This window comes from Aquarana catesbeiana, linkage group LG03 (genome assembly GCF_042186555.1).
Source record: "Aquarana catesbeiana isolate 2022-GZ linkage group LG03, ASM4218655v1, whole genome shotgun sequence".
Lineage (NCBI taxonomy): Eukaryota > Metazoa > Chordata > Amphibia > Anura > Ranidae > Aquarana > Aquarana catesbeiana.
The window spans coordinates 120,810,586-120,954,764 of NC_133326.1; the positions used below are offsets into that span (position 1 = coordinate 120,810,586).

Consider the following 144,179-nt stretch of genomic DNA (forward strand, 5'->3'; position numbering starts at 1 on the left):
GGAATTTTTTGTTTGTTGACGCTGTGCCCTTCTGAATGTGAGCAATACTCTATATGTTGTGGTCTTCTGTATGCACAGACATTTAAAAATCCAAGTATAACAGTTTGTCAATGTGAATGGCACTTGGTGATCTTGTATTGTGCACAGTGATTTCATGGACTTATTATCCACTAAAAAGCTAAGCTGTGTTCACTCTACAAGATCTCAGGAATAAACAGCACAACCAGAACCAGCAATCATCAAGAAAGAATAAATATTTTTTTCTGTTTGTACTTAAACATGATGCAAACACCGTGCGTCCCACCTCCTCCCTGCTCATGCAGATGCACTATTTACAGGTTTGAAAAATACTGCTGTCTTCTGTTCAGTTTAATCTTGTTTTGTTTTTAAAAGTCATGTACAAAGCTATTTTTTATTTTTCTTCAATTTTTTTCAAATTTCCAAAGCTGTTCAGTTCCAACCCAGGGTAAGAAAAGGTGCCAGGGATAATCTGAAGACATTAGGTAAAGAGAAGGATGGCTAAACAGTGGCAAGACAAAAGACTTGTATAACGCAGGACAGAAGACATAGGTTGAAAGGACAACTGGGAAGGGTATGGAAGGGAGGTCTGCCTTTCTGTAGAAAGCAGTGAAAGGGAAATCGGCTTGATTATGGCAAGCCAGTTAGGAAAAAGCATAGCAAATAGCTGAGGGGGCTGTACACATTTTAACACCTTAGCAACAAAAGGGACCAGCATTATTTTTGTCAGATATTTTGCCAAGAAAAATCAAGGCTTTGCCAGTCGCCATGTGCCAAAGGGTTAAACATGCCTACAATACTGTCAAACCAACGCCTCTGCTAGTTGCTTTCCTTTTATCACAATATAATTTACTTAAACTTTCAAAAAAAAAAAAAAAAAAAAAAAAAGGAAACCCCAAAAAAATGAATAAAAATAAACCAAAGTCTGGCAGGAGCGCAAGAAATGAGAGCAAGGGAGGGAAAGGGGAGACAGCAAAATGTGCAGGGTCGGCCTCAGGGCGCATATTTGCATTTTAATGGGCATTGAAATCTAGTGTCAGGTGGCAACAGAGGTTGGTCTGTGTAAAGGGCTCAGTCCTCAATATATTCCCACAAGTCCTTTTCATAACCTTCGTGCACATGAAGCAGCAGAACCCGCCTCCTACTCTCACAGTATCTGAAAAAAGCAAGAACAACAAAGTGGTTAATACGGAATCAAGGTTTTAAAAAAAGTCACAAAAGTAGCATGAAGGCTTTGATTGCCGACCTTGTTCTGAAAGTGCTAGTTGTCCGTTTCCATTATGTTGTTATAAAACATCATAAAATGTCAAGACAGTATAAAACACCTCCACAAAATGGCCCCGTTTTGTAGACACCATCGAAAACATCTTATTATCACCAAAATGTTTTGGAAATAAAAGTAAATGCTGGTATTGAAGTGGTTAAAACCTGAAGCTTGGTAATAGGACACTAGATACAAGGCATTAATAAAATGTACAAATCATACCGTGTTTCCCCGAAAGGAAGACCTACCCTGAAAATAAGACCTAGTGCAATATTCGAGGAGGGCTGCAATATAAGCCCTCCCCCCAAAATAAGTCCCAATTTAAAATGGTTGTAAACTGCTAGAATCCTCTCTATTACAGTAGTATACAGTGGGGACGGAAAGTATTCAGACCCCCTTAAATTTTTCACTCTTGTTATATTGCAGCCATTTGCTAAAATAATTTAAGTTTATTTTTTTTTCCCTCATTAATGTACACACAGCACCCCATATTGACAGAAAAACACAAAATTGACGACATTTTTGCAGATTTATTAAAAAGAAAAACTGAAATATCACATGGTCCTAAGTGTTCAGACCCTTTGCTGTGACACTCATATTTAACTCAGGTGCTGTCCATTTCTTCTGATCATCCTTGAGATGGTTCTACACCTTCATTTGAGTCCAGCTGTGTTTGATTATACTTATTGGACTTGATTAGGAAAGCCACACACCTGTCTATATAAGACCTTACAGCTCACAGTGCATGTCAGAGCAAATGAGAATCATGAGGTCAAAGGAACTGCCTGAAGAGCTCAGAGACAGAATTGTGGCAAGGCACAGATCTGGCCAAGGTTACAAAAAAAAAAAATTCTGCTGCACTTAAGGTTCCTAAGAGCACAGTGGCCTCCATAATCCTTAAATGGAAGACGTTTTGGACGACCAGAACCCTTCCTAGAGCTGGCCGTCTGGCCAAACTGAGCTATAGGGGGAGAAGAGCCTTGGTGAGAGGTAAAGAAGTACCCAAAGATTACTGTGGCTGAGCTCCAGAGATGCAGTCGGGAGATGGGAGAAAGTTGTAGAAAGTCAACCATCGCTGCAGCCCGCCACCAGTCGGGGCTTTATGGCAGAGTGACCCAACGGAAACCTCTCCTCAGTGCAAGACACATGAAAGCCTGCATGGAGTTTGCTAAAAAAATACTTGAATGACTCCAAGATGGTGAGAAATAAGATTCCCTGGTCTGATGAGACCAAGATAGAACTTTTTGGCCTTAATTCTAAGCGGTATGTGTGGAGAAAACCAGGCACTGCTCATCACCATTCCAATACAGTCCCAACAGTGAAGCATGGTGGTGGCAGCATCATGCTGTGGGGGTGTTTTTCAGCTGCAGGGACAGGACGACTGGTTGCAATCGAGGGAAAGATGAATGCGGCCAAGTACAGGGATATCCTGGACAAAAACCTTCTCCAGAGTGCTCAGGACCTCAGACTGGGCCGAAGGTTTACCTTCCAACAAGACAATGACCCTAAGCACACAGCTAAAATAACAAAGGAGTGGCTTCACAACAACTCCGTGACTGTTCTTGAATGGCCCAGCCAGAGCCCTGACTTAAACCCAATTGAGCATCTCTGGAGAGACCTAAAAATGGCTGTCCACCAACGTGAGTAGAATTATAAGGGTCTATGAATGTTGAGTTATATATATGTATGTATATAGAGACTGTCGTTTTAAGAATTGCAATACACTTTCTTGCTTCTTCTTAGACAGAGTTTTTAGTCTATGATGACCTTCACCACCAGATAAAAAGCAACACTTTACTCCCAAAAATGGACAGTCTTATCTAGCTGGTCTGAACCAGTACCAAGATGGCGGAATCCCACGTTTCCTTTTGCTATCAGTTGCATGATGTAACCACCCATTTAACTGTTCCCTTGCTACTAAGAAGATATGAATGCTGATTGGACTAAGCTATACGATCACACCTATAACACGCCTAGTACTTATGCATATTCATAAAGTATAAATTGTACAACCCGTAGATGTAAGCTCAGAGACACTTCCTGCTTCGTTCAGCCTGGTAGAGATGGAAGTCTGTCTGTTTTGTGTCTCTCCACTGCAGTGTTTGTATACAATAAAGCACCTAATAATCTTAAGATCTGGGACTCACTATCTCATCATCTGTCTTGTTTTTGAGACCCCTAAATCGGATTTAACAAATGGTGCCTTTCGACGCGGATACAGTCCAGTGGGCTCCCAGCCAGAGAGACAAGAAACTCACACTGGGCAGACAAGTGGCCACGGTAAGAAACTGTTATTCTTACTTATTCTGCTCTCCGTGGCGAGTAATTAGTTGGTGTCTGGGATCCATTGGCTGAAGGAGTCTTATACTATTGATGAGATGGTGTGATTAAGGTAAAAAAAAAAAATTTGAGTGCAAACCAGAGTAATATTGATGTTACACAGTTTGACCCAAATCACTCCTTTACTTTACCTGTTGCAGAAATAATAGAGCCGATAATAATTATCAATGTTGATGTTTTGTTTCTATACTTGTGGTGTCAATAGATTTATGAGACTTGTGAGAAGGTCTGACCAGAGGACTGTAGTAGTGAGCCTGTGTGGTGAGTAATGCCTATAGTGTACAGGCCTGTGTGGCCAAGTGTAATAAAGTGCCATTTGACGGCTACTGTGTGTAGCTCAGGAGAAATTTTGGGTGACGACCCACAAATTTTGTAAGTAGAGACTCGAGAGTAAGAACTCTAGAATGGGAGTACGGCGCTCCCATTGGCCTTTTAAACCTGGGAAAGGTAGATGTGGCACAAGTAAGTCCTTTGACTGACATGACAGACACAAAGATATGGACAGTGGTTAAGAAATGACACCAAGACTAGAGCTGATCTAGTACCAGGAGTTATGATCAACTTGGGTTTCTGTGTATGTTAATTTTTATGACAGAGTTGAATAAGGTGATTAAATGTGTAAAATGGATTTTTGAAAGTATGCAATTGTTATCTAAATGTTTAAGAAATGTTAAAAAAGCAGAAAAATAATGCTGAGTATCGCTGAGTTGAAAAATAAGCATGAGAAATCATTTTTGGGATGAGAGAAGCCTGTTCACAGATTCCTCACCTCCCACCTTTTTGCTCTGAGTAAGGAGTGAGGTTCTCCCCTTCACATTCCTGTTTAAAAATTGTGTACAGTAAAACCTTGGTTTGAGAGCGTTTTGCAAGACAAGCAAAATGTTTTAATAAATTTTGCCTTAATATACAAGCAATGTCTTGATATAAGAGTAGCGTCATGTCAGAACTGAGTATAAAAAAAAAAAAAAAAAAAAGAGAGAGGAGCCTCTAAGTGTAGCAATATGGTTACATTTAATGAAGGTACAACATTTAGCAACTTATTGCTACACTTAGAGGTGCCTGTCTTCTCTTTTATACCCTGTAAAAAAAATGCTTTGATATACAAGTGCTTTGGATTACAAGCATGTTTCTGGAACAAATTATGCTCGCAAACCAAGGTTTTACTGTATTTGTAGAAAAGAGACAGGTGGTTTGCAGATATTTTCTTAAAAAGATTGTGCCCGTCTGAAGCCAGAGATTTTTGTTTTTTAAATCTAAGTACAGTACAAAATTGTAGACGAGGGGATTGAACAGTGCAGAGGAGAGGTGTCAGAAGGTTGTGGATGATTTAGAGAAGTAGATAGTGGACATGGAGGTGGAGAAAGAACTGAGATTTCAGGATAGACAGTAGGAATGCTGATGTGATGAGACTTGGGGAATCAACAGGGAAATGGTTAATGGCAACAAGACTGGGGAAATGGTTTGAAGGATTTGGGGGCGAATTGCACTGTGGAGAAGTGGACAGAATGTTGTGGAATTATTGTCAAGTGGCTTGATGGATGTGAGAAAAAAAGAATGCAGCAGACTGAATGCTTTTATAGCCCACAATGATGGGCAATGAGCTGTTTCTCAGAAACCAGGGAATGCAGATTGCCTGACAGATGTAAGCAGAAGAAAGAGGGATGATGATAAATATGGTGTCTAAAGCAGTGTGAACTTTTTGAACACAAAGAAGTTAATTTGTGCATCTCTGAGACGGATGGTAAATACACTTTTGTAACATTATGCTTTCCACAACTAACAGATCAGGAAATTTCATGCTTAGTGGATTTTGGCTTTGCCAGGACTATAATTCAAAAGTCCGCCTACCAAAAAACATCCCCCTAACATCTGGGCCACTAGAAGTTGGAGTGGGAGGGAAATCTACCTCTCTCAAGGAAACGCCCCAATACAAATTGGAATTATAAGCCACAATATGTTTTATAAGCTGCTTGTCTCTGACACTGTACCATGCAACCTATTAGGAAGAGACCTACTGGAGTTACTTACAAGCCTGTGTACAGTGTACACCCAACGGAATAGAAGTACATGTTGGAGAATTAGTATTAGTATCTACTGTCACCAGATCAACTCGCTGGTGTTCGAGTACAAATAAAAGAATTACTTGAAGCAGGTGTAATAAAACAAAGTAGAGCACAGACGCCATTGTTTCCTACAAAGAAAAAGGTCAAAGAAAAAAAAGGAGAAAAGCCAGTATATCGAAAGGTACATGATTCAAGGGCCATCAATCACATCGAGGAAGGCACTCCTGTTGTCCAAATCTCAGTACTTTGTTCAATGAGATACCTACAGGAACACGGGTGTACACCGTAATATAACTGGCAAATGCTTTCTTCAGTGTCGCCTTGGATGAAGAGAACCAAGAACTCTTTGCTTTCCAATTTGAAGGAGAAAATGTTTATGCTCATCTGATGCTAGAGACCAGCAACATGAAGAAAAAGATGGTGACAAAGGCAAGGATGGGACTGGTGCCAGTACTTTAGCATTAAGATCAACTGAGGGGTGTCCAATTTGTCTGAACAGTCTTTCTCTGGAGGCTGGCTCCAGAAGTATGTTGTCACGTTTGCTTTATATCCTGTCCTGTTGACCGCAAACCCTTTCAAACCGTGTATGAAATAGATCCGGTTGGTGGATGCCATGTTGTGGCAAGAACACAAAAAGAAAACTGCAGCTGCAACCTGCGCCAGTGGTGCTGTACAAGATGGAAGATATGCTTTAGAACGGATGTTATGAAGAAATTTGCAAACTAAATCTTGAAAAGAGCAAGGACAAAACATTTGTTATCAGCAAGGCTGAGCGAGTATGAAGCAATCCTGCTTGAATTTGGAAAAATAGAAGTGAAAAGATGTACTACAATCAGTCATGCCAGATTTTTTTCCTAGAGAGAGAAGAAGACCTCAAAGAGGAGGGTGACCACATCTGCTTAAGATTTATGGAAGAAGAAATGCAGCAAATCTCCCCAGTAAAGGACACTCCTCTTGAAAGTTCTGATCTGATCATGTTTGCAGAGGGTTCACGTCTGTACAAAGATGGAGTACCCAAGCATGGCATATGCGGTGACAACATTGGAGGAAGTGATTAAGACCCAACTACTCCCTTCATAACTTTCAGCGCAGGTTGCCAAAGTGTTAGTACTTACCAGAGTCTGTGAGGCCACAAAGGATCAAACAGTCAACATCTACACTGATAGCGAGTATGCTCTCGAAGTAGTCCATGATTATGGACCCATAAGGAAGAACAGAAGATTCACAACTGCTGCAAGACAACCAATTCAAAACTGGAAATATGTTCAAGAACTTTTTGAAGCAGTCACCCTCCCAAAGGAAGTAGCCATCCTGAAGGTCAAGGCATATACTGCCAGGAAGACTGCTGAAACACTGGAAGCAATCATGACCCTAATCACTGATTTTGCAAAGGAATAAGAAGCCCGTAACAGATTGAAGAAAAAGAAGAGAATATTCAAAGTAAAAGAACGGATTAAGAAATTGCAAGAATCTGAACCTGATGCTTGGAATGAAATCATGAAAAGGGACAGAGCAAAGAAGAACCAAGAAGGACTTTTGTGCAAGGAAAATGGAATATGTGTCCCACCTCAAACAGAGAAGATTATCCTGCAACTAGCCCAAGGCCCGAGTCATGTAGGCCCTAAGACAATGGAGAGAAACATAAGCAAGACTGGATAGTTTATTCGATACTCCAGAAATTCATGTCAAGACTTTGTTGAGGGATGCATAATCTGTGCTAAAAATAACCCAGGAAAACAGACCAGTAGTGACACAAAGACATTTGGCCAAGCCACTTTTCCTTTTCCAAAGACTTCAGATTGATTACATCTATTTGCCCATATCATGCCAATATCAATGTTTGTTATGTTTGTTGTGTGGAGACATGTTTTCAAGCCGAATAGAAGCCTGCCTGGTGGTTGAAGCAGATGCCAAGACAACAGCAAAGAAGCCTTTTTCCGAAGTAATATGCTGCTTTGGAGTCCCTGAAACTATAGAGAGTGACAGAGGAACACATTTCACTGGACAGATCATGCAAATTATATACAAGGATTTGGCAATTGAGCAGGCCTTCCATGCCCCTATCATCCTCAGAGTTCAGGGAAGATAGAAAAATTATAGTGGAATCATTAAGGAAGGGCTAGCTAAATGAATGCAGGAATGGGAGGAAGGGTCAGTAAAGAAACAGTGGCCAGGACTGTTGCCTCTGGTTCTTTACAACATCAGGAATACCCCTACTTATAGGTTAGAGAACTCGAGCCCTTATGAGATTTTGTTTTGGGGCCCACCTAAGACAGGGTTGTATTTTCCACATCAGACTGCTGTAATGTATAATGATTATGTTTTGTAATTGTCCAATACAAGCAACTAACTGCAATGCACAAATTTGTTTTTGATTCAATTCCAGATCAACTAACTGGAACACACGAATTATAGCCAGGTGATTGGGTCCTAGTAAAAGAACATGTGAAAGTATCTTTGGGACCAAAGTTAGAAGGACCCTACGAAGTGTTCCTGACAACTGCTACAGCTGTAAACTGACATGGATATATGCCAGCCATTGCAAGAAAATACAGCTAATTTGAAAAGATGAGTGAACTACTGTTATGTCTTTGCTTGATCTTAGCAGTCAAAGCTAGAGATGAAAACTGCCTGTACAAATTACACATGCTAACAGGCATAAGGAGTAATTTGAGTAATTGCTAGATATGTTCACATAGGCCAGACAGTTCAAAAAAAGGCACACACCTGGTACCCATTTACTTTCATTTTGAAATTAAGCCATACAAAGCTGCCAAAAATACTAGTATGTCTAGAAATACCACAAATGTTCTATTATTATGAAAATTAATTTTATGCTAAATGTAACTTAAGGCCTTTGGGAATATCCCCTTGTTTAGTAAGAGAAAGAGGCATACAATGTGACAATATGATAGGAAATATGACAAACCCAGATTACACTGTTTAGAAATGGTAAATTTTCATGGATTCAACAGACATTTTTTTTGTTCTCATAGGAATCATCGTTATAGGCTTGCTTGTTTTTTTCAGGTGTGCTAAATGTGAAATACAAGGATTACTACAATGGCAGTTAGAACTGAGGAAGATGACCCCAAGGAAGAGATAGAGTGTTATCAGATAGTCAGATTAACAGATTCGTATGATGCCAAGATGGGTGATACGAATGAGTAAAAGACATGTTATCCACATACACCCTAAGAAGAACTTTGCTCCACTTAGATGTGAAGTAGTACTGTGGAACCTCTGGTATCATACTAGGTAGGGAAGATATGGTAGTGACCCCTCCATAGGGGTCAAGAGGAGGGAAATGAGAATTATAGAGGTCTGATAATGTTGAGTTTTATATATATATATATATATATATATATATATATATATATATATATATATATATATATATATAGAGAGACTGTTGCTTTAAGAATTGTAATACACTTTCTTGCTTCTACGTCTATGATGACCTTCACCGCCAGGTAAAAAGCAACCATTTACTCCCTCTTTGCTCTGAGAAATGGACAGTCTTATCCAGCTGGTCTGAACCAGTACCAAGATGGCGGAGCCCATGTTTCCTTTCGCTTTCTATCAGTCACATGATGTAACCACCCATTTAACTGTTCCCTTGCTACTAAGATATGAATGCTGATTAGACTAAACTATACAATCACACCTATAACACACCTAGTACTTATGCATATTCATAAAGTATAAATTGCATAACCCGTAGATGTAAGCTCAGAGACACTTCCTGCTTTGTTCCGCCTGGTAGAGATGGAAGTCGGTCTGTGTTGTGTCTCTCCACTGCAGTGTTTGTATACAATAAAGCACCTAATAATCTTAAGATCTGGACTTACTATCTCATCATCTGTCTTGTTTTTGAGACCCCTAAATGGGATTTAACAAACGTTTACCATCCAACCTGAGAGAACTGGAGAGGATCTGCAAGGAGGAATGGCAGAGGATCCCCAAATCCAGGTGTGAAAAACTTGTTGCATCTTTCCCAAAAAGACTCATGGCTGTATTAGATCAAAAGTGTGCTTCTACTAAATACTGAGCAAAGGGTCTGAATACTTAGGACCATGTGATATTTCACTTTTTCTTTTTTAATAAATCTGCAAAAATGTCAACAATTCTGTGTTTTTCTGTCAATATAGGGTGCTGTGCGTACATTAATGAGGAAAAAAATGAACTTAAAATTATTTTAGCAAATGGCTGCAATATAACAAAGAGTGAAAAATGTAAGGGGGTCTGAATACTTTCCGTCCTCACTGTATAATGTAAAAGATGTGTCTCTCTGTAATCTAATTGATTCAAGTACCTTCGGTACAGAGCCGCTCAGCTGGTCTCTAGCTGCTCTCCTCCGAGCTGTCAGCGGGGGGATCTCGGGCACCCCTATGCAGTGCTCAGAGCGGGGAAGAGAGCTCTGGCGGGTCATGAAAGTGCCAAGCAGCGCTCATCTGATCTCCAGCTGCTCTCTTCTCCCAGCGGGGGGATCTCAGGCCCCCCTCCCTCTGCAGTGCTCCGAGCAGGGAAAACAGCTCCAGTGGGTCACGAAAGCGCCAAGTGGCGCTACAAGAAGGTATTTGACAATCAGATTACAGGAAAACACACCTTTTCCATTATATACTACTGTAATAAAGAGGATTCTAGCATTTCACAACCACTTTTACTATGTTCACACTGGGGATTCCTGACATCAGGGAGGGAGGGGGGAAGAGAGGATATCACATTAAATGGCAAGCCCTACCCTATTAAATGGCAAGCCCTACCCCAAAAAATAAGCCCTACTGTGTTTTTGGTTGCCAAAATTAATATAAGACCCGGGCTTTATTTTTGAAGAAACACGGTACACAAAGGGAGGAGGTGGTGAAGGGGTTAAGGTGCAGGATAAAGGAAAGGAGTGTTTACATCTGTGATCACTTTATTTGGTCATTACCATTGATCATAGACTCATATCAATTGGCTCTGTACAAGAGGTCCACGCTGCTCGCAGGTGAGCCGACTCCAACAGTATGACCTCCTCACCGCAGGGTGCTCGCCCAGTCGTAGCTGAAGCAATAATGAAAGGAAATTCCGGATGGCTGCACACCAATCTGAGATCCAAATGCCTTTATTCACATAAAACCATAAAGAACATGGGGAGTACTTTCATAAAGCACAATTTGTGTGTGAAACATGTAAGCCGTGCCTCCCTTGCTAGTACATGTAATGCTCTTCATGTTCTTTGTGGTTTTATGTGAATAAAGGCATTTGGATCTCAGTTTGGTGTGCAGCCATCCAAGCTTTCTTTTCATTATGGCTCTGTACATTGTGCTGTGATCTGTGCAGTCTAACAATGCCTCAGATCACATCCATATTGGCGCACTGCCTGCCTGTGTGTTTTCTGAAGTGCTGTTTATAAACAGCACTCCAGAAATACGCGTCCATCACTCAAAATTGCAGCTAAATAGTAAAGTGGTATTCTATTTTAAACCATCAAAAGTGGAAGTTCTGCCCTGCAGAGGTTCCTGCGATTACATTAATTAGTGAGAAGACTTCTGTCACACTTCTTGGATTTAGTTTCAGTGTGGTCCTGGGCTTTTACTGGTTTCAGTGTTAAAGCTTAATTGAACACTCCGTTTATATCAAATATGGGCACAAAACAAAACAGTGTTAAAATTACCTTACATCTTAAAGTGGAACTACACTGCATCTGAGCATCACAAACCAAAAACGCAGTAATTTTGAATACTCAACAAACTCGCCCATCAATTTCTCCATGCTTTATTCTGCTGAGTAATCACTTTGAAAACACCCCCCCTAGCATTATTGCCCATAACCATCTTGAGTAAGGGCAGATGACTCATGTAGCATTTACTTCCTGTAACTCATCTGCCCTTAGCTCAGGCATGCAGGAGAGTGTGCTTAGCTGAGCCTCTCCTCCCCTCCTGGGATGTATGGCCTCATTTGCCTAGGCTTCGAAACCAGGCAGAAACTGAAGAAATATAAAAGAAAAAAAACAAAAGCACAAATAAAACAAGTAAACATGTTATACTTTATCCATTTACTAAGGCTAGCAGCATAAGAATTAAAAATAGTCAATGTTGATTGAAATAGTGAAGTTCCGCTTTAGGTTTCTTTCTAAAGCGGCTACAGTCCAGGCAGAAAGGCCTGTCCCCTGCCAACAGCTGCATGGTTACCCATGCTCACTATTGGGATGATCTCTCTACATAGGTCTGACACATCCCCTTACCGAGACAGACCTATAGCTCTGCAATCAAAAAAGCCTATTCTCTCTCTGTGGATTTGAAAGCTCTAGCTGTGATGCACAGTGGGAGTATCAGAATTCTGCAGAGAGATTACCACTTTTCCAGAGAGAGCAAGGGCCCCACTATGCAGGAAATGGCAGGTGATAGGCCTTTTCGGCTTAGACTATAGCTGCTTTGGAAAGAAAATTAACTTAAAGGCCTGGTTTACATGCGACTTCAGATGCGACTTGAATCGCACAATTGAAATCACAGTTTTCAAGGGTGCCCGTTCACATCAATGCAACTCAGCATGGCACGATTGTGGAAAAAGGTTCCTTTACTACTATGGTGCGATTCCAGGGGGACTTTAGTTCCAAATCATATGCAAACCTTATCAAAGTTGCTGCTGCAGCTATACAATGAGGGTAGTCCTGATGACTGTTAAACAGAAGGTAATTCTGAGGCTGCTTTATATGATGAGGAAACATCTGGGGCACAGAGGCATGTACAATGGGCTACTTTCAATTGTGGCAGATGTAAATTAGTTTTATGGAGATTTTACTGCATGTGAGAGACATAGCCCATTTTTACAATCCACAAGTCTATTACTGAAACATGTGTACTGCTGCACTTGCCGCCACTATACCGAGATGCAATTCTGCACTCGCCACCACTGCACTGGCGCACAATTCAGCATTCGTCGACACTGCACCAAAATACACTTTTTCACATGCAGTCATGCACTTTTGCACTCACTGACACTTCACCAATGTGCACGTAAACATTTGCTACCAGTGCAAAAATGTGCACTTATTAATTTGCTACCACCTAATTCCACTTAACAGGCACTCTTTGGCTTATAAGCATGTACAAAAATATAGGATTCCTATTGGTTTGTGTATTCACCCCATACAGTTATCAGAATTCAAATATTTTTTTTGCGATAGTGTGATCCTTAATTAGGCGTGAATACGAATCTCAAAATTTGTCTTCCAAGATTTTTCCCAATTCGACATTTGTTGATGAACACCAGTATACCTATGGGGAAAGTATACTCAGCGTTTGCTTAGCAAAACCCTTTCTCAGAAGTACAGTCAGCCTGAAGATGGCTACCTCATACTGACAGTACAAAGAATTACAGAACAAAAAATACAGTTGTCATAACAAATCAAAACAATTTGTTATATACGGTGTGTTGGTCTGCTTTAATGTGTCCTTTCACATACAACTATAGAACAGAAATTGCAGATTGCATCAAAGAGAGAATACCTGTACTTGTCTTGTACTTTCTGCTTTATGTCTTGAAGAGAATCCTGGGAAATATCCCTTTCTAAATATCCAGACAGAACTTCTGTCGCATTCTCTAAGTCAGCTTGATTATTCTACACAGGATAAAAGAAAAAAACACACAAAGATTAATAAAGTAAACAAATTATCAAACCTTTTACTATTTTGAAATATAGGCCACTGCACATAAGGATGAACATACAATACAAAAATAACGTGTTCATAACGCGTTGACATGTTAAAGCCCAAGTCCAGGATTGCCCGAAATTCACTCTTGCAGTAGGCTTCCCATCTGCAGTGCATTAGGCCCAGGGGGTAAATTCCAGGCTCTATCACATACCTGTCTACCCACTTTAGTGCTCTCCTCCTCTGCACCAAGCTCAAGGCTTTGAGCAGAGTCTTGACAAAATTACCCATTAAAAGTATGTTGAGGAGGCTGGAGTGTGACCATGGCCGGCCCCACAGCTTACAGAGGCAGGGCACAGTACTGGCAAGACCATGATGAAGTAAGGAATAGGGTTTTTCTCCTTATTCCTGTATCGCTAGGCATGAAAAACCTTGGCAGTGCCAGGGGACCCAATGCAAGAATACATTTTTGATAATCTTGGTGTTGGATTTTAAGCAATAAAAGGTGCCCCTAACACAGACAGGTAGGTATGTGGTATATTTCTGTTCCTGCACTGACTTCTGTATGTCTGCAGAAATGTGCATGCTGAATTTATTAGTCTTTTAAATGTAATTATGAAAGTTAAAGTGATTGTAAAGTCTAATTTTTTTCCTATAAAAATAACATGTTATACTTACCTTGTCTGTTGCAGTGAATTTGCACAGAGCAGCCCAGATCCTCCTCTTCTCGGGTCCCTCTTCCCTGCTCCCTCCCTCCTGTTGAGTGACCGCACAGCAAGCTATGGGGCACCCGAGCCCAGTCACAGCTCCGTGTCCATTCAGACACAGAGCCCTGACCCGGCCTCACCCCCTCTCTCCCCTGACTGACTATCTCACTTTGACAGCAGCGGGAGCTGATGGGCGCCGCTGCTGTGTCTCAGCCAATCAGGAGGGAGAATCTCAGGCAGCTGAGATGCTCATGGATATCACTAGACAGAGAGGGACCTCAAGTGTTAGGAGGGCTGCTGCACACAGCAGGCTTTTTATCTTAAAGCATAGAATGCATTAAGACAAAACACCTTCTGACTTTACAACCCCTTTAAATAAATATGAAAGCAAAGAGGGGTCCAATATAAAATAATTAAAGAGTTTTTAAACAGTGTTCCGGATTCTTTTTTGGGGAGGAAGAAATTCATTTTACCTGAGAAATTCCAGTAGACCAGAGTTAAAGCGGAGCTCCGGGAGGAGTTTTTTTTCTTCTTTATTTCATGTGTGTACACAAAAGTTCTCTCCTGAGGCGTATTTCATTACCAGACGACTGCTGTGGTGCTTCGATCTTCACATTTGAACAGGATTTCCACAGTCCAAGGCCACTGCTCCACCCACCACCTAGACGCCCCATTGTGAAATCACCAGTACATTTTTGTCAGGTTCCAACGCCATCGATTTACTACTTCGTGTCCTTAAAAAAAAAACTGCTTTTGTCTATGCTGGATACTACTACTTTTGCAGTAGTTCAGGTTCCTCGCTGACATAAGACATGAGTGACAGAATATAGGGCATTCTGTGAACCGAAGGGAAGGAGGGACATATAAGTGACACTAGTGTAAGTCGTTCTCATGGAGGCAACAGGCCCGAACTAGTACAGGAGTAAACAAAAGCAGTTATTTTTAATCACTTCAATGCTGGGCACTTTCACCCCCTTCCTTCCTAGACCAATTTTCAACTTTCCGTGCCCTCACTTTGAATGGCAATTGCGTAATTGTGCTACACTGTACCCAAATTAAATTTTTATCATTTTGTTCACACAATTAGAGCTTTCTTGGTGGTATTTATTCACCACTTGTTTTTTTTTTTGTTTTGTGATACAAGCGAAAAAATCCCGAAAATTTTGAAAAAAAAAAATTTCTATAACATTGCTTTGTTTTAAAAGAAATCCAATAAAATCTAATTTCATCATAAATTAAGGCCAAAATGTATTCTGCTACGTGTCTTTGGTTTAAAAAAAAAAAAAAAAAAATACTGATAAGTGTACAATTGATTTGGATGATCCCTGGGGCAGATGTGCGCCGATGATCCCTGGGGCAGATGTGCGCCGATGATCCCTGGGACAGATGATTTTACTGGGACATATGTGGGACAGGTGTTTTTATTGTGCCGGGAACAGGGTTTTGGAGACACTAGCCTAGTGATCAGTATGTAAAAAACAGCTCATACACACTGATCACCAGCCGGCTGCAGAGACTCGCTCTCCTACTCCAAACTGACAAGCTCCGAGGAGGAGAGCCGATCGCCTAGCAACCAGTTCCCTATTAAAATCACATGATGGCTGTGATTGGACATAACCATCATGGATCAGGAGGGCCAATCACAGAGCCCTCCTGCCGATCCGAGATGTGCCGTGTTCAGGTGACACGAGCGCACCGGGATCACGCGGCCGCGCGATCCTGCTTCTTCTGAGGGACGTTCAGGAACGTCCACTCAGAATGAGATAGCGCCCATCCAGCCGTTTATGTGCAGTGGCCGGGTGGGCAGTAGTTAAAGACACAACAATCTGACAATGGGAAACTCCCTCACGGAGAGTTAAGCTTTGTATACACACCTGAAATAAAAAAAATAAAATTAAAAAAAAACGGTGCCTGGAATTCCACTTTAACACAGTAGATTTAAACTGAGTATATGGTGTAAATTGCATAAAGAAAAGATGGCTCCAATTTTTCTTTAAATGCTGAGTTTTGCCCCACAAAGAAGGATGCCCTGTGTTACATCGTCTTGTTTGAATGTGCCTGCCTAAGGTATCAAAAAAGGTGCACATGCTACTTTTTATAATGTGGTGCACTACAACTCACTGTAGTGCGTTATCATGCACTGTGGTGCGCTGCAAAACACGTCCCTTGGCAAGGTGTACCAGCTTGTTTTTCAGAATGAATGGCAATGAGTTGCCCGTTACTGCAAAGCGATCGTGTGAATGCCCATTAGAGTTCTGGGGTGGCATATTTAACGGCATTCAGTGTAGGTTAAAGTCACAACATGCATGTTCGCTCATATGCACTGGCCATGTGGACTGTGAAACGTTTTTTGCATGCAGTCTGTTGCTTGCAAGCTTTGTGGTGGGTTTTATTTTTCTCTCTTTCACTGAGGCACACCGGTATGTGGTGCAATGTGCCAGTGTGATAACATGCCACCTGCCTTGTTTCTTTAGTGCACACACCAACACAGCGCATTAGTGTGAATGGTAACAATACAAAAACACAGCTTTTGGATTTGTCCATGCATTAGGACTGTATTTACTAATGCCAAATACATGTGGTGTGAACAAGCACTTCGATTATCACAAACCTTTGTGCTGTAGGTCTGTAGGCTGGCATCATGCAAAGGAGTAAGCCTGTGGGCAGTACCAGCAAAGGGAAAGCCAGCCGATGAAAGATGACACTGGCTTCAGAGGAGAAGTACAGTGTATAAAAAATTTGTGCTGCCGGATGGCTCTCAGAGTAAAAAAAAAAAAAAAAAAAAAAAAACTTAGTGTATATGTAGGGGCAGTTTTTAAATTGTTCTTTTATGCTACACTTATACGTCAAGCTAACCTCTGCTTATGCACAATTATGGCTCTATTCGAATTCACCATATTTTTATAGATTTTAAATAAGTATCAAATTGGAAAAAGGGGAAGGGAAGCTGTTTAATTTATAATTCCACATATTAAAAACAATACACAGGAGAAGATTGGTGTAACAAAGATGTGTTGAGAAGTGAAAAATTAATTTCACCTGTAAATGTAGGTCATGTGAATCATGCAGAACTAACATTGCACAAAATCATAGATGCCAGAATCTAAGTAACAAAGCAAAAGTCTAGTCACAATTTAAGAATATCTATTTCTGCAAGTGACCTGCATAAGAAAATAAGAGCAAACTACTTAATATTTCTCACAACTGGTCTGTTAAATGGGACTACTTCTTACCTCAAAGATAATTGACTGGTTGTTCTTCTTGAGGTAGAATGCAAAGACATAAGTATACATGAGTGTGGAGCGGCACTGGCACAACACATCCACTGCCTTTTTAAGAAACTGCACTTCAATCCATGACATGTTGTGCTGCTGCATCTCTTCCATTTTCTGTTTGACTTGGGCATACAGCTTGTGCTCAAATCGCAGGCTCTGCATGTGGTTCATGTAACGATTGCAGTAGAATAAGTATCTTTGTAACGCTGCTCTGGATCGCTGCACAGGGGAGAAAAAGGAAACAAGTAATCACCTCAGAAGAAATGTATGCAAAAATTGGTCCAGAGTCTGATCTGTAAATTGTATTCTTACAAAGTGTACCAACTTATACAACCTTTTTGCCAGAAGTCTTACAAATACAGAACAAGACAATGAGTAGAAGGTGACTGCGGTGCAAAAGCATTTCCACTGCCAAAAGAGCTCCTGCACTAAAGCCCTGATTACTAAAATGTCAAGTGACAATTGCGTGTCCAAGTTCAATAATGTGCAACATTAGGTCTATTGCTTTTCTAAAATTTCCAATAACCTGATTGAATATTTATGTTCACTTATAGTGGTTGTAAAGCCACTTGTTAAAGTCTCTACAATCTACTCGGTTAGATAATAACATGTACCCCACTGTATGTCCTTTATTTAAAAAAAAAAAAAAAATTATATCAGAGCATCTCCCAGCACTCACGTGACTTCTAGGCTCTCTCCTCTCCTTGTCTGACAGATACAGCGGGAGGGCCCGAGAACCCCCGCTGATGTCAGCCGGAGAGGAGAAAGCCGAGGAGTCACGTGGGCGCCGGAAGATGCTCTGATACAAGATACAAATTGGCTTTTTTTGAAAAAAAAAATAGGACATACAGTGGGGCATGTTATTAACAGGGTGGATTGTAGAGACACAACGCTATTTTACCAGCAGGAGGGGAGGATCTTCGAGTGGACTGAGCTGATGATAGGCGCGGGGGGGGGGGGGGGGGGTTTAGCACGACAGGAGAGCATGGATGCATGTAATGATGATGGAGGCATGTAAACTGGCCATGGTGTTAGGGCTCAGCACCCATGATTCACTGTGGTGACTTTACAGGTAAAGTAAAACAAAAAAACAACAATTTATTCAATGGGTTATGGCTCTATTTGGCATAATTTTTTTCATCCAAGGCAAGAATATGAAGTGTCAATAAACAACGCATCCAGCACTTTGTATATATTCACCTCTTGTGCATCTCGAGCAGCCTTTGCATCATCCTCATTGTAGCGATTACAGTTGTACCTGTAAATGAAAGAAGTACATGTGCTGTATTGAATATATTTGTTAAAGTGTCAGTAAACTCTAAAAACAAAACAAAAAAAAAAAACTTTGCTTACTTATCACCTCCCTTTTGGTCTGCTAATTATAATCGTTAAAATGTTTTGTTACATATGTTAGTTACATGCAAAAAAAAAAATATCTGTTAGCTCTGCCAGAAATCTTAACGTCTTGTGCACAAGGAGGTGTTCTAGAGATGGGAAGGAGGGGTGGGGGGAATAAAGAGGGTTGTGTCTTTTGTATTCTTATTAGACATCACGTAGGCAAGGCTGACATCACATGCAAAGGATTTTACAGCTCAAAAGACACGCTCTCGTCAGTTCAAACAGTAAGGTAGAAACAACATATTTTGGCATATCAATCAACTGTTCCCTTTTCTGTAATTGTAGTAAATTCCCCAAATGTTCCGACAGCAGAGACCTTAAAAAATAAAATGGTGGTGGTAGTTTTATCAAATGTTGGTTTTAGTGCACACCAGCACATTATCCAATGTTTTAGCAAAATATAGCAAAGGAGTTTACATTGAGAAAATAAACATGTCAAACATGAAGGCTGCCTGTGCCCATTAAAGGACAACAAACATTGGAACCCAAAGTCCACAGGCAACACTTTAAGACCCCTTTCACACTGGGGTGGTTTTCAGGTGCTTTAGCACTGGAAATGGCCTCTGCCAAGCACCTGAAAACCGTCTCCCATTCAAGTGTGACTTTTCACACTCGGGCGGTGCGCTTGCTGGATGTTCCGAAAAGTTTTGCAAGCAGCATCTTTGGGGCGGGTTGGGAGCGCTGTATGTAGCACTCCCAAAACGCCCCGCCCATTGGAATGAATGGACAGCACTTTGGAAACGCTGCAACATGGGAGTTTTTAACCCCTTCTTTGGAGTTAAAAGTGCCCCACTACCGGCCAAAAAGCGCTGCTTAAACAGTGGCAAAGCGCCGCTAAAATGAGCGGCGCTTTACCGCGAACACGGCCCCAGGGTGAAAGGGGTCTAAGAGTTTAGAGGTAAAAGTGAATAAGGATGTTAAACCAATTGTTTTCACTTTGACATGTGTTGTTAATGCAACATGGGTAGGGCAACTGTCGATTTTGTACACAGGCTCTCCCGACGCATGCATTTACATTTGTAAGTGCATGTACATGGAGGCTCAACTTTTTTCTTTTTCAACTGAACTTTGTGCCCTGTGTGATAGCATATTTACAGGGACAGGTTTTCTTTAATAAGACCTCATTAAAGCTAAATCAAGCATGCTCCATAAGCCTCTCCGCCAGCCACAGTGGCCAGGGAAAGTGACATAATACACATCACTTTCAGGTCCTTACTAGCTATAGGAGATCAGCAAAGACCCTCGGCACACTAAAATTGAAGCCCTTGCCCTTTAATGATGCAATACCTCCCACCTTCTCAGTTGTAGCAAACAGGCCAAAGAGGAAGGGTAATGAGGCAAATGAGCAGTGTCCCTCAAACTCTAAGAAACCTAGGGGGATCCAAAAGCAGCTCAAACTGAGGAGCAAGCACCACAAACGGGAACACTTAAGCGAACCAGCCCAACAAGAAAAAAAAAAACAAAATGGGGGGGGGGGGGGGGAGTATTAAACAGCCACTTGTACAACCAGTCTAATCCATTTAGAAATCGTGAACCTAGAAGCTCTTTTAGAACCTTCTGGATTAAGACGGAATGTGTCTGCCTAGAAGAAGCAGTGCTTGAGAGGTAAACCTTGATGGTCCTCAACACATTCACACACATTCACATTCAACACATTCAGACAATGTCCAATCAGCACGCGCCCCCAGTGTCTATTGCACAAAATGACGTACAGGTATGTCATTTTGTGCAATAGAGCCGACCTGACGCAGCAGTAGGCTGTCGGCAAGTGGTTAAACTGATTACAGAGAGCACTAGATTCTTTTTTATTTTAATTACATATTGTGGGGAAATCTTTTTCCATTGACCGCAAAGTGTTGATCTCCGGGGTCACTGATTGGCCGCTGGACTACTATATTTTTCCATACGGGGAAGCGTCTGTAGACCTGTGGGTCAGAGATATGAGGTGAGCGGCTGTGGATGTCTTTGGTGGATGGGCTGGACTCACGCTGACACTTGCATGCTTAAAGTTTGGATGCACATCCTCATCACAGTGGCGCATTTTATGTTCATCGGATTTATAGACTTTTAAGGAGGACATTTTTATATTGATTGGTCATTTTGCGCTGCACTGTCTTGAGTTATATAATATATATTTTGAAGGTGTTGTATGTTAACCTTTAGTGCCCAGCTTGCAAATCTTTTAGGAACATTCAGGTGTGTTCTTGCACTGAATGGTTTTTTCTTTTACGGAGCGAGTTTATTACTGGATTTCTAAACAGTATATACACGTATTATAATGTTTTACATAGCGATAAGCAAAAGGGGCCAGCCTGGACTTAATTTTCTGACTAAAGTTCCACTTTAAATAGTTAATGAAAATGCAGCGTTTCTCTCCATTGGAACCCTCTTAGCACCAGTACACACTTTCCCCACAGCGCATGTACAGTACGTATCAGGACACTCCAAAAGGACTCAATCAATGCTACAAGAGGTTTCTTTGCCAGATTAGGAAATAACCAATGTAAAGGAAAAACAAAAACTCTGTAGTGGAGCTTAGCAGTGACTTCATCATGCCTGGTCTGCTGAGTAAAGACAAGTACACACTGTCTTAAATTCTTAGATTGTGAGTACCCTGATACTAGTAAGGGTAAGCAGTGAAAGGGTGTACTGGTGGTGGCAACACTGAAGGGATAACACTAGAGTGAGACAAAAGTTTTCATTAACTATAGAACATTTTTTGTCCCTTTTGGTTGTGTTTAACACTAACTGGTTTTTATATTCTATCACTCTGTTTATCACTTATTTTTACTTTTACTTTTTACCTTTACTAGTTTTTGATAACGTAAAGAAATTGCTGATGACCTTGAAATGTGTAAACACGGATCTTCTATGTCAATGGATACCTACAAGTCCTTAGATGAGGTAAGGCAATAAGCAAATATATTCAAACTTTTGAGGACATACATACAGCATTGAGTGCCTTCAAATCCAAGTGGGGGTATAGTCCTCCTATGGGCTTTAGTACTGTAATTCGGTTTGAATAAAAACCACAATGGTAGATGGGACTTTTAGTTTATTTATTCACAGATTCAGTGACTGAATGACACACCTGGGTGCCAGTTTTCACAGAGGGGGACTCCAGGTCAGGGGCCCTGCTGCATAGTAAAATGTCACACACTAAATACAGGTGTAACATGTTACTGAAGGTGAACCTATCCTTTAAAGCCTAAAAGGGGCAGTTTCTATGTCTCAAGTGATTTCTTTTGCAAGGGGAGGAATAACCATAGGCTGCTAATTACCATAAAGCAGTGTACCTCAGACAATAGAAAAATTGATATAATTTTTTTTTTTTATTTGACATGGTTTAACTATACTTTTTTTGACACGAAGCCCAATGAACATCTATTAATTTAGGCATTGTATTGTAAAAAGTCCTGGGCAAATCCATTGCATCCTTACCAAGCGGATCCATGGGGCTCCCAAGGACCCAGGCACACCCAGCAAAATTCTGCCTTGCAGTTTTGGTTCCGGCATACCATGTGATTGCAGCCTCCATCTTTCTCTATGGTCACATGACATTTGGGACATTCCTGGGAGAATGCAAGTTTTATAAACAGTATAATAAAACATAACCAACTTTCTTCATATACAGACGTGGACAAATTTGTTGCCACACATAGAAACGATAATTGTTTTCTCCTGAAAAGTGATTTAAATAAAAGCAATCATCTTATGTACACCTGCATCCCTCACTTTTTGAGCAATACAGGATTCAAAGGAAGACAACCCGTTAAGACTTCACAGTTCAAAACAAACACGTCAGACTGGAATTTTCTAGCATGTATATTGACAAGCCACAATACTTCTGGGAGTATGGCCTTTGGAAATAGAGCTTTTTGGCAAGTCAACTTAGCACTATATCAACAGATGGAAAAGGAGGAGGAGGTTTTCAAAGAAAACACTAACATGGAGGAAGCTCAGTTATGCTTTGGGGCCGCTGTGCTTCGTCTGTTATAGGGTACAACAAAATCTCAAAACCATCATCAAGAAATTCTACAGTAAAATGTACTGCCCATTTTCACAAAGCTTTTTCTCTGTCATGGGACCCAAAACACAAAGCAGCCAAACCATGGCTAAAAACAAAACACTGGACTATTCTGAATTGCTTAATTCACTCAGTGCAGAAAGAAAAAAATCCAGGTCGTTCAGCATGAGTGCCTTGGATTTTCTGTTTCTGGACTGAGTGAATCAAGCTCTTTGCTAGAACAACCAAGAACCACTGCTGTGGTTCCACAGAGGAAAATGGACTGGGCTCTCTAAGGTCAATCTCTCTTATATCCACAGGCCTGCATTCCATCCAGAGACAATGATGGTGAGAGCCATGACTTTTTGAGTTTAGCTATTCTGAAGTGGCCTTCTGTAAGCACTGATCTGAATCCTATTGAATATCTATGAAAAAAGTTAACATGCTGTCTGGAGAAGGCACTTTTTAAACCTAAGACAGCTAGAGCAGTTTGTTCAAAAGTGAGCAAAATTATGTGTGCGCGCCAGGTGATTATATATCTTATTGAAAGCTACAGAAAACTGTTTGCCGTGATTGCTAACAGAGGTTGTGCAAATAAACCATTAGGTTAAGGGTCCTATCATTTTTATAGAGTCTACTTTCACTTGTTTATGTAATTCTATTGAAACAAAAATTAAAAGCAAAGTCTGATTTGTACTAAGCACAGAATAAACCCCAATAGACGCCAATTACTTTGTTCAGGTTGAAGTAGTTTCAGAAAATTATTGTGGGTTCATTTTTCATCGAAAGGTACCAAAAACATCAGCCCACGTTTGGATAAACTTTATGTAACCCATAATGTAAAAATGAATAGGCAGGAAGAAAATGTGAGGGTCATACCTTTGTATTAGCCGCAATCCAGTTTGATGTCTCACTGTCATCATCACACTTTTTGATCCATTTTTTAAGCCACTGTCAAGAAAAAGAAAAAGAAAAAGAAAAAAAAAAAAAAACACACACTTTTTAGTCACTTATTTTCATTTAACAGTAGCTACTGGATGAATTATCACCCACTTTTATGGTATAGCTATCAATACAATTTACTCAATCAGTAGCCCTTCCTGTGTAAGGGCTGGCTCACACCAGAATAGTTGCCCTGCATTTATTTGTCTGGGCTGCAAATCACACCTGAAAGCACAAAAATGCGCTGCACCAAAATAGGATTGTACAGCACTACCATGTGATCTGGTGCCCACAAATGCACTGTGTTTGCAATATGTGTTTGGGGTGCCGTCAACAGTGTATTGGAACCTGCAGCAGATTGCAAAGGCAGTGAGTCTTGAACACTGTAGGAAAAGTGCACAGAAAGCGCCCTTCCCACACCGCGTTCTGGTGTGGACCGGCCCTTATGGTTCTGTCATAGCATGTCATAGAATCATAGCATGTCATAGCATCTGTGACATTAAAGTGGAACTATACTCACCTCGACTCCAGTGAAGCGGCGTCCTGGCTGCTGATATCTTCTAGCGGCTGACTACTGGGTATTGAGTGCGAGACACTTTCAGGCTCATCTAACCTCACTCCTGTGCATGCACGTGGAGCTTCCTGTACAGGGATGGATGTGTCATTTTAATGCAGGAGAAACAAAGCACGTCTCTTCTGCATTAAAAATCCTGCCTGTTTGCCCATTTTTGTTTTGTACATAAAGTTTCGCTTTAAGGAAATGAAGAGCCAGGGAAATATAAAAGTTTGCACAGATGACTCAAATTTCAGTTGATTCCTACTTAACTGGCCAAAATTTAAGCCGTGGGTGGCCTTCAAGCACCACCTGGTTTGATATACTGCAAGTCCATAATCGACTGAACCAGGTGGAAAATTAGATGCAATCACTGTTCCGGTATTTAAGCAGCCATGAATGTTGTGGCTGTCTGAATACAAAACCCAACATTGGAGATAGGATTCCTCCCTTCACACTGTTAAAGCGGAGTTTCACCCAAAAGTGGAACTTCCGCTCATCTGTCTCCTCTCCCCCTCCTGTGCCACAATTGGGCACCATTTTGGGGGGGGGGGGGGGGGGGGGGGGGTGGACAGGTATCCTGTTCCCACTTCTGGGGTTCCTCGCCACAGCCCATGATGTCACCGTGGGGCTCCCTCCTCCTCTCCCTGTCGCCGGCCCAGTAGGAAAGAGGAGCAGGGCCTCGCGCATGCACCGTAGGGTTCCCGGCGTGAAGCTGTAAAGGCTACACTGCCGGTTTCCCTTACCCGCAATGGCAGTATGTGTAGCTGCTGGCTTTTAATTTTTTTTTTTTTTTGGACGGACCTCTGCTTTAAGCCTGACACACAATGAGAATATCAGACGAATGATCCATTTTTCTTTGTATGCTAGTCTATCGAAAACGAATAGGTTACTAGAGTTACAAAAATTCTGGTAAGACAGAAAATAACTTCCCGCAACTATGTAATGTACTCTATTCTTTCTTTTCCAAGCATGTGCGGTTTTGGTCACTCGATTTTTTCCAGATGAATACTGTACTGATTAAACAAAAATTGTTCATTATATTATCTTATGAGAAAACATTTTGTGCTTGTCCCTTCGCATGAACTGTCATGATTGGCTCTCGAAGACTGTGCACTAATGATCAGATTATCAGACGATCGCTCCAAAACCCATCCACTTTCATTGTGTCGACTAGGCTTTAGTGGGATGAGTGAAAGATCAGGCAGAGTGTAGTGGTTTTAAGTATTCCAGTGGGTTTATGTGTCAGACACGCTAGATGTTAGTGTGTCAAATAGACTAAGATTTTAGAGTGCCCTTCAGTTCCACTATTTTCCTGATATGGATGTGCCAGCAGATGAAGCTCTGGCCTCCTTTTCACAAATACACCTTTCTTTGGATTTATGTAAGAAAACATTTCATGAACCTTACACAAACCTACCTTACATTTAACTGGGTCGTGCCAATTCTCTCCACAATTAAAGCTGTAACAATACAAAAATACAGATTTTTCAAAGAAAAAAAAACACCAGTCAAGTGACAGACACCAGTTATAACCATTCATAAATAGCGTCCCATTTCTAATTTTACTTTTTTTTTTTTCTTCTTTTAAATATAGTCCCGCGATGCATTTGTTTAGTCACAGTTACAATATCAATTATTTTAAAATTATTTGTGGTTACAAAATAAAAAAATGAATAATAGCTGCAATGACCAAACCCGAAAGTCCACAGTACTGGACTGTAGAGTCTCACAGCTACCAGGAAACCACGATTGTAATTAAGAAAAGGGGACATGCCCCTTAAATATCAAGCCCGGTTCCTGCAGGTCACTGCATATGACCCAAAAGTCTGCTCTACTTGACTGCAATTGCTGCATAGACTGCTGAACATTGTTCCATTTTAATTATGAGGGCGTGTCATGGATTTATTTAGTAAACCTAACCTTTACTGCACCCATCTGTGAGCTTTTTGATTGCGTGTGCAAAACTTTGCACTACATCTCTTTACCTCTTTAACGAGAACTACTACTGTTACTAATAATTATAGTGTGAATGCTGGAAATGGCTGAACGCATACTTGAAACACATATATTCAAGACATTTTACATTCCAAAGGTTATTTCCAGCCAGACTTTATAAACGATTTATATATAGAGAAACTGACAAAAGAAGCAGAATAACTTACAAAAAAAAAAAAAAGAGCGGTAGAGTTATCTTACCAACTAGATAAGCTTTTCACAAGAATAGCTGGCCATTTTAACCATTCTACATATTCCTGGATAATAACAATTTAAAAGAAAAACCAATATCATTCTGTGGTTATTAAAAAGGCTTGTTCCCACTAGTGCGACTTTGGACAAAGTCGAATGACAAGTCTCAGTCCATTGATTTCTATGGCATCTGTTTAAATCGGTGCAACTTCAAGTCGCAGCCACTTTGAAAGGGTGCCTGCCCTACTTTGATGTGACTTGATGCAACTTTGATCCAGAGAGTGTAAAGTTGGATTAAAGTCAGTCTAAATCGTACAACTTGGAAGTTGCACTAGTGGGAACATAGCACGATTCTAAACTCAGTTGTCTACTTCAAGTTAGAACAGTCTTTGTAGGATGAATACCTAAGCTTTTGGTTATGTGAGCAGAGGTGAAAGAAACCTGGAGCAGCATTTTCTTCAGGAAAAGCAAAACTTGCTGTTACTCCTTTCTAACACTACTCTTTCAGTATTCAACATTTTATGTTTATGTTTAACGTCATAAGAAATGTTTTACAACGTTAAATACAGTAAAACTTTGGTTTAAAAGCGTTTTGCAAGACAAGCATCATTTCTAAATAAATTTTGGCTTGATATACAAGCAGCGTCATGTCACAACTTAGTATAAAAGAGAAGAGAGGCGCCTTAAAGTGTAGCAATATGGTTACATTTAATGGAAGTACAACTTTTAGCAACTCACATGGTTGATGACTAAAACAGGCACATCTAAGTATGCAGGCATCTGGGGTAAAGCTGTCCACATAGACCATCCTCCACACCACCATCGATGTCCCTTCCACAAGTGGTTCAAGCCTCGCTTTCAGATCGCTCTACCGCAGGGTAGTTTTCCCGGTCACGATTGCAGACTGACAGCGGTGAGAGCCGGCGGTGCGGGGGATGGTCTATGTGGACAGCTTTACCCAGGATGCCTGTGTCATGTGCCTATTTTATTAATCAACTATGTTAGTTGCTGAATGTTACACCTTCATTAAATGTAACCATATTGCTACACTTTAATGCACCTCTCTTCTCTTTTATACTCTGTAGCTCCAGCTGGATTTTGCTCCTAATCCCCTTGTGGAGGCTTTCATAAGTGGCAGACATTTTATGTTTATGCAACCTGGCCACATTGCTATAATCTTTTATATGGACTATAAACTTAAGGACTTATAAATAATTGGTTGTGGAAAAAATCGTTTGAGTTCCCATTATTTCCTATGGGGAAATTCACTTTGATATACAAGTGCTTTGGATTACAAGCATGTTTCTGGAACGAATTATGCTCGCAATCCAAGGTTTTACTGTATTAAGGTCTGAAAATGGGCCAAATTTATTATAAATCAATAGCCAGTGTTCTAAAACAGCCTAGTAACTAATGAATTATACAAAACATGCAACAAACCTCATATTCGATCTGTCCTACTGTTGGTAACAAACTTATGTGACTTACTGTATATCATCTGTCACTCATTTATATGTAAACACTAAGGCTGCCTTAACACCTAAACGATGTAGGACGCGATTCTCACGCTTTTTCTTTGCTCGTTTGTGACCCAACACGTAGGGGCAGCCAATTTGTTTGCCCTGCCCTACCCTCCAAGAAAAGCACCAAAATAGCTCTTGTACCATTCTTTGGAGCCAACTTTAGAATTGTGTTTTTTGCAAAATTTTTGGGCATTTTGAAACGCGACAAAACTCCTGTTTTTTTACCATGTTTTGGATGCCATTAACCACGACTGGCACGCAAAGGCACATTGTGGTGCATTTTTAGCATGTTCTGGAAACAGACAGAATCGTACGATTCCAATACGCTTTGATGTGAATGGGGTTTTAAAATTAGCTTTTTTTTTCCCACTCATTTGAGCAATGGTATGTACTATACAGTGTATACCAATGAAAGCAATTTGTTCTGCTTATTAAGTGAAAAAAAAAAAAAAAACTGTTTAATCTCATCAGAAATTCAGAGCATTCTACGTTTTCTGCACACTTACCGTTTTATTTTAAAGATGTTATTTAGCCCTTCCAATTCTGATCATGGACTACAGAATTGGCCTTTGAGTGGGAATGGTTGAATTGTTTTAGCAAAAGACAAGACAATGGCAGGGGCTGACAACACTCAGTCCACAAAAAAAGTTGTGTGTTGGCAGCCCACAACAGTCTTAATGAGTGCATTTCTGGAAGATTAACAGGTATTTTTCTATACTTGCATGTTGTTTTACTCCTTTGCTCTTGCAGCCATAAGGATTAGGGCGGCTGCAAAGCCATTTGAGCACTTCTACACGCTTCAGAAGTGGCCAATTCTCCCCCAATCCATGTGTCCTGGGATCACCTACTCCTCCTGGGTGTCTGGAACTACCCATGGAGAGAGTCAGGGTGGAGCAAGGCAAGAGATGAGCAAACACCCGCTGCTGCCTGCGACCGGGATCCCCGGTGTTTCATGCCACAATCTGTGTACAGTCTATTTGCAGGAAACTTGCTGTAGGATTCCACATGAGGGATCTTTTAACCAGTGTGAATAAGGCCTTATAGAGAATCTGTCACCAGGGTTAAAGGGACAGACATTGTGAAATATTGCAAAGGTGTACGCAATAATTTTGTTTAATTTTGTCTTCTTTAACCTTCTTTGCAAACTAACATTCCTTGTAGCACAATAATTTCCTTTTTTTAACTTATTTTTGTTTTCACACTACAAATACATTAGGCATACCTATGCATTCACCACAAGTCTCAGCTCTTGCACAGGTAACTCACCAGAACTGACGGCCACATTTGCAACGTACGGGTTTGGCGTCAGGATATTGAACTTTAACAACGTGATGGCAGTCTGGAGCAGGACACCACTTCAAAAGTCTATTACACTGCAAGGTACAAAGACAGATAAAAGAGTTAAAAAAAAAAAAAAAAAAAAAAAGGGGAGATGTTCAATATATCACAACAAAAAAACAAACACTCACAAGGTGACATTAGGCCATTATGTTAATACAAATGTAGCTGCGATCTGAAATATAACCTGCTTATATTTTGCCTTTCCTGGTTCCTCCTTTTCCTCCTTAACATGCTGTTTAGATATATTTAAATAAAATCTGTCCTTTGTCATGGCATACCTTATTTTAGAACAAGTGACATCACTGGGTCTATGTATTTCTCTATGCAATGCAGACACAGCATAGCTGGGGTGACGAGTTGAAAGTCCTCTGTACATAGCTTCCTGAAAACATCAAATCAACTTGCCCCAGTATTTGTTTCTTGAATAGACGTCAACCACTATCGTCAGATCACCACCTTTGACATTAGGAAGCAAATCACTGCCTCTGCCAAGATAGCCAGCTCTACACAGATACAAGTTGGTAATAGCTAAAAGATCAACTGCATCAAGACTACATGCTATATAAAATGGTCTCTAGCCCTTTTCCCTCCGATAACCATTTTGTGAACAGCTTTCACTGTTCAAGTTCTCATTAAAAGTATTTTTTGTATTTGTTTTTAAAGATATTTAAGACCAATACATTTGAAAAGTGGCTTACGGAAAAAGCAATGAATTATATAATATACAAGTAAAAGTTTCTTCAGAAAGTTTTAGCAGAAATGTAAAGTTAATCTGACCCGGCCTAACATTCCTAAGGTAGTAGTGCTGAAGTACAGGCACCATTTGGACACTGCAAGAACCTGAAAGTCTTTGAAGATGAACTCCAGGGAAAGATTAAGGCCTCGTGCACATCATATGTGCAGAAAAACTGATAGAAAACACATGCAGATTTAATTTGCAGAGACACACGTTTACATCAGTTTTCATTCGCGTTTCAGTGAGTTAAACATGTTGCAGATTCTGGCGCAAAAAGAATCAGCACGTGACACCAGTGTTGTAGTGTGAACAGGGCACATAGAGAACAATTGTTTTCTTTGTGTTCTTGGAGAACACGTGCAGAAAAGCTCAGGTTTTTGCACATGGTGTAAACAAGGCCTAAAACTACCTTGCTTTTGGGCTCCTCCCACTCTGCAAGCGTTAAATGCTTGTTTTACACTAGGTTCACACTAATGCGGTGTGGGAAACGCCACGATCCGTGCACATTTCCAGCACTGCTTTCAATCTCACTGCCTTTGTGATCCGTAGTAGGTGTCTGCAATCTTAAGGACTCCTTAAACACAGATGCATTCGCCAGCACTGTATCACATGGTACAAAACAATGCGATCTGGTTGCAGTGCGGTTCCAAAATTGCTGCATACACGTCTGTAGTGCGATTTGAGCCAATTCAAAATGAATGGGCGCAAATCCTACCGCACTGAATCACATTGAAATGCGACAAGAATGCGGTGCGGTTCCTGTGTTTCATAGTGTGCACCGAGCCTAACTCTAGGGTACCATTAAAAAGGAATATTGATTTACCTGTAAATTCGATATATTTTAAAGTACATGACACAGGCAATCTATTCATACACCATGGATTATACACCCGCACCTTCAGGTGATTGGACATTGAAAAGCTTTTAAAGGACACAACTCCCCTATAACCCTACTCTACTCCGTAAGTCCTCCGTTTTGTAGCAAGCAATGCAGAGTTACAAAAGGGTGGGCCCTGTGCTGTATTCCAAGATATCGAATTAACAGGCAAGTCCAAATTCTTTTCAACTTAACCATGCAGTACAAGACACAGGCAATTTATTCATGCACTATTGCATGTCCCCAAGAATACAAAGTGTGGGGCACAATTATGCAAACTGAACGGTGTCAACAGGCTCAAAAAACAGGCGCCAAGGACCCAAGTTCAGAGGGCTGCTGCAAGAACCTTGGAGCTCAAAGCTGCATCTGCCAAAGATTGGACATCCACCTTCTAAAACTTTGAGAACGTAGAGACCTTACACAGATGGGCAACAGAGGCTTTGGGCCTAAAGGCTCAGGATACTCCTACAGTTCTGGTGGAGTGGGTGTGCAACAGCACAGGTGGTGTTTTTTTTTTTTAAGAGCATAGGCTCTTGCAATAGAGTTCCTTAAGGCCAATACCTGCCTTAAGAGTGCCAAGTGCTAGATTCTGGTCAAGGCCTCTTTGTAGGAATCCCAAAATGTGAGGCAGAGTAATCTCTGGACTAAATTGTCTGCGCTTGCACCAGGCAAAGTACGATATCCAGAATAAGTGTGATACTAGATCTTCCTGGAAGTGGCCTTTCTTGCCTTCAGTAAATAATCACATATGTAGAAATCCCTCTATCCTTTAAGACCTGGCTTTCAACAGCCATGCTGCTAAAGCTAGGTACTGTGAAGCAGGGTTAGAATAGAGGGCCTTGTGATAGCTGATCTGGCCTATTGTGAGGCCAGGTATCATCTGCTAGATGTCAGAGTAAGTCTTTTTCAGCATCTTCTGGGCCAGTTCAAAGCGGGCTCAAAGAGGATCCTGCATTCTGTCAACAAATAGAGGTAGCTTGTTGTATTTGGAGCCAGGAGGCAAGGTTGTCAAAATCTGCAGTCCATCTTTGGCATATCAGATTGAACTCATCTGGATGGAGACCATTTCCCTTGGTCCAAGTGGTGGCGCATGACAATCCGCCCGCTAGTTGACCACTCCTGGGATGTGGAATTGAGAAATTGCTGGATAGTGAGTTTCTGTCCATTAGAGAATCTGGTTTGTTTCCTTAAAGGCAGCCAGGCTCCTTGTGCCCACTTGATGGTTGATATATGCCACTGTGGTGGCATTGTCCCACTGCATCCAAATTGGGTGTCCCCTTAGAAGGGGGGAGCACAGTACTGAAGGGACAACCTGACTGCTGAGCTCAAGATGTTGATTGGGAGTTTGTTTTCCTCTCTTGATCATGTTCCCTGAACTTTCAAGGACTGGGAGACTATCACAGCCTCAGAGACTTGCACCTGTTTCAAGTACTGTATCAGCTATAAAGAAGGAAACATTTTTCCACTGTTATAGCTGATGTGGTGATCCACCAGGACAAGGAAATTCTTGTTTTGCTGGATAGGAATTTTAGAGATCTCAAACCAGTATAGTATTTTATGCTTGTGCTGTACTGTAGAGAAGGACTTACCTCCACAAAGCTATTAGTTATTAAATGTTGATACTTTAATTTCACTTTTGAATCTGTGATCAGACGCCTGTTAATGAAAAAAAAAAAAAAATCAGACAAAATTAGTACCAAACACACGGTGCAGGATATGTTTCACACTCATTGCAGCTCCTGCAAAAACAATGTGTCAATGCCAATCATATCCTAGTGAAAACATACATGTACCATCCAAGATGATCACCAAGGTTGAAGCACAAAGCAGTGGACAGTAGGGAAAGTAAGTAAAGGTGAAATAGGGTACCCTTTAAAAAGGTGAGAGGTGTAGCTTGAGGGTATTCAATACTGGATTTGGGGCAGGGGAGGGGAGTGGCACACAAGGCAGTTTACAGGGCAGTAAGTACTGGTAAGCATCTTGGGTTCCCTTAAGTCTGGTACACATTATTTGTTTTTTGCTGGGTTGAACGGGAAAAAAAAAAAAAAAAAAAAAAGTGTCAGCTGCTGGGTTATTGTGTTCTGACAGGGAGACCCCCTGGCCAGAACACTCTGATTAGCGCTCTCTGCCATTTGCTGAGAGCACTGATCGGGAGTCGTTTGGCTGTTGGTTTTCCAGCATGAACGTCTAACAGAAGAGAGGCTGGCTTCTGTCCGACCAATATACACATGGGCCAAATGTCGGCCGTTTCTTCTTTTTTTTTGAACCAGCAAATGTCTCGACATTCAGCCCGTGTGTACCTGGCTTTAGAGTCATCACAGCTATAAAAGTCTCAAATCTAGTGTAGATATGACTGAAGAGTAGCTTGGCGTGTTAATTAGCGTCTCAAACTTTGGTTCACCCGATGATGTGCACAAGCATACAAATGAAAAAACAAAAATGCCGACTGCCGCATGTACATATACGTCGGCAGAATGGCACAGACAGGCAAATAAATTTGCCGCCGTGTGGTCGCATGCTCCGTGAGTGTGATCGCGGGTCCCACGTACTCGATAGAGAGGAAGAACAGGGAAATGCTGATGTAAACAAGCATTTTACATTTCCCCGTTCTGCCTAGTGACACTGATCACAGCTCCCTGTAATCGGGAGCAGTGATCAGTGTCGTGTCACACGTAGCCTCCCACAGTTAGAACACATCCCTAGGACACACTTAAAGTGGAGTTCCACCCACTTTTACAACTCTTCTGCATCTCTCACTAAACTGTGCACTGCAAACGAATTATATATTTTTATATTTTTTTTCTCAGCACCTACTGTATATCCGCTTTTCATTTTTCACTTCCTCCTCCCTAGCCGTGGCTCATCGCATCATTTCCTGTTTGCAATGCCTTCTGGGAAGGGGTGGCAACTTCCTCTGACACTGCCATTGCTATGGAAACCTGACCTGAAACCTATTACACTGCTTGTGCTGCACTGAGCATGTGCGAGATCTGTAAGGATGAGATCCAGGAAGAAATACAGTCTGGCTTCAGATGCCCACACTTAAGATGGCCACGGCCTGCTGTAAGTTTATAAAATAACAAACCACTGCTATAAACGAACAAAACAGACCAGTTTACATACTAACTTTACTAGAATACATTAAGCTTGTGTATTATTTGGGTATTTTTATTTAAAAAGTATAATTTTGGCCGAAATAACCCCTGCAGCGCCCCCTCCTGGTTAACCCCTTCACTGCCAGTCACATTTACACAGTAATATATGCATTTTTAATCGCACTGATCGCTGTATAAATGTGAGTGGTTCTAAAATAGTGCTAAAAGTGTCCGATCTGTGAGCCAAAATGTCGCAGTCACGATAAAAATCGTATTTTGTAGACACTATAACTTTTGCGCAAACCAAACCTTATTGTGATTTTTTTTACCAAAAATATGTAGAAGAATATATATCGGCCTAAACTGAAGGAAAAACATTTTTTTTGTTTATAGCACAAAAAATAAAAACCGCAGAGGTGATCAAATACCACCAAAAGAAAGCTCTATTTGTGGGGAAAAAAGGACGTCAATTTTGTTTGAGAGCCATGTCGCATGACCGCGCAATTGTCAGTTAAAGCAACGCAGTGCCGAATCGCAAAAAGTGGTCTTTGGCCAGCCAAATGGTCCGGGGCTTAAGTGGTTAACCACTTGCCACCCAGTTCAATTCTGACACTTCTCTCCTACATGTAAAATTCATCATTTTTTTTTATAGAAAATTATTCAGAACTCCCAAACATATGTTTTTTAGCAGAGACCCTAGGGAATAAAATGGTGGTCATTACAACTTTTTATGACGCACAGTATTTTTCAAATGCTTTTTTTTGGGGGGGGGGAAAATGGTTTCATGAATAAAAAAAAACTAAACTAAAGTTAGCCTGATTTTTTTGGCATATTCTGAAAGATGTAAATAGATACCCAACATGTCATGCTTTAAAACTGCGCATACTTGAGGAATGTCGCCAAAACTTCGGTACTTAAATCTCCATTGGTGACACTTTCATTTTTTTTTTTTATACAGGTTTCCTGTTTAGAGTTAGAGGAGGTCTTGGGCTAGAGTTATTGCTCTCGCTCTAACATTCGCGGCGATACTCCATGTGTGGTTTGGACGCCGTTTACATATGCGGGCAAGACCAAGACGTACGAGGCGCTTCTGTGTGCGAGGACGGGGGGGCGCTTTACTTTTTTTTATTATTATTGTTTATTTTTATATTTGACATTTTCCCTTTACATTTTTTTTTTTTTATATATAATAATAAAAATAGGGCATGACAGGTCCTCTTTACAAAGAGATCTGGGCTTCCCTCCCGCCGCCTGTAAAAACAATACAGTCGCTATGATTTTTTTTGTGGTACAGGGAATCGCCGGCAGAAAAAGATATCTGAATGATGTCTGGTTTAAGCAGGCAAAAAGTTCCTGCTTGTGACATCACAGAAAATCTGTTTACAGCATTAGAATTGCATTACATATATAATTGTGTTTACAGCACTTACATTACTGTATTGTCATCAACTAATATGTCACAGCCATGAGCAGGGCAAGAAATGGTCTGAAATTAAAGAAAAACAAATTAAAATATTTCCATATATTAAAACATTACTGACTGGAAAACAGACAAATGGGCCTTTTTATAAAGAGATAGCCACCATCTACCGACCCCAAAGTATTGACTCCACACTGCACCTCTTTTTTATGCTTCATTCATATAATGCAAGCTGTGGTGTGAATTCTACTGTGTCCACAGGGTATTCTTTACACAGTACACCAAGAATACTGATATAAAGGAGAGGAGATCCCGGTCGCATGACACTCCCCACAAAGCAAGCACATTTGTGAAGGACAACGTTGTACCTTTTTTTAAAATTTTAAAACAGTAGTATGGCAACAGTAAGACCATACCATGGCTTTATAAAAGTGCCCGAACTAAAGAGAACAGAAAGTAAAAAAAAAAACCAGCAGAAACAGAATGAACACTGGTCTCAATATACAAACTATATTACCTGACCCATTCCTTCCTCAATGATTTTGGTGGTTAGGTATTCACTCCAGCACTGCATGCAGAACTTGTGACCGCATTCAAGGCCTGTGAAATACTGCAGAAAAAAAATTGAAAAATGGATACATAAGGTATGTTACATGTAATTAGATATACCTAAACCAATAAAAAAAATAAGGCACACAGTTTCAAAGTGTATGTGTCTACATAATAGTTTGAAATGTTTCACAGATGTCCCATGAGGAATGACACATGCTATATTACATAGCTTTCAAGCCCAGAACAATGGTACAATGAAGCTAGGTTTTAGTACTACAAGTATTCAATGCCAAAAGGTTAAATCAAGGCCCCCTGCACACCCTTGATCCTCTTCAGCATTTTAGTGCATAGGGGAGGGTCAGGTGCAGCTCTCAACCCCCCTTGAATGCGAGTACTGCGCAAAACAGCGTTCAGCCCCATCAAACATTGGCAGGGTGCAGGTAGCAGGGCTGGATGCTGCACCTGTTCCTTTCCAGACACACTAACATGCTGGTAGGAATGTACAACAGTTAGATGGCCCGTGTACAAGGGGCCTAATCCTTATCAATGGTATTTGACATTAACCATCAGTGAGGCAGGCATGGGAGTCAAAAGGGGCTCACAAAGTTAACTGAAAGTTAACAGAACACGCGTGGAAGAAACCTCTAGGTGCTAGCTATTCAGACTTCATTAAAGTGAACGGCACACAGGTTTGCTTTACATTCATAATGTGCCTTTGAATTAAATGTGTGTGCACCTTTTTACAGGCTAATAAGGTGTCAGCACTCTATTGTGGTATGCACGGGGAACACTGAGCCAGAGAATGATTACAAGTTTTTTTTTAACTAAATATTACACCTATAGTTCACCAACATTTGGGTTCCATTCACACGTGATTTGGAATCGCTGGCAGGATCTCCATGATTCTGCCCGTGATTCCAAATCACATATAAGTCACTGCAAAACACACGTTTGGACGCCATTATCCCTTAATGGCACACCAAATGTGCTGCAATTCTGCTGCCATGGTCGCGTGGCAAACCGCATCTTTAAAAAAAAAAAAAAAAAAAAAAAAAAAAAAAAAAAACACACAAAGCTTGTCGCTTAAAGAGGAGCAGGAGCTTCTTTTCAGACAACAAACGCGCATAGACTATTCAACTGAAGGGGCCGGCCTATGCGACAGGCAGAATTAAAAAATGGCATAGCAGTAACAGACTACGCAAAATGTGAACCGGGCCTTAAAACCAGGTATATCAAAGACACTTGTGTCCCAGAACATTAAAGGACTCCTTAAAAACGGTTTGCCTTCAGATTCTCAAGGCAGGGGGCCAACACATTTAGAGGTAGGCAAGTAAGTGTGCACATGCATAAATTTCAGTTTGACCTACTGAGCGCTATAAACAAAAGGCAGTTTTAGCAAACCAAATTAATATAAACATGTGCAAAAAAGCAAACCCTTTCATCTGCTGGCTGGAATGCAGATATGAAATGTTAATAGGCAAAATTGTATACTCACCTAATATTTAAATATTGAACATAGAAAGTATACATACACACTACACATTGTGTGGCATCATTATCACTTTGCTGTTAAAGGATAAGTTCACCTTTAAAGAAAATAAATAAATGCGGGAAAGACACTTATTTTTCACTTGTATTGCGCCTGTGATCTGCAGATTGTGGGTGCAATGCAGGACTCCTGCAGACTTTTCAGTGCATCTGTCTGCTCGTACCACGTACGGGCAGACAAATGCACACTGACAAGAATAGACATTTAACTACCAGAGCACTCAAAAGCACCATGGTAGCTCATTGAAACTACAAACCAAGAGCTGCCAAGACTTATAGTTTCCCATTCACAGAGGACTGGGAATGAATGACATGGCCGGACGAGTGGAGCCCCACACTGCTACGTTATTTTCAAACAGTGACAGCTGATGCCCAGAGAAGATGATGTCCACCCGCTGACACTGGGGAGGGGGTGGGGTAGAGAACTGCTGGAACATGTTACATATTCTACCCTAAATAATGGTGGAACATGTACCAAAGTTCCAAAAGGTGAACTTCTCCTTTAAGATCAGCCCTGGAGAATAAAATGGTGGTCGTAGAATTTTTTTTTTTGTCACAAGATATTTGCACAGCTGTTTATCAAATGCATATTTTACAGACAAAATACTTGAAAATTAATTTTCATGTACACACATTGTAACCATTTTTTTGTAAAATTCAAAACAGGCGGTTGCATCAAGTAAATAGATATCAAACATGTCAAGGCTCAAAACTTATTTTGCCTGTGAAACTGGGAAAAACTACGGTACTTAAAATTTTGTATGGGTGATGCTTTAAAAGCCTTTACAGGTTATCCATTTAGAGTCAAGAATGATTAAGCCCTAGAATTTTCGGCCTCACGCCAACGATTGTGGAGATAACTCACCTGTGTGGCACACATGCTGTTTAAATACACATGTGGAACTGTGGGATGATTTTACTTTTTTTTTCTCCCCAGGCACTCTTTATAGAAACATCAGGGAAGAGCCCAATGTCTCCCCTGCAGCCAATCAAGAACAGATCACGCTTGATTAGTAGCATCCTTGGCCAACATAGCCCGGGAATGACAGCTCGAAAACATAAGTGAAAAATCCTAGTTTTTTCCAGGTTCAATAGCCAAAAGAAGTGATTGGGGAATGGAAGTTAGCACTTCTACCAGCTAGAGCTGCACGATTAATCGCTAAGAATTATCATCGCAATTTTTCTCCCTTGTGATCTTGACAAAGTATTTTCCGATTCTTTCTATGCAGAGAATTCTCTCTGCTTTGCTGAAACCGACAGCTGTCAAAAGAAAGGGAAAAAAAAAAAAAAAACACGGGCAGTCTGCCAAGAATTACAACATTCTTTAGCAGTGGAACTTAAGTATAAACATTGTAACGATTTGTCCTTTAGATGAAAGGAATACACTTTGGTGTGAAAATGAGGGAAGTTTAACGACTAAACCTTTTTCAGACATTTGTTGGTTTCAAGTTAAAATCATTTTTTTTTGCTAGAAAATTACTTAGAACCCCCCAAACATATATATCATTTTTGTAGAGACCCTAGAGAATAAAATGGTGGTTTTTATAATATTTTATGTCACACTATTTGTGCAGCAGTTGTTCAATTGCATTTTTTAGGGAAAAAATTACTTTAACAAAAAAAACAAAAAAAAACAACTAACCAGTAAAGTTAGCCCAATTTTTTTTTGTATAATGTGAAAGATTTTACGCCACGAGAATCTAAGCAAAAGAATTGTGATTTTCATTTTGGCCAGAATCGTGCAGCTCTACTACCAGCTGATCGCTGTCAGAAAAAAAAAGTCACTAAGCTCAAGGCTGCATCTGCAGACAAAGAAGCTTGTTTTAACCACTATGCAGACCGTTTAAAACAGCCTAAGACATTATGTGGTTAAATGGTGCAACATGTTTTGACAATTTCACCAAGGAATGTCATTTGTGTCTACTTTCTAGGCTAAATTCAAAAAGTTAATTGCAGAAAAAATGATGCTCTTGTCAAATGTAGACAAGTCCTTTATTTCATAGGTTGCTATAAAGTACCATAACTACTTTGTGATCTAATATTACAAAGCCAAGCACAGAAGGAATACGGTACCCATTCGTGGCACCAAAGACCCAGCATTCCAAAGCCCTACAAGACCTAAAATTGCTGCTTACCTTTTTAAAATGCTGTATCTGATAACTTAAGCACCGAAACAATCGATCTAGTTTTCTATATTTATGAAGGGGATGGGGAACTGCCATAATTAGCCCTGTGTTAATGCAGGAATCCGTTCCACTGCACTATTGTATTCTGACAGCGGGAGGTTTCCTCATCAGAACACAATGCTATAGCCAGCAGCAGTGATCACATGAAAAAAATAAATAAAACGACAACGACTAGTTGTACTGTTTATGTTACTATATAATGCTTTCACATCTAGGCTAGCAAATAGTATATCTGGCGTGATAGTAAGGTCAGCCATTTTCTTTACCAAGTATACTCTATATATGAGGATAGTGAATAAACATGTGGACGGACTATCCTGTCAACATATTTACTCTTACAGTTAAATTAGGATTTCCTTATAAAACAGGGCAGCCTGGTGGATCTTGTTGATTTTTATGTACCTTTGGTAAGGCATAAAATATTGCAATTGCTGAGATTAGATTGAGATTAAGAATCAAATTCTATTAATATTTTGAGATTGGTTGCATTATCAAGTATTTGTTTTAATTTATGCGAGTATTCTTTGGTTGGATCTGCAGCCAGTTTCGACTTCCGTACAACCAGCCTCCTTAGAAAAATCCAAAGGGTAAGAAGTATTTTTTTGTGAATAGGAACACAAACATATTGGAACTGTAAAAGTGGAAGTAGATTTTAAATAAATGAGACAAGTCTCAAAAGGAGAAAGGAGTTCATTCAGAACCTAAAAACAACCAATGAGGGGCACTAAAACTGTTCATGCTGTTATTTTTATTCACATTCCTCTATCCAAACAAATAAGGCGGATGGAGGTGAGAGTCACTGTTTTTAGAATACACTTAGCAGGTGCAGCCACTAGACAGCAAATGTTGACAGGCATGTCCCTTCAACAAAGTCACCCAAACGAAAGTCACCCAAACGAAAGATTTCTAATACACTTAATACACTAAGACACTAATTGAAATCTGGTCAGTCCTTGCTGAACATGTTGAACTTTGATCTGTTTATCACCAGCTTACATCAACAGGGCTACAAGCAACAAAAAAATGTGGACTAAAAAGCATCACCTCTTCTATGCTGCTCTAACGAGGTTGGGTCTTGCTTTCTTTCAGAGCTTTTCTTGGCGATTTCTTATGTACAGAAGTGGGTAATGCAGGAAGCGTGGGCATTTTAGCTTTTCTACACACAGATCAGCTCACCTCAATATGCCCACTCTGCATTGCCTCTTAGTGCACAATACATGCAGTCCTGCAGCTAATATAACTGAACAAGATGATCAGCACATCACTATTAGGCTCGATTCACACCTATGCATGTTGCTTTTGAGCGTTTTTGGAGGTTTTTTTTTCATGCTTGCCACGTTTTTGAGCCGCGTTTTTGCGGCGTTTTTGCGGCGTTTTTGCCGCGATTTGCGTTTTGCGTTTTTTTTTTTTTTTTTCATTTTTTTTTACAGTCTTAAAAAAAAATTACAAAAAAAAGAAAATAAAAAAAAAAAAAAAAACGCCAAAAACGCTGCAAAAACGCTGCAAAAACGCTGCAAAAACGCTGCACTTGCGTTTTTGATGCTTGTCCATTGAAAACCATTACATGCAAAACGCTGCTTTTTGCATGAAAAAAAGTCCCCGACCCTTTCCAAAAACGTAGAGATACAAAAAAGCATTGATGTGAACATGTTCCATAGGAACCCATGTTAAAAAATTCCCGTGCATTTCTGCAAAATGCAAAATGCATCAAAAAACGCGCTAGTGTGAATGGGGCCTAACAGTGGATTAAAAAAAAAAAAAATCACTTAGTACTAGGTCGCCATTTGGGAACGCACATGATTTACTTTCTGCCACGTTGTGGAAACATTTCAGTTTTATCTGAACTGGGGATAAACCAATATTCTTGCTGCTTCAATTTATCTGTGGAAGCATCTGTTGACGGAACTGTTGAACAGCACTAATAATGAGGGTGCTTGTTTTGGGGAACTAATGTGGGCCAAGCACAGTGTAAATTTCTTTCCTGCAACCATCAGCCGCCCCCGCTGGGAGAAGACCGTGATTATCGCTAGCGCCTGCTATAATCGCAAGAGAATCCAGCAGGCTGGTTTGATCGATCAACTTGGTACATTCAGCCTGCCCATTAACGGTTCGAACAGTGTATGGCCAGATAAAAACGAGGTGGGGACTGGTGTGGTACTTAGAGATTGAGAGGCTCATGCTGCAGCACTGATAGTGAAGTGAGGCTTATCGAGGGGGACAAATACCAAGGGTGCAATAAAAAAGTTTCCTAAAGAAATGGTGTATATTAAAATGAGCTAACGGGCTATTGTTCTGCTAAATATTGCAGGCAATTTTGTCACTGCTGTCTTTGGGACAAATTAATTTTATTTCCTCTTTAATCAGGTATTCATCTGTGACCATGCAGAGTCAGCCATTTACACATTGTATACAAGAACAAATCAAAACGTCACCTCCTAAAAAAATTTTTCAACATTACTAACAAAGTCCTACAATTCTCCTTTACTACATTGCCTCTGTCTACTGCTTCCATTAGGTATGACCTGTGTTCCATAAAATGCACCGTTTACATGTAATAAAATCCTGTGCGCCATACAGATAAATGCAAGCTGTGGAGACACACAATTTATGTTATTGGAGGAGGCGACACTGGGCAGAACATGCATCAGTAAAGGCTGTGTTTTGCCAGCTTACAAGAAGCCTAAATAGCTTTGGAAATAAAGTAGCCAATGGCAGTTAAAGGTCTTGTCCAAACACCAGTAGAATTGTGTTTTAAAATTTCCATTTTGTGGAAACTTCGATTTTTTAATTAAATTTAAAGAAGCAGGAAGGAAAACCTTTGTCAAAAAAAAATTTCTAACTGTGAATGTGGTTTTCGCTTGGGAAAAACTGCACATACTGTATTATAATGAAACATCTGGGATTTTATGAAGGGTTTTCAAATAAAAGTAGTTGATTCAATGGCAAGAAAGAATGTTCTGATTTTTCAGAATTTCTGTATAAACAGTTGAACAAATAATCTAACCATGTATGGCTAGCATTAGTCTGACTTGGACTCAGACCGGCTCTTGCAAAGAGTAACTTTATCACCAGTTCACAAAGGTACATTAATCTAAATGGTTATATATTAGCTATGCATTATGTTTAGTCCTTATATTATGATGATTTACTCTCATTTACAGCACTAAATATGTCGGCAATTTACAGTAGTGAATACCTACTTGCATCTTTGCTTGCAGTTGCCATCATCAAGGTAGATAATATTCACACTATGTCAATATATGCTGACTGCTTTTAATATATTAAAGAATACATACAGACTTTAAATTGCTGAAGGTAATACGTGGATCAGTGAAATATAGGAGCTCAAAACACGGCATTTCTTATATGCAAAACATCAATTATGCACCACAATTCAGTTTTTGTTAAGGCTGTAAAATGTTTATGTATGTCAGTTGAAAAAGTGAGGGGCAGGCAAAAAAAAGAAATTAAAAAAAAAAAAACCTCACTGCAGTTACACTTACTGAATTTGGATAGTTCAAGTAGCAGATCTGACAGGGCATATCCTGGGCAGAGGAACGTGTATTCATGGGCCGTGTTCGCGATTTCTTACTAGGGTTAATGACATGACATTCTGAGAAGAGCTTCTCCAAGTTGCCATCAAAATACCTAGCAGCAGAGAAGAAAAACAAAATGTTTAGGACTAGCACACGTAAATGCTTAAAAGACTACACAGCTCTGATCATCATTCCACTCCTTATAAAATAAGCATCACAAGTTTATTAAACTAGAAAGCATTTGTTTGAACATGCTTTTTCTCCCTCTGTGTTCAAAACAAATCTCTTCTTTTTAATTTTCTTTGACACTACGGAAACGTTAAAGTTTATGTAAACCCCCTTATCATTTTCAGCCAAGGAAGTTGCCGTCTTTGCCTCTGTTTAATCCACAGCTGCCATGATGCTGCACATGTGATTAGTTTAGACACCAGCCATTGGATGGCTTGAGTATTTGGTTGAGAGAACAACCAATGGTAGTGTTACATTTCCGGCACGTGCCGGAAAATAAACTTTTATGGATGGGTTTACTCCCGCTTTAAGCAGCTCCCCATTCCCAGCCCTGATGCTAGCTAAGGTCCGGGCAGGATCTGAGAACACTCCTACTCACTTTCCACCTGAAATGCACTGTGGACAGGCAGCTGGTGACTGTACACACCAGAAGCTGTCAGCAAGGATCCAGCCCATGATTCACAACCAGGACCTGCTGATCGGCTGTGTAAAATCACAGCCCAGAGCTCTGTGCTGACAATCAACACAGAGGTCTGTACAGAAAGAACGATCTGTTTTCTCATCCCTGCAAGGCAGGGATGAGAAACTTAGGGATCGGTTAGTAAAAGTATCACATAGGCACACAATAAGTCTAAGTTCACAGCTATGAGGCTGTGCTTGATGCATTTTTCAGGCACGTTTTGCAGTGCATTTTGCATTTTTAAACCCTGGTTTATGCCATTTTTGCATGCAGTTTTCATGCATTTTACGTTTTTTTTTTTCTCTTTAACTAGTTGCCGCCGGCCTACCATCAAATGACGGCTCTCGTTCTGGGACGACATTATAGGACAGCGTGCCAGAACGGATACGCAGCGATCGTGGTGTGTTGCTAGGACACGGCGCAACGCTGATCTCTATAAAGAGCCGCGTCCACGGCTCTTTAACCATGTGATCGGCTGTGTCCAAACACAGCCGGTCACATGTAAACACGGAGATGCCAGTAATCGGCGCTCCTTGCCTCACACTGACAGTGAGTGGCGAGGAGAGTCGATAAGCGGAATCTCCACACGTAATCAGGGCACTGATCATCAGTGCCCTGATTACAATATAGCGTCAACAGTGCCACCAACCAGTGCCACCAATCAGTGCCCAATGCCCATTAGCGATGCCAAATAGTTTTTCTTCAAAATTTTGCCTTTTAGTAAAAAATAAAAAACCCAGCAGTGATTAAATACCACCAAAAGAAAGCTCTATTTGTGTGAAGAAAAGAATTAAAAAAAAAAAAAAATTGTTTGTTTGGGTACAATGTAGCATGACCGCGCAATTGACAAAGTGCAACAGCACTAAAAGCTGAAAAATGGCCTGGGCAGGAAGTTGGGGGTAAGTGCCCTGTAGGCAAGTGGTTAAACACACTGCAAAAACACTGTGTATAGCTGGCTGCTAAGGAGGGGGCCAGGAAGCCGGCCGCCGCGTCCTTAACAACTGACAGCTGAATGAAAAGTAAAAAAAAACTACAGGCAAAAAAAAAAAACGCCCCGGCGTGGAGTCGCCCCCCCCCCCCCCCCCCAGGTCTATACGAGGCCCTTCGGGTTTAGTATGGATTTCGAAGAGGGGGGGGTCCCCCCAAAAATCCATATCAGATCCGAGCATGCCACCCGGCAGGTCAGGAAAGGGAGGAGACGAGCGGACCATACCAATACGCATGCCCTCAAAATGGGGGGATGGGTGCTTGGGGGGGGGGGGGAGCCCCCCATGTTGATTCCTGACAACCTTATCAGAATCTGGAAACCCCCTTTAAGAAGGGGGCCCCTAGATCCTGCCCCCCCCCCCCCATGTCAACGGGTATCGGGGAAATCGTTCCCTTACCCATTCACCTCAAAAAGCAGTGAAATGCAAAAAAGAATAACTAACAAAACAAAAAAAAAAAAAAAAGTCTCAGACACTAGACAGGAGATTCTTGAGATTGTTGTTAGGTCTCTAGCATTTTTTTCATTTGCATCCATGTTGAATAGACTGTTCAGGTGTCATTTAAATCCTTGTAGAATAATCAAGGAAAACGGTAAAGAAAAAAAAAAAAAATCTGCTGCAGCCCAGTGTATTTACAGCATAGGCCGAAAGAAAGCCGTTACCTCACATTAGTAGAGCCAGACAGGTGAGTCCTTACCTCTCCATTAACTTCTCCTTGTCCCAGTTGAAATGACTCAGAAGTATTCTAGTGATGGTAGCAGGGTTCTGTAAACATAAGCAGACTGCTGTAATATGTACATCACATACATGGCATTATTTTTCAACTATAGTTACATTAAACAAGCATTTGACTCAAGTTCAAGTATAACTTTGTTAACTAGATTTGTAAATGAAAGTTAAAAGAAAAAGGTTAAAACATATTTTAATTCTAATTATCTATAATGTAAAATAAATTAAAATAACTAGATATATGGAAGCCCAGAGCAGCACTCAGATCTCCTCTTCTCCTGCCTGTCGGTGGGGATCTCACCCCCCCCTCCCTCTGCAATGCTTGGATCGTGGAAGAGAGCTCAGGTGGGCTATGGAAACCTAGAGCGGCGTTATAATAAAAGGTACCTGACACAAAAGATTACAGAAACACACCTTTCCCATCTACTACAGTAATAGAGAGGACTCTAGCAGCCCACAACCACTTTTACTTCACACAGGGGATTCCAGTCAGGCAGGGAGGGAGAGGGGTAGAGAAGACAGCACATTAAAATAGCAAACCCGAAAAACCCGAAAATATACACAGCCTCAATGTTGGAGGCGCGGCAGGGAGCAGAGAGATGACATCTCTCAACGCCCGCCCTGCATCACCACTCTCCTGCCTTCATTCGGAACCCACCAGGCCTCTGTGCTAAATGGACCAGTGCTGCCACCAATGCAGTGGTGGCAGGCAGTGTGAGAAGTAACATTCCGCATCTGGTGACAGGCAATGTAGCAGGTGACGTGCCAAGTGACAATCCACATCTTGTGGCAGGCAGTGTGGCAGGTGACGTGGCAAGTGACATTCCGCATCTGGTGACAGGCGACAGTGGCTCCGACCGATTCTGCATTATGGTGAGTTGAATGATTTCATTACTACAGTGTAATAGAAATAATGCGCTTCAATCATCCCAACACCATATCCAGCATGGTGCCGTGATGACTGAAGCGCTAACACCAGCCATTGCCCGCAAAAAATCGTTTACCCCGCATGCGTTCCACCACCACCCCCCTCCCCCCGGGTCCATGACACAATTTTTTTCAACGCAGCCGGTCCCCAGTGCCAAAAAGATTGGGGACCGTTGGGTTACAGTAAACAAAATCACAAATCTATAGCCAGGTTAAGACTTGCAGTCATTCACTGGTCACAATTATTCCAATGAACTGGTGTCATGTATCCCCCACCCCTTTGCAAGTGCAGTTGCATTAATTTTACCCAGATCTTTGTGAACGGTGAAGCATTGCTGATTTTCATCACCCAATTATGTGCAAGCAAAAATGCAGTTTTTTTATTCTCCTTGCATCCGATTGGGTATTCTTTATAAAATAAAAACTTCACTAAGCTCTGGGGAATTTTGAAACTGCACAGTCTATTTGCTTTTAGTAAATCAACCCCACAATCTTCTTAGACAATACACAAACAATATACCCCCCTTTTTTCTTTCTTGTATATAGTTTGTAACCTTTAGGCTCCATTCACATGTAGGCGTTGCTATTTTACAGGTGTTTTTTTCTGGCGTTTTTGTACAGGTTTTTGAAGTTCAAAAAGGTCACCTATGTAAAAGAATTAACTTTTTTGGGCGGCGGACGTTTGGCTTTAGGCGACAGAACATTCAGATGTGAACAGGGGTCATTGAAATGAATGGGATTTGTCTTGCTGGGCTGAGGCTTAGAGCAGAAACAAAACCAAAAACGCCTAGGTGTGAACAGAGCCTTACACTAAAACCACTTTTATATTTACTTTTCAAATCAGAGGAAAAAATAATAAAAAAAAATAATTTTCCTGGCAAGTGATATACTTAAAAGCAAAAACTTAAAAATAAATGCATTCTCTGCATTAAGGTGAAAAACCTGAGTGCAGCCCCATCTTGTACTTATATGAGCCCAATCTTGATCCATCGTTTTGCACAAGAGCACCAGCTCTCTCCCATCCCATAGGCTCAGAAACAGCAAAGGGAGCTATTGGCTTCCATTGCTGTCAATCACAGCCAGTGAGGACGACGAGCCAAGCCGCGTGCTGTGTTTCTACAGACAAACAAACAGTCTGCACACGTTCCCAGTAGCAAGTGGGGGACCAGAGGCGGGCCGGGACTGCTCTGCACAAAACCATTACACAGAGCAGGATTGAATGACATGTTTGTTATGAAGAAAAAAAAAAAAAGTAAGGGTTTACAACCACTTTAAGATTTTCTAAGACAGGAGATGGCTGGGTCTGCGACTGGGACAGCCCATGTCTTCAGGATCTCAACTTCAATAGAACATTGCTAAGTAAAACACTTGGGAAAAGCAAAGATCTTTTCTGGATGAGACCAGTGACTGTACAATACAAGCTGTATAGGCAAAACGTATAGGAAAGCTTTTCGCAGGCTGTGGCATTTTTAGGGAACCCAGGCTGATTATGTTTGGCAAAGCCAAAAAAGGCTAGATTAAGGCTTGAGCACGAAGTGCCAATAAAGTTTAGGAGATTTATCAAACGCTCGAGCTTTCTCATGTACCAAGTCTTCCGAATCGGACGAAGCACCATCCTGATCTTCCTCTTCAGGATATGCAGACGCAATCAGAGGAAGATCAATGATGTACTTTGCTGTAGCGCATGGGGGGGATTATAGTAGAAAATTTCTCATTCAATAGGTGGACGACTCTGGAGGATGGTAGTGAATGAGTTTGGGGAAAGCAGTCCAGCTTGCAAAATCAAAACACTTAGGAGAATTACTAAAGACCTCCACTGAACTGTTCACCAAACAAAGGCTGGCAGGGCTCCCCAGCCCACCCCCTTTACCCTTATGACCAACCATAGAGTGTGAGGATGTCCCTCTAGGGGAACGATCATACAAGCCACTACCCTTTTAACATATAATTTCATGTTTTCTACAAAAAAGTAATCTTGTAAAACCATTACAAGTGTCACCTTTTCTCTCTCAGGTCCATGCTTACATTTAAAAAGCACATCAAACAGAAAAAACAAAACTATAAAAAAGGAGACAAATTTTCATAGCACTATATATGTAATGTTCTGTACAACTTGATGAGGAAAAACTAAATTTCTAATTAATTGTTAAACAGATTATATACAAAAAATGTAATTCGACTGTCTAATGAGCATGCTAGGAAGGTGATGTTTGGAGTGCAACATTTGACTAGCCAAACTGGATGAGAATCACTCATTTCTGTGGGACGTTCAAAACTCAGATTGTTGCAACTGAGCAGGTCAGAAAATCTGATCTCTAATTTTACCCAACGAGACAAGCAGTGCCAGCGCTGCTCATATCGCTCTACATTTCTATGTACAATACAGAATGGTATTGCATAGGTCTACACCATAATCGTAGTAAGTTTGCGGAGCACACAGTCAGTCAATGTTATATATCAGGAGTACTGAATTAAAATTCACGGGGGTCCGGTCAATAAAATATTCTTCCAGAAGAGGTCCGAGTGTCATACTAGTGATATGACTCAGGTCCTTCACATCACAGCCTCTCGTGCACGTCACAATTGTCTATTACCCTTGCAGAGACCTGCGTTTTTCTACTGCAGAACAAGTCAGTGCCCTCAGTCTCCCCCCTTCACAGCACATCCTCCCCTTTTACATCACAGACCACTCATCTCAGATCCCCCCCCCCATCATCATCAGACTACCCCACCCCCCAATTATAGACCTCCCTCCATATTTCAGATTGTCCCTCTCATAACAGCACAGCACCCCCCCTCCCCACACTGACTTTTCATGTTAAAGGCGGGTGACTGATTGCTGGGAAAGCCCCGCTGCCTAGCAACCAATCACCCGTTTCGTAACTTGAAAAGTCCCGCCCTTGTCCGGACCTGTCGTGCTTCCTATCTTGTGTGCATAAGGTACGGCAGTGAGGGGAGGGAGGAAGTGCTGCGATGATGAAAGGGACAGAGCCGCTGTGCTTCCCATGTAATTAAAGATGATAGCGGCATCGGCGTGCAGGCATCGGGGAGAGGAGACTCATGCAACCATCAGGCGAGGTTGTAGTCGGGAACGCAGACCGCCATTTAGTGATGACTGTTGTATATAATAGCAGTAGTTTACACTTCGCTTGGAATCTTACCTTGCCACTAATGAAAATGGCCTTGATCACTGTGGCGATCCGAGTGGAAGTTCACCACCCACCACTTCTGGGACATATAACAGGTCCCAGAAGACTGCAGGACCATTCACAAAGCAGAGGGAATCTGGCTGTGAAACTGTAAAGATGCCAGCGCTAGGGACCCAAAGCCTAGTGAAGAACGGGCTTAGGTGAGGACAGCGCTGGACCCCTGGACAGGTAAGTGTCCTTATATTAAAAGTCATCAGCTACAGTATATGCAGCTGCCGGTTTTTTATTTTAGGAGGGGAGACAAGCTCCTCTTTAAGATGGATCATTATGAAAGGCACAAAATAAATTTATTATTGAACTTTTCTGTAACATAAGCAACACCTTGCTATAAGTGACTGCATTAAATCATACAGTTGAAAAGTATGCAGGCGGGTTAGATCGTTTTAGCTTCATATTGCCTCATTCTAGTTACTTATAACCTCTCGCACAGTCAGAAAAACAAGTCACAATGCAAATCAGACAGCCTAGATAAATAAGTATACACAGGGCTGGAGGAATGTGATCCACCCTATACGATATGTGAAGTTGACAAGGATGTCTACTTGACTATGATTAATCAATGTATATCTACCGTAACTATGGCCCAGCATTCCTATAAAGACTTAACTATGAAGAGAATTTTGTGTTACACCATGGGGTGCAACATGCAATTTTAAACACAGAATAAATGTTATAAATATTAAATTGTTAACGGCTGTATTTCAGCCCTCAAACATCAACCAATGTTTTAGCCCTTTATTAGGGACACAGTTGTACTAAAGTGAAACTATTGCGGTTAATCGTACAAATCACAAGTTCAACTTAACCACTTACCATCCAGGCCAATTCTGACATTTCTCTCCTAATGTAAAATTCATCATTTTTGTTGCTAGAAAATTATATAGAACCCCAAAACATTATTTTTTTTTAGTAAAGACCCTAGAGAATACAATGGCGGTCGTTGTAACTTTTTATCTCGCACGGTATTTGCGCAGCAATTTTTCAAACACTTTTTTGGAAGAATTTTGCTTAAAAAAACAAAAAAAAACACCACTTTAAAGTTAGCCCAATTTTTTGCATAATGTGAAAGATGAAGTTATGCCGAGATAGATACCTAACATGTCACGCTTCAAAATTGCACATGCTCATGGAATGGCGCCAAACTTCGGTACTTAAAAATCCCCATAGGAGACACTTTAACATTTTTTACTGGTTACATTTTTGTAAAACCAAAGTGGTTTTAAAGGCTAAACATTTTTTACCTTAAAAGTTTTCCCCGCATCCAATTTGCATAGCAGGAGAATCCTGATTCGTTCCTGGAACGAAGAACAGGGACGCACAGCATTCCTGTGTGATCCACGGCTGGTTTAGGTGTGAACCGAGCTTATAGTGGTTGAAAATCCTTACCTATACCCACGTGACACAGATGAAACAAATCCTCCTACATAAGTTGTACCTGTTTATTTGAAACTTTCCTGTACATCCTTGTAAAACTCAGAGATGAAAGGGATATTTCACACTTACAAAGCAGGGGGCGGGGAGCTGCAGACAGACACTGTACAAGAGAGCTCTGAAAGCTGATTGGAGGGAAGGGACACAGCCCCTTTTACATGGCAAACAAAAACAGAGCCAAGGCTGTCAATCACAGGCTGTGTGCTAGAGCTCCATCCCGTGTCACCTTTTTTGTGACTCATGAGACAGCAGAGAAATGACATTTAGTGCTTCGGAGAGAGGCAAGTAAACACTATAGAAATATGTGCTTTGATCAGATTTCATGTCTGAGGTTTACAACCACACAAATGCATTCCCTGCAAAATAAGAAATGTTCCAGTGTTTGTATCACCCCTCATCCCCCCATATACTTATCTGAGTGAGGGGGCAGCGTATGTGTGCCTCTATAGCAGGAATCCAAGAATGCTGGCAGATAACCCACTTGCATAGAGTAGGCAAGGATGTGTCATTTTAACCACTTCATGCCCGGCCTATAGACAAATGACGGCCGGGTGGTGGCTTTCCCATCCTGATCATAAGACATCCTATCAGGAAGAACAGGGCTGCGCAATCTGTCTGGAAGCGCTGATCGGGGGTTCTCGCAATCTGTCACCGGCCGTGTCCACGGGACACAGCCGAAGACTGATCAGAGTAACGGCTCGCTGCCGGTACCATGTGACCGCTGTGACGAATCTCAGCAGGTCACATGACAGTTATATACAATGGATGGCTTCCTTTCATGCCATCCAATGTGTACAATTGGATGGCATGTGTGCTAGCATCGTCCTGCGTCAGTGTTGTTGATTGCCATACAGCCACGCCCCCGACATGTTTCGTCACAAGGACTTACTCATGCGATTGAATGGAGCCAATCCCATGAGTAAGTCCTTGTGACGAAACATGTCGGGGGCGTGGCTGTACGGCAATCAACAACACTGACGCAGGACGGTGCATGGTACACTAGAAAGTGGACGAGCGAGTTAAGATCCAGGACCAAGGAAGGGGTGAGATTCATTCATATGCCTGCACAGCTTGGGTCTGCCGTGACCGTAAGATCCGCTGCTCTGGAAGGATTTAAGGTCTTGCCTTAGTTTCTTTAGCGGATTTTTAACTTTCACAATGTGAGTGCAATGATTGGAGGTTTTAAGTGTATTCATTAAAACATTTTTTACGTTATTACACTATTGGTACACCTTTTTCATTTACATGTGGAGATTATGTGAGACACACGGCTGGAATTTGGATGCTTGCTTTGAAACCCTATCCATGTGGTTTAAATGCGTTTTAGCCTAACATGAGAATGTAGGCATTGGAATTCGGTGAGTGCGTTTCTTTAGGGGAGTGGAATCACAGACACACTGTTGTAGTGAATGGAATAAGAGGACTTCACATCGATTTTGGATTTCTTTTTAATACTATATGGACTTTTTTCACATGATTTTGTCTTTTTGATTTATCAGTTTCACTATATATTAATTTACTCCACTTGTCACAGGGTGTAATTTGTTATTATATATATTCATTGTTTCCCCATATATTATTTATACTTTTATATATTTTTTATTCACATGTCACTTTGGGGTTATTCAACACCTACTTGACCATACAATCAGTGCCACTATTTTGACTTATTGTCACTATTTAATTGTATATTGATAAGTGGTTAAAATTCAGGTTTCATCTTCAAGGACTCATTCTTGCTGGTGAAATTGTGTGAACGCATCAATGCAGTGCATGTCATCTCAGCTAGCAGAGCTTGGATTCATTGAATAAGTTTAACCACTTCCCGCCCGCCCTATAGCGGATTGAAGTCCGGGAAGTGGTTCCGTTATCCTGACTGGGTGTCATATGACGTCCAGCAGGTTAACATGGCGCCGTTCGGTGGAGCGGTGTGTCAGCCTGACACACCGCTCCACCGATCTTGGTAAAGAGCCTCCGGAGGAGGCTCTTTACCACGTGATCAGCCGTGTCCAATCACGGCTGATCACGCTGTCAATGGGAAGAGCCGTTGATCGGCTTTTCCTCACTCGCGTCTGACAGACGCAAGTAGAGGAGAGCCGATCGGCGGTTCTCCTGACGGGGGGGGGGGGGGGTCTGCGCTGATTGTTTATCAGCGCAGCCCCCCCTCAGATCACCACACTGGACCACCAGGGATCGCCACTAGGACCACCAGGGAAGGGGCAACATGTGGATGGCCAGGTATGTACCCCATGGCCATCCACATGTGCCCAATCTGTGCCAATCAGTGCCCACAAATGGGCACTGATTGGCACCATTATGTTACAGATCTGCCCAGCAATGCCTCCAATATGTTTTATCAGTGCCACCTGTCATTGCCCATCGGTGCCACCTGTCATTGCCCACCTATCAGTGCCCAGTGCCACACATCAGTGCCGCCTACGAGTGCCCATCAGTGCCGCCTACGAGTGCCCATCAGTGCCGCCTACGAGTGCCCATCAGTGCCGCCTACGAGTGCCCATCAGTGCCGCCTACGAGTGCCCATCAGTGCCGCCTACGAGTGCCCATCAGTGCCGCCTACGAGTGCCCATCAGTGCCGCCTACGAGTGCCCATCAGTGCCGCCTACGAGTGCCCATCAGTGCCGCCTACGAGTGCCCATCAGTGCCGCCTACGAGTGCCCATCAGTGCCGCCTACGAGTGCCCATCAGTGCCGCCTACGAGTGCCACCTATCAGTGCCCATCAGTGCCACCTCATCGGTGCCGCCGTATCAGTGCCCGTCAGTGCAGCCATATCAGTGCCCGTCATTGGAGAAAACGTACTTATTTACAAAAAACTTTAACAGAAACTAGCGTTGTCCCGATACTAGTATCGGTACCGATACCGAGCATTTGCCCAAGTACTTGTACTCGGGCAAATGCTCCCGAAGTGAGCAGTGATCGGCGCGTGGGGGAGTTACAAGATTCTCCCCAGTGGCTTTAGTGACATACAGCGGTGATCGGTCACCGCTGACTGTCACTGCATCCTCCTCCATGCCCCCTCCGTTCCTCTGTCCCCCTCCGCTGTGCCTCTCCGCTGCCCCCCTCCGTTCTGCTGTGCCTCTCCGCTGCCCCCCTCCGTTCTGCTGTGCCTCTCCGCTGCCCCCCTCCGTTCTGCTGTGCCTCTCCGCTGCCCCCCTCCGTTCTGCTGTGCCTCTCCGCTGCCCCCCTCCGTTCTGCTGTGCCTCTCCGCTGCCCCCCAACCGTTCTGCTGTCCCCCTCTCCTTCTCTGTCCCCTCCATTCTGCTGTGCCTCTCCGCTGTCCCCTCTGTTGTGCTGTCCTCCTCCTCCTTCCTTTGTGTATGGACAGTCAGCTGACTCTGTCCATTCACATAACTGAAACATTGTAATCTCCTGTGATTACGATGTGTCAGTTTATGAATGGAGAGGAGCCGCTGTCTTCTCTCCATTCATTCTCAGTGCAGCTGAGGCTGCAGAGAAAGGGACTGGGGAATTCTCTATCCTCTGTCTCTTTCTCTATCTCAAGGGGGAGATATCAGAGGTCTATTAAGACCCCTGATATCTCACCAAAGCCCAACAGGGCTGATTAAAAAAAAATACATATTGCAATAAAGAACAAAAAAAATATTATTGTAAAAAATAAAAATCGTAAATAAAAAAACAAAACACACACACACACACACACACCGTTAACCACCCCCCCGAAAAAAAAAAAAAAAAAAAACACTGTCACGTGACATTAAAAAAAAAGTATCGGTAATCGGCGAGTACTTGAAAAAAAGTATCAGTACTTGTACTCGGTCCTAAAAAAGTGGTATCGGGACAACCCTAACAGAAACAAAGAAAAACTTGTTTTTTTTCGAAATTTTCAGTCTTTTTTTATTTGTTGCGCAAAAAATAAAAACCGCAGAGGTGATCAAATACCACCAAAAGAAAGCTCTATTTGTGGGAACAAAATGCTAAAAATTTAGTTTGGGTACAGTGTAGCATGACCGCGCAATTGTCATTCAAATTGCGACAGCGCTGAAAGCTGAAAATTGGCCTGGACGGGAAAGTGTCTAAGTGCCTGGTATTGAAGTGGTTCAGTTGTGTAGCATGAGGCTGTATATTCTGAAATCTAAATATTGCAGAACATACAGCCTCATGCTACACAACTAAGCTCCATTTCATGCTGAATAAATGATTAATGTATCTTAAACAGAAATCTATCTTTAGATTTTTTACTCCAAAAGCATTTTAATAAAATTCATTTGATAAAAAAAAAAAAAAAAAAAAAAACAGATTAAAAAAACAAAACTAATTTGTTTGTAAAAAAATCATCAATTTTTATCCACTCTGATCACAGCTAAATCACAACAAAACAGACTGAATGATTCGGTTTCATTCAGTAAAATTCTTGCTTATAGCAATGTAATTCACTGCTACGCATAATTTGTTAAAAAAAAAAAAAAAAAAAACCTGATCACTTCCCCAGAGTAGTACAATGCTACTATGGTAACGTTATGTTGCTTTTTTCATACTGTCACCAGTCAGTGTGCCCGATTATCGCCACACCAGTTAAATGACAATGCTGTATTGCACTGGTGACAGTATGTTAAAAAAAAATATTTTAAAAATTGCTACATTTTCTTCCCCCCATTTCTTAAATGTTCTAACAATTATGACCAAAAATTACAACTTAAAAAAACCTGCCATGCCTCTTACTAAATACCTTGGACTGTCTACTTTCCAAATAGAGGTTATTTGGGGGTATTTCTACTGTCCTGACATTTTAGGACCTCAAGTAATGAGAAATGTTCAGTCCTTTTTTGTTTATTAAAAAAAAAAAAAAAAAAAAAAAAAAAAACACAACCCAGAGGTGATTAAATACCACCAAAAGAAAGCTTTATTTGCGTGAACAAAATAATAAAAATCTAGTTTTGGTACAGTGAATGACAACTGCGTGGTCAATTCAAAACAGCGCTACAGTGGGGGGCTCTGTCCACACAGCCACCTTATTCATATACATACACACTATTCTTGTGAATGAATGCACTACAAGTACGCTCAGACACCACGGCACGCGGCTTGTAGTTCTGAATGGACTATGAGGGCACTGATTAGCACCCTTATATAGTTCATTCACAAGCCCGGGAGCTTTCAAACTGACAGCCCGTATGGAGGTACAGTTTGAAAGCTGCAGGGCTGGTCTGCAAAAGTCTGACATTGAACCCCTGATCACGGGTGTAATGCTTTCCAGACTCCCGCAGGAAAAAATAATAAATGCACATCGAAAAACTTAGATTTTCTGGTGAAGCCACCCTTTTGCTGATCTAGAGCAGTGTTTCTCAACCTCAGTCTTAAAGGCGCCGCAACAGGTCATGTTTTCAGGCATACCATTATTTTGCACAGGTGATTTATTCAGTTTCATTCCTTAGTAATTACTACAGCTATTTCATCTGAGGGAAATCCTGAAAACATGACCTGTTGGGGCGCCTTGAGGACTGCAGTTGAGAAACACTGAACTAGAGGTATGCTTTGTGTCGTCGTGCTGAAGGGTGAAAATCCTCTTCGTCTTCAGCTTTTTAGACGAGGCCTGAAGGTTTTGTGCCAGAAATGACTGATACGTGGAACTCTTCATAAGAACCTCCACCTTGAATAAAACCCCAGGGTATGGTGTTTTTTTGATGATGGCTTTGTACCAAACATACTTTCTGGAATCATGGCCAAAAAGTTCACTCATCAGACTATAACACATTTTCTGACATGCTTCTGGCAGGCATGATGTAGGTTTTTGCAAAATGTAGGTTGGTCTTGTATATTTTTCTTAGTAAGAAAGAGCTTCTGTTTCTCCACCTACCCCACACATATGAAGAATACGAGAGATTGTTGTCAGATGTAGTACACAACCAGTATTTGCCAGACATTTTTTTTTTTTAAATCAGTTTTGGAGGAAGATCCAGTTCTAGGTCATATGTCACTATTTTCTCCAGTTGTCTTCATTGTGTCCCATGGTATACCTCCCAACAATGCGATTCCTCTGATGCTTTGTAAGCTCTTTGAGGACCATGGCTTTTGCTGTAAGAGGCAACAGAGTGACCCTAGGTTCACATCTATGCAGCTGTGCTTGGTGCGTTTTTCCGGCACGTTGTGTTTTTTTAAACCTCGTTTTTGCACCAGTATGGTCCAATCACATTTTTGGGTTTTAGTTTTTATAGAATTTATGGATTGGGTATGTTTTTAGTAACAAAGCTTTTTGTATTCAACCACATTATCCACTTGACCTCCAGAAGATTCACCCCCTTTCATGACCAGGCCATTTTTTGTGATACTGCACTGCATTACTTTAAAACGGAGTTCCATTCAAAAATGGAAGCTTCGCTTGTCTGCTTCCTCCCACCCCCTCCAGTGCCACATTTGGGGGAGCGGGTATCTGTTTTTGACATGTATCCGTTTCCCACACCAGATTTCTCTCGCCGCAGCGAGATCACTCGGAAGTTCTGCCCCCCTCCTCCTTGCTCCGCCATTCAGAAAAAGCAGCGCATTTGTGCAGTAGGGAACCAGATGTGAATCCGCAAGGCTTTACTGCCGGGTTCTTTTACAGGTGTCGGAAGCACCCGAGAGCCGATGGAAACATCGGCTGGGGTGCCGACATCTCTGGATTCCAGAACAGATAAATATCCTAATTAAAGCCAGCAGCTACAGTATGTGGGAGAGTGGAACTCTGCTTTAATTGACAATTGCGCGGTCATGCTACGATGTACCCAAATTAAATCTATGCCACTTTTTTCCCACAAATATAGCTTTCTTTTGGTGGTATTTGATCGCCTCTAGGTTTTTATTTTTTGCACTATAAAAGAAAAAAAAATGCAAAAGGCCAATATGTATTCTGCTACATATTTTTGGTCAAAAAAACCCAATAAGCACATACTGATTGGTTTTCAAAAAAATTATAGCATCCACAAACTATTGGATATATACTGGAATTTTTATTTATTTCGTAAACTAGTAATGGCAGCAATCAGTGACTTGTAGCAAGCCTGCGATATTGCAGCAGATTGTCTGACACTGACTTTGTGGGAACCAATGACACCAATACAGTGATCAGTGCTAAAAATATGTACTGTCACTGTACTGACACTGGCTGGGAAGGGGTTAAACATCTAGGCCGATCGAAGGGTTAAATGTGTGCCTAACCAGTGTTTGTATACACTATGTGTGCTGTTTTTACTAAGGGATCTGATGGGTTTTTTTCCCCCTGCATTGCAGGGAAAAAAAATCCATCAGATCCCTGCTGACAGAACCGAAAAAAAAAAAATGCCTTTAGTTACCCTCTAACCTTCTTGATTAGGAACCAATTTTAAGACCTTCTTTCCATACAGGTCAAAGGGAAAGCAACAACAACTTGAAGCCCAAATCCAGACAAATGGAAGTGAAAGCGCATAGAGACAGTCAACCACCGAGTTCTTTTCTCCGTCTGGACAAAACAAGCTGTTAACCCTTGCTGTGAAGGCACAGTCCCACAGCAAGGAATACTTTTTTTTCTGCCTGGAATTGGGCTTTAGGCAGCTTATTAGTTCAAATGCAGGTAAAGAGAACACTGGGTATAAGCCAGGAGTAGAGAAACACCTCTGAAGGAAACATCTCAAGCAAGTCCATGTGACGGTGCGGACCAATCAAAAGCTATCTGGTTCGTCCTGGAAACACTGATAGAGAAGAACAGGGGTTTAAAATCACTGGGACTGCTGAAACTGTGCACTGAAGGTGATGATGCCAAAGGGAAGGTTCACTGCTTGCGCGTAGCAGTAAGCGGCATGCTAGAAGAGCAGAGGCTCATGCAAGTAAAAGTGCTTTTACTCTTCCCTAGATTAAACAAGCAATTAAAGTGCTTAACCCACAGTATTAAATTTACATTATCCTCTCGGTTGATTCATGTCCCCCTGTGAGTGTTTGTATTTTTAAAAAATGCAGCTATATACCTGTTTACAGAGCGCTGATCGGCGCCCACGTGACCCACTGGGAGAGGATGGAGGAGAGCACAGAGGAGAGAGAGCAGACACAGCAGATGACAGAGGCACGTAAACTGACCATGGTGTCAGGACTCAACAGCCATGATATACAGTGGTCAGTTTACAAAGAGGAGGGCAGAAACTGGCAGGATCAGCCAGGTATTTCAGGTGATAAAAGGGGCCAAATGACAGCACAAGCACTGTGCTGTATAACATGCTTTAAGCGAACAGGATTTTTATTTTTTAAGGTTAACAAACACCAACTCTTCCAGTGCAGGTGCAGCCCCCACCGCAAGGGATCATTATCAGGTTTCCTGGAATAAGTCACTAACTCATACACTGAAACACGAACACAAAATATTAAAGCAAAGATCCAAAGAAACTAAACTCTGAGGGAAACCTGGATGCCAGGCCATCATCAAATGCCATACATACATGTTTAATAGATTTAGCTTGCAGTACAATTCAAGTCATTTTAAAAAGGAGAAATACAGCCAAAGCTCGTTTGATCGTACTACTCCTGTGACCCGATTTTAGCTGACAGCAGGCTGAAGCCTGCTGTTGGCTGATATTACAGAGCCGGGACTGGCTGGGGAAAGATTGCGACCATATGGTCGGGAACCACCCAGGAGCCTTGACTGGCACCTGGGCTCAGTGATCTGCTGAGTCGCTGAGGCAGCCGCTCCTGCCCCCTCCACAGCCTAGCACTCAAGTGAGGAGGGGGAGTGTAGGTGCAGAGCAGACAGCGGTGAAAGATAGTCCCGCCTCGCTGCTAAGAGCAACAGGGACAACAGAGCAATCAGCGTTGTTTTTGTGTTCGGTTCTTACCCTTAGAGATAGTGGGGGACAGATACAGCATCGCATCAATGCAGCATCTACCTAGGTAAGTATGATTTAAAAAAAACAAACCCAAACTTCTCTTTTAATGAACCCTAGGTAGTATGAGGGTAGAATACAGCACAACATATATCCAAAGCTTCTATATTTGGTAGAGGAAAGGTTAACTAGGACATTTAGTGACATTAAGTCTGGTTCTCTGCTTCTCTGGTTTCAAGGACACAGTGTACACAACTCAGACACCTGACCCAGCAATAGGAATACAATTTAGTATCCACCTATCGGGTTAAAGAAAAAAAAAAAAAAAAGAAAAGAAAAGGAGGACAGAACTGGTCAGTGCTTCCCCTTTGCGTGACACAGGAACTCACTGGTTTTGAAATCCACACCTATAAATGATCCTCAGTGAAGTAAGATGTAAATATGGTTATAATCATATTTTTACATTTACTTCCTTATCTGTTGGCAATGTTCAGCAACATGAGCTTCAAGTATAAGTTCACCTTTCAGGAAAAATTAAAAAGGTGAACACCCTTCAGAATATATCCAAACCTACCAAACCTTAGATGTAGTAACTGCATGGGTTTTATCCCCCCCACCCCCCCTTACACCTGCAGATCCTGCCAAAAACACTTCCTGTCCCAGGGTGACAACGCTCACTTATATGGTTTATAAAGAAGCGATATCGTCATCCTAAGCCGGGGGACAACAACCGGTCGATCACAGTCCACCTATCAACCTCTGCCTCCTCCTCCACTGTTACCAGTGAACAGCGGAGACTGGGAGGAAGCACAGCTCGGAAATAAGGGCGGCAGGTGGGGGGGGGGGGGGGGGGGGGGGGGGGCGGCCAAATGAACTTTTTAAATAAACCACTGGCAATTGGTTGCTAGGACACAGGGTGGTCCTAAGCAACCTATCACCAACTTGCTATTATGAAAATTGACCCTGCCAGCTCCCGCCCTCTGTCCAGAACTGTGCTGCCTTCCAGTCTACGCTGTGGAAACAGGTAAGACACTGCCATGGGAGGGAAGGGGGCCAGAGGTTACTGCTATAGGGGAAAGAAGGGAGGGGTGCATTCTGAGCCTAACACACTCCTGAACCCTGCAACCTGAGCGCAACGCACTCCTGAACCCTTGACTTCATTAGTGTTGTTCAAGTAGATCTCAATCTCTCCAAAGATGCCAACCCCTGTCTTAAGCCATGCGCCCCGTCATTTGGAATACAGAAAACCTCCCACTCATCTCATCTTCATAAAATAGCGGAAGTTGTCCTGTGGTTAACATAGGTAAACTGGACAGAGCTGAAAACTAATGGGGTTGATAAGCTCACTGAATTTTAGACATGATGAACAGGTATTTTTCACCTACCAATCAGATGTAAAAATAATTATAATGGTGTATTTAATAGACACCAAAGGAAGAAATAATAAAGTTTAAAGGTTAGGTTTTACATACTAAACCATATAGTTATGGACAACAAAAGCCTACTATCAGTTCACATAGCCATACTGTCTCTGATTATTAAATTCTAGTATTGAAGCACCAGTGGGAACATTAAATAGTTCAGCAAAGAATTTATTAAAGATAGTAAAATGAAAAAATCCTTAAAGTGTATGCAAAGGCAATTTTTTTTTGTTTGTTTTGGATAGCAAGTGGAAGGGTTTGAGCCTCGCTCAGATTTTGATAGCATCCCTGTTGGAGAAATTCACCCTCACAATTGGTCCTGGTAACTACTGACTCCAGGCCAGAAAATTATGGCAAAAGCAACATTTTTGAGTTGTCACAGAAAAAGGTGGTAAGTGGAAATCTTCCAATGGAGAAACCTGTTCTGGTGATATTTGCCTAGCAGAGATTGTTCCCTTTATTTCCTGCTGTTACAGAGACATGAAGTGAAGGAAAATCCCCCTTATTGGAGATATTCAGAGTCCCGGCCCTGCTGTCTGCTCACAGGATTTGTTAGACAGCAGCAAGAGCACTGTAAAATGTGTGGTGTTACAGATGTGTAGTAAGGTTAATTGTGATTAAAAGGTACCCTGAAAATACAATATACAATTTGCCTTGAATCCTTGGCAGTGCCAATGTACCTCCTAACCTGCTGTACCCAGGCACTTCTGATCTAATAGCCAGATATATCCCAAACAGCGCAAACCTCTACTCTCAACACTGTGCTGATCACTGTTCCTCTGCTGAAGAGAAAGCTGTACCTGAGGACCTGCAGTGCAAGCATCGCCTCGCTTCATTTATTGCAGGGGTCTCCTAACTGCAGCCCGTGGGCCAGATGTGGCCCTTTGCTTGCCTTTATTCGGCACTTGGGATACTATTCCTCCCACTGACACTAACAATGCAATTTTTTTACTCCCACTGACCATCAAGCCTACTGCACTGTTCGCTCCTATTAATGCCAGGACATTTTCTACCGCCACTGGCCACAGTCTGGCCTCCCTAAAGTCTGACAGTAAACTGGCCCTTTGTTTTCAAAGTTTAGAAACCCCTGATTTATTTATCTTTCTTCCCCAGTGAGCAGATTACTAGTTATCAGTAGTCAGTCCTACGGATCATTTCTCATTTCCTATTAATTCAATGATATGTATAAAGCAGCCATCTACAATCTGCTGTAGATAAGCAAAATCACATTTAGTTGCTGGATCACCACATTACCATGTCATTTAACCACGTCAATACAGGGCATTTTAACCCCCTTCCTGCCCAAGCCAATTTTCAGTTTTCAGCGCTGTCGCACTTTGAATGACAATTGCACGGTCATGCAACACTGTACCCAAATGAAATTTTTATAATTTTTTCCCCACAAATAAAGCTTTCTTTTGGTGGTATTTGATCACCTCTGCGTTTTTTATTTTGTACGCTATAAACAAAAGAAGAGCGACAAGTTTGAAAAAAAAAAGCACAATATTTTTTACTTTTTGCTAAAATATCCCAATTAAAAAAAAAAAAAAATTTCCTCAGTTTAGGCCAATATGTATTATATCTTCTACATATTTTTGGTAAAAATCGCAATAAGCGTATATTTATTGGTTTGCGCAAAAGTTATAGCGTCTACAAAATAGGGGATAGTTTTATGGCATTTTTATTATTATTTTTTTTTTTTTAATAGTAATGCCGTCGATCTGCGATTTTTATCATGACTGACATTGCGGCGGACAGATCGGACACTTTTGACACCATTTTGGGACCACTGGCACTTATACAGCGATCAGTGCTATACAAATGCATTGATTACTGTATAAATATCACTGGCAGGGAAGGGGTTAACACTAGGGGGTGATCAAAGGGTTAACTGTGCGTCCTAGGAAGTGATTCTAACTGTAGGGGACAGGGACTCACAAGGGGAGGAGACCGATCGGTGTTCCTCTGTACTGGGAACACATGATCGGTCTCCTCTCACCTGACAGGACGAGAATCTGTGTGGTCCTGCTCGGTTAATGGGCAATTGCGGGTGCCTGGCAGACATAGTGGCCACCGGGCATGCGCATCGGGTCCTGAGTGACGCGGCGGGGGCACACGCGCACCCCCCAGACGGCCAGGAAGCCCAGGACGTCATATGATGCCCGCCCAGAATGTGAGATACCTCCTGTGGACGTCATATGACTATATGCGGGATGTGAAGTGGTTAATAAAGATATTATATTAGTGCTAAGGCCTCGTTCACACTGGGTGAACAATACTGTTCGCCCATGCAGGGCCATGTTTACCTGCATGAGGATGCACAAGTGTTCTGTGCATCCCCACGCAGGCAGTCCCATTGATGTCTAAGGACACAGAAAATGCATGGGCACAGCCACGGTGTCAAAATAGTACATTCATGCGAGTGTGGTTGCAGGTCCCCAAACTCACACTGTGTGCGCGCGTTCAGGGACCCGCACACACACATGAATTTTATATTGAGACTGTGTCCGTGCAGCAGCTGTGTCCCAATAGATGCCAATGGGACTGACTGTGTGGGGATGCATGGAACACCTGTGCATCTCCATATGTGTAAACAAAGCCCTGCATGGGCATACAGTATTGTACGCCCAGTGTGAATGAGGCCCAAGTAAGCAAGGAATAAACTAACTTGCAGCTGCCACTTAAAAGACATTCATGACAATTAAACCAATGCAGAAATTCAAGCTGTCATCTGGACATGGGAAAAAACAAAAAAAAAACACTGAAACGTGCAGCTACCAACTCCTTAAATGTATAATTGATCAGAAATGCTGTCTGCTAACTGTTGTAGTAACAGCAATCCTGTTGAGGAGACCAGTCACCCCAGCTAGCTAGCTGTTCGCTGGGTGACCAGCCTCCTGTACACCCTCACACCCCAAGCTCAGCAGAAGGCACCTACTTCAAGTAGGATGTCTTGCATACAACACCTCCCTAAGCCAAGATTTCTACAGACAAAAGAGAGGCAAGTCAAAAAGAAAAAAAAAAAACAGAGGGGAGTTACAGAGGGGTAGAGAAACCATTTAAAGAAAAAATGTAACTTGTATGGAGATGGGCTTTAAGAATAAACAGTAGGTGTAGCAGAACAGAAAAGGAACGTAACCTGCACTATAGCTCACTGGCCCAGTAATGTCATATGGTAAGTGTTGGTGCATATTTGGTATTAAACACCTTAAACCTTGACAGAAAACAGTAAAAAGAAACACAAGGTATGTTCATTCTTAAACAATAATCAGGACGATTCCTAAAATGTCTGTCTGCACAGACACATTCCATCTTGGAAGACAAGATATTTCAGGGTCAAATCCTTGCAAGGCTCAAACTTTTGCTGCTGTAAATATAGGTGACCAATCTACATTGACTACAATTGACACACTGGGTAAAAAGGCAAACAGCAACATCCTTATAAGATACTGGGTTAAATTTGGTTATCAAATTTTATCAGCAGGTAACCTGGAAACCGTACTTTATACAACTAGCTACAAGGCATGGCCTCATTCTAGTTTTATAGATGCTGGAGGTTTAAAGCTGATTAAAAGAGAGTACAGGATGAGCAAAAATCCTGACACATTAATGGGGCAGGCATGGAGAGAGGGCACTGCGATTAGCCACTGCGTCACACATAAGAAGCTTGTGTTGTGGACCAAGCATAAAGCTGTTTGTTGATGGGGCAAGAAGACTGCTCATCATTACTGAAGTAAATTTTTTTCAGACATTAGGAGACAAAACAAAAACAAGGGCATACCAGTGGTGACCCGGCAATTTGCATTTTAAATCTAAAAATATTTTTATGTAAATGTATACACAACTTCATTTTTACCAAGAACTGTCAATTTTACTATAACTAGATTCTACTTATGAGAACTTTACAAACTTTGAGAAGGCAAAACAATTTTTTTTTTTTAACTCTGCAAAAAGGTCCCTAAAGAGAAGCTCCAGTCTTCCGCCTCAAAAAATTAAAAGTCCGCAGTTACTAACTTCTAATATATAATGAAACTTACCTGTCCAGGGATCCAGCGATGTCTGCACCCGAGCCGATTCTTCAATTGGCTTTGGGTGCAGACGTTGGCATTTTGGGTAAGGGCCAGTTCACACCACATTCAGTCCAGTGCTTTTTTTTCTGCATCAAAAACACATAGAAAGTAGGTTATATGGTTTTCAATGGCATAGTTCACACCAGTGCTTGCAGTTCCAGTAAAAAAAGTAGAACATGCTGCGTTTTTCCTGCACTGGAACGCACCTAAACGCACCAAAAACGCACTGCGCCACACTTGTTCTTATTTAAGGTTAAGGAAAAGAAAGGGGGGAAAAATGCACTGGACTGCATCAAAATTGCACCAAAAACACAAAAACGCGCATGCAGAAAAGCATCTAGAGCGCATCCGGACTGCGTTTCTATGGTGTGAACTGGCTCCTAAGGGGACCCAGCAATGAAGCCTTTCACAACCAGTTTCCTTCTGTGCGAATCGCACAGTGCTTTGTGAATGGTCCCGCAGTCTTCTGGGACCTGTGATGTGTCCCACAAGGCTGTGGGGGAAAGGAGATGGGGGCAGAATAACGCCGCAGCGATCTAACCCGGAAGTGAGAGCAGGTACCTTTCAAAACCAGGTACCCACTCCCCCCAAAAAGTGTGGCAGTGTGGGGGGCGGAGGTTGGGGTGGATTGTAAATGCATTTATATATACACAGATAATGGAGGATGAGTAAATTCCTGCCTGGATGGTATAGGTGGGCTTTAAAGAGTAACTCCACTTTTGTTGAGAAAAAAGAAATCCCCCTCCCGGTGACAAATGTACATTTAAATGATCTTAAACTTTTTTGTAGATTTCTACCTTTTGTTCTGGAGGAAATAACAGTTTGTCTATGATAAAGTGCAATGTGAATGGGAGTGTCTTTTTCATTATTGATCAGGTGAAGCACTTGCAGTGTTCAGATAAGGAAAACTGCAGTGTCAGTGTCCCTTCAGACATGATTAACCTTTTGGGAGTTTTCCAGCAAATGAAAAGTTTTTGCGGGGATGCCTAAAATGTGACTTGTATCTTTGTGCAGATTTCTAAGAAAATCAGTAAGCCAATCACACAAGCAGGAAATTACAATTTCTGGGTGGCTTTCTGTGCAACAACTGTGTACAGAAGGCCTGCAGGTTGCCATATTGTAGAGCTGCACGATAATCATTAAAGAATCGAGATAGTGATTCTACCGCCCTCCCAATCTCAAAGCATTTCTTAGATAGTTTTCTGCTCAAGTCAACAGCTGTCAAAAAACAGGCAGCCTGCCAAGTTTCTCACAACATTGCTTAGGTGGAGATATAGAGAAACATTGTAACATATAGTTCTTTTAGATCAAAGGGAAGAACTTGGTCTGTAAATGGAGGTCAGTTTAACCACTTAAAAAGACTAAACCTTTTTTTGACACTTGTTGCTTACAAGTTAAAATCAGTATTTTGTGTTCTGTACTTATACAAATTAAAACAACGTTATTGAGCTGGAGTTGTGTGTTGACCTTTTTTTCACAATACAGTACAGTAGTTAAGAATGCTTAAAATACTGATTACTTGTGACTCCTCGTTTAACCACTTCCTGCCCGGCCTATAACAGAATGACGGCCGAGAAGTGGTTCTGTTATCCTGAATGGACGTCAAATGATGTCCCGCAGGATAACATGCCGCAGCGCGGCGATCTCGAGTGCGGCGTGTCAGACTGACGCGCCGCATCTCCGAACGTGATAAAAAGCCTCTGACAGAGGCTTCTTACCACGTGATCAGCTGTGACCAATCACAGCTGATCATCGCGAGAACCAGGAAGTGCCGGTAAACTGCATTCCTCGGTTTGTGCTGACAGGGAGAGCCGATTGGCTCTCAATTGTCATTCAAAGTGCGACAGCACTGAAAGCTCAAAATTGTCCTGGGCAGGAAAGGGCGAAAGTGCCTGGTATTGAAGCGGTTAACGACCTGGTTGTTAAGTGAGGAGTACCTGTACTACATTTTTTTTTATTTGCCATTTTTCCCAAAAAAGTATTGTTGTTGCCTTGTACAGATTTTCTGAAAAAAAATAGCTGTAGTAATTTGTGACACATCAGTAATGTAATCATGTATATCTGTAAAGGTACAGATAGCTCTACTTTAAAGTGACCCTTTCAAGCAAACAAACTTTTAAAAAAAGGAGGACCATTTTACAACACCATGCATGTTATGAAAGCGATTGTAAAGCTGCTTTTAAAATATATATATATATATATATATTATCATATCATACTTAAGTCCTAGCTGTGAATGCAAAACTCAATGAGAGTGTCAATAAGTTTCTCTCAATAGATAAGGTGGTGGCATAGCCCTGAATGTTTTAAAGGCAAATAATAGTTTTAGGGAATTTTTTCTAATTTTCCTTAAAGGGCAACTCTACTTTTGTGGGGATAAAAACTAGCAAATAAAAGAAAAAATAATATAGCCTATACAAATACGATACAAGTCTTACTGTAATTTTCAATCTGCAGCTTTTCTGTAAAATGCGATGCAAAATGGCTACCTAGAGGTGTTCTGTACACAGAAAGTGTACACAACGCCCCCCAGAAATATTTCCTGCTTGTGTGACTGGCTCACCGATTTTCCTAGAATTCTGCACTAAGATACAAGTCAGATTTTAGGCATCCCCTCCAACAAATGTCATTTTTGGTGAGATAGTCAATAGGAAAATACGTCTAAAGGGATGCAGGCCCAGTGGCTTTCCTCATTAGTGCCTTGCAGGTGCATCAGCTGGTTGATGCATATGAAACCACTCCCATTAGATACACTTTCTCACATGGACACAGACACACACTCACAGGGATTTCTTCAGAAAAACATAAGGTAGGAATCTGCAACAAAGGTTGAATGCAATGTACACAGATAACCTGGGGGGGGTTCTCTCAACAAAAGTGGAGTTACTCTAAGTTGTTTAGGTGATGGTGCTTTATACGTGACAAATATATATATTTATTATACAGTACATTGCAGAAAAAGCTGGTTTGCCATTTAAAGAAAAAAAAAAAAAAAAAAAGAAGGACTATGCATTGTTATCCAATTTTGGCTGAAGTTTGGCTTTAAAGTCCAACTCTGCACTTCATCGGTTGACTGCTTATATTGTCTAGGGGCGATTACAGAGCCTATACTCACTCTATCATTTGGAAAACGGTGCTCCCCCACATCCAGCAGTGGACTGTTCCCGATGTCTTCATGTCCAGAGATGGTCTATGGGCGTGATGTCAGGAAAAGTCCTCCGCACAACACAGCTGCCCACTCAAGCCTCATACACACAATCAGATTTTCGGAGGGGAAATGTGTGATGACAGGCTGCTGGCAGAAAATCCAACTGTGTGTTCGCTCCGTCGGACAATTGTTGGCCGAATTTCCGTGGACAAATGTTGGATGGCAGGTTTTCAAATTTTCCGCGGACAAATGTGTGTTGTCGGATTTTCCGAGCGTGTGTACACAAGTCCGTCAGGCAAAAGTCCAAAGTACAAACACGCATGCTCGGAAGCAAGGACGAGCCAGAAGCGGTTGGTCATGTAAACTAGCATTCATAATGGAGAATTAACATTTGTGACTTGGCAAATTATGAAATCTCGAAATGCAGTGCATATTCTCTTCTTCTTTAATGGGATAAAAGCTGCTTTGCTAGTGATACTGATGGAGTTTTTGCAAACAAATTTTCATAGTTTTTTTTTTTTTCTAGTGATATCAAGAATATGCTTTTTTTTTTTTTTTTATTTGGGCAAGTTAAAGCGGAGATCCACCCAATTTTATAAGCTTGGCTCAATCAAATTGCATAAAATGTACTTATTCTTAAAACTGAACTTTTTTTTTTTTTTTTTTTAATTAAGTGTACCTGTGTATTTCTGCTTTTCATCTTTGTTTCCGGTAAATCACCCCTGCGGCTATGGGCGGGTATTTTGCGGGCATATACGTAATGTCCTGTGCGCCGCACTGTCTCCTGGGAGCTCGTGTCATTGTTCCCAGGAGTCATTGCGGAGGCCCGCCGCGAGTTCTCGCAGGATTTGGAAAGATGAACTTCCTACAACGCCGCCCGTCATGATGGCAACCAGGAAGTTTACGGCACTCCACGCCGTTACAACTGAGCATGCGCGGGAACCAGCAAGGAATGCTGATAGCTCAGCATCACTGGAACCAGGAAGTTAATGCTTGTGGGCTTCAAATGCCCACAAGCAAGATGAAAACGGCCGTCCACATTTTTTATAACTTCTTTACAACGAAACCGGACATCGGGGGAGGTAATTCACAAAAACAGTGAGTGTGCCATTGTCAATATGTGATGGTGTTAATGTTTGGAAAAAAAACGTCAGTGGACCTCAGCTTTAACACAACACCATTATCCCCTAGTTTTTAAGATCAAAGATACAACTATGTTTGTGTCCCTTGTTAATTTTTGTATTTTTTAAAATTTAACTGGCTACTCCCAAACGGTCATTTGAAGTAAAAGACATAGCAAAGTATTATTCTACACAATTTTTTTATTGTGCTTAAAAAAAGAAAACAAATAAAATTAGACATGCTATCTGCCAACTTAACCAAAAATAGGATTTTTATTACAGCTTACCTGTAAAATCCTTTTCTTGGAGTACATCATGGGACACAGAGCCTTAATTACTTAATGGGTTATAGGCCACCTTCAGGTGTTGACACTGCTAAACCCAATCAAAGGAAGTTCACTCCCTATATAACCCCTCCTCCTTCCAGGAGCACATCAGTTTTTGTAGCAAAGCAATATACTTGTATCCCAAAAAAGAGGGGAGGGACCTCTGTGTCCCATGATGTACTCCAAGAAAAGGATTTTACAGGTAAGCTGTAATAAAAATCCTATTTTCTTTATCGTACATCATGGGACACAGAGCCTTAAGTAATTACTTAATGGGATATCCCACAGCAATGCCACATAAGGGGTGGGAGAAAACAACCCGCAGGGTACATCCAGACTTGAGGATCTATACTGCTGCTTGCAGCACACTGCACCCGAAGATGATATTCTCATAACTCCTTACATCCACCTGATAACATTTTGTGAATGTATGCACTGAAGACCAAGTTGCGGCCTTACAGATCTGAGCCATGGAGGCCTGGTGACGCAATGCCCAAGAAGCACTAACCGACCTGGTAGAGTGCGCCTTAACTTGAAAACGGGGGAATCTTACCCCTTAAGTCATAAGTTTGGATTATCACTTGTCGAATCCACTTAGCGACAGTGGATTTCGACGTTGCCTGTCCTTTCTTAGGACCCTCCGGCAGAATAAATAAGACATCAGTCTTACGAATCTGAGCAGTTTTCCTTAAATAGATTTTCACTGCTCTCACCATCTCAAGAAAATGTAGTGATCTTTCTTCCCTGGAACATGGTTTTGGAAAAAACGATGGCAGGACAATATCTTGGTTCAGGTGAAAACCTGAAATTACTTTTGGCAAAAAACCTGGACAAAGACGTAACACCACTCTGTCCTCATGAAAAATCAAATATGGCTCTTTACAAGAAAGAGCAGCCAATTCTGAAACCCTCCTTGCTGAGAAAATAGCAACCAAAAATACCAACTTCCTTGTCAGCAGGACTAGGGGAATCTGTTATATTGGTTCAAATGGCTGTTTCTGTAACACAGACAAAACTAAGTGTAAGTCCCAAGGGTTCAAGGGAGGTTTGACGGGCAGATTAAGCCGCGTCACCCCTTGTATAAAGCCCCGGACTAAAGAATGAATAGCAAGTGGTCTTTGAAATAAGACCGATAAAGCTGAGACTTGGCCTTTAATAGTACTTAAGGCCAATTTCATTTCTACCCCTAATTTCACGCTTTAAAAACAATCAATTATATTAGTCCACAGCATAACATCATTACTGTCATCCACCAGCTCCAAATCTGGTTTAAAAAAAAACAAAAAACGTATCTGAATAAATTCCTTAATTAAAAGCCACCAAGGATATGAATTCAGTTTGTGAGCACCAAATTAATTTACAATCCCAGATGCTACCTTGTACAAGTAGCAGTAACATCACTGTGCTGTACATGTGCAGAAAGCAAATCTGTGGGAAAGACCCAGCAGCTCCACCCATTACAGGCCGCCTGCAGAAAACTACAGGAGAGAGTGTGTACAAGGCCAGTCACCCTGCAAAGGAGGGAGAGCAGCAGTGACTAGTCTTTATTATGGAAAGCTTCTGCGCATATCAATTCACACTGGATTACTGTACCGATATGGAATACACAAAGCACACCAACATTCAAGTAATAATATGCCTCTTGTATTTAGCCATTATTTCCTCATCCCACTTTAGGCTCACAGAAAGAGATAACGCATTTCTGGCAAGAGCAGGTATTTTCAGTATTGGTTGCAAATGTTCCTAGTCTGGGAAAAAAAAAAGGCCATCAGCTAACAAATCTAAAATTGTAAGCTACAATCATTTTTTGCATTTCCAGGTTCAGATGCAAAAGTCGGCACTTTCCTTACGTGTTTAACATTCCAAAACTGGAACTTAAGGGTACATCAACAGCATCAACAAACTGCTCCAAGCATGTCAATGCACCTGTGTCCATGGACTTTTGTCCACATTATACAAGTTTTGCCTTTTCACACAAGTCGCTTGAAGCAGGTGAAATACAGATAGGAAGGAGGTCAACTGCAGGTAAGATGTGCCTATCATTGAAGCTCCATGCACACTAGGAACAAAACAAAAAAAACACTGGTGTGCATGAAGCCTGAATTCTGAATGATTACAAAAGCATCTAAAACTGATGTCATCAATACTAGCTCAAGGCCTGTTGACAGAGGCCAAACAGCTTTGCAAATGCTTTTCAAAAATGTGCTGCACACACTGCTCTTTGGAAAGCTGATGTTCATGTGAACAAGACCTATGGCAAATAGTAAGATAGCTATTTGCTTACCTGTATGCTTATTTGTGCAAGTAAACACTCACAACCCATTTAAACACAGGGGTATAACATATAAACTCCATGCAGATAGTGCAAAGGTAGAGGTAAAGCTGAACCTAAAGAGGTCTGCCCAACAACAAAACGTAAAAGCCAGCAGCTATACATACTGCAGCTGCTGGCTTTTAATAATGGGACACTTACCTGTCCTGGAGTTCAGCGTTGTCGGCACCGCAGCTGATGTTTCCATTAGCTGTCGGGTGCTGATGCTGCCATTGCAGGTAAGGGAACCTGGGAGCGTGGCCTTGCGGCTTGACGCCGGGAACCCTACTGCACATGCGCTAGGCCCCGCTCCTCTCTCCTACTGGCCCGGCAACAGGGGGAGGAGGAGGGAGCCCCGCGGTGATGTCATGGGCCGTGGCGCAGACTCACGGAAGTGGGAACAGGATACCTGTCAAAGAAAGGTATCCTGTCCCCCCTCCCCCCCGAAAGCTGCCAATTGTGGCACCGGAGGGGGAGAGGAGACAAATGAGCGGAAGTTCCACTTTTGGGTGGAACTCCGTTTTAACCCAAAACATTCCTGGTTTGAGTAGCATGGATATTTTCAGAAAACACAAGGCCATTGCTTTGTGATTGGAGAAGGGGAAATTGTGACAATTATACACCCCTTGTCCAATCACAAAACACTTTGTGTTATTTGAAAAGAATATAAGACATTTTCTGATTGGAGTAGCTGCCTTATGAGTCACCCACCGTGACTGTGTTTCTCCAGTCCCGATTGTCAGTTTCTCTCCTGGAACTTCAGCGGAGACATCACCAAAGGCTGCATGCAAGTTACATTTTTCAAGAAAAAAACAGCCCCTTGTGGGACACACATCATTTAGGAGGTACCTTATTGGTACCTAACTAATTCCCCAATAAAGTTCATCCTTAAGCCAAGCACCGAGGACCCAAGCACTGAGTGAACCAGCTACCACACTACTTTAAAAAAAAAAAAAAAAAATCTAAAGAACTGCATTCTAACAAACATTTACGCTTTAAATACATTTATACATACCAAGTCTGCGGGACTCTTGCCAAAATGTGCCCCATTATAGCAGACTTTCCTACCTCACCGCTACTCTCCTAATCACTGCTTCTTCCAGTTTGCATCCCTCCTCTAAAAGCCCATATACATAATGCGAAAATCGGATGTAAAAGTTTGTACGGCAAGCTGTCTGACGATTTTCAGATTGTTAGTATGGTGTTTGACAGCCAATTTTGCTTTTTTCGACAGACAAAAGCTGGATGTGCAGACTATAACATTTTTGTTGGTTGTGAACTCAACGTCTGATTTTGTTACACTAGTACGGTTTTCGTACGATAAAAATCGTAAGAGCAAGACTACGCATGCTCAGAAACGAAAGAATACATACAAAACTATTCAACACATTGGGGGTTATTTTCTAAAGGAAAATCCACTTTGCACTGCAAGTGAAATTGCACTGAAAGTGCACTTGGAAGTGCAGTCGCTGTAGATCTGAGGGGGACATGCAAGAAAAATATAAAACAGCATTTTAGCTTGCACAAGATTGGATGATAAAATCAGCAGAGCTTCCACTCATTTCAGATCTATCCCTTAGATTTAGAGCGACTGCACTTCCAAGTGCACTTGCAGTGCAAAGTGGCTTTGCCTTTCGTAAATAACCCCCATTACGTCACTTCTGACGTACGAAAATTTTCGTATCGCGAATAACCTCTTCACTTTCACTTTGAGGCTAGCATGCCACAAAAAAACGGAGGTGTGAATGAGCCAGGAGTGCACACTGCAAGACAACAACCTCAGGCAGTGAAAAAATAAAAAAGCTAGGAGACAGGGGAAGAAGATTTCTGGCAGAAGGGAGCTTGCATACCTTTGCCAAAACACAACCGCCTAGGTTTTTTTTCCCCTTTTTTATTTGCAGAATTTAGTTCCATTTTAAGGCTTCATGTACACTGCTGCTGGTAAACGGACGTTTAGGAGCAGTTGGGCGTTTTTTTTTCAGCTGCCTCTTAATGCTCATCTTATCAGTACATGTGCACAGGGTCGTTTATAGTCCTTTCTAGGCAGTTTAGTTTTTGAAGCATTTTTTGGAAAACAAAAAAATGCATTCAGGACGGATGTTCAGAGGCATTTGAAACGCCAAATGCCTGCAACAGCTTATAAACACGTATAAACGCGGTAACTCGCGTTTAGCCACATTTTCGTTTACAGGCTTTTTTTAAACGCTCCAAAACACAAACGCAACGGCATGTAAAGGCGGCAAAACTGACGTTTTTAAACATTGTCTACTATCTGTCAAGTTAAATCGTTCAGGGGAGGTTTTAAAAACGTCTCATGTATATTAAGCCTAACTGTAAAATACCAATATATTTTATTAAAGCAGGGCTCCCTCTTTGTAGATAAAAGTATGAATGCTTAATTACTTCCTAAAGTCTGCCCTGTTGTCCATATTCCCCCCATGCCACCAGCCCTTTGAGCAACAGGGAAAAAAAGAAAATACTTTCTCCTACTGGCGAATGCCCTTTTTTCCCCCAAGTTGTGTGTCATTAAGCGCCAGCCACTTCCTGTCTGAAACCATGTTGGTTTAGTCTACAAGACGTGATATCAATATGTTATAATGGTGGGGTAGAATGGATTGCAATTGCCATACAATCCTGCCTACTTTAGAAGACTTACCTGTACATTCTCCCTCTGCAAGCTTCCATTACAATGAACCTGCTCTCAGAAACAACAATATTTTATGGAACAGCGTTGGTGTACTATGGGTTGCGGGCGCTGATAAAAGATTGCATTACTCCTCTTTCACTGCCTACAATAACGTCCAGAACCACCCTGTAACTTGTCCCAAAGCATCATGGGATATGTAGTTTTAGGAAATTATGTGGGCAGGACACAGGAACTGCCTCCACACACCCTAAACCTGAAAACAGTGCTTGAAGAAAGTTATGATGTCACAGGTACTTTTGAAAGGTGTATATGGTACAAGAAGCCAAAAAAAAAAAAAACAAAATTGAAAGTGCTAACACTTTAATGATAGAATACATATTGCGGAGAGGAAATATTCTTGGATTTAAAGGGCAAGTTAACCTCTAATAAAAAAATGAATGCACATCTTTTTGCAGGTAAAAAAAATATGCATTTTTTTTTTTTTTTTTACTCTGCAGCATGTAAGGTATTGCATCCACCATCATATCGCAGGTGCAATGCCTGGATCCTGCAGACCCTCAGTACACTGCCCGTACCTCCAATACGAGCAGGAAGTTACTGAATGGCAGGAAGAACCAATGGACTACGAGAGCGTTTACCAGCACCCCATTGACAACTACAAGCTGTTGGCCATGGAGGTCAACAATAGATATGGTTCATTCATTTACAGAAATCTGAATGAATTGGCATGGCTGGGCGAGCCCCTCACGATTGCGCTGTTTTTAAATTCTTACAGCGGGTGTGGGGAGAAGATTCCCAGCTTGCTGTCACAGGGAGGCGAGGAGGCAGGAGCTGGAATATGTTACATGCTCCACCCTAAATAGAGGTGGAACATGTAACATGTCCCAAAGATGAACTTATCTTTTAAGCTTTAAAGAAAAAGTCAAGCCAATCAAAATCTCTTCACAACATGGTAATGCAATTTCAAAAGTAATTTCAATCTGTTAAAATCTGCAGTTTTTATTAAAATACCTGGTAATCCAGCCATGAAGGTCCTTGTTCAGGAACTTCCTTTTATGGGGTAAAAGCTATTATTCCCCCATCTCCCAAATGCTCTTCTTGCATTGGCACCCTATCACATAGGCCTCTGGTAGAGACAATAAACAGCCATGCCAACAAACATTGCGCAGGCACATTGTTCGCTGTTGTCACCATTAGAAAAACCCTCTGAGCAAAGACCTGCTACTGCTGATGATCAGCAGCACTGGGATACAAAAATAAAAAAAAAATGAAAAATGGTGAACATAGTAGTTTATAAAAAAAAAAAAAAAAAACAAATATGCCAATTATTTATGCTTAGGCAAATAGAATGTCATTAACTTACAGGCAACATCTAAACAGCCATGTCTTTACTACTAAATAAAGCTTTTCTAAACAAACTCCAGATTTTTTTTTTTTTTACAAATAAGTTACTAATCTAATGATGGTTCTCCTAGGTCCGAATGTTGTTACCTACTGTTTTCAAGCAAAAGCAAAATTGGGGTGCCTGCAAGTACATGTGTTTTTCAAATGGATACTGTTATCCCTGTGGAGGCCCTAGGATTCTAGGCCCAGACTTTACATCAGGAGGCGCTACTTAATGCGGAGACCTTGCCCCCCTCCACTGCCATATTTGGCACTTTTTTGGGGGGGAGCAAGTACCTGGTTTTGACAGGTACCCACTCCCACTTTTGGGTAAGATCGCAGCGGCGATCTCTGAGTATTTCTGGCCCCTCCTCCTTCCCCCCGCTGCTTTCTGTGACACACACAGGTCCTAGAAGACTATGAGACCATTCAGAAAGTGCAACTCGAGCATGCGCGGTAGGAAACCGGCTGTGAAGCCTGAAGGCTTCACAGCTGGTTTCCCTTCGTGAAGATGCCGACACCTGCACCTGAAGCCTACTGACGGATCAGCTCGGGGTGCCGGAGCTGGATCTGTAGACAGTCAAGTGTCCTTACATTAAAAGTTAGCAGCTACTGTATTTATAGCTGCTGACTTAATTTTTTTTGCCCAGACTAGAGCTCCTCTTTAAGCTGGCCATATGCAGCACATTGGCTGGTTCCTGATAAATTAGGCAAAATTTGGACAGTGGAAAACCCTGTTGATACCACTACAACAGACATCCTTCAACTGAAAAATCAAAGTGCATGGGAGGAAAACTTTCAGACGAACATCTAATCAGATGCAGGCACTTTTCAGGTATTCAGACAGCCAGTGACACCAGCTGCCAAAATATATCTGCAATGGGAGATTCCTCTATCTGCACTGAATGGTGGATTCTGTTTGATCCCTTCTGTTAAACCTGCAGGCTGAACTAAAGAAATCAATGGGTTTATGGAAAGCTTTTTTTCAGAATTTGAAGACCCTTCTACAACATGGGATTCTAGCAAGTTCCACAGAGATGTATGTGAAGACCAACACCACAAGGTGGCTTCCCTTGAAAGTGGTTACTACCAATATGTCAGGTCCTCTTTAAAACTTCTGCATTGTAAGGAATTCACATGATCCCTGACACCTACTTGTAACTGTCCAGTTCACGGCGGGCCTCACTGGCAAACAAAATGTATAACCGGACAATACTCCAAAAAAGGAACATAAAACCCTTGAGAGGAACCCAAAAGATGGGTTATGACGGGAAGACAATAACATATCTATATTTATATTACACACACACATTGGTGTAAGCAATCACTGCCCTCTACTGGACAGAGAGCTGTTTATACCTCTTGGTAAATGACCACATATTACTAATGTTAAACAAACACGCCTGACATGAGTCAGAAACTAAATCTGCTTGTTCATACCATATAAAAGGTTCAGTTCAACGCATGTTATTCAAAAAAAAAAAAAAAAAGTTAGTCTGAAACTAAACGTTCTAAATCATTTTGCTTGCCTTAACTGAATGCCATAACTGTGCACTACATTATATTTATATTTTATATTTGTAAAGAGTTTTAGGGCTCATTTTAACTCACAAACGTTAAACTCACTTAAAGCGGAGCTCCACTCGATTTTTCTACACTAGCTGCAGCTGATTACCGCAATGTCTTAATGACAAAACGGCACTTTTTTTTTTCAGGCTGTACCTTTCTTGTAGACAATCTCTTTGTTTCTTACAGGAAGCACAGGCTGCGGTCAGGGGCGTGTTTTGAGCGGCTAATTAGTCACTTCCTCTTAGCCGCACTGGCTCCTGGGAGCTTGTGTCATTGTTCCCAGGAGTCAGTGTGGCGGCCTGTTACAACAGTCATCTCGAGATTTCCGTAGTGGAAGTGACGTCATTACGACAGGCACGTTCGTAGGGCGCTTTGTTAATCTCCGTTGCCATCACAACGGGGCGGGACCTCCTACGACGCTGCTCGTTGTGATGGCAACCGGAGCTATTGACGGCGCTCCGATTTCTGTCTAATGCGCAAGATCAGGAAAAGAACGGGCGGTGCATGCTGGTCGATCAGCAGCACCGTATCCCGGAAGAGGATGCCTGTGGGCTTCACATGCCCACAGGCAAGATGACAACCGTGTAGATTTGATTATCTAAGTTTATTAGGCGAAAACCGACAGCAATGTCACTTAAAGCGGGGGTCCACCTATCGTTTTTTTTTTTTTTTTAGTTCATTCACAAACTTTTCTTCTCAGCATTACATACTCACATATTGTGTGTAATATGTCCGCCTGTGTCAGATTTCGTCGGAAAGAATAACTTATATTATTCACTGCAGGCGGTTTCCATCTTCATTGTGGGCATTTGAAGCCCACAAGCATTTATTTCCTGGATGTGGTGAATGCTGTGCTCCCAGCATTCACCGCTCGTTCCCGCACATGCTCAGTGGCATCCTGGGAAGCCTGAGACTAGCTCCCAGGAGTCTGGGAGAGGCTAGAAACACGCCTACTCCCACGGGAGGAGAACCAGGAAGTGCAAAGAAGAATAGAAAAATAAAAGGTAATTACGGCGATTTAAATTTTTTTAAACGGCATGTCAGCATCTAGGCAAGGAAGAGAATACATACAGATATTGTTCAAAATTTGGGTGGAACTCCGCTTTAAAAACGGAACAAGTGAGTTCCCTATGGATATATCATAATCATTGTCATTTGGCCAAAAAAAAAAAAAATGAATCGGAGAGAGTGGAACCCCGCTTTAAAGCTGATCTCCATGTTTTCTGTCACTTTAACTGCTTGCCTACAGGGCACTTTCACTCCCTTCCTGCCCAGGGCCAATTTTATACTTTTGGTGCCGTCACACTTTGAATGACAATTGTGCAATCATGTATCCAAAACAAATTTTTATTTATTTATTTTTGACAGAGCTTTCTTTTGGAGACATTTAATCATCACTGGATTTTTTTTATTTTTTGCTAAACAAAAATTTTGCTACAAAATTTTGTAAATAAATAACTTTGCTCCTTCACTGGTGTGAACTGATGAGGCTGCACTGACGGGCAATAGGCAGCACTTATGGGCACTAATGGGTATCACTGATGATCTTTACTCCAATTGTCAGTGCAGATGTCCCCGCTGAGGAATGACTCTTACTGGCTCCCCTCACGTGCGGTTAGCATGAGGAGAGGAATGCCGATAACCAGCATTTCCTGTTTACGCTGTGATTGGACACAGCTGATCACATGGTAAAAAGCCTACGTCATAGGCATTCTACTGTGATGGGCTGTGTCGGAGGGACAACGCACCACTGATCACCATGCACCCCTGCGGAAACACATGCGCAGCAAGAATGGAGGGACGTCATGGCGTCCTCCCAGAACAAGAGTGCGCCCATCCGTCATTTCAGTATACGGCAGACGGGAAGCAGTTAAATAGTTTGTTTGGACCAATCTGGTCCAAAAGAACAATTTTCGTTCACCAAGCACTGGCTCTAAAAGCTGTATGTACTGCATTTAGCTTCAGCTACATGAAGTACACGGTGCTGGGTTCCAGATGTGTGACAGTCTTCCCATCTCACACCCAGAGCAAAATAGAGTAGGTCTGAGGTGCTCGGCCTTTCAGAGACCGCTTTGCATTCTGTAAATAAATACAAAGCTTCTTCTGAGTGAAATCACGCTCTCCGCTTAAGCCAGAGGAAGCTTTGTATTAATTCAAAGCTACCTGTGAATGGCTGAGCACCACTCATACCACCTCAATTTTGTTCCGGGTGTAAGACGGGAAGTCTCGGTTTCACAGCTGGAACCCAGCGGTGTGTACTGAATGTAGCTAAAGCTACTGACAGTGCTTAAAGCCAGTATGGCACTAAGTGAAGTAAATAGTTTATTTGGACAAGCTGGGTCCAAACACAGTACTTAAAATGGAGTTCCAGGCTTTTTTTTTCTATTAAAAGTCAGCTACAAAAAGTTTAGCTGCTGACTTTTAATAAACAGACACTCACCTGTTCCACGGTCCAGCGATGCGGCCACACGAAGCCCCGCTCCTCTCCCTGGCGCATCCATCGGAACTGTGTGCACCCGGCCGTACACTGCGCTCTCCCAGTGGACAGGCAATCTTCTGGGACCTGTCCCGTGTCCCAGAAGATTGCCGAGAGGGAGGGACCGCCTAGGGGAGAGGGGGAGTCGCCTAGGCGGCCCATGGGCAGAAGAAGGAAGTGGGACAGGAAGTCCCTCTCTAAAGTAGTCACCCACTCCCCCTCAAAAAAAAAAAATTTATGTGGGGGGGGGGGGGGCGTGCTTAAAGCGGAAGTTACACTTTTGGGTGGAACTTCGTTTTAAAGCGACAGAAATCATGAAAATCAGCTTTAAGCCGGTGCTCCTTACAGAGCCGCAGGCAGCCCATAGAAGTGGATGCATAAGCAATGCTGGCATGCAGACTACGGCTTAAAGTGGTTCTAAAGCCTCAAGATTTTTTTACCTTCATGAATTCTATGCATGAAGGTAAAAACCTCTGTGCAGCATGCCTCCCCAAATACTTAACTGAGTCACCTCTCAATCCAGCGATGTGCATGAGAGCCAAGGCACTTTAGGAACTCTCCATCCTCTTTGGCTAAGAAAGACTGACAATTACAACCAATGAGGAGAGAAGGGGCGAGGCCGGGCCTCTGTGTGTGAATGGACACACAGAGTAGCAGCTCAGGAGCGTGTCTCCCTGGGTGCCCCTATTGTAAGATGCTTGCTCTGGGGGCACCTGGCAGGAGGGAGGGGCCAGCAGTGCAGGCAGGGAATCAGGGAAGGAGGAGGATCGGGGCTGCTCTGTGGAAAACCACTGCACAGAGTAAAGTATAACAGGTTTATTATTTAAAAAAAAAAACAAAAAACGATATCCTTTACACATGGCTGCCTACGGCCACACAACATAACAGTTGGAAAGGTTTTTGTGCAGGTGCTCATTACAGCCACCCCAAGCTCGTGAATGACAGTATGCGGCTGTAAGCGGGTATTACGATGGTACTTGATAAACCTGTGAGTACAGATGTAAAAAAACATTTCTCCTTATAGATTGAAAGCTCCTTGAGAGCAGGGACTAATGTGAATGTATAATATATGTAAAGCGCTGTGTAAATTGATGAAGCTATACAAGTACCTGTAATAAATAGAAATAAAATAAAAAACACAGGTTTGTCAAGAAAAAAAATACCTGGATGACTTCATTCACTTCACGGATGCACTCCACCATGTGCTGAAGGATCTGTTCAGCCGTGAGGACCTCATATCGATAGTCATCATCTTCCTCCCCACCAGGACCGGGCCCCAGGACACCTACTCCTCCTTCTCCACATATCCCAGCTCTTTCCGACCCACCAAGTCCAGCTTCCACCAGTTCTACTTCTCCAAGTTCCAACTCATCTTCATGCTCATCCGCCGCACTATCTTCACTGCACTCTTCGTCTTCGTCATATTCGTAGTTGTACCCTTCGTCTGAGTCCATGTTCCCAGTCGGAGAAACTGATAGGAAACGCGAGGCGATTCTGCAAATGAATTCAGAAGCCCCGCCGCCGTGCGTTGGCGAGTCCTGTGTCACCGAGGGGAGGACACAGGCGGCATAAAGGACAACAACGGAGGTGACCTTTGCTCTAAAAACAGCTCACACCACTGCAAATCTAGCCGAGGAGCGATCCTGACTGGCCTAGGGATGTCAATGAGAGGAGGACACCTCAAAGCGCCTTCGGGCAGCACAAACTTTATATCTAGACACCGGGCAGATAGGTCACTGCAAGGTTTTCTAAAAGGATTCTACACCCGGTGAATGCTGCGATGAAAAAAGAAAACTTTAGACTTCCTAGTCGAGGTGGGACGGTTACAAATTAGCAGACGTCACCTTCCCACCGTGTAAACGATCGCCGGAAAAGTCCGAACAAACAAAAAGAAAACTGATTAGCTACGTAACATGGCATCTGTCCATGGGGCAGAGGGCGAGGGGTGATGGGATGACCCAGGTAGGAGGGTGGGCCCTAGGTCAGTAGTGTGTGCCCATACACATACAATGTAATGGGAGGCTGGGGTCAGGACTGGCGTAGTGTGTCTCTTCTAGAACCCGGATGAATGAGCCTCCTCTCCCCCCACACCGGGCTCTGCCTGTCTAGTAGTACGGGAGGCTGTAGCGTAGTACCCGGGGGCTCCCTCTCTGCTCCTATGTCCGGTGTAGAGACCCGGCTCCCCGGACTCTCCTCAGCACATAGAAGGGGGGCTCTCCGGTGTGTCCGAACCAGGCAGGCCTCAGGCCCCTGAATCACCGCCCCTTCTCGGAGCGCGCTCCCGTTCAGGTCAGAGCGCGCCCCCCAGGAGTTGAAGGCTTCGCCGCTGTTCTTTACCCCGTGAAAGCTCCGGCCGCGCTGTTCTCTGCGCTTACTGGTTTCCCCCCTCCCCAGCGGACTGACAACCCCCCCTCCCCCGGTACCGGTCTTAGGGAGACACCGAGCAGCTCCCGTCGCTGAGCCAACAAAGGGGCGGTAGCGTCACGCACGGGCACGTTAGCGCATCACCACCTGGGCGACTACGGCACGGAGCTTCCGGCGCAGCCGGTCCGCCATGTTGGAGGAGGAAGCCGGCAGAGGCGCCACATTGAAGGGGGAAGCGGGTTAGGGGGGAGTGGGAGGAGTCTGCGAGGGGACATTTTGGAGGTGGCAATGTGTGCACAGCCAGGACTCGGGGTTCGCGGTCATGAAAGAGCCATGTCCTTATAAAGGTGCTTAGATAGTACAGTGAGCAACTTATCAGGTCTGGATTAGAAGCAGTGACGGTACACAGGTGGCAGTGGCCATGCTAGAGGTGGCAGAAAGTAAAGTGTTTCTGGAGAACAGAAAGAGGAGTAAAGTTGGAAGCCAGTGCAGCCTGTGTTACTGTTATGCATAGCTTCCAACTGTCCATAATTTCAAGGGACTGTCCCTGATTTGGAACAAAGTCCCTCTGTCCCTCATTTGTCGCTCATTTTGATCTAATATATATAGTTGTGTATAAAATGCACTACTTATCTATCAAAAAGTGTTTTAAAGTACTAAACCTTTCATCCAATTTCTAAATTGCTGCATTTGTAAATTCCAAACGCCAATATAAAGGAATAGTAGTGGTTAAAAAAAGCACTTGTGGGTTTAACCAATCTTTTTTTTTTTTTTTTTGTACAATTCTCCTTTAAGGGGGCGTGGCAGGGGGTGTGTCCTGTTCCTGCATACTTTTGCTGATAGGTGTCCCTCATTCCCATTTCAAAAAGTTGGGTGTTATGCCTGGTACACACAATGACAATATCAGACAAATGAGCGTCCGTTTTTTTTTGTTTTTTTTTGCATGCTAATATCATGTAGAAAATGAACAGGTTACTAAAGTTACAAAAATTCTTGAACAACAGATTAAAAATTGGGAAGTGATGTCATGTATTTGTATTGCACTTTCGGATGAACACTGTACCGATTAACCACTTAAAGCGGAGTTCCACCCATTTAAAAGTCAGCAGCTACCAAAAGTGTAGCTGCTGACTTAATAATCAGACACTCACCTGCCCCACAGTCCAGCGATGCGGGCGTACGAAGCCCCGTTCCTCTGCCCCTCCTCTCTGCGGCACCGGCATCACTACTGTGGGCGCCCGGCTGTAGCTTCACAGCCAGGCATGCACAAGCCGTGCTGTGATTGGCCGGGCAATCATCTGGAATCTGTGATCTGTCCCAGAAGATTGCAGGGAGGGAGGGGGTAAAGGTGATCTTCCTTCCAGTGCCACAGAGCCTCGGGAGGAAGTGGGAACTGGATGTCTCTAAAAAGAGGGTATCCGCTCCCCCCCAAAAAAAATTACATGCCAAATGTGGTCACCGTCACTTAAAGCGGAAGTTCCATTTTTGGGTGGAACTCCGCTTTAAAGTGGTTGTAAACCCACGAACAAAAAAAAAAAAACTGCAAGGCAAAGGCATAATGAGCTAGTATGCATAGAATCCCCAAACATTATATATATATATATATATATATATATATATATATATATATATATATATATATATATATATATATATAAAATTTTTATGAGACACCCTAGATAATAAAATGGCAGTCGTTGCAATATGAAAAATAGGAAATTGGGAGGAAGGCCTCAAAGAGAGACCCTCATTTGGTAGACCATGTAAGTCTGGTACCTCATCTTAATCAATGATATACAAAATAATGGACCTTAACAAACTAAATATAAGGACTATAACGGTACCCAATATTTGTAAAAAAGTATGAAAAAATATTTTTTTATGATAAAAATTGCACATCTATACATATCAAAAAACATACAAAACACACAAAAACTGCACATAAAACATAACCAAAACCATCTAGTACTCCTTGAATACAGGTTCTTGGTGGCTGCCCTATGGTGGAGCACAGTGAATTTCGACACAGTTTGCTCTTTGCAGGAGATAACCCGCTTCTTCAGGAAAAGCTTCAGCAAGAAAACTCACGGTTAATAGTCAAAAACATCAAAATAGAAACACATTGCATGGTCCTCCTACAAATGGTCATTGCCACCCATATAATGCCACAGAACGGTCCTCCTCGTTTACCAAGATAGTCATTAGTTCCTATATAATTGGAACTAGGTACCGATAGTCAAATCGTATAGTATGCACCTAGTGATATACAAGGTATTATATTAGGTAGGTAAAGAGGTTCCCATCATGTCGTTCCTCAGATCAGCATGGCGTGAGATAGATCCTGGATTCTAGGCCTCAGATCTCATATTTAAAATTAAAATCAATAAAAAAAGAAAAAACAAAAAGTTGTTTTTTTCCAATACAAAAAATTGTCCCTTTTAAGGCAGTTGGGCGGAAGTGATGTTTGACGTCGCTCCGGTCATCCAAGGGCATAGAGTCGAGTGGGGGCCATCATGCCCTCACTCCACTTCCTGCCCACCAGGCCACATGACTGGATTGTCTTCCAATGGCTCCAGTAAGCGTTGAAGACGCCCAGGACGTGACGGGAGGTGGGCACCTCTCCCGTTGCCCATAAAAGTGATTTTGCAGCAAATCCGCTGCTGAGACTACTTTTATCTTAAAGTGTACTGCTCGCTGTGAAGAAAAATACCGGAGTTATGGCAGCTATTTGCTGCCATAACAATGGTATTTAAGGTCAAAGTACTGATGTATATCCACAGTGGGCAGTTGGGAACTGGTTAAACGAAAATCGTACGATCTGGTATCTTAGGAGAACATTTTTTGTGTTTATCCCTTAGGATAATATCAGATGAACTGTCATGATCGACTCTCGAAAGCTGTGTGCTATCGATCAGATTATCGTACAATCGCATCGAAAGAGGTATTTTTCGTACAATTCTCTTCGTGTATGGGCCTTTAGGGCTTGCTTTATAATTTTAGATGCCCTGCACATCCATTAACCCATTGACATGTTTACGCAGTGTTCAATAATGCTTTTCCTTACAACTTTTAGAGTTTGTAAAAGACCCCCCCCCCCCCCCCCAACCATACATTTTCTAAAAGCACATGACCAGGAGAATAAAAAGAAGGTGCTACCAATTTTTAAAGAAAAACTCCAGGGAAAAGTTTTATTTTCCTACGCAGTAGATCTGTGCCCACACTGCATGGGTTAACTGAGCATTTTGTCCAGGGCACACAGAAAGGCTATAATTACCCGATCCTCTGGAAAACAGCACTCCCTCTTGTCCAGAGGTGGACTGTTCCTGCTATCCCCAAGTTCAGAGGCGGTCTATGGGCACCGGGAACAATCCATGCACAAGACCACTAGCATGCGGCGGGCAGGAGCGACGGGGGCCAGTCTTGCACTCAGAGGATCAGTGGATTAGGTAAGTATATTTCCGCTCTTCTCACCCCCTAAAAAAATGAGCAGTTAACCCATGCAGTGTGGGCACATCATCATTGCATGGGGAGAAAAACATTTTTGCTTGCAGTTTTTCTTTAAGGCCACATGATACAGTGGAGAAAATTATTATTTAATCCCCTTTCAGACTTTGTAAGTTTGCCCGCTTACAGAGAAATGAAGGATCTATATTTGTTATCATAGGTGTATTTTAAATAATTGGAAACAGAATATCAAACAAAAATCCAGAAAAAAACATGATACTAATGTTATAAAGTGAGTTGTAGTTCAGTGAGTAAAATAAACATTTGATCCCCTACCAACCAACAATAACTCTGGCTCCCACAGACTGGCTACAGTATGTGCTCACGTGGTACACAGATTAGTCCTGTCAATTTAAGAAGCTGCTAATAAGGACAACTCGTTATGTGTATAAAAGACACCTGTCTACAGAATCTCTTTCTTTCATTCAAATCTCACCATCATGGGCAAGATTAAAAAGCTGTCAAAGGACGTCAGGGATAAGATCGTAAACCTGCACAATGCTGGAATGGGCTACAAGACCATCAGCAAGAAGCTTGGTGAGAAGGAGACAACTGTTGGAGCGATTATTCGCAAATGGAGGAAATACAAAATAACCATCAATCGCCCTCGGTCTGGAGCTCTATGCAAGATTTTGCCTCATGGGGTTAAGATGATTATGAGAGAAGTGAGGGATCAGCCCAGAACTACACGGGAGGAGTTTGTGAATGATCTCAAGGCAGTTAGGACCACAGTGACCAAACAAACCATTGGTAACACAATATGCCACCATGGATTGAAATCCTGCAGAGCCCGCAAGGTCCCCCTCCTCAAGAAGGCACATGTACATGCCCATTTGAGGTTTGCCAATGAACACCTAAATGATTCAGAGAAAGATTTGGGAGAAAGTGCAGTGGTCAAATGAGACCAAAATTAAGCACTTTGACATTATCTCAATTCGCCGTGTTTGGAGGTATAAAAATGCTGACTATGACCCTAAGAACACCATCCCTACAGTCAAGCACGGAGGTGGAAACATGCTTTGGGGCTGTTTCTCTGCTAAAGGTACAGGCCGACTTTGCTGCAGGGGCCAATGGACAGGGCCATGTATTGTAAAATCTTGAATGAGAACATATTTCCCTCAGCCAGAACACTGAAGATGGGTCGTGGATGGGTCTTCCAGCATGACAATGACCCATAACATACCGCCAAGGCAAAAAAGGAGTGGCTCAAGAAGAAGCACATTAAGGTCTTGGAGTGGCCTAGCCAGTCTCCAGACCTTAATCCTATAGAAAATTTATGAAGAGAGCTGAAACTTCGAGTTGCCAAGAGACAGCCAAGAAATCTTAAATTGGAGTTCCACCCAAAAGTGGAACTTCCACTTTAAGGCCTCCTCCCCGACTCCTGTTTGTGAAACAGAGCTTTTGGGGAGGAGGGGTGAGCAGGTACCCCATTTTAACAGTTACCTGCTCCCACTTCCGTTCCGGTCGCCTCAGGCGCTCGGAAGCCTAAGTTCTCCCTCCCGAAAGTCTTCTGGGACATATGACAGGTCCTAGAAGACTTCCAGACCAGTCACAGAGAGCAGCACTCCTCGTGTATGTGCAGTGGGCACCCAGCTGTGAAGCCACAAGCTGTCACAGCCAGGTGCCCATAGTAGAGATGCTGGCGCCGCCAAGGGAGGACACGGGGAGAACACAGCGCGGGTGAGTAAATCGCTGGATCGTGGGACAGGTGAGTGGCTGTTTATTCAGCAGCTACGCTTTTTGTAGCTGCTTACTTTTAATAAACAAAAATATGACTAGAACTCCGCTTTAAGGATTTACAGAAGATCTGTAAAGAGGAGTGGACTAAAATCCCTCCTGAGATGTGTGCAAACATGGTCACCAACTACAAGAAACGTCTTACCTCTGTGCTTGCCAACAAGGGTTTCTCCACCAAATAAGTCATGTTTTGCTTGGGGATCAAATACTTATTTTACTCACTGAACTGCAACTCAATTTATAACATTTATATCATGTGTTTTTTCAGGAATTTTGGTTCATATTCTGTCTCTATCATTTAAAATACACCTACAATAAAAATTATAGATCCTTAATTTCTTTGTAAGTAGACAAACTTAAAAAACTGCAGGGGATCAAATAAATATTTCCACCACTGTATTTGCACAAATGTTTATCAAAACAATATTTTCGCTAAAAATCCATTCAAAATCATTATTAGCAGATACAAGCACAGCAAATTTTACAAAATTCTTTCAGAATTCCTAATAACTATAAAAGCTTAACCTGTATTGAGTTAATAACAGTGGCGGCTGGTGAAGTTTTAAGATGGGGGGGCGCCAGACCCACCCCTCCTTTTTGACCCCTCCCACTTATAAGCCCCACCCCTTATAGCATCCACCCCCTCCGTCCCCTGTATTCCACTTGCTTCCACCCATAGTGTCAGGAGTATACAGCTCAGGACAGCTCATCACAGGACAGAGTATACAGCCCAGACTCACAGCAGAGTATAGCATATAGCATTTCTCACAAATCCTGGTATATAGCATTTCTCACAAAGCCTGGTATATAGCATTTCTCACAAAGCCTGGTATGTAGCATTTCTCACAAAGCCTGGTATATAACATTTCTCGCAAGCCTGGTATATAGCATTTCTCACAAAGCCTGGTATATAGCATTTCTCACAAAGCCTGGTATATAACATTTCTCACAAACCTGGTATATATAGCATTTCTCATTGGTCTCCCCTTCTGGTTGAGTCTGTGGCATGGCTACTTAAAGTGTAAGTTCACCTTTACAGAAAACTCTGTAAGGTGAACTTACACAGGTCAACCCCCCTGGTCCCGCTGACCTGGACTGCTACAATCTCCGGTTCTAAGCCTCGGTATATCCACATCAGGTGTCCAGGGCTCAGAAATCCTCTCTCCATCCTCACGTCTTCTGCATAGTTTTTTTTTTTTTTTAATTCTTTTTATTGAAAGTTTTAAGAAACAGACATAAAAATTAACAAAAGAGTGACCCTGACACACTGCCAGAACGCTCCATGACCAAACTGGTCTGTTCTAACACAACAGATCAGTCTACCTAACATTGGCAACTGACTAAGTGTATAGCCCATCCCCTAGCCCCCCACCCCTCCCCCCAACAACCTGTAACTCAGTTCACCCCATCTTTGGACAGGACATTCACCTTACACCTCAAAGGTAAAACTCAGGGTACATACAACGGATATATCCAAATGGCTGAAATAATGACCAGGTACTGCACAGCTATTTATCCATCAATTACTGTAAAACCCAAAGAGTATATTTGCCATTTCAAAGCCATCCCCTTTAACAGGAAAGGGAGACCTTAGAGACTTCCAAACAGTTATGATTTTAACTTTTGACTACAGGGGACGATACATTAAACAGACCTATCCAGCAGTAGTATCTGAATTAAACCATGCTTGCCACACTTTATTAAACTTTTTCTCACACCCCCTGGAAAGGTAAGATGCTTATAGTAAGGGAGCATGGAATTCACCAATCCCTTCCAAAAGGGTATACCAGGAGGCATGGAGGACCATATACATATAGTATAGCCTTCCTCCCGTAGAAAAATGGTATGTTTAATAACGTTCTAAGAGCCATTGAGGGAACCACCTCCTCAACCAGGCCTAATAAACAAACCCTAATTGAAATTGGGATAGGGATCTTTAGTAAATCTGTAATGCATGAGACCACTCCCTCCCAGAAGGTCTTAATTTGAGGGCATTGCCAGAAGATGTGTTTAGCATCAGCCGGTGAAAAACCACATCTCCAACATTCCGGGCGATCGAAGGGTATATTGCTGCAATTCTGGCAGGAGTGAAATAGATTCTGTGTAAAAAAATTGAAGTGTATTAGTCTATCCATTGCAGAGACTAAGTGTTTGAAGGGGTGGTCCCACATATCATCCCAATCCTCCCCATCTATGTCAGGGACCTCCCCCTCCCAACGCTGCCTACACTTCGTCAATGCCGCCGGGCTGTTCTTAAAGGTTTCTTTATAAGTAACTGACAGTGTTTTAGGAAGGTCTTCCCTCATAAGCATATCTTCCTTGGAGGACAGGGGACAAAGGGCACCCCTGTCTAGTGCCTCTGCTCACTGAGAAAAAGGGAGATGTAGACTGACCCAGCCTGACTGCCACCCTGGGATTGCTATATAATAAGGTAATCCATTGCTGGAATACCCTGCCAAACCCCATTTTTTCCAGCACTCTAAGCATGTACTTCCAGTCAATTGAATCAAACGCTTTTTCTATGTCGATCGACACAATTATTCTAGTGCCAGCCTCACGCCCGGAGAGCTGGAGATAAGTAAACAATCTTCTCAGATTAGTATCAGTAGACTTTCCGGGCATGAAACCGGTCTGATCAATATCGACCAGAGAGGAGATCACCCCAACCAACCAACTATTGGCCAAGACCTTCGTCAAGATCTTCAGATCAGTGTTTAGTAGAGCAATAGGTCTAGAAGATGCACACTCCAATGGATCCTTTCCCGGTTTCAGCAACAGGACCATATACGCATCCAGCATGGATGCTGAAAGCCCATTTAGTTCCAGACATTTGGCCAGAAGCACATTCAGTCTAGGTGCCAATTCCTCAGCATAGATTTTATAAAAGTCTGCGGGGATGCCATCCGGTCCGGGAGCCTTATTTGGGGGAAAATCAAAAATTGCTGCAACTATCTCCTTATTAGTTATCACAGCATCCAACACCAACCTTTCCTCATCAGATAACCTCGGGAGGGTAAGATCCTCCAGAAGGGCATCCAAGGCATCAGGGTCGTAGTTCAAGATGGGGGCATATAGTTTCTCAAAGAACTCACAAAATTTTCCTAGTATATCCACAGGATCACTAACCAGCACCCCACTCTTACCCCTAATTACCGGGATATTAGTAATCTGATAGTCTACTGCCACTAATCTCGCGAGCAGTTTCCCATTTTTGTCTCCTTCCGAGAAAACAGAGTTCGCCCTATGGTTCGCCTCCGTATGAGCCAGATCCGAGAAATGCAGGGAGAGAAGACGCCTAGCCTCTATCAACGACAAATATGTAGTATCAGAGGGGGTCACTGGCATGTCTCTCCGCACATTCCTTTTCGTGATCTTGTATCCTAAATATTTCAGCATTGTGGGCCACTCTTTCAGATTTAATGGCAGGGATACACTCCCCCCTCACCACTGCTTTAAATGCATCCCATACCACCGGAGGGTCAGCCAAGTCCTCATTATTTGACCAATAAAAGGCAATTGACTCCTGTGAACGGGAAGACACCTGCTCATTTTGTAGCCATCCCGGAGAAAGCCGCCACCCCCCGTCCCCCTTTCCGCAGAGAAGTTAAGGTTAATGGACAGGGGGCAATGATCAGATATACCCCCGGCCAGGTAATCAATGTCCTTCATAAATGGCAACAACGATTGGTTCCCAAAGGCTAGATCTATCCTGGCCGATGAACGGTGGGTCACCGAGACGTGAGAGTAAGCCCTGCGATGAGGATTTTTTAGCGCTCCACAGTTCCGTCGACCCAGTCACCGATGCCCAGGAGAGAATATCAGCCGAACCCATCCTCCCCGGGTTGGAGGAGTCCAGGGCATCCAAAATAGCGTTGAAATCACCCATCAATACAAGGGGGAGGTGAGCAAATGGGGCCAATCTAGTAAACATATCATATAGCACTTGCACTTTAATAGGAGGAGGTAAATATACATTTGCCAATATCATCTTGTGTTGATAAATGTCTAATAGGACAGCCACATATCTCCCCTCCTTGTCAGAGAACACCTGATGTATTGTACATGGTAAAGCCTTGCTAATAAGGATCCATACTCCACTAGAAAAGGTAGCGTGAGCGTCTTCTGCATAGTTATCTGCTCACTGATATCAGCCCCACATAGCCTGTCTTGTGCAATACTCTGCACAGCTCTCTAATCACTGATAACAGCCCCACATAGCCAGCCCTGTGCAATACTCTGCAGGTTATTGATCAAGGATACCAGCCTCTTAAGAAAGCTATTCATGCAATACTCTGCTGAGTTCACTGAGCAGTGATGCCTGCCTCCTATAGAAAGTTATCTGTGTAATACTCTGCACAGTTCCCCAATACCAGGCCCCTCATCCCCCCAATCGGTCCTGTGCAATACTCTGCAGGTTCTCCAATCAGTGGTACCAACACCTAAAACCCAGTCCTGTAATACTCTCCAGAGTTCTCTGATCACTATGCAATACTCTGCAGGATTCTCTAATCTGTTTGTAATATTCTGCAGTGTTCTCTGATTAGTTATGTCAGCCCCTAAAAAGTTATCTAATTAATACCCTGCAGAGTTCCCTCATACCAGCTCTCTAGGATCAATCATGCGCAATGCTCTGCGGAGTTCTCTGATCACTCATAGCAGCCCATACAGGAAGTTTTCTGTGCAATACTCTGCAGAGTTCTCTAATCAGTCATAATAGCCCTTACCAGCCTACTAGCAGATTTCCCTGATCAGCCATGCATAGCAAATCCCGTGCAATGCTCTGCATTGTTCTCTAATCACTCATAGCAGCCCATATGTGAAGTCTTTGTGCAATACTCTGCAGACTTCACTGATCAGCGATAACAGCCCGCCAAAGCCTGTCTTGTGCAATACTCCTCACAGTCCCCTGATAACGGATAGCAGCCCATATGGGAAGTTTGCTGTGCAATACTCTGCACAGTTCTCTGATAACAACCAATAAATAAGGTTATCTGTGCAATACTTTGCAGAGTTCCCTAATACCAGCTCCCTAAAAACAGTCCTGTGTAATACTCTGCAGATCCTTTAAAGAAAGTTATGTGTGAGTTCCTTGTTAGCAGCCCCCCATCTAATCAGTCCTGTGTGATGCTCTGCAGATTCCTCTGATCACTGAAAGCAGCCCCTAAAGAAATTTTCCTGTCCAATGCTCTGCAGGGATCCCTGATACCATTCCACCCAGGATCAGTCCTGTGCGATGCTCTGCAGAGTTCGCTGATCAATCATAGCAGCCCATATGGGAAGTTTTCAGTGCAATACTCTGCAGATTTCACGGATAACTACCCCTACAGAGTTCCCTGATCAGTGATAGCAGTCCTGTGCAATGCTCTTCAGGGTTCCCAGGTCGGGGCCCCGTACTCTGCTCACCTGGAGGGACTCGGAGAGCGGAGAGAGCAGATTCAGCTGCGGGGGGGTGGGGTGGTGCTTGCGGGGGGCTGGAGGTATGAACAGCCACACTGGCACTGGCTAGAGCATATGCCCGGGTTTCAGGAGGGCACTTACCTTCAATGGCGCCGCTCCTCTCTGACGCCACCGCACGCACTCCAGTCGACTCTCACCCCGAATATGGCCGAGAAACCGCCAGAAGTGATGTAAATGGCACCGCCCACTGTCCTCTTCTGGTCCCTGCCGCACCAATCCCATGACACTACTCGGCATACTGACAAATGAAAGTAGAGTGGGAGTGTGTGCGGGCACACAGCTTGCGCCCTGCACATGCCCTAAACACGGGCAAATCAGCTTCACAGCCTGCAATCAGCTGATTGCAGGCTGGGAAGCTTCCCATAGACCACCGCATGTCCGGCGCCCGACATGCGGTGACCTTTTTTTTTTTTTTTTGTACAGTGTGGGGGGGCAGCACCCAAGCGCCCCCTATGGATGGGCCGCCACTGGTTAATAATAAAATATTTGTCAATTTTAAATTCTGCCTTTTTGCGAAATGGGGAGGAATGAAGGTACACAAAACTGTAAATAACCAAATTCCTCAAAAAATCTGGAGGTTTTCCCCCGTACCTGAGGAAGTGGGAGAGGGACCTTAACATTACGTTCACTGAGGATCAAAAGAATCGCATACTCGTTTTTGCTCATAAGTCTTCCTTATGTAGCAAGTATCAAAAAATCACCTATAAAATCTTGACGTGCTGGTACAGGACCCCCACTGTGCTAGCGTCTATATTCCCAGGACATAGCCCACTGTGTGGTACACAGAATGCTGCACATCTTCTGGGAGTGCCCGGTCCTGACTCCTTTCAGGAGACAAGTACTGCAGATCATTTACAAGCTCACTGATGTTGCTCTCCAGGATAACCTGGCAGCAGTGCTTCTAAATTTGACTCCCTTGTCCGGAAAGCAATATCGCAAATCCTCTTTTGATACACCTCTTGAACGCGGCTAGGGCGTGTGTCCCCAGTTCGTGGAAGCAGCAGTCCCCACCGGCAGTGTCACAATGGTTTGCTAGGGTTTGCGATATTCAGCGAATGGAACAGCTCACAGCTGCCCTGGGGGAAAGGGAGGAGGAACACAACACCCGCTAGACTCACTGGAACCTCTTCCGATTTTCAATATAAGTCCTACATCTGAGTACCCTGTCTTAAGATAAATTAAAGTATCGGGTTGTCGGCCCTGCTAGAGCTCTACATCCCCTCCCCCTTTCCTTACACCTTCCCTTTTCTGCTCCTCCCTCTCTTTCCCTTTTTTCTTAACTTTCCCCCTTTGACCCTCCCACACCTTTTATTTTTTCACATAAATGAAAAATTCTCACGGATTGCGGAAAACTTTTGGTATTATTCCTGATACTCCAATGCTGAGAACTATAACCTATACGTAGAATAACGTTTGGGCTTAGGTCTCAAGGGAGATGCTCCCCTTTTGTCCTACTCATTGGGCATAGCTATGGGCTTTGCTGGTTTAGAAGTTTCCCTTGTTGCTCTGATGAAGCTACAGGATTAAACAACAGGAGAAACTTTGGACCACAGTCCCCTGTTTTAATATAACGTAATAATAGAAACTGAATTGTTATCCCATTAATATACAAAAAATGTCTAATGAGTTATTGTCCTTGCTTAGTATTGGGGGAGGTTGGATGACATGCTTGAATTCTTTCCTTTTTGTATAACCTGCAATCCTTAAATAAAGATTAAAAAAAAAAATCTGGAGGTTTTCATTTTTCATTTATAGCTTTGAGAGTTTGTAAAAGACCCCCCCCCCCCTAAACCATACATTTTCTGAAAGCATAGAACCAGAAGAATAAAAAGAAGGTGCTACTGATTTTTTTTGAAGGCCCTAACAATAGTGGCGCAAATGTTTATCAAATCACTATTTTCACTGAAAGAAACTTTTAAAAAATTTGCATACAAATACAAAATAACTTTAAAAATTCCTGCTAAATTCCTACTAAGGCCTCATTCACATGGAGTGTACTAAAGTGTATAGGCCATGGAGGGCCGTGTTTACCCAGATGGGGATGCACAGGTGTTCTGTGCATCCTGGTGCAGGCAGTCCTTGTCTTGTCAATTGGGATGCAGCAGCTGCAAGGACAGAGGCTTCTGCAGGAAAGGCTGCAGTACACAAGGGCCGAATGCTGCCTGTCATTCAGCCTGTGTGTACTAGGCTTTAGTGTGTGGCCAGTATAAATTGGCGCTTACAGTACACATGCATGATCAGTAGGCTGTTGAAAGTTTTAAAGCTAAAGTACAGGTTTCTTGTTACTTTAAAACGGAACTAATCAACTTGTAAAATACCTCTCCCCACCCCTCTTCAGCACTGCCATTTTTTTAAAAACTGGATACAATTAGTATTTGGGACCTAGAAGAGACTGGCAGCGCATCTGCACACATGCAGTGGATTTTCACACATGCACACAAATGCTGCCAGTTTCAGGTGGATGGACAACATAGCGCCCAGTGGCATTTATGTGTATGAGCGGAAATCTGCCACAAATGAGCAGACGCGCCTCTTAGTAACCCACTGCCTCCTGGGATAGCTGTTATATAGCCTAGAACAGTGTTTCTCAGCCTTTTTTTAGTCACGGCACCCTTTAAATTTGTGCACAATCTTGGGGCATACCAGTCTGAGGATTCGTTCACATCAGGAGATGCGTCTGAGCATGCTTGTTTTTTGTGCGTTTTTTTAATGGGCTGCTCTATCCGTGTGAAAGAAAAAAGGAGCAGGCACAACTGTTAAAATTGTGCCAAACCAAAATGCATGGGACTGCATTTTAGTGGGTGTGAACGCACATGCATTTGCTACATTTGCTGGAATTAATGGCACCCGTGCGCCTTTTTGTGTGCAAAATACGCGGGAAAACGCGTATTTTGCACACAATACCACACTGCACCTAGTGTGAACTTACTAGCACAAATACCCCCCCCCCACCTAGTAATTTACAGGGAACTGGCTAAGTAGGGACAGTAGCAGTGAGGAGGAGAGAGCCAGGAGGAGGTGTGGGCTGTACTCCCCCAGCTCCTTTCCCTGCTGTCTGTACAGAAGAGATAACACAGAACACTCTCAGATCGGGACTCTCCAGGGTTTGATTACCACCCCCCTACCCACAATTTCTGCTGCCGGGATGGGAGCAGTCTGGGGAGGAGATAAGGGGTAGGTAATCAAACCCTGTACAGTCCAATATGGGCAATTTGTGTTGACTCCTGTGTACAGACAGATGGGAGAGAACACAGTCCGTGCCTTCACCCGGCTCTCTCCTCATCTCTGCCACTGTCACTACTTCTGTTGCCTGTGTATTTGCCCAACCCTTGCCTTCTTAGTCCTGCTGAAAGTGTCAATTATCCTGGGTCTTCCCTGGTTGCAGCAACACTCCCCAACTTTAAACTGGTCCACTCTTAAGGTTCTCTCCTGCAGTCCTCCCTGTCTGATGCCTTCTTATCCTTTACTTTCAAAGTAGTACCACTGGCCCATACCATGACTCCTCCACTGTTTCCTGGTGTTTTTCTAAACATGATGCTGACACCTTGCCATCACACCACCCCTTTGACTGTGCTATTAACCTTGCCCCTGGATCTTCTCCTTCGTGTGGTAGAACCTATCCCCTCTGAATCCTCATAGCTTTCCGTAAATACACCTCACTGGGTGGAGGAAGAGTGGATCCTTAAGACCATATATTGCTTATGGGGGGTATGAACACCATCACTATCAAAAAACAGACACTGTCCCTCAACACCAAGTGGTTTGATTGCTTAGGTGGAGCTTAGATCTTCACCAATGATGGGGGGCCTATGATTTGATGTGGACAAAAGAGGGTGTCGAATTGAAGACTACCTTTAACACTCAACATGGGCATTATGGCTTATGCAATGTACCCTCGATCTTCCAACATTTCATGAAATAAATCTTTTGGAACCTCCTGTATGTGTGTGCTGTAGTATATCTTAATTATATCCTTAGCTTCTTAATCTTCACAAACATCGCCAACACATGTGGACGGTCTTGCAAGGTAAGAAGTGTCTCTTCGAACAGCAAAAATGACTGTTTCCTGAATGGACCTCGTCAAGGTGTCATCAGTGAGAAACTGGCAATCCGCTAGTCTAAAAGCCATCCAATGTTTTCTAGACTTCACATATTGTTCTTGCCAATATTTTGTTAGCTACCCTCCCTTTGGTGGCTCCCCTCACTGCCCTGACTCACAAGGAGAGCTGATTCTAAGAACTTGCCACACAAAACCAAGAAAGTACATGACCCTCTGAATCGAGCCTTGCTAAGCAGATGAGCTTAACTTCGGTTTGATACTGATAATCTCTTCTACCTGGAAGTTGATGCATCCACTGTTGGAGTCAGGGCTTTGTGTTTCCAAGATTATTCCTTGTGTTCCCTGTGTTTCCCAGTGCAGAAGATTCCTAGTGACCCCCAGTGCTTCCTTCTTTCCCCCATTGTCTCCTTGTATGCCTGGCTTCCTGAAAAGATTCCAAGTGACCGTTATACTCCTAGACTTCATCATTCTAAGAGACTCCTAATGACCCCAAAATTCTTAGTGTTCCTGTAGCTGAATTCCCCCTTGTTCCTAGTGTCTGTTTGAAAGTTCCTTCCAGTATGATCTTCGTAACCCCTGTTTTTCCAGTGTCTTCCAGCCTGTTTCTAGTGACTCTTTGTGTGTTCCTGCTTGCAACCGTGCCCTGCCTGCCTGTAAAACCAGCCCTCCGGTGCTGTGCTGTATTCCTTCTGTGAACTGTGAGTTCAGTTTTCCGTGCTTTCCCAGATCTTCGTCTCTGTGCTCTACTGTACCAGGTTGGCTGTAGTCTGCACAGCATGCACTGTTTTAGCACACCACCATCCAGCACACAGGCTGCATTATAGGTCCACAATTGCGACCATAAGTGTTAGTCCCCTTCAGTCCCCTCCACAGTATTTTCTTTCCCTTGGCTCTGCCTTTCTGTCTCTATCCATTATGACAACTGGGTCTCCCTCTTGCCGTGGGCTAAGTTTGCTCATAACTAACATTGTCAATGTGCAAAGTCTCCATTCTTTGTGGTTTATGGTAGGAATCCTTGGGCCCCTGCTCCCATTCTTCCAACTAACGATGTGCCCACTCTTGCTACCATGCAAATCTAGTTAAATACAATTTGGCCCCAGGTGCAAAATTGCATCCATGACTCCAGGTTGGAAAAAAATCCCCGATCTTCACAATGCCAGGCCCCCAACAATTGGCCAGGAGGCAAGGTCTGGCTGGCCACTAAGAATCTTTGCCTTAAGATGCCCACCACGCCATATTGGATGCACAGAATCGCATGTTCATAGATAGGCAATCTGGATGATTGGCATGAGAGTGATAATTTACAAATAGCATCCCATAGTGTCCAAAACAAGAAGACCATCAATTTACACGTGAAGAAATGTCATCAGCACACCAAGGATTCCTCAAAAGGGACCAAAGCTTTATTTTTGTGGTATGGTAAACATACCATACTTGCCGTATATTTACCATGCGACTACAAAAATAAAGCTTTGGACCCTTTCGAGAAATCCTTGGTGTGTTGATGACATTTCTTCACTTTGATCGTACATGGTTTCCAGCCTATGGTCATTACAGCACCCAGCATTACTGAACAGCTATTTTCTTGAACGTGTGCATGGGGAATATTGCATTTGCATCAAGTTACATGATCTTGGAAATCTACTTGAAGCACACTCTATTACAAACTATACGCACAGTTTGGTAATCACCCCTCCATAGTAATGGACATTATCTTTTCTGAAAATATTTTGTTTACGTTTTTCCTTGCATAGAAATAGTAAAACAATACATACAATAATAACAAGGTACAACCCAGTAATAAATCTCACCAGGTCGGTGAGCCTAACTACCAGAGAAAACTAGCTAGGTATAAAAGAAAGAAACATCCCCCTTCCCATTTGTGCAACATTCCATAAAGTGCATAAGATAACCAAAACCGGACTATTACCCTCAGTTGAATACAACACCATTACTGAGCATTAACTACATGAAAGCAGTAAGGTACACTTAACCAGGGGCAAAAACTCTAGTTCACATACAAGGGTAATGAACATTGTTGACACCCTCCCTGACTAAATTGTTTAAAATTTCACTTTCAATAGATTTTTATTGAAAAAATGTAAAGGTACAAAACATGGCATATGAGAACTTTTTGAAATTGTCAAGAAGATAGTAGACAGCTAGAAAGCCAAGAATGTAAAAAACATCCAATAATATATATTGCTTAAAAATATACAAAACATGTAGCCTGTAAGTTAGAGTAGGTATTGATGAGCCAGGTAATATCTCTACAGGCTGCGAAACAACAAGAAGGTCCAGACGTCAAGTCTGAATCAACAACAAAATCTGCAAAAAGGAAATAAGAAAGAAGGAAAGAGAAAGGAAGTATGTCCACAGTAGGAGGATGGGAGAGAGAGGTAGGATAAGTTGAGTGAGTGTCGGGGATGCCCAAAGCCAGCACCCCAATTCTGGACTACTATAATGAGTTATAGCTCTCCATGGACAATGACGGATGAGCATATTGTATCCAAGGGGTCCATATCCGGGAGAATTTATTTTACGTGTCCAGTAGGATGCTGGTCAATTTCTCATTAACAAAGAACCCATCGATCCACTGATAAACTTCCTCAAAAGAAACAAATTGTTTCTTCCAGGCTTTGACCATGGTCTGTTTTGCCACTAACAAAATGTAGGTCACCAATTTGAATTGGGCTTTAGTGAAATTGGGGGGGTTTAAGATATTAATACAGACCAAGGATCTCTGGGGAGAGGACTATCAAACAAAGAATGAATGGGCTTCAGAACCTTGGTCCAAAACATGTCCACCAGGTATGTAACAAATTGTTTAACATTTCTTCGTGCAGCCTCTATATAAAAATATGTAATTTTATATAAAGGCAGGGTTCTATTTATAAGATCAATCCAAAATTAGATGGTGAGTGAAGAAACTGTTTTTAAATCTTAATTCCTAATACATTTTCACATTCAACTCCAGTTGTTTTCCCTGAAGCTGCTTCCTCCAAGAAATAAATGGTTCAGCAAGTTTTGGCTTTTAAGATCTCCAGGGACAAGTTACAGTATATCATCTGTTGCACTGGAAAAGCTCTGACCCGGAGGGATGCTTTAGCACCTGTGCATCCAATGTTTTCTCTCCTTATATACAAATTCCATTACCAGTTCCCTTGAAACTAGGCCCTCGACTAGAGGGGGAATAGTGTCTTGGTCACTTACCCTCCATGCTTTATTACTGGTGCCTCATCTGTCACCTGTAACTGGAGACATTTCTACCTGGGTCACATGATGTGGTATATGATACAACACCTAAACAAGAAGTCTTTTAAAACTCGAGCTGTAAATGCTGTCCCCACCCAAGCATTGTGTCCTTATATTATCTGTCAGTGAACCCAAGCATACTCTGACATACCAGTCAGTCCACTACAGTCTTCCTGCTAAGTCTCTAGCAGTCAGTCTGCTGCAGTCTGCTGCTAATCTGCCTGCTTCAGTCAGTCTGCTACCAATCTGCCTGCTACAGTCACTACCAGTCAGTCTGCTACAGTCACTACCAGTACCTCTGCTACTAGTCAGTCCTACAGCTGTCTGTTTCTGCTAGCTCCCTGTCAGGTCTTGGCGCCTACAAGCCATGCCAGTGTGTTATTTAGTATTTTCTTGTCTGTGTGTTTTCTTGTCACCCTTTATTTGATGGTGTTATCTATAAGGACTAGAAACACCCTATTCTCCCATCCAAGAAGTAAAGAGCCCTCTACGTAGTTTAAGGTTAAACCTTTTTTCTTCTAATCTTAATGAGTGGCCACGAGTCTTGTTAAACTCTCTTTTGCGAAAAAGCTTTATTTCTATTGTAGGGTCACCAGTACGGTATTTGTATATTGAAATCATATCCCCTCTCAAGCGTCTCTTCTCCAGAGAGAATAAGTTGAGTGCTCGCAACCTTTCCTCATAAATAAGATCCTCCAGACCCTTTATTAGCTTTGTTGCCCTTCTTTGTACTCGCTCCATTTCCAGTACATCTTTCCTGAGGACTGGTGCCCAAAACTGGACAGCATACTCTAGGTGCGACCGGACCAGAGTCTTGTAGAGTGGGAGAATTATCGTTTTATCTCTGGAGTTGATCCCATTTTTAATGCATGCCAATATTCAGTTTGCTTTGTTAGCAGCAGATTGGCATTGCATGCCATTGCTGAGCCTATCATCTACTAGGAACCCCAGGTCCTTTTCCATCCTAGATTCCCACAGAGGTTCTCCCCCCAGTGCATTCATATTTTTGCCACCCAAATGCATTATTTTGCATTTTTCTACATTGAACCTCATCTGCCATGTAGTTGCCCATCCCATTAATTTGTTCAGATCTTTTTGCAAGGTTTCCACATCCTGCGGAGAAGTTCTTTATGTATTTCAAGCTGTCGGTCATTGTCTGCAACAGAGGGTTTCCTGATTTTGGTGGACATTACCAATGACTTTGTATGGATCCTTAACCTCAAAATGGTTGGTTTCAACCCATCACCTCTACCAATCCCTTCCACAAGACGGGAAAGGAAAACTTTAAATATATGTGACTTGTAAGGCCTCATGCACACTGGACATAAAAATAACGTTATTAAAACATCAGTAGCTTTGCAGTGAGTTTTTCAAAGTTTTTGCAATAGCGTTTATTAGCATTTTTCCATGTTAGCGTTTTTTTTGCATTTCTTTTTTTTTTTTAAGGATCACAAACGTTAAAAAAACGCCGGTGAGCCGTTTTTGAGCATTTATCAGCGTTTTTTACGTTGGAGCTTTTTTTACAGCTGAATAAAAGCTGAAAAACTCCTCTCAGAACCCACTAGTTTTGGGGGTTTTTTACAGCCAAAAAACGCCCCAGTCAAAAACAGTTGATAACAGCCAATGTGTGCATGTATACATAGGATAACATGATGGGGAGTTTATTGACTGTAGAAAAAAATGTCTGAAGCCAAAAACAGCAGCTGTAAAAATGTCCAATGTGCATGAGGGCTAAAGGTGGGAGATCTCTCAAAGAAATAAGGTTACATATGAATATTTAAAATACAATTCTATCTTGACATCCAACCCTAGAAAAAAGGGGAGTGCGAACTACACCACAGGATACTTTGTCCACATTCAAATTTTGCAACAGATAGCTGGAAGACTACTACCAATTTTATGATACAGATTTGGCTGCCCATTGTATGTCCCTGTGGGGATATTCTATGCATATTGATAAGATTAGAGAGTGTTTAATTACTGAGGCCTGGACAGGGTATAATTTGTTGACTAGCTTGATGTTACCTTCATTCAATGTTCCCTGGGTTGTGTGGTTTCCAGGTTGGCTTGTATTGCGAAACATTGGGTCACTATACTTCTATATGTTTTTGAACACCCCTCCCCTTAAGAAGCCTTCGGGCGAAATGCATTGGAACTCTAAAACTCACCCACAGCATATTCTTTGATCAATGGATGTAGACTTGCTTCCATACAAGTTGTAGACTTGCTACCACCCAAGTTGTAGAAACAGGGGACATAAAGCTTTCTACAGCTCCACTGCTGGGTGTCAATTGATTGAGCATATAGTGTTGAATATAGCCTTGGAGGGGTTTATTAGGGTAATCTAACATTTATTTACTTTATTTGTCTTTGTATCATGTCGCATTATGTTTTGTGATTTTAATTATGATTCAACCACTGTAGCCATTTTTTACAGCCGCAGATTTTTTTGGGGGCTGAATGTCAATACAAGAATTGTATTTTTTTAAATTCTTTATTTTCAAATGTTTTACATAGGAGTATGGCAATTAGGTATAGAAAGAAGTACAGTAGTTTTCGGGGAGTAATAAAGCCTAATGCATACATTATCAAGAAACAAAGCAAAGCAAGTATACAGCCCAGCTAAATGGACAATAGATATTGAATATCTGCTGATGATATCCTCCAACATCATATATAAATATTTCTTTATTTGCAATTCGACTCCTGTATGTTCTAGAACTGGTATTGCAAAGAGTAAAACCTAATGCTTCCTCCAACTTTATTAAACGTATGTACCGTATATACTATATGCTCACAAAATAAGGACAGGAAACGCACAGCTAATTAGGGGGGAGAAAAAGGCAGCGGGTAAGGGGAGCAAATATGAGAGGGTAAGGTTGGGGATAGGAGAAGAAGGGGAAAAGGAGGACTGGGGGGCAAAATCCACAAAGCCCTAAGCCAAACGCATTATAAGCCAAGGGTGTAGGTATTGTTTCGCACCATGATAAATTCAGGTAGTCTAAACGTTAAGGAAGGCATCCTCAAACTCCCAAGAGGACATAAAGTCTACCCAATAAAACCTTGTTTTCCTAAATTTCTCAGTTTTATGACTGCGACTGGCAATGAGTTTTTCCATGATGTAGAGTTCTTGCATCTTCGAAAACCATATGCCCAAGGTAGGGGGTGAGAGTTCTTTCAATTTGAGTGGGACACAAGCTATTGATGCTTTATTTAGATGAATCAGAAGGGAGTGTTTGTATCGCCTTCTAGATATATGGTTCAGGTATAGCAAGAGGGCAGTGGCATCGTTCCCCAAGTCAACATCAGTAAATTTCTTGATATACTCCTGAACCTCATCCAAAAACCCTTTGACGGAGGGGCAAGACTGGATTATGTGCAGGAATATGCCTGCATCCACCCCCCAAAACACCAACAGACTTGAAAGACTTGAATAATACTTTTGTAGCCCCTCTGATAGGCTGAGTCAGAGGTTGTGACATCATCAGCCCGCCTCTCTGACTCAGCCAATCAGAGGAAGCTTTGTATTCATTGCTAGAATACATCGCTTTTTCTGAATGGCTGAGCGCCTATCAGACTCTTCTATGTTCCAGGTATGAGACAGGAAGTCTCAGCTCAAACCGGGAATACAATGCTGTATGTAGCCTCAGCTACATACAGTTTATACCGCACATCCAGTAGTCTCACATATTAGTGAGGGACATTTTGTTGGTTCTGTTGGTTGTTGGTTGGTTCAAGCTGGCCCAAATGAACTATGTAAAGTATATCAAAAGTTGGAGTTCAGCTTTAAGTTCTCTTTTACTGTCTTGGGGAAAAGGTTGGCAGAGGTGTAACTATTGGGGATGTGGTGGTAACTTGTTTTACTTTGATCCTTACACTGTTAAATTTAACCCATAACCTGGTGTATTTTGGGTCGGGTCATGACACTTTAATCTCAAGACTTGGAGTTGACTGACTCTCTGATTCTGCTTGGTGGCTTAATTCAAACTAGTCTCCCTTGCTAAGTTCCACTCCAGGAATTTTCAATGGAACCTTTGGTCAACATGGGGCAAATTACTTATGTTTCTAGACAGACCAATTCACTTGAATCCATAAATCAGGACGTTGTGATGGCTTTGGAACCTGGCAATGCACTCAGGCAAGTGGATCCTTCCAATCTTTTGGAAGATTCTGATGATAGCTTTCAAGGCTGGAAAGGAGTCATGTGCACCCTATCAGTTCAAGGGACTTGGTCAGTGGAGGAATTCAAGCTTTTAATTAACATACTGCAGCTCCAGGGGATCTGGTCCCTTCAGCACCAGACTGATTATTTTGGGAAGCATCCTATTAGGATGCAGTCCGACAATATCTGAATGTATCAACCATCAGGAAGGAACAAGAAGTCCTGTGTAAAGAGAGCTTGAATTTACTGTGACCTGGGCAGAACAATATGTTCCAGCCCTGTCCGCTTGGTGGGAAAAATTAGCAGATTAATATTCTCAGCAAGCCCTGCCTGGATCCCTGAAAGTGGTCTCTGAACCAAGAGATGTTTCAGGAACGTAATGATTTTTCATTTGATCCCAGGATCTTCTGGGTGCATTACACCCTGATCTATCCTCCCCTAAAGCTGCTTCCTTGCATGCTTTGCTGGATTGAAATTGAGGGCATGTAGGCGATTAGGGATGAGCCCGCGGTTTAAGTCAAACGTAAGTTCAACTCGAACCTCGGGTGTTCATTTGTTCTAAAACGAACCAAACATATGGGGCGTTCGTGGGAAATTTGAGCACCGAGGAATGCCCCATAATGCACTGCGAGATCGCAGTACATTGCTGTAAAATGATTGGCAAAAGCATGCACCTGACCTGCTGAGAGAGCCATAATTGGCCAAAGGCATGGTGCCTTTGACCAATCATGGCTCAGGGGGCTAAGTCCATGCCCCACACTATATAAGGCTGGTGCTTACACGGCGGCCATATAGTATAATAAATGAAGAGAGATTAGGCAGCTTAGTGGCGTGCAGGCAGTGTATTTGATATATATATATATATACACATATATATATATATATATATATATATATATATATATATATATATATATATATATATATATATATATATATACTCTGCATTTAGTGTAGATTAGATATTCCAATGTAAACGGTTGACCTCGCCTCCCTCTGACATCACAGAAGGGGTGGGTTCACTCGGTTATGTCAGTGGGTGGCCCCGCCCTTGGCTATATAAGAGCTGTCAAAGCAAAAAGACGCCTCCCATAGAGGCGGAGTTTTTCCCTTTTTTTTTTTCTGGATAGTCGGCGCCGCGATTAAAGATGGATGGACATCGCGGGACACTTTTTTTTAAATAAAGGACTTGTCCAAAACTGTCTCCTGTGATTTTTACTTTTTTGACACTTTTTTGGTGAATGGCTAGGGGTACATTCACATAGGGGGGGCCGGGATCTGGGGGCCCCCTTGTTAAAGGGGGTTTCCAGATTCCGATAAGCCCCCTGCCCACAGACCCCCACAACAACTGGGCAAGGGTTGTGGGGATGAGACCCTTGTCCATATCAACATGGGGACAAGGTGCTTTGGGGGACCCCCAAAGCACCCTCCCCATGTTGAGGGCATGAGGCCTGGTACGGTTCAGGAGGGGGGGGCGCTCTCTCGTCCCCCCTTTTTCTGCGGCCTGCCAGGTTGCATGCTCAGATAAGGGTCTGGTATGGATTTTGGGGGGACACCCATGCCATTTTTTTTTAAATTTGGTGCGGCGTTCCCCTTAAAATCCATACCAGACTTGAAGGGCCTGGTATGGATTTTGGGGGGACCCCCACACCATTTTTTAAAATTTTGGCATGGGGTTCCCCTTACGATCCATACCAGACACAAAGGGCATGGTAATGGACTGGGGAGGAACCCAAGCTGTCAATGATTTTTTATGTATATTGCCGAAATGCGGCAATACATTACAGCTGCAAGCAATTTTAAATGACATTTTTTCCTTTAGAAATGTAATTTTGCTGCAGGACTGTTATGAACACGGGAAAAATGTGCTACTCTACAGGCAGACTAAGGGGACCCCCAGGCACGATATTTAAAGGAATATTTCATTTTTATTGTTTCACTTTAAGCATTAATAAAATCACTGATCCTGAAAAAATGGGCATTTTTAAAAAATGTTTTTGCATTGATACATGTCCCCTGGGGCAGTACCCAGGTCCCCATACACTTTTTATGGCAATAACCTGCATATAAGCCTTTAAAATTAGCACTTTTGATTTTTCAGGTTCGTGTCCCATAGACTTTAATGGTGTTCGCATGTGCGCACAATTTTTTGGTTGTTTGCATGTTCTGGTGCTCGGCTTATCCCTAGAGGTGATCTTCTTAGCCCATGCAGATTGTTGTATACAAAATTAGTAAGGTTTTTCTCAGACATGCAATGAACCATTCCAGATTGCCTTGATTTGCTATCACAGGGACCAACCTTCCACCCTGTTTCTTGGCCACTGGGATAAAAATATTGCAGCATTGTCCTCCCTACCTTTATTTCTAGTCAAATGACTTAGTCTAGTTAAATGAGTCAAAGCAGCAATAAAACAGAGCTGTAAAAAGCGGAGATGGTAAAAAAGAAAAAAATCTGGCCTCTAACCTTCCCTTTAAAGCCGGCCAAACACGGGGAGTGGCTAGGATGTAAAGCGGATAGGACGTTGGTTGCCGGAGCTCCGATCCTACCGATTTTTTCAGCTGCATTCCAAGGGGTCCCTACTTTTTATTTCGGGCCAGGACGGGTGCCTATGTCTCGGGGGCGACCTGGAGCCTCCTTGCCAGCAAATATACATAGTTCCGGGTAAGCCGCGCGCTGCCAAACACTAGTAAGCACTCCCCACTCTACTTCTTCTTTAGTCTCGGGGAAACGCCAAGCCTCTCTGTTAGCAGAACTGAATGGTCCCAGTGAAGCCGTGCTTTGGTAAAAGCACTAGCAAGTTTTTTCCTCAAATCCCTAGGCAATCCGGAGCCTTCTCGTTGGGAGAACTGTATGGCCCCAGGCAAGCCACGCTCTACTCGAGCACCAAAAAACACTTCCCGCTCCTCTCCTTCAGCAGCCATGAGGTCTCCCCAAGCAGCTATGTCGGCTAGTACACAGAAAGCTGCAGTGGATATATCTGAGCCTGCTCCTTCCAGTGTAGACATTCTTGTGGCTATCACAGCTTGCAAAGAGTCACTTGCTGTTAAAATGGATTATCTGGCTGCAGATATTAGTTTAATAGGACAGGAACTTGACAAATTCTGTTCAAGGGTTTCAGAAGTGGAGGATCATGTTTCAACAGTAGAGGATATGGTGAGAGCAGACAACAAAGATTTACACATGTAGCGGTGCCCCCGTAGGAGCCGCTGAGTGTTGTGGTCCACCTGTCACCCTGCCCAGGCCGGCATTCAATTCTCAGTCACAATAAGACAATGAACCGTCCATATGCTTGTTTCTGTTTGTTTTATTGAGGGAATTTAACTTGGATATGGTAAGGAAAATATGGGATGTCCTCTAAATTGTAGAACAATTAATTGGTGAATTGTAGAACAATCAATTGGGACAAACTATGTACACTCCCTATGAATACTTCAGTCTCCTCCAGCATTTTCCTTGCTTGCAGACTATTCCTCTTCCTTCCTCCTGCACAACTCCTGACTCTCAGAATCAGCTAGCACAAAATGATTAGGTCTGACTCTGACTCAGAACTTAGCAACCGCCCTTTGCAGGCAGGGACCGCGGGCCCCTATGGTGAAGCAAGAAAATAGAAAGTCTCTTGTGCTAGCTGTCCTTCAGATGGACTACTGCTCCCAGTCAGCCCTTTTCCGGCCCTGCTAGCACATTTTGCTGCAGCTGCCCGACTCCACTGCCCATGACATCACAGTCCTCTCCACTGGGTCTGCACTCATCCCAGACTGCATGCTTCTAGTCCTGTCAGGCATGGCTCCCCAGTCCTCCTGACTGTGCATGTCATTCACCAGCCCTCCTGGCTGCAACCGGTGGTTCCCTCCTGAAGACTTGCCTGGCAGTACTACCTCTTGCTGCCCTCTTGCTCCTCCTGTCCAGAACCTTCACGTTGTCTTAAGAGGCTCTTTCCAGCACCTGAGCTCCAGACCCAAGGTCACCCCTCTCAGAGTGGGGAGCTCCCTCAAAGGCCCTGACAGCCTAGTACTCCATCTTCAGTTCTTCCACCCGACAACTCCTCAGCTGGGCTGACCCTGGGTATTTAAGGAGGCTTGCGTCCTGCCAATCCAGGTTGGGGATTGGTCAGGGCTCCTTAGAATGCCCCAGGCAGCTCCACCTCTTCTTTCCTCCTCTCCTTATAGAGAAGAAAGAAGGAGGTCTTAGTGACACTGCCTGTGAGCCACCAGCTGCTGTTTTGAGCCACTCCCAGCCCACACAAACTAAAACAAACAGGCCTAAATTTACCCACTCTACAAAACAAAAAATCCTATTCTAGCACCTACCTAAGTAGAGGGTGCTACACACGCATTACAAATCTAGGTCCGGGCTTTGCAAGAGAAAGCGGTGGATACTGAGAGTCGCCTGCGGAGGAATAAGATTTGTATCCTAGGTTTACCAGAGCGGGTAGAGGCTACTAAACCAGTGGAGTTTATAGAAAAACTTTTGATTGCCCTGCTTGAATTTACATAGAATCCCTCCCATAGCTCCTACACCAGCGGCTCCCCCGCATCCTTTTCTTCAACGCCTGCTGGACTGAGGTGGCATCTCAACTGCAGTCCGGGCGAAGCCTGATTTACAGTATGAAAATTTTAAGCTCCTCTTTTTCCCAGACTATCCACCAGAGGTGCAGCAATGGCGCAGAGCCTTTCCAGAGGTAATAAAAAGATTACAAGAAAATTATACCCCGCAGCAGCATCGAAGTGGCTTGACACCTGTTAAGCTGCATATTATTGTTAGACTTGCCCAGACATTTTTCCTACTTGTTCAATTGTATTTAGATTTTCAGCTAAGTGACACGTTTTTTCTTTTTAAGTCATGATAATATTTTTATTTTTTTTATTTATTACTAATTGCTATGATGTGATTACAGTATATTTCCTTTTACACTTCATTTTTTGTATTGGGCTTGACATCTATTAAGAAGTCTTGCCTGTATTTTTAATTCACATACGCACTTGTATTTTTTTACTTCAGCTAAGTAACAAGGGTTTTTTTTATTTTTTTATGATAATATTCTTTTTTTAAGCTTTTATACACTTTGTATTGAATACTGGGCTTGACATTAGTTACAGTAGCATATTAGTGTTAGTCTTGCCCGGACTTTTCATTCACTTGTTCACTTGTATTTTGACTTTTAGCTAAGTAACACAGGTTTTCTGTTTTTTTTTAATTACTGATTGTGATTTCACGGCTATAAGTTTTTATACACACAGCTTTTTATATTAAGCTTGACATCTGTTAAGTAGTCTAGCCCGGATTCACTTGTATTTTGATTTTCAGCTAAGTAACATGTTTTTTTTCTTTTATATTATGATAACATTCCTTTTTCTTTTATTTTCCCTCACAATTGAACTGATGGTTATGATAGGATTACACGGCTATATGCCCATTATACACTTTGTTTTAAATATTGGACTCCAGTTTAGGAGCTCCGGTTTAAGAGATATAGCAGCGTCCAGCTATGTATTTTTAAAAAGGTTTTTTTTTGTTCTCCTAAGAGATTTTGTCCCCCCCTTCTTTCCCTCCCCTCCTCTTTTTTTTCCTCCCCGTTTTTTTTTTTTTTTTTTTTTATCATCTCTCTTCCATGAAGGGTAGATTGGTTTGTTTTCCCTGCTTACAACTTGTATTTTTTGGATTTACTTGGAGCTAACTCTCAGACCCTTACTATGATATTTTAAAGCTCAGGGAAGATTTACTGGATATAGTGTAGCTATAACCATTCTTGTTAATTGTTTAGGGTTGAAGCCCCGTCTATTCCCCTACCATGTTTTTTTTTCTTTTGTTTTTTGGGGGAGGGGATTAGAAAAGGGCAGGGTATGTACTTTGGCACTGGTTGGGGTTTTTTTTGTTATTGATATGGTGTGTGCTCGTAGGTTCAGTGCTGCTCCTTAGATGCTCCTCATGGTTTAGATTGCTTTCTGCGTAAATATCTGTTTTTTTATTATGGCTTAAGGTAATAATAATTATTTTTCTGTTCTGTCTTGGAACATCCTGGGGCTTAATTCTAAGTTTAAGCGAGTCTTGATGTTTCAATATTTAAAGCTTCATAATCCTCATGTGATTTTATTACAGGAAACACATTTGATGGGCAGCAAACTATTGGCAGTAAAAGAGCCCTGTGTTCAAAAGACTTATCACGCCACTTATTCTTCTTATGCTAGGGGGTGTCTGTTTTAATAAATACAGTGTCTTGCAAAAGTATTTACCCCCCTTGGCATTTTTCGTGTTTTGTTGCCTCACAACCTGGAATTAACATGGATTGTTTGAGGATTTGCATCATTTAATTTACAGAACATGCCCACAACTTTGAAGATTTTTTTTTTAATTGTGAAGCAAACAACAAATAAGACAAAATAACAGAAAAAGTCAATGTGCATAACTATTCATCCTCCTAAAGTCGATACTTTGTAGAGCCACCTTTTGTGGCTATCACAGCTCCAAGTCGCTTTGGATAAGTCTCCATGAGCTTGCCACATCTTACCACTGGGATTTTTGCCCATTCCTCCTTGCAAAACTGCTCCAGCTCCTTCAAGTTGGATGGTTTGCGCTTGTGAACAGCAATCTTTAAAGCGGAGTTCCGCTTAAAAAAAAAAAATAAAAGTCAGCAGCTACAAATACTGCAGCTGCTGACTTTTAATAATCGGACACTTACCTGTCCCAGGGTCCAGCGATGCAGGGGAACGAAGCCCCGCTTGTCTCCCCCTCCTCTCTACAGCGCCGGCATTGTCACTGTGGGCACCCGGCTGTGACTTCACAGCTGGGCACGCATGCGCGAGCCGCGCTGCATGCTGTGACTGGCTGGGCAATCATCTGGGACCTGTGACATGTCCCAGATGATTGCCGAAAGGGAGGGGGGAGAGCAGGGCCGGACTGGGAATAACATCCAGCCCTGGAAAAAATTTCATACCAGCCCCACAGCATTATTATACCACCGCAACAGCATAACGTCATTGATTTCTTGTTCATGAAAGGGAAAACCATAAAATGCACACTTGAAGAGTGTATTATATATAGATAAGACAGATATGAAATCTCATAGGGCTTTATATATATATATATATATATATATATATATATATATATATGCAAATTCCAGTTAAAAGTGGTAAGTGATCAATCATCAAGGGGGACCCCAGGAACTCAGAACGTGGGGGGGGGGGACCACCTTCCGCAGAAAGAATACACTAAGGTAAGGGGGGGGGGGGTTACTGATATAAGGCTGTGCTTTATATTGGTGCCCCCTTACATTATCGTATTCACTCCCCCCTTACATCAGTGACCCCCCCTTCAGACTGGCCTAGCGGTGCTGTCACTGACCTCCTCTCAGGTGCACCGTGTAGGGCTCAGTCAGTCAGCTCCAGCTCAGTGGCTCTGGTTTTATCCTATAGTCTCCTCTCCACAGTCCACACTTGTCTGACTTCTCCCATGACCCCCATCCCGGCGGTGCTCCCACTTTTGACTCCTCTTCAGACTCCCTCAGAGACTGCAGACATGATACAGGAGATGGTCAGAGACTGCAGACATGATACAGGAGATGGTCAGAGACTGCAGACATGATACAGGAGATGGTCAGAGACTGCAGACATGATACAGGAGCTCAATGCAGCCTCACCAGTGCCCATCAAATGCAGCCTCACCAGTGCCCATCAAATGCAGCCTCATCAGTACCAATCAAATGCAGCCTCACTGTGCCCATCAATGCAGCCTCACTGTGCCCATCAATGCAGCCTCACTGTGCCCATCAATGCAGCCTCACTGTGCTCATCAAATGCAGCCTCACTGCTCATCAAATGCAACTTTACTCTGCCGTGAATGCAGTCTCACTGTGCCCATCAATGCAGCCTCACTGTGCCCATCAATGCAGCCTCACTGTGCCCATCAATGCAGCCTCACTGTGCTCATCAAATGCAGTCTCACTGTGCCCATGAATGCGGCCTCACTGTGCCCACCATTGCAGCCTCACTGTGCCCATCATTGCAGCCTCACTGTGCCCATCATTGCAGTCTCACTGTGCCCATCAATGCAGCCTCACTGTGCCCATCAATGCAGCCTCACTGTGCCCATCAAATGCAGCTTTACTGTGCCGTGAATGCAGTCTCACTGTGCCCGTGAATGCAGTCTCACTGTGCCCAGGAATGCAGCTTCACTGTGCCCATCATTGCAGCCCCTCCTGTGCCCCATGGCCCAGTCAGCAGTCCCTGTCTGTGGGAAGGTGTGTTGTTGATGCTTGGTACGGTACCTTGCATGCCAGCAGGATATCCATGATGGCCAGCAGCAGGCAGGGTCTGTTCTCGTTTTGGATGGGGACAGTGCTCCTTCCAGAGGATCTGTTTGCTGTGAGATGGAGTGGTCCCTGGCCACCTGCACCTTCAGCCATCCTCATTTTCCGGCCCCAGTCAGCCTGTCCTCTGGTCCTGGGGAAGTGGAGAGCACTGGGTGGGAGTTGGAGAGAAGGGGGAGCAGAGAGTACTGGCGGTGTTGGAGAGCACATGGGTGGGGGCAAAGAGCAGGGGGGAGTGGAGATCACATGGGGAGCGGAGAGCGCTGTGGGGGGGGGGGACTTGAGAGCACTGGGGGTCCAAAAAGAACAGAGGTGGAGAGCACTGTGGGGGCTAAGAGTGTGGGGTGGCGAAGAGCACTGGGGGAGGGGCAGAAAAACAGGGGTGGAGAGCACTGGGGGGTACAAAGGGCAGGGGGAGTGGAGAGCAATGGGGGGAGCTTGAAAGCACCAGTAGGGGCCAGAAAGAACAGGGGTGGAAAGCACGGGGGACTGGATAGCACTGGCGGGGGTTGGAGAACACATGGGTGGGGGCAAAATGCAGGGGGGAGTGGAGAGTACAGGGGTGGGGAGCGGAGAGTGCTGGGGGGAAAGATTGAGAGCACTGGAGGGGGAGCCAAAAAAAACAGAGGTGGAGAGCACGGGGGGCAAAAGAGCTCGGGGGGGCTGGAGAGCGATGGGTGGAGCTTGAGAGCACCGGGGGGGAACGAAAGAACAGGGGTGCGGAGAATGGGGTGCTGGAGAGCACTGTGGGGGGCGGAGAGCACTGGGGTGGGGGCTGGAGAGTGATGGGGAGAGCTGGAGAGCACTGTGGGGGGGAGAAAGAACATGGGTGGAGAGCACTGGGGGAGTGAAGAGCACTGGGATGGTGGCTAGAGTAGGATGGGGAGAGCTGGAGAGCAGGGGGGGGGCAGAAAAAACAGGGGTGGAGAGAACTGTGAGGGGGGGGGCTGGAGAGTGTGGTGAGGGGAGGAGAGCATGGGGGGGAGCCAGGGAGCACAAGGAGAACTGGGCTGGCCAGTAAAAGAAGTTGGATAGGAGGATCGGCGGGGGGCTGCATATATAGGAAATTAGCTTTCTATATTCCTCCATGCAGCCGCTGAATGCTTGATTCTCCTCCTCTCCCTCCTGCAAGTATTCAGCGGCTGCATGGAGGAATATAGAAAGCTCATTTCCTCTATATGCGGCCCCCCTGCCGATCCTCCTATCCAGGCACACAGGGCGGGCTGTACAGGCGGGCATCTACTCATGTGGATTATGGAGCTGGCTGGGTCTGTGTTCGGCGGCGGCTCTGTAACACGGTCCCGCCCCCCTAGACCGGCTCGTGTGATAGGCGGAACACTGATTCTATCTACTCTCACATGAGCCGGTCTAGGGGGGCGGGACCATGTTACAGCGCCGCCGCCGAACACAGACCCAGCCAGCTCCATGATCCACAGGAGCAGGAGAGAGGGGAGCACTGCAGCTGCAACTCAAAGCAGCCTCACGGAAGGCGGCCTACCGGGAAATCTCCCGGTATCCCGGTAGGCCAGTCCGGCCCTGGGGGAGAGGTGATCTTTCTTCTGGCACCGCAGGTGTGCCAGGAGGAAGTGGGAGCAGGAACCCTCTAAAAAGGGGATTTCCACTCCCCCCCCCAAAAAAATTACATGCCAAACGTGGCATGTCAGGGAGTCACCTTCCCTTAAAGTGGAAGTTCCATTTTTGGGTGGAACTCCGCCTTAAGTTTGACCACAGATTTTCTATTGTATTGAGGTCTGGGCTTTGACTAGGCCATTTCAACAGATTTACATGTTTACCCTTAAACCACTCAAGTGTTGCTTTAGCAGTGAGTTTGGGGTCATTGTCCTGCTGGAAGTTGAACCTCCGTCCTAGCCTCAAACCACACACAGAGTGGTACAGGTTTTGCTCAAGAATATCCCTGTATTTATCCATCTTTCCCTCAACTCTGACCAGTTTCCCAGTCCCAACTGCTGAAAAACATCCCCACAGCATGATGCTGCTACCACCATGTTTCATTGTGGGGATGGTGTTCTTTGGGTGATGTGATGTGTTGGGTTTGCGCCAGACATAGCATTTTCTTTGATGGCCAAAAAGTTACATTTTAGTCTCATCAGACCAGAGCACCTCCATACATTTTGGGAGTCTCCCACATTCCTTTTCACAAACTTAAAACGTGCCATTTAGTTTTTTGCTGAAAGTAATGGCTTTCTTCTGGCCACTCTGCCATAAAGCCCAACTCTATGGAGCATACGGCTTATTGTCTTCCAATGTACAGATACTCCAGTCTCTGCTGTGGAACTCTGCAGCTCCTCCAGGGTTACCTTAGGTCTCTGTGCTGCCTCTCTGATTAATGCCCTCCTTGCCCGGTCCGTGAGTTTTGGTGTGCGGCCGTCTGTCTCTTGGCAGGTTTGCTGTTGTGTCATGTTCTTTCCATGTGGGTCTGATAGATTTGATGATGCTCCTAGGGATCATCAAAGATTTGGATATTTTTTTATAACCTAACCCTGACTTCTCAACAACATTGTCCCTTACTTGTTTGGAGAGTTCCTTGGTCTTCATGGCAGTGTTTGATTAGTGGGGCCTCGTGCTTAGGTGTTGCAGCCTCTGGGGCCTTTCAAAAAGGTGTGTATATGTAATGACTAGGAATGAGCCGAACACCCCCCATTTCGGTTCGCACCAGAACCTGCGAATGGACCGAAAGTTCACGTGAACTTTAGAACCCCATTAAAGTCTATGGGACTCGAACGTTCAAAATCAAAAGTGCTAACTTTAAAGGCTAATATGCAAGTTATTGTCCTAAAAAGGGTTTGGGGACCCGGGTCCTGCCCCAGGGGGCATGTATCAACGCAAAAAAAACATTTAAAAACAGCCGTTTTTTTCGGGAGCAGTGATTTTAATGATGCTTAACCACTTCAATACCAGGCACTTAGACACCTTCCCGCCCAGACCAATTTTCAGCTTTCAGCGCTGTCGCAATTTGAATGACAATTGCGCGGTCATGCTACACTGTACCCAAACAAATTTTTTATCATTTTGTTCCCACAAATAGAGCTTTCTTTTGGTGGTATTTGATCACCTCTGCGGTTTTTATTTTTTGCGCAACAAATAAAAAAAGACCGAAAATTTTGAAAAAAAACAAGTTTTTTTTGTTTCTGTTAAAACTTTTTGTAAATAAATACGTTTTCTTCTTCAATGACGGGCACTGATATGGCTGCACTGACGGGCACTGATACGGCGGCACAGATGAGGTGGCACCGATGAGGGGGCACTGATGATGGGCACTGATAGGCGGCACTGATGGGCACTGATAGGTGGCACTGATGGGCACTGATAGGTGGCACTGGTATGCGGCACTGATGGGCACTCATAGGTGGCACGGATGGGCACTTATAGGAGGCACTGATGGGCACTCATAGGTGGCATTGATGGGCACTCGTAGGTGGCATTGATGGTTACTTATGGGTGGCACTGATAGTTGGCACAGATGGGCACTGATAGATGGGCACTGATGGGCACGGATGGGCACTGACAGGTGGCATGAATGGACACTGATGGGTGGCACTGATGGCATTGCTTATTTGCAGTGATGCCCCTAAGGGTGGCATTGCTGGGCATCACTGCAACATAATTGTGCCAATCAGTGCCCATTTCTGGGCACTGATTGGCACAGATTTGGCACACTGGGCACATGTGGATGGCCATGGGGTACATACCTGGCCATCCACATGTTACCCCTTCCCTGGTGGTCCTAGTGGCGATCCCTGGTGGTCCAGTGTGGTGATAAACAATCAGCGCAGACCCCCCCTGCCAGGAGAGCCGCCGATCGGCTCTCCTCTACTTGCGTCTGTCAGACGCGAGTGAGGAAGAGCCGATCAACGGCTCTTCCTATTGACAGCGTGATCAGCCGTGATTGGATACGGCTGATCACGTGGTAAAGAGCCTCCGCCGGAGGCTTTTTACCAAGATCAGTGTAGCGGTGTGTCAGACTGACACACTGCTCCACCGATCGCGGCGATGCGCGCCCCCGGGGGCGCGCTGCGGCATGTTATCCTGCTGGACGTCATATGACGTCCAGTCAGGATAACAGAACCACTTCCCGGACGTCAATCCGCTATAGGGCGGGCGGGAAGTGGTTAAAGTGAAAAAAAAAGTGAAATATTCCTTTAAATATTGTACCTGGGGGGTGTCTATAGTATGCCTGTAAAGTGGCGCGTTTTTACCGCTTAGAACAGTCCCTGCACAAAATGACATTTTTAAAGGAATAAAAGTCATTTATAACTGCTTGCGGCTTTAATGTAATGTCGGGTCCTGGCAATATGGATGAAAATCAGTGAGACAAACGGCATGGGTACCACCTCCCTCCCAGTCCATTACCAGGCCCGCACCCAAATTAAAAAAACGAAAGACGTGGGGCCCCCAGGCCCTATATACTCTGAACAGCAGTATACAGGCGGTGCAAACAAGACAAGGACTGTAGGTTTGTTGTTAAGTAGAATCTGTTTGTAATTTTGAACTGGTACATTTTTAAAGTGTAGTTCCAGCAAAAAAATCTATTTTTAAGCTTTTTGTAAAACATAGGGAAGGGGTTATCACCCATGTAACATTTGTTTTGCTGTCTGTGCACCTCTTCAGAAGATTTCACCTCACTTTCTGTCCCAATGACAAATGTTTTTTGAAAAATTAGGGTTTTTAGTGAAACAAGGATTGGTGATAAAGCATCAGTGAAGAGGAGACACGTTTTTCCCATATTAACTCTTACAGGAACGAGTTTCCCTTCCTAGGGGTAGATTTCATCTCACCTCCTGTTGTCTCCTTCTGTTTGCAAGTAGGAGTCGTTTATAAGTTGGATGTTTGAAAGTAGGGGCCTGCCCTATATACTCTGCAGAAATTGGGGCCTTAGGTGTTGGTGTTGCCACAACACTGTAAGCCCTCACAGTTACTCTTGGTGGGCGCAGGAACGGGCCCTGCTGTGAAATATTAGATCACAAATTGTAATTACATGCCATTGTTGAACAGGGGCAGAAAAATTGGGCCTTTGGTGGTGGTGGAGGTGCTGGTGCCACAACAATGTAAGTCCTCACAGTTACTCTTGGTGGGCGCAGGAATGGGCCCTGCTGTGAAATATTAGATCAAGAATTGTAATTACATGTCCCTGTTAAACAGGGGCAGAAAAATTGGGCCTTAGGCACTGGTGCCACAACACTGCAACCCCTCACAGATACTCTAGTTGGAGCGCAGGAATGAGCCCTGCTGCAAAGTATTGCATTAAAAATTGTAATTACACGCCCCTGTTAAACAGGGGCTGAAAAATTGGGCCTTGGGCACTGGTGCCACAACACTGCAACCCCTCACAGATACTCTAGTTGGAGTGCAGGAATGAGCCCTGCTGCAAAGTATTGCATCAAAAATTGTAATTACATGCCTCTGTTAAACAGGGGCTGAAAAATTGGGCCTTGGGCACTGGTGCTGGTGCCACAACACTGCAACCCCTCACAGATACGTTAGTTGGAGCGCAGGAATGAGCCCTGCTGCAAAGTATTGCATCACAAATTGTAATTATACGCCCCTGTTAAACAGGGGCTGAAAAATTGGGCCTTGGGCACTGGTGGCGGTGCCCAGAACCAAAAATGTTCTTACAAGCTATCAGCATGAAAATTGATGAGGAAGAGGACTGTGACTCAGCATAACAGGATAGTCACTCAGCATCAGCATGGGCAGTCTTGAAGGGATCTCACATAAAAAAAAAAAATCAATCGGTTACATCAGCATCAGGTGCTTGGTAGCTGGTGATCCAAGACTGATTCATTTTTATGAAGGTCAGCTGATCGACCGATTCGGTGGACAGGCGCACCCTGTGATCGGTTACAAAGCCTCCAGCAGCACTGAATGTGCATTCCGAATGAACGCTGGATGCAGGACAGGCCAGTAGCTCAATTGCATACTGTGCAAGCTCTGGCCAGTGATCCATCCTCAAGACACAGTAACCCAGAGGATTTTCGGTGGGAAAGGTGTCCAAGTCTGATCTTGCCCTTAGGTAATCCTGCACCATGTGAATCAGACGCTGGCGATGGTTGCTGGAACCAATCAGACCTTGGGGGTGTGGACTAAAGAATTGTCTAAACGCATCGTTCAGACGGCCACCTTCTACGGCCACCTTCTCCACCGCTCCTTCTGTGACTGACCGAAGCCTCAGCAACACGTTATCCAGGAGGACCAGGAAATTGTAACCTCCCAGGCTCTGGAAATGCGTTGCACAAAACTTTCTGCAAGGCCTCCCCAAGATGTTTCATCCTCTGCTGCCTCTGCGACGGCAAGATAAGCTCCGCAACCTTACCCTTGTAACGTGGATCAAGGAGAGTTGCCAGCCAGTAATCATCCCTCCCCTTGATACCACGAACACGAGGATCCTATCGCAGGCTTTGCAGGATCAGGGAGGCCATTCAGCGTAGGTTTGCTGAGGCATTCGGTCCAGAGTCCTCTGGGTCACTAAGGATGACATGATCCGCAGCCACCTCCTCCCAGCCACATACAAGTCCATGGGTTTCTTCGGACTGTAAATGATCCCTTGAAGACTGCTGCTGATGCTGAGTGCCAGGCTCCACCTCCATGTGACACAATCCTCCTCCTCCTTGTCCTCTTCCTGTGTGATCTGCGGGCACACAGGAACACTGTCTGGATAAAGGGGGCCTTGAGAGGTAAGGAAGTCCTCCTCTTCCTCCCTCTGTTCTGCCTCAAGTGCCCTGTCCATTATTCCACGCAGCGTGTGCTCCAACAGGTGGACAAGATGGACAGTTTCACTGATGCATGCACTGTCACTGCTCACCATCCTCGTGGCCTCCTCAAATGGTGACAGGACAGTGCATGCATCACTGATCATAGCCCACTGGCGTGGGGAAAAAAAAAACAAGCTCCCCTGACCCTGTCCTGGTGCCATAGTCGCATAGGTACTCATTGATGGCCCTTTGCTGCATGTGCAGCCGCTGCAGCATGGCCAACGTTGAGTTCCACCTGGTGGGCATGTCACAGATTAGGCGGTTCTTGGGCAGGTTAAATTCCTTTTGGAGGTCAGCCAGCCGAGCACTGGCATTATATGACCTGCGGAAATGCACACAGACTTTCCTGGCCTGCCTCAGGACATCCTGTAAGCTCGGGTACCTGCCCAAGAACCGCTGCACCACCAAGTTAAGGACGTGAGTCAAACAGGGCACATGGGTCAGTTGTCCCTGTCGGAGGGCGGAGAGGAGGTTGGTGCCATTGTCGCAAACCACCATACCTGCCTTAAGCTGGCGTGGTGTCAACCACCTCTGAACCTGCCCCTGCAGAGCTGACAGAATCTCTGCCCCAGTGTGGCTCCTGTCCCCCAAGCACACTAGCTCAAGCACCGCATGGCATCTTTTTGCCTGCGTGCTTGCGTAGCCCCTTGAACGCCTACAGAGCACCGCTGGTTCCGAGGACAAATCAGCACAGGAAGAGGCCATGGAGGAAGAAGAGGAGGGGGTGGAGGAGAGAGGTGTGGCAGAATCACCACTAGTAGAATTTTAGAGGCGTGGTGGCGGAACAACCTCCAACACTACCGCACCCTGTCCTGCATCCTTCCCAGCTGCCAGAAGAGTCACCCAGTGCGTGGTAAAAGATAGGTAACGTCCCTGTCCATGCCTGCTGGACCATGAGTCGGCAGTAATATGCACCTTACCGCTGACCGCTCCTGTCCAGCGAGGCCAAGACATTGCCTTCCACATGCCGGTAGAGAGCCGGAATCGCCTTCTGTGAGAAAAAGTGTATATATATATATATATATATATATATATATATATATATATATACAACACCTAGGATGCATATATATACACAATACACTGTAAGTGCAGCTAACTGACTCGCCTGCCTACTCTATCTAACTTAAATCAAATGACACTCTCTCTCTCTCTCTATCCCTCTCTTAACGCCGGAACACACTACACAGGGCCGACATGCAGGCTGCCTTATATAGTGTGGGGCATGTACGAAACCCCCTGAGCCATAATTGGCCAAAGCCACCCTGGCTTTGGCCAATTACGGCTCTCTGTACAGACGGCGCTGTGATTGGCCAAGCATGCGGGTCATAGTGCATGCTTAGCCAATCATCAGCTAGCAATGCACTGCAATGCTGCAGTGAATTATGGGCCGCGACGTGCCACTCGAATTTGGCGCGAACGGCCCATATCGTTCGACGAATGGTCGAACATACGATGTTCGAGTCGAACATGGGTTTGACTTGAACCCGAAGCTCATCCCTAGTAATGACAGATCATGTGACACAGAGATTGCACACAGGTGGACATCATTTCACTAATTATGTGGCTTCTGAAGGTAATTGGTTGCACCAGAGCTTTTTATGGGCATCATAACAAAGGGGGTGAATACATACGTACAGTACATGCCAATTATCAGTTTTTTATTTCTGAAAAATAGTTTCATGTATATATTTTTCTAATTTTACTTCACCAACTTAGACTATTGTGTTCTGATCCATTACATACAATTCAAATTAAAAACATTGAACTAACACGTTCCCTTCTCCTAGAATAATTTTTCAAAAGGGCACACTGGCATATTACCTTGACTCAAAAACTGTTTTATGAGCAGAGTAACAAGCCAGGCAGGTTGTTAGCTAGAGCCACCCAACAACATGAATTAGCCTCCACGATCCATCATATTGTGGATTCTCAGGTAGGACATATACTAAAAACGAGGACATTGCACACCAATTCCATTCCTTTTATAGTAATTTATACAACCTGCGTTCGGGAGACACGGATCATACTGCGCGATGGAACCGTCAGGAATTGATTAAAGAATTCCTGATTAAACACAGTCCTTCTTCCTTGTCGCCAGATGATTCCCAAGCCCTAGAGGCTCCCCTGACAATAGAAGAGTTTCTAGTAGCTCTTAAAGCCACGAAACCAGGTAAAATTCTAGGCCCGGACGGCTATACGGCCCTTTATTATAAGACCTTCTCGGACATTCTGGCTCCACACTTTCTCAAAGCATTTAATTCACTCCCCACCGCTCCTGGCAGGTCAGACAGACTCCTGGAAGTTTATATCTCTGTAATCCCCAAGGAAGGGAAAGACCCCACCAACATTGATAGTTATCGCCCAATCTCCCTCCTGAACGCGGACATCAAGCTTTTTGCCAAAATTTTGGCAAATCGCTTATCTTTCTACATCCTGAGTTGGGTGGGCCTGGACCAGGTTGGCTTTGTCCCTGGAAGAGAAGCCAGGGACAACACCATTAAGGCCCTGAACCTGCATAACTGGCATACCTCCTCGCAACAGGAGGGCTTCTTTCGGGCAATGGACGCAGAGAAGGTGTTTGAAAGAGTGGCCTGGGACTATATGGACGTCGTCTTGACCTCGCTGGGGCTTGGACCCCGTTTGCGGGCTTTGATCCAATCATTATATGCTAACCCCAGGGCTCAGGTTAAGGTCAATGGCCACCTGTCGGACGCCTTCTCCATCCATAATGGAACCAGACAGGGGTGCCCCCTTGCCCCCTTGCTTTATATACTAATGCTAGAGCCCCTACTACGCTGCATACAAGCTAATCCAGATATCATGGGTTTTCAGATCCGGGAACAGGAATTTAAGATTGCAGATTTTGCGGACGACGTCCTACTTTTTCTTTCCTCGCCTGATATCTTTACCCAATCTCCTTCATACACTGGAACACTTCAAACACCTATCCAACCTAAAAATAAACTACTCCAAATCATTTGCGTTAAATATATCCCTACCCATGGACCTGGCAACTCAATTTCGTCTTTCAATGGAAAGCGGGAGCCATAACCTACCTGGGCATTCAACTCCCTGCTGACTTAAAAGAACTCTACAGCAGAAACTTTCAGATGGAACTACATAAGATACGCCAAGATCTCCAAAAATGGGATAGACCAAATATCTCCTGGTTTGGATGAGCATCCATTCTGAAAATGATAATCCTGCCCCGGCTGCTATATAAACTGCAAACAGTACTGCCTACCACCCTCCTTCTTTGGACTTTAGAAGTCCATATGCAGGGCCTTCCTTTGGGGTAATAAACCCCCACAGATAAGCTTGGTAAAATTGATACTTTACAAAATGTGTGGAGGAATTGGTCTTCCTGATCTTCAACACTATTACCGGGCGGTCCATTTAGCGCAAATCGTTGATTGGAGACTACACAGTCAATGTAATCACTGGGTCTCTTTAGAATACCTGGTGACGAACTCAGGTCTATGTCATGCTCCCTGGCTCTCTAGAAGACACGTTTCTCCACAAGCATCAACCCATCCCCTGATAGGAGCCACTGTACACAAATTTGATAGGGCATGTACTGTACATGCTGTCTCAGCTAAACTCTGCCCATCACTCCAGTGAGAGTTAACCCAGACTTTCCCCCAGGACTATGAGGTGCCTTCCTGAACACTTCTTCCAAAGAGGTCGCTTCCTACGACAAACTGATCTGATCTTGCTAAACTCTCTAACATGGGTACATTCCCGTTCTGGCCCTATATTCAGCTTAAACATTTCCTAGAGGACCGCCCCGCAAACAAGGTTCTACAAGACTCCCCACAAACTTGGAGTCACTCTGCAGTCGTTCGTCCCCCCAATGTCATGTCATCTCCACTTTCTATCCGTCATTATTCAAAAAACCCTCCACACTCTTGCGCTCAGAACGTACCTACTGGGAATCTGCCCTGGGATCTGAGATAGACGAGGAGTCTCTGAATGTTTCTGTTCAGAATGGATATAAACTGAAAACTCGCTGGTGTAGAACACCAGACCTGATATATAAATTCTCCCCCTCTGTCTCCGATCTTTGCTGGCAGTGTGGTACAGAACCGGGCACATTCCTCCCTATTTGGTGGGACTGCCCGATTTTCCAACCATTCTGGTGCAAAGTACATGACCTGACCAGACAAGTGTCATTGCTCCCGCTGGACTTTTGTCCTGCGCAATACCTCTTACATCTAGCTAAACTCCCAAAAAAACGTTATCACAAGTCAGTTGCCATGACCCGCTGGCGGTCCACATCCCCACCTTCCATCCCTGAATGGCTAAACAGAATAAATCATGTTGCTGAGATGGAGGAGCTGATCTATACTACCTTCGATAATAGCTCCAAATTTACGCCCACCTGGGAAACATGGATAACCTTTAAAAGATCCCAATCGTATGAAGACCTTAGGAGCGCCTCAAACTAACTCTTGAAACCAAATTCGGATTCAAGCCCAGCTGTGATACATTAAGGGTACTGAGCACTAGAAGCTGGAGATGGTAGCTGGTGCTAATTTCACCCCCTCTCCTCATTGGCATTCCCCCCTTTGCTCGTCTCCTCAGTTCCTTTCCCTTCTCGCCCCCCTTCCCACTTCCCCATCCCCTCCTCCTCCCTCGCCCTCCTCTCTCTCCCCCCCTCTTTTTTTTTTTTCTTTCCTTCCTGTCTTCTCCACATACACCCCTTCTTCACTTCTACTCCCCTTTCCTCGCTTAAACCTCCCTTTGAAGATATATGCGCAGGTCATTTTTTTCAGTGGGAAAGCGGGGGAAAGCAGTTCCGGCACCTCCAGTACTGAATGTATGTAATGGCAAGGGGTGCTGGGGTGGGCTGGAGGGTCTATTGTTGCTGGAACGGATCTATTTTTGAGTGGCGGTCTATTGTTGCTGGTGGGTCAATTATTGCTGGGAGAGATCTACTATTGATGAAGTGGGTCTATTGTTGCTGGCTGCTGGATAGTCTATTGATGCTGGCTGCTGGGAGATCTGTTGTTGCTGCTGGGTGGTATTTTGTTGTGGGGGTCCATTGTTACTAGGGGGGTCTATTGTTTCTGAGTGAATCTGTTGTTGCTGGGGGGGGGGGGGGTCTATTGCTGCTGGCTGTGGGGAATCTATTTTATTACTTTTCTTGCTATCATTAACAAATTTCATACAAATTACTTAGCACCACACAATTACAGTGAGGCAAAAAAGTATTTAGTCAGCCACCAATTGTGCAAGTTCTCCCACTTAAAAAGATGAGAGAGGCCTGTAATTGTCATCATAGGTATACCTCAACTATGAGAGACAAAACGTGGAAACAATCCAGACAATCACATTGTCTGATTTTTGAAAGAATTTATTTGCAAATTATGGTGGAAAATAAGTATTTGGTCAATATCAAAAGTTCATCTCAATACTTTGTTATATATCCTTTGTTGGCAATGACAGAGGTCAAACGTTTTCCGTAAGTCTTCACAAGGTTGTCACACACTGTTACTGGTATGTTGGCCCATTCCTCCATACAGATCTCCTCTAGAGCAGTGATGTTTTGGGGCTGTCGCTGGGCAACACGGAGTTTGAACTCCCTCCAAAGGTTTTCTATGGGGTTGAGATCTGGAGACTGGCTAGGTCACTCCAGCACCTTAAAATGCTTCTTATGAAGCCACTCCTTTGTTGCCCGGGTGGTGTGTTTGGGATCATTGTCATGCTGAAAGACCCATCCACGTTTCATCTTCAATGCCCTTGCTGATGGGAGGAGGTTTGCACTCAAAATCTCACAATACATGGCCCCATTCATTCTTTCATGTACACGGATCAGTCATCCTGTTCCCTTTGCAGAGAAACAGCCCCAAAGCATGATGTTGCCACCCCCATGCTTCACAGTAGGTATGGTGTTCTTTGGTTGCAAGTCCGCATTCTCTCTCCTCCAAACACGATGAGTTGTGTTACTACCAAACAGTTCTACTTTGGTTTCATCTGACCATATGACATTCTCCCAATCCTCTTCTGGATCATCCAAATGTTCTCTAGCAAACCTCAGACGGGCCCAGACATGTACTGGCTTAAGCAGTGGGACACGTCTGGGACTGCAGGATCTGAGTCCCTGGCGGCGTAGTGTGTTACTGATGGTAGCCTTTGTTATGTTGGTCCCAGCTCTCTGCAGGTCATTCACTAGGTCCCCCCGTGTGGTTCTGGGATTTTTGCTCACCGTTCTTGTGATCATTTTGACCCCACGGGGTGAGATCTTGCGTGGAGCCCTGACTATCTGTTCATAACCTAGAGATGTTTAGTCCGGGTTCAGCATGTTTCTATTTGATTAAACTGTAATCGTATATGTATGGGTATTACAGGCTCACTGAGCCATAGCTATATATGCTAAGTTTGTATTTTCTCAATAAAATGTTTATGCAAAAAAAAACAAAAAAACATTGAACTATAGGCTGTAATGTAAAAAATAGGTAAAAAGCCAAGGGGGTGAATACTTTTGCAAGGCACTGTAAATATTTTCCTTGTATAATGGAGGCTATACATACGGATTCACAGGGTAAATATGTTGTGATAGTTTTTACACTTTGGCAACATCGTTATGTTATTTACATCCCCCCTACATTTTCTTCTACAGTATTAAATGTAATTCTGGAGAGAATTACCCCATATTGTCCAGCAAAACTTTTTATGGGAGAATTTAAATCGTGCTTGTCCCCAGAGTTAGATATACCCAGTGGCGGCTGGTGCTCAAAATTTTTGGGGGGTGCAAACAAACTGAAAAATTCTAAAAAAAAATCTCATCAATTGCAGCCTTACTGTGCCATCAAACGCAGCCACTGTGCCCATCAATTGCCGCCACTGCACCATCAAACGCAGTCACTGTGCCATCAAACACGGCCACTGTGTCCATCAAATGCAGCCACTGTGCCCATCAAACGCAGCCACTGTGCCCATCAATTGCTGCCACTGTACCATCAAACACAGCCATTGTGCCATCAAACGCAGCCACTGTGCTCATCTATTGCCACCACTGTGCCATTAAACGCAGCCACTGTGCCCATCAAACGCAGCCACTGTGCCATATCAAATGCTCCCACTGTGCCATCAAATGCTGCCACTGTGCCATCAAATGCTGCCACTGTGCCCATCAAATGCAGCCACTGTGCCCATCAAACGCAGCCACTGTGCCCATTAAAGGCAGCCACTGTGCCCATCAAATGCTGCCACTGTGCCTTAAAATGCTCCCACTGTGCCCCATCAAATACAGCTACTGTGCCCATCTTATGCAGCCACTGTGCCCATCAAATGCAGCCACTGTGCAGCATCAAATGCAACCACTGTGCCCATCATATGCAGCCACTGTGACATCATATGCAGCCACTGTGCCCATCAAATGCAGCCACTGTGCCAATTAAATGCACCCACTGTGCCCATCAAATGCAGCCTCACTGTGCCCATCAAATGCAGCCTCACTGTGCCCCATCAAATGCAGCCTCAATGTGCCCCATCAAATGCTCCCACTGTGCCCCATCAAACACAGCCACTGTGCCATATCAAATGCTGCCAGTGTGCCCCCGTCCGCCGTCTGTACTTACCCTGCCTTTCGTTTCAGCCAATCAGGTGACGGGTAACAGATCCGAGCACCTGATTGGAAGAGAGGCGGTTTAGTGTTAGGAAAGCGAATATTCATTCACTTTTCTAACACAGCTGAGTGGGCGCTCGCAGGTCACCTTTTTTTGACGCCTATTAGAGCCTATGGCTCTAATTAGGTGCTTAAAAAAACCCTGCTGCTGTAATTCTGGCGCCCGAAAAGGGGCCGGGCACCTGAATAGGGGGAGGCAGTGGCGGCCATAGATAGATTAGAGGGGTGGCTGGAGAATGGGGGCGGCGCCCGTGCGCCCTTATGGACGCACCGCCACTGGATAGACCTATGCCCCCTAAACAGTGCTCTGCTTAATTAAATAATTGGGCACAGGCAGCAAGGGTTACAGAAGTCTGGAGATAGAAAAACTCAGCTAAACGTGCTTATTCTTTTTTTTTCCACGTCCTATAAGAATTCTAGTCTAGACCTGGCATTTGCTAATCCAGCTTTGTTGAAGGATATGATAGAAGCCACATATTTGCTCAGTGGTTTGTCAGATCATTGTCCCCTGTCCCTGTTAATCAGCACCCCTGCCTCCAAAAATGCATCATTGTGGCGATTAGGGCCACATTGGGTTTCTCATCCTACCATAGTAGATAGTATGCCATCTTTGATACAGGCAGTCCCCGAGTTATGAACACCCGAGTTACGAACAACTCCTACTTATGAACGGCCTCAATGCCGGCAGCTTGTGCTCCATGCTGGTCCCGGATACCTCCGAGCAGCTATCTTGCCACATCCCACACTGCAGTACTACATGTACTGCATGGCCAGAACAGCCCCAGAAGCGCCCGAAACATCCCACATCCATGCACAGGCGGAAATTACACTTACAAGCAGTGTTCCGACTTACACACAAATTCCACTTACAAACAAATCTACAGTGCTTATTGTGTTCGTAACTTGGGGACTGCCTGTACTTTAATATTGGGAGAATAATGCTGGGTCATCCTCTACAGTTATTGTAGAGGCCTTTAAGGCCTTTGTTCAGGGCCAGTACATATCAGCTATAGCTGTGCTCCGAAAAGATCAGTTGGATATCACCCAGTCTTTACAAACATCGGTGGAAATCCGGACTGAATCCTACAATTTGGACCTTAGCATTAGTAATTTTGAATTGTTAATGGCCGCCCAGCGAGATCTCCATTTACATATGACTGAGGTTGCTAGGTTAGAACTATATAGAAATAGTCAGAGAGTTTTTGAACAAGGGGATAAAAATGGTGGATTTCTAGAAATGTTGGCGCAACATCCAATTACCCTTATACCAGAAATTACTACTTCTAGTGGAGAAAAAGTTACCTCTGCACACGATATACTGAATGCAGTGGGTAGCGCTGGGATGGTTGTTGGATAGGGAGAGAGAGGCTCTAGTTTTTCCTATCACCCGGGAGAAGGTCTTGGTGGCCATACAAAGCTCCTGGTCCAGATGGTCTGCCCATTGAATTTTACAAAGTACATGGTGACATTTTAGCTTTGAAACTTGCTACGTTATATACAGAGTGTCAGGTAGATGGGTCCCTTCCTGATTTCATGAGGCATGCTCATATATTTCTTAGCTCAAGGCATCTAAAGATCCAAAGTTGTGCTCCTCGTGTAGGCCCATAGCCTTGCTTAAAAATGACCTTAAAATCTTGTTGAAATTACTTACCCTTCGATTACAACATCTATTACCTTCTACTATTGATCTGGACTAAACAGGCTTTTTGCCCCAAAGGGTGACCGATAATAATTTACGTAGACTCTTTAACAATTTGCATGTCCAACATGTAAATGTAGGTTCCAGAACGGTGGCTTGTCTAGACATGGAGAAGGCCTTCAGCACGGTCGAGTGGCCTTTCCTATTGGTAGTCCTTATAAGGATGGGATTCCCATTGTTGTTTATTTCCTGGTTACAGTTACTTTACCGAAACCCTATGCCATCTGTTAAGTTGGGAGGATGGTTGTCAGCGCTTTTTCAGCTATATAGAGGTATCCGACAGGGCTGCCCTCTCTCTATCGTTCTTTTTGCCATGGCAATCGAGCCTTGTGGCTTTCCAGGTTTCCCTCGATATTTGGGGACTTTGGATCGGTGGGCTGGAGGAGAGGGTAGCCTTGTACTCGGAAGACCTATTGTTATTTTTAAATGATGCCGGTCCCTCACTTTAAGGAGCTCTTAATCTGATGAATGCCTATTCTGCAGTCACAGGGCTCAAGGTGAAGTGGTCTTAATCTTTGTTGTTTGCTTTAGATTTAGGGGCACAGGCTACAGCACTCCCTGATACACCACTGCAATGGGTGACGGAATTTAAATATCCAGGAGTGATAATCTTGCGACAGGCTTCTCATTTTCTGTCACTTAATTTAGCTCCAGTAGTACAAGATGTAAGGATAAAACTGAAAGCATGGGAGACATTGCCTCTGTCTTAATGGGACGTACAAACTTAATAAAATTAAGATTCTTCCAAAGTTCACATATTTATTTAGAAATTCTCCACAATGGCTGCCAAAGTCCTTTTTTTTTACTTCTACGTAGTATTTTTTTCTTCTTTTTTAAGGGGAATTAATCTCCTAGGTACAAATTGTCCACTCTTATGTGACATATGTCTCAGGGAGGCCTAGCTTTCCCAGATTGTCATAAATATTATCTGGCGCCACAGCTGGTTATGGCTGTATGGTGGCTGAATCCAGATGAACACAACCCCTCCACGATGTTAGAGGGCGCGGTAGTTCAGTCTATGGAGGCACTTCAATTTCTTTTATTTCGTGGCCTTAAAGCTCCATATAATTTGAGTCCCCCCATGGTAGCCACTATTAGGGCTTGGAAGATGGGGTTGGCCTGTGAAAATGATCCCAGGTCAGCTCTATCGCCGAATACCCCTTTGTGGTGTACCCCTTTGTTACCTCACTTAGGTTCCATCCCAGATCCAGGAGCTTGGGCTAAGTTTAATGTGAAAACTATTGACCAAATAGTGTACCAAGGAGCCTTATTGTCTTTTTCACAATTGTCATTAGATTTTAATATACCTGTTGGTTATTGTTTTCGTTACCGTATATGCAGCTTTCACATGCTTTTCATGGTCAATTTCCCCAAGGTCCGCCTCAACTTGAAAAGTCCATGTTGGAACAGGTGTTGAGAACTGGTTGTTCTAAAAAAGCTACCTCACGTTTATATGCTCACCTTATTTTGGTGTCTTTGCTTGATATGGATAGGCTCCGAATACGGTGGTTGCGAGACATTCCTGAGTTGGATGGGGATGAATGAAATGATATTTGGGGTTTTCCGTTTCAAGTCTTGGTCTTCCTTTTGAGATAGACTTCTACAATTTAAGATACTTTATCAAGCTTATTATACCCCATATAGATTACATAAAATGAGCCCATTGCATTCCCAGGGTTGGTGGGATTTTTTTTTACATACATTCTGGAATTGTCCAGTTATTATCGAATTTTGGACAGAGTTTTTGGATGTGACTGTAGATGTTACATCCATTTCTCTGAGACGAAAGATGGAGATCTGCTTACTAGGGTTGGTGGGGAATATCATCCCTACATTATGTTGGAAAAGGCTGGTTCCTCCTTCAATGGGTTTTTGGAAGTACTTAGTAAATAATAGTCTACCATTGTGTAAAGATACCTATTTTAACAGAGGGTGCCCAAAAAAATATGAAAAGATATGGTATAGTTGGTTAGCAGAGCCTACAACCGCCTCTGAACATTACAGAGCATATTTGGTAGGAGCTGAGGTATTTACAAGCCGCACCATAGTATTAGTTTATATGGTTTTGGGTGAAGCTCTTATTGATTTTTCTTGAATATGTATTTTATGATTGTTGTATTGAGATTCCTGTGAGAGCTCACCTTGGGAATATGTTTAATGGAATTATGTGTATTATGAAATGCGTTAATAAAAAGAATTAAAATAAAATTTAAAAAAATGGCCAAGCACGCTCCTTTATTTCCAGATGATAAAAAAACGGGCTCCAACCTCCCCTTATGGCTGGCCAAGCACACTCCTTTATTTTCAGATGATCAAACAACATACTGTTGCATACATGTCAAACAAACATACATCTGTTTTATATTAATATGTATCTTAGATCTATATCCTTTTTTATCTTTAATACATTTAGGTTACATTTATAAAAGACTAAGTGATATAAACCAGAATAGGTATTTTTTTATCCTATCCTCCTCTATGTAATCTCCCTATCTTATAATATCGAATGTTATACTATAACTTCTGCCTTATCCATCGTATATATGGTGTTTGTTCATCTTATTTTTAACCCTAATGTTTGTTTGTTTTTTAACTTATTTTTAGCTTTTTTTTTTTAACCTACAATAGGGTCAAAACAGCAAAAAGACATACCTGTAAAAAGAAGTCTCACTATCTTTTAAAAAAAAAAAACTAAAATTATTTTTAGATGGTAAAAAAGAAAAACAAATCCAGTTTCCAACCTCCCCTTATAGCTGGCCAAGCGCACTCCTTTATCCAGTTACCAAAAAAATAAAATAAATGGGGGGGTTGTTTCCAGATCATGGCTGAGTAGGACGCTTGTACAGAGAGCTCCTGGTGTGTCAAAACTTTTCCTTCTCTGATCGCTGAAAGACATCTGACCAGAGGCACAGATAGTAATGCTGAAGCAGAGGCAAGCCCAAGAGAGGCAGTGGGACTTGTCAGAACCTGACCTCCACCAATTTTTTACCTCACAATCGGTGGAGGAATCGGCGGGCAGTGTGCTTAACATGGCGCTGGTACACTGCTGGAAGGGATGGCTCTGCAGGTACACATTCCTCGGCTCCTTTCCTTGAGGAGGAAAACTGTCAATTGAGCATTGCACACTGCTGATTACTGAGAACCGAGTTGATCCCATGGACATTTCACCCTCTCTCCCCACTGAACTGAGAGAATTGCTGAAATAGCTATCAACCAAGGGAAACTTTGATGTTTTGGCAGAGAGGGTAGAAAACTCCTTCTGAACAGAGATATTCACCCTGCAATAAACTACCACTGTGCCAACTGAAAGAGTAGACTCCATTGAAACAGCTGTATCTGAAACTACCCAGCAGATTCAGAACACTGAATCCCAACTCAATGCAGCCCTCACTTCACTCAGAAAGGGTGCACTGCACGCTCGGACCCAAGCCTGCAGACCCTAACCAGAGACATCCTTTGTCACATATATTTTTACACAGAAGAAAGAGATGCTCTGTAAGACTTGGCACAACAACTTATTAATAGATATTGATGGAGCCTCCCTTCCAATACTTCCAGATCTGTCAAGAAATACTGAATTTGGTGGGTGATAGGGTAAATGGAAAAGCCATTTATTTATCAAACATTTAGTTATAAGTATCAAAACATGTGTTTCTGACTAAGCAGATATACTTGGCACAAATATGTTAGAAGTCATATGATGTAACAGCTGTTTTGGTTGTGGTCAAATGCCATTCACACCTTCAGCTGTGAAAATGTCAATTTCTGGCTTTTCCCACAGAACTTGGGAAGTGACATGTACATGTTAAATGACCATCTACATATCAATGAATATCACCAAAGAGTTGAATGGGACTTCAAAAGAGTCCCATTCAAGGTGCCACCCCCTTCAGAATGTATAAATTGAACTATGAGGCTCTCAGCCATTTCAGAACAATTATTTTGAACGTATCACCATGTACTGTATTATTCTCCCTGCTTGTGGATAGCTACATGCTTGAATATTAAATACATCTTTTTAAATCTGGCTTCAGCAGTCAACATGTTATTGAAACCCTTTGAGTTCTGGGGTTTCCCTATCAGTGGGCAATCATAAAACCCAAAGGAAAAGCATAGGTCTAGGGGACTTTGAATGAGGCTAACCATTGGAGAAATCAATACATACACATAAAATTATTCCAAAATATAAAATGCACCAACCCTACGTAAATGCGTGTGACAGCTGCCCCTTTAAGTGCGAATCACACTAATAAATCGTACAAAAAATATAAAGTAGGCACTAATTAAATTACATGCATTCTAAAATTTCACATGTGCTAAGTAATAAAGATTACACCCACTGTAATAATCACTATTGTGCAATACCAAAAATGCACAAAAATTGCGTGCATTTTTTGTTATTTTTGGTATTGCACAATAGTGATTATTACAGTGGGTGTAATCTTTATAACTTAGTACATGTCAAATTTTAGAATGCATGTAGTTTAATTAGTGCCTACTTTATATTTTTTGTGCAATATACACATAATAATATTTTTTTTGCATGATAACAAACACATACAGCATAATAAACAATTTACAGACATGATGGAATAAGGGTAAAAACTATTCATTGAGCTAAATCATATTGACTAATTCTTCATAGTACCATAAGGCTATGAAAGTATTAATAACATTTCATTGATAAAACCAAACACCGAAATTCATAACAGCAGGACAATCCAACATTTTTCCTAAGCATCCTATAACTCTACATGTTTCGTGGATTGATCTCCACTTCTTCAGGAATAGATGCAGAAAAGGGAGTCTAAAAGTAATATATGAAAAAACTAAAATAATTCATATATAAAGGGCATATTCCAGAAAAGGTATTGTAGGGGCAGACCCTTAATACTTACATACCAGCTCAGCTGCTGCTGCCCTTTATTCCACTGCCTCAGAATGCCAACTACTGTTAATTATTGCAATGGTGAGGCAAGTCACTCTTTATGTTTCAGTTGTCCCTGGCAGTTGGCTCAGTTCAGTAAATGCTGTTACCTTATACACTGAATTTCAGGGGGACATTGGCCCCATGATTTGGGATGATTTCATTATTCCCCTGTGCACACGCCAGGGTATGAGGGTGTAATGGTGGCTTTGCCACACAGGGTGACTAATATCATGCAAAAGTTTACTAATGTTTTCATGTATTGCACTGTAGTCTTGTGATGGGGAACATTGGATTCCCTTTTGGTTGTTGTTGAAGCTTATATAATGTCGCACTTCTCTTGTCTTTAGCCCCCTTTTCTTTTTCTAGCACAAGCTTCAGCTTTTTGTTACCCGCTAAGGGTCTTATGTGCCATTCCTTATGGGACCATATTGCATCCACGCAGGGTTTTTCCTGTCAGCTCACAGTCTATCTATCTGTTGCTTGCCTGCTTGCCATAACCTGTCACTCAGGAGAGGGACAAATACGGTATCAGTGATAACTCCCCTGCGCATACTGTCTCTTAACATATGGAGATGAAATACCCCAGTGAAGAGGAGAATGGTACTTAAAGGAGAAGTACAGCCAAAGTTTGTTCGGGTGTACTTCTCCTATGGATCACAGGAGTGCAGTCCATTCTGCACTCCTTTGACCTGTTTTCAGCAGACAGCGGGCTGAAGAACACTGTCGGCTGATGTCACAGAGACGGTCCAGGCTGGGGAAAGATTGCGACCATATGGTTGGACCGGCACTTGGCTCAGCCTTTCAGTGAGTCGCTGAGAGCCTGAGCCAGCCGCTCCCGCCCCCTCCAGAGCTGAGTGCAGGGGTGGAATGGCAGAACAGTGAGCCGGTGACTGACAGTTACCAGTATATAAAAGAAAAATGCAGCGCGTAAATGTCCATAGAAGAGGAGAAAAGGTCCAACAATCCCAGGAAGCACGGGAAGCACCTGATGGGTGAGTGATCCTTGACTTATAAGCGAGTAATAGTCTTCCACCAACACCACAATAGGCCAAGCCTCTTACCCTTAGGAATGGACACCTAGGTTATAGGTGGTCATTAGCGCTCAAACTTAGCACCCAAATTTTAAGTGGTTTGATATACTACACCATGAAGTGGTATTTGTTCTTACACCTTTTAACATGAGGAGAGTTGCCTGGATTCATGCTGGAGCAGTCCGTGGTGGATATGACTCAGAGGAGATTGGTGTTTGGGCGCTAATTACCACCTATAACCTAGTGGTCCAGTCCTAAGGGTAAGAGGCTTGGCCTATTGTGGTGTTGGTAGAAGACTATTACTCACCTATAAGTCAAGAATTGCTCACCCATCGGGTGCTTCCCAGGACTGATTGACTTTTTCTCTTCTTCTATGGACATTTACGTGCTGCATTTTTCTTTTATACTGTATACTTGTAAATTGTTGCCCACAATATATGTCAGCTGCTGTCCATTTGCCATTTTTAGCCTAAGCACAGTAATTTTCTATTTTTCAACTGACAGTTACCAGCTCATGGAGCACTGAGATCTGAGCGATCAGCGACCTTTGATTGCTCAGTTCTCAGACTTAGAGCCGGTGGGGTGCCCATGCTGCATCCACCTAGGTAAGTATTATTTAAAGAAAAAAACAAAACCCAAGCTTTTATTTTAATGATTTGAAGAAGCATAAAATTCAGGTCGCGTTCCTCCAAGATACCCATTTTTCTGTGGCTAGGATCCCAAAGATGTCTGATAGATATTTCCATATAGGGTGTCATGCAAGCTCTTCCAATAAATAATCAAGGGGAGTGTGAAGGGAGTCACGTCAAGAGTGTGTGGGAGTGTGAATGTGACGTCAAGAGTACAACACCAAAATAAATTAATTCCACTGTATCAGATTACTGGGACATTGTATGAGCTTCGCCTCATAGACTGTTGTAGACCGTTGCCGTGCAGTCTGTGAGCTCAGGAGCAAGCCTGCTTGGGTGCCCCATAGCAAGCTGCTTGCTCTGGGGGTAGAAGGGAAGGGGCAGGAGTGCCAGCAGGGGACCTGAGAAGAGGAGGATCTGGGTTGCTCTGTGCAAAACCACTACACACAGCAGGTAAGACAAGTTTGTTATTTTTAACAAAAAAATAAAACATTGCCTTTAATTTGGGGCAAGCTGTGCTTGCTGGACATGCTGTATTAACTGTATGTACAGTGCCTTCAAAAAGTATTCATACCCCTTGAAATTTTCCACATTATGTCATGTTACAACCAAAAATGTAAATATTATTAGTATTTTATTGAAATTGTTGTGTGACCTAATTGGTAAATAGAGTTCACCTGTGTGTAATTTAATCTCAGTATAAACACCGCTGTTCTGTGAAGCCCTCAGAGGCTTGTTAGAGAATCTTAGTAAACAAACAGCATCATGAAGGCCAAGGAACGCCTCAGACAGGTCAGGGATAAAGTTGTGGAGAAGTTTAAAGCAGGGTTAGGTTATAAAAAAATATCCCAAGCTTTGAACATCTCACGGAGCACTGCTCAATCCATCATCCAGAAATGGAAAGAGTATGGCACAACTGCAAACCTACCAAGACATGGTCGTCCACCTAAACTGACAGGCCAGGCAAGAACAGCATTAATCAGAAAAGCAGCCAAGAGATCCATGATAACTCTGGAGGAGCTGCAGAGATCCACAGCTCAGGTAGGGGAATCTGTCCACAGGAAAACTATTAGTCGTGCACTCCACAAATCTGGCCTTTATAGTAAAGCGGCAAGAAGAAAGCCATTGTTGAAAGAAAGCCATAAGAAGTCCAGTTTGCGAGAAGCCATGTGAGGGACACAGCAAACATGTGGAAGAAGGTGCTCTGGTCAGATAAACCCAAAACTGAATTTTTTGGCCTAAAAGCAAAACGCTATTTGTGGCGAAAACTAACATTGCACATCACCCTGAAAACACCACCCCCACCGTGAAACATGATGGTGACAGTATCATGTTGTGGGGATGCTTTTCTTCAGCAGGGAAGCTGGTCAGAGTTGATGAGAACATGGATGGAGCCAAATACAGGGCAATCTTAGAAGAAAACCTGTTAGAGTCTGCAAAAGACTTGAGACTGGGGCAGAGGTTCACCTTCCAGCAGGACAACGACCCTATGCATACAGCCAGAGCTACAATGGAATAGTTTAGATCCAAGCATATTCATGTGTTAGAATGGCCCATTCAAAGTCCAGACCTAAATCCAATTGAGAATCCGTGGCAAGACTTAAAAATTGCTGTTCACAGATGCTCTCCATCCAATCTGACGGAGCTTGAGCTATTTTGCAAAGAAGAATCAACAAAAATGTCACTCTCTAGATGTGCAAAGCTGGTAGAGACATACCCAAAAAGTCTTGCAGCTGTAATTGCAGCGAAAGGGGGTTCTACAAAGTATTGACTCATACAAATACAAACACACGCCACATTTTTCACATACTTATTTGTAAAAAAATTTGAAAAACGTTTATTGTTTTCCTTCCACTTCACAATTATATGCCACTTTGTGATGGTCTATCATATAAAATCCCAATAAAATACATTTACGTTTTTGGTTGTAACCTGACAAAATGTGGAATACTTTTCAAGGCACTGTATGTAGCCTCAGTTACATACAGTGGAAGCGGAGCAGATCTGGCAGTGAAATAAGAACTTCCCATCCCACTATTGGAGCAAAATAGAGTCAGTGCTTGCTTAGCCAGTAACAGGAAGCTTTTTATTCTATGAATGTATAAAAAGCTTCCTATGATTGGCTGAGGTGAAGATTGTAACATAATTTGCCTGCCTCTCTGCCTCAGCCAATCAGAGCCAGATTTGTATTAATTCATGAATGACAAAGTTTCCAGTGAATGGCCAAGCAGCATTCAGACTGACTCTATTTTGTTCTGGGAGTGGGACGGGAAGTTCTCGCTCCACTGCAAGGACACGGCGCTGCATACTGTATGTAGGTGAGGCTAAATACAGTTAATACAGCGCACTTGTTAGTACAGCAAAGAGTTTGTTTGGGCCAGGAGTTAAAGCGGAGGTCCGCTGAAAAAAAAGTATTAAAAGCCAGCAGATACAAATACTGCAGCTGCTGACTTTTAATATATGGACACTCACCTGTCCAGGGAGCCCGTGATGTCGGCAGCCGAAGCCGATCCGTCCATCGGCTCTCGGCTGCTGCCGCCGCCATCCTCGGTAAGGGAATAAGGAAGTGAAGCCATGCGGCTTCACTTCCTGGTGCCCTACTGCACATGCGCGAGTCGCGCTGCACGTCCTCTCTGGTCCCTGCTGTGTTCTGTGTCTCACAGAATACAGCAGTGGAGGAGAGTGTAGGTGCCGGAAGTGGCGTAGGTCACCACAAGCGCCGCGGTGATCTATGCCAGGAAGTGGGAGCAAATACCTGTATTAGAAAGGTATCTGCTCCCTCCTCCCCCCTGAAAGGTGCCAAATGTGACATCAGAGGGGGGGAGGAATCCAAAAAGTGGAAGTTCCATTTTTGGGTGGAACGCCACTTTAAGCTTTAAGCAGATCAAATCTAAAGTAAGAGCTATTTGTGGGCAGCACTAGAATAAAAAAAATTGACTTACCAAGCCTTTATCATGGATTTGCTGGAGTCCAACGATGATTTCTGCTGCGTAGAATCTGTTGAAGGAGGAACAAAAAAGGATTTGTATTCTCTCTCTCTCTCTATATATATATATAAATATATATTGATAAATATCAGGCAAATAAATATTGAGAGTATAGCCTCATATAAAGAGTTTTTAATACAAAAATTAGCAAGGTACCATCGTCCAAATTGATATATGGAAAAAGAGGGATGAGAATGGGAAGATAGGGCAGTTGCTGAGACTGACCATAAATCTAGTCCCAAACTCAAGAGAATATGATGGACTATCTAGGTACTAATAACAAACAAATGAATAATATAAAAAATATTTATTACATAAAAAAAGGATATACAGGGTATATTAAAACAAAAATTAACAAAAAATGTATTTTCAAAAAGCAAATACTCAGGGTACTCCTAGAAAGTATCTGCTGTTGAAACAATTCTCGAAATTGACAGGGTTCTCTACAAGTTTCGTGGGTAATCGCTTCTTCAGGAGAAAGTAGATAATGGAATAAGGCATAGATCGAATACATAATATTCAAACATGCACATTATGAAATTCAGCAAATTATACATCAAAATTATTATTGACGAATTGCTCACCAGGCCGCAAGGACGGCCTATGTGTAAAACCACTAGCCCGATCTGGAAGCTCCCCCTGCGGCGGACAAGGGGGATGTATGCGGGTATGAGTCTGAATAAAGAAAATATATATATTTATATATAATCGAAGTGAAGAGAATTTATTTACTGCATATTTTCAGATATACCCTCAGTGCTCCTAGTTCACAATCAGAACCATTTTCAAAGAGGCTCTATTCAAAAACACACAAGGTGCTGAAGGGGTTTTCTGTATTTAGAAAATGGATCGTGGGGCATCTGAGAATTATTCCTAATTGTGACTGCGTGGCTAGTTTGGTTTGTTGTGTTCTCAATTGTCTGTGTAGCCCTAAACCACCCAATGTTAGCTTTAGGACTATACTGTATGTTCTTCTTTTGTATTGTGATGTCCTACAGGTGAAGTATTTGTTATTGTAACATTTGAGTCAGAGTTGCTTTGATTTTTAATGATAGTGCCTACCTGATGCTTTCGATATCCAAACGTTCCCGTTGTTCCAGATGCTTTTGAAGATCTCTTCCAGGGGCATACTCCATCATGATCCAACAATACTTCTAAAAGAGGTAAAAGTGGAGAATATGGTAATCTGATATTTATTTATTTATTAATAATATTGTGTTCTACAATCATCTAATAGTCCTAGATAATTGACATAATTATTTTAATTAAAATATGGCCTATGTTCCCTGCTGCTCTCAGTGTCTCTTGTGAGAAAAGGAAGAGGGAGCAGCACTTCTGCAGATGGGACAGTGCTGGATCGAAGGAGGAGTCAAGTAAGTGTTTGGGGGGCACAAGTAGTGGGATGTTTTTTACCTTTACACAGGGAATGCTTTAAGGTAAAAATGTTGACTTTAGAACCACTTAAACAAGGAATAAATAGAACTGTCATAGTATTTGACCTTTGATATGAGGGGGTATCTGGTCATTTATCAGGGTCCAGTAGTTTATAGAGATATGTCTTTATGTGAAATATAGGACTTGCACTAGCCACAAAAAGTCTATATGGGAAAATAAGTAAGCATGTACAGCATGGGGTATGTCCAAGATGGTGCTGGGAGCAGAAGTGCTGTAGAGTAGCTCCCGCTCCGGACTCTAATCCTGCTTATATCCTAGCATGGAAAAGGAACAAAACCTGCCTTAGCCTCCTCCGTCTACCCGCGGGAGCGAGGGGAGGATGAAAAAGAACAAAAAGGGGACCCAGAAGAGGTGCAATGATGCAGTGAGTACCCCGCCGAAACCTAGGCCTACCCCTGCCCCGGCCTGCCACATGGAGACCCAGACTCCATCCCCGCCCGACGGCGCCATCCAGGCCGGCTCCACAGCTTTTGATGCCTTGATGCTCGCCATCACTACCTGCTCGTCCACACTAACAGTCAAAATTGACCATGTGCAGACGGAGACAGCCCTCATCCGCCGAGATATGGACAAATTTAGGGAGCGGGTGACCGAGGTGGAGAGGCAGGTGTTGGGAACAGAGGACGTTCAGAGAGAACATCATGCGGACTTGCAGGTCCTTAAATTCAGGGTGAAAATTCTCAAAAAATTCTCGCGGCTAGAGCGGAGGACGCCGAGAATCATAACCAACGCAACAACCTGTGGGTTCTGGGCTTCCCGGAGGGGGCAGAGGGAGCAGACCCGGTGGCCTTCATGCATGGCTTCCCACTCTCCTCCCTGGGGCGACCTTTTCCCCGCACTTCTCCATCGAAAGGGCCCAGCGCATTCTGGCGTCCAGAGGCCCACAAGGTGCCCCCCCGCGCACATTTATCTTTAAATTCCTCCATTACAGAGACAGGGATACGGTGCTTCGGGCAGCACGCCTACAGGGGGAACTGAAGTTTGAGAATGCCAAGCTGCTCATATTCCCTGATTATTCTATAGAAACACAAAAACAGCACAAGTCATTCAATCAAGTCTGTGCTATGCTCAGAGAGAAGGGGGTTAAATACAGTATGCTCTTCCCCACCAGACTACGGGTACAAGACAGAGAAAGAGTGCAGTTCTTCACCTCTCCAAGGGAAGCTGCCGCTTGGGCTGAAACTCTGCAACGCTGAGGTTTTTGTTTTTTTTAACCTGTGCATTTACTTGTGACTAATCATCCAACAAACAAGATTGAGCTCCTTTGCTAGGGATCATTGCATATCCTCTGTGCCAGCTGGCCAGAGTGAACCCCTGTGGCTGCGGCCTGACCTGATCTCCCCACTGCACTGCCTGAACGGGGAGACAGCTCAGGTACCCTCCGCCCCTCCTACCGCCCTTCCTGACTGAGGGTGGACTAGAGTCCTTGGTGGTTGCAGCGGCATATGGCGGTGACTGGTAACAGAGGATAAACTGCTGTAGACATATCATCGCATACCTCCTGACTGCCTGTGTGGGGCCAGTTTGAAGGCTCTCACTTTTTTGTTTTTTATTGCATGACAGTAATGTGTTTTCTTGAACTGCCTAAATTGTTGTGGGCATGGGGTTCCCCCCTCAGACCTTTTCAGGTCGGATGGGGGGCCCCTGGTCAGCCCACCCTATTACTTCTTCCTGTGATTTAACACTGAATTCTCATGACCACCCTTAACGTACTCTCCTGGAACACACGTGGGTTGAACTCAGCCATTAAACGTTCTTTAGTATTTCAATTTACCAAAAAACATAATCCCCATGTCTGTGTGTTACAGGAGATGCATATGATTGGAAGCAAAACTCTTGGTCTTAAGAAGCCATGGGTGGGCCATCACTATCACTCCACCTACTCCAATTTTGCTAGGGGGGTTAGTATCCTTGTGCTGAAAACCCTCCCCTTTAAACTTTTAGATCTGATACTGGATCCGGAGGGTCAGTTCGTTATTGTGTATGCATTGATCCACAGTATCCCATGGATCCTATCGGGTATATATCTGCTGCCTCCTGCCTCGCTTAAACTCTTGAACTTGATTACTGCCAAATTGGCGCAATTCCCCACGGATAACGTGGTGTTGATGGGGGACTTCAACCTTGTCCCGGACCCTGACATGCACAGATGCGCAACTAGTGGGGCAACTCGTCAGGGCCTAGCGGCCTGGGTGGACACCTATGGCCTCACAGACATGTGGAGGTGGAGGCACCCCCCGTCTCGGGCCTTCACATGCCACTCCACGTCCCACAGGGTCTTTTCAAGGATAGATCTGGCCTATGTGGGGGCACCTGTCCTGCCTGGGGTCCAGGACATTGAGATCCTCCCTAGGGGAATCTCGGACCATGCCCCCTTGCTTTTGACACTGGAGTTGGCAACTGATCCATCCGAGAGGCTCTGGAGGCTTTCCAGGTTTTGGATTTTGGACGGGGAAGTTGACCCCCTCTTCCGCATCGAATTAGAAACATACTGGAGAATAAACCCCGGCTCGGTCGCGGCAACCTGGGACGCCTTCAAGGCCTATTCTAGGGGGCAGTATCAGTTAATTATAGCTGAGGTCAGGAAGAAACGGAGGGAAGACCTCGATAGGATGGAGAGAGAGGCAACTGAACAAGAGGCCCTGTATGTTCGTACCCGAGACCCCCAACATTATTCCCGCTTGCAATCTTTGACCCAGGAGGCCCTTCTTCTCCGTACGAAACTGACATAGAAGAAAATGCTCCATCAATCCCAGCATATCTTTGAGCAGGGAGAGAGGACTGGGCGTCTGCTGGCCTAGTTGTCCAGGGTGCAGTCGGGAGTTATGACTATTGCACAGATTTAGACCCCTGACGGTACTCTCCTCTGTGCTCCCAAAGATATTAACCAGCGCTTTGCGGAATATTATCAACAGCTGTATAGCTCCCAGGTGTCCTACGACCTGAATGACCTTACTAGCTATCTTGACAGCATCGACATACCAGTACTTACCCCTGCCTCGACAAGGAAACTAGACGCCCCCTTTAAGATAGAAGAGATACAGGCTGCGCTCAAGATGATGCAGGCAGGGAAAACACCGGGCCCGGATGGGCTCCCAGTCTAATTTTATAAAACGTATGTGGAAGAACTAGCCCCTAAGTTTCAGGAACTGCTGCCCCAGTAAGCGGAAGCAGGGACGATCCCAGAATCAATGAGTGATGCGGTAATAGTAGTTATCCCCAAGCCTGGGAAGGACCCTATGCAATGTTCCTCCTACCGCCCAATATCCCTCCTCAATGTCGATGCCAAAATACTGGCCAAAATACTGGCCAATATGTTGAACACCGTCATTACGGCCTTGATACACCCGGACCAGACGGGGTTCATGCCGGGCCGGGGCACTGACATAAACATCCGACGTTTACACACTCATATCACCATTGCAGATTCAGACAGCACCGCGGTGGTGGCCTCATTTGACGCCAAGAAGGCTTTCGACTCGGTTGAGTGGGGATACCTGTGGGTGGTTATCTCCAGGTTCGGATTTGGGCCTCGATTCCTCTCCTGGCTCGAGATGTTATATGCATACATACCAACGGGACATTGTCGGGCACCTTTTCCTTCGAGAGGGGGACGTGTCAAGGGTGTCCGCTTTCACCGGCGTTGTTGGTCCTAGCCTTGGAGCCCCTCGCTGTTGATCTTGGGATGGACCCGGGGGGTCCGGGGCATCCGGGTGGGCACGCTGGAGGAAAAGCTGTCCTTATATGCGGAC

The 144,179-nt window shown here is 43.2% G+C and overlaps 1 protein-coding gene across 1 annotated transcript; it reads right to left on the reverse strand.

Moving 5' to 3' along the window:
• Positions 1-351: 351 nt before the first annotated feature.
• Positions 352-82,903, reverse strand: ARIH1 (ariadne RBR E3 ubiquitin protein ligase 1). Its single transcript, XM_073619098.1, has 14 exons — positions 81,612-82,903; positions 45,579-45,646; positions 43,175-43,319; positions 35,903-35,995; positions 35,396-35,451; positions 32,460-32,526; positions 29,183-29,289; positions 25,624-25,666; positions 23,588-23,659; positions 22,144-22,274; positions 18,505-18,562; positions 17,263-17,523; positions 13,179-13,291; positions 352-1,174 (listed from the first exon to the last, which is right to left on the reverse strand). The coding sequence occupies exons 1-14, from the start codon at positions 81,900-81,902 to the stop codon at positions 1,090-1,092; spliced, it is 1,590 nt and encodes a 529-aa protein (XP_073475199.1). The 5' UTR covers positions 81,903-82,903; the 3' UTR covers positions 352-1,089.
• Positions 82,904-144,179: the final 61,276 nt, after the last annotated feature.

Excerpts from the sequence above, each read along its gene's own strand:
- ARIH1 (XM_073619098.1), bottom strand. The coding sequence starts at position 81,902 with ATGGACTCAGACGAAGGGTACAACTACGAATATGACGAAGACGAAGAG. Across the intron at positions 43,320-45,578 it reads AAGGAGAAGTTAATGGAGAG|GTATTTTGATGGCAACTTGG; the intron begins GTAAGGACTCAC and ends CTCTGCTGCTAG. Across the intron at positions 18,563-22,143 it reads GAGCCCCATGGATCCGCTTG|GTACAACTGTAATCGCTACA; the intron begins GTAAGGATGCAA and ends TTTCATTTACAG.